The sequence below is a fragment of the Tetrao urogallus genome (assembly GCF_951394365.1).
Source record: "Tetrao urogallus genome assembly, chromosome: 2".
NCBI classification, from domain to species: domain Eukaryota; kingdom Metazoa; phylum Chordata; class Aves; order Galliformes; family Phasianidae; genus Tetrao; species Tetrao urogallus.
In genome coordinates, this window is record NC_136814.1 from 60,852,556 (window position 1) to 60,996,734 (window position 144,179).

The following is a 144,179-nucleotide window of genomic DNA, read 5'->3' on the forward strand; positions in this document are numbered from 1 at the left end:
TTGTCCTTTTTTCTGTTTTTTTTTTTTCTTGTTTTTTTTTTTCTTTTTTAACTCAGATAAATCTGATGTTGGCTGTGTCTGAATTACAGAGAGACAAATCAAGGCAGCAGGCAGAATTATATAATTTAGAATCCAAACTAAATCCAGATGGAAGGTGAACTGGATAATGGCAAAGTTCAGACTTTTCCTGTTTGTTGATTATTTGGTTTTCTGCAGGGAATATGAGGGGAAAAAAAAAAAAAGAAAAATAGAAGACAAACTACTGAGGATGCTCTTAAATGAAGAAAAACCTTTTACAACAATCAGGGAATGGAAACTCTCATGGCTTTTGTTCTCTGACTCCTCAACCTTTGTGTAGCCTGACTTGTTTCTTGGACAAAAGTCCTTTTAAAAGATAGCAGTTCTCAGTGGAAAAATTGTAGATGACCAAATGAAAGTTATTTCCAGTTCTAAATCTTCTGTTTTCAACAAGTGAGGTCTACCCTTTTCATTGCAGTGGGGAAAGATGAAATATAGGAAAATCAGAGATGTCTGTTTCTTTGAAGGCCGTGGAGATTAATTTCCATGAAGTGAACAATATAAAGAGATATTACTAAAATCATGGGTGATTTTTAAACATCAAATCAAAGAAGATGAAACAATCTGAAAAATAAATATATCACATAAAGACTAAAACTGCTTACTGAAAGCTGTGCACTGCAGGATAAACGTGAACAAACTTGTTCAAGGCACATTTTTTCATTGCAGTTTCTAGCTAACTATTGTCATAGAAAAGAAGGGATATTTCAGAATTTTCAGTAGCTAGAAAGGTCTGTCAGCGCAGATTACATATAATAGTGGTGCTTCCTACAGGGTGGTGAGAGATTTTTGTGAAGAAAAATGTACATAAATCTGCTTAATATATTAATGTCAAAAAAGAGACAGGGATATGATTAATGGAGTCTGATCTTGTGCTCGCAGCAATCAAATTAAGGCAGTTGCTTAGGTCACCATACTGACTTATATTCAATTTGTGTTTGGTTTTGGGGTATTTTTGCTGCTGCTGCTGCTCCCCTCCCCTCCCCTCCCCTTCCCTCCCCTCCCCTCTCCTTTCCTTCAGTATTCCCTGTCCAGTATTGAGAACTTTACTGGATTACTGTAGTTTTCAAAATGAGATGGAGTTTCCAAATAAACTGTACACTGAATCATGGCGGAGAAGCAGATAAATATTGGAATTATCACAGCTGTATGGACTTTGAAAGATAATTGCTAAAATTGTCTCATTAATATAAGACTTAGTGGCTGCATATAATCAGTAAGAAACAGAGCTCCATTGAGAATTTTATACTAAGACATGGAATGTGTACATGCAGTGTCCTGCCAGTAATGGTTTGGGTAGATCTTTCTCATTTGTTTGTCATTTTTCCCATGTTTTGGAAATTATTCTCTTGTTGTAAAACAAGCTTATATTCTACACACAGTACTTCTGGTGATGGGTGAAAGAAAGATACAGGTATGAAAGCAGTTGGCTTAAATGACAGATTCAGCTTCTTTTTCCGCATTGTACCTCCTGTACACAGGATAGATATAATGTCATAAAACCCACAACTAGAAAAATCAATTAGGATGTTGTAAACAGATGCAAACATTTGTGTAGAAGCAAAAGGAGAACAAGAAAGCCATTTGGGGATACCAATAACTAAACAGGAGAGTATATTTAAGATCCTGTTAGTCTTAGTGCCCTATTCCAAACCTAAAGCTACATGAGCCTTCCAGTTGTCTCTTGATCTATTTTCTCTTGTAGAATATCCCTTTCCATACTCCACTTTGTTATCCAATAGCTTCTTCAAAAGCTGTACCTTTGTACTGATGAATGCATTACTGTGATGTGACAAGTGATCAACAGATCCCTATCTTAGTACTAATAGTTTGAAAAGAAAACCTTTTTACTTTCCAAGAGCAACTTTTCCTTTACATTTCCTTTACATGGCAACAGGTGTGTTCGGGTTTTTTGTTTGTTTGTTTTGTTTGTTTAAGCAGTTTATTGCAGTATATAGTGAAGTTTAGGAGCTGGTTGCCTTACTTGCAATCTCTTTCCCTGTTGTAACCACAAATAGAGGAATTCCTCTCAGGTGTTTTTCAAAATAACTTACCTAGCAGATTAACTTTCAGTTTGTTTTCTTTAGTGTTCTTCCCTCCAAAGCATGATTTGCCAAAAGATATGACTGTTGAATTTTTTTCTTTTGCATCTCAAATCTGGGCATGAGAAAATAGCTGCCTCGAGTACGTGCTTCATTTTGGAGTTTTCTTACTAATAGTCTCAAGATTCTTATAAATTTGAATTTTGCTGAATTATTAAGTAATGCTACAGGCTAATGCAGTTTCATTGTCTGCTAACTTGAAAACATGATGACAATTTTATCAATGTTATTAATAGAAATTCATATTGGGACTCAGGTAGCCAGCTAGTACTCTGAACAATTTCTGTCAAACTAAGCCGAGAATACTGATGGCTATATACTTCACAGAGTGCAGAACAAAATGAATTTAAACCATGTTAATAAAAGGCACAGCTTTCCCTTCAGCAGGATTTTAGTTGGATTTTCTTTTAATTACTTACTAGAATAATTTACTAATCTATTGCAGTGCAATTAAAAGCCAGATTGGATTGAACCCTTATTTGGAAGAACAGGGCATTCACTTTCTTCTGCTGCCAAAATTCTGTTTAATCGGCACTGAAATTTGCAGCATCCACCTTTCCATCTAAATTGCTGTAGCCAGCTAATATGCAGTGTCTCCATAACTGTAAAATACACCTTCAATCAGTTTTCAGATTTTCCTGTGCATCTAGGTTGAGTACATTCACAAGCAAAACCTTTACCAGTATCAAAGAAGCAGATCACAGACCTGCAATATATTCAGATCTGTTCCAGGGCAATGAATTTATTCACTAATTAAGGTGAGTTGAATCCATTACTCCAGGTCCAGGTCTGAAAGCAAATCTATTATTTTAATATTCAGCCTGTTCAGTAGAGTCAGACTGGAGTGTGTGTCTGTGTGTGCATGTGTGCAAGGAAGAGCAAGAGGAAGAATCACTAACCACAGAAACATTAAAGTCCATATGTTCCCAACAGCTGCACAAGCTGGAAAATTGTCAGAAGTCGGGCAATATCGGTCTAACAGTGTCATTCGCCTGAGTGCACAGAGTGCACAGTTTTAATGTCACAGCCAAATTGCTGCATATGCTGCTGTCTCAATAATAGTGGTGGAGCTTTACCCTACTCCACAAGTACCCTTCATCTTCTAAATGGTTTTAGTGAAATAAATAGCATCTTTCTGCACAGGAACTCCTACTGCATTTCAGTGGGATGACTTCCAGGATAAGAGACTGCTATACTGAAAAAGTTTGGCAGGCTTTGGTACAGTGAAGGAATCAGAAGCAAAAAATTAGGAAAAACTGATGATGAAGATGACAGTATTACTTTACAAAAAAAAAAAAATCATTTTCAATAACTTGTCATCATCAGTAGCTGAAATTTCTGTCTGGGCACAAGGAATATTAGAAAGGGCAGAGATTGCTGCTGCAGGAATAAGGTCTTACATTAGAGATGCCCTCTTCTTGTCCCACCACCACTAATTCTTACCATTGACCTCATCTTTTCTGGGGTTGAAAGCTGCAGCTGCAGAGCATGGGTTTATTCTTACTGAATACCTCTTATGGTCAACCCTTGATACAGCTCAGGAACCTCAGTGGAAGGAGTAGGATGCCTAATTTCCAAGTACGATTGCAGATTTTTAACTGTCAGATTTAAATAAGTACAACATGAAACAAACAAAAAAAGTCTGATTTTGTTGCTAGAATATTATCATTTTCCACTGATACATCCTAAAGATGTTGCCTAGGTTTGTCCTTGAGAAGACTGAATTTTGTTCTGTGTTTCCACCATGAAACTCCCACCATTTTGATGTGCATTGAACCAGACCTCTTTCTAGGTCTGGGTAAAGCCCTATAAAGCACCTTCAAGGTGAATTGAACTGTGCAGCTTTGAAATATGTTATTGTATTAGGAACCTGACAAGTATCACATTTCTACCCTATGCATTCATTCTTTGAAATATAACCACAGTCAGCTTCTAATATGCCAAACACTAAACCTCTTTTTCCTGTCATCTATGAAGGAGTATTTTCTTGATATAGAAAACTAGCTGTCTATTTTTGTTTGGCTTCCCTAGAAAACAAAAACTATAGGTTTAATTTGAGTGATAACATCACTTCAAAATGATAAATTGTCACTGTAGTTTGGAAAATTCAAAATTGCTAAGAAAAACACAACCACAATAGAGATGTAACTGATGAAAAACTATGACGGCAGGGCTTTTTTCTCTGTTGAGAAGCATGTTAAACAACACAATGTTAAAATTAAATTGATCTTTGTGTAAGAAGTCTTAAGATCATATACGTCATTTCAAACATAAAGAAAAGGAGTTAATTATTTTCAATTTTCTTTTGTTAACTTCAATGTTCATGCCTTTGGTCTCACATTAGAATTTATTTCTGTGTGTCTCTTAAAGTCAAGGGGAAGGAGCGTATCACTGAAAAGCAAATAGGTTGAATTACCATATTAGACTTAAATGACAAGGCACTGTTTCATACACAGGATGTAGGAGCCTGAACAGGAGCTGACGAGTTGTTAAGTATGAAATTAGATGTGTTAACTGCATGTAGTGAAACGGTCAATTTAAAAGGTGTCAAGTGCTGTTTTGCAGGTTCACTTAAGACATCCAAGATAGGATCTCCGTCCAGGGATGAGAGAAAATCATAGAAATACAGGAGATGCTCAGCTCCCTGGCAAGACTTGCCTTTAAATTTGCCTTTAGTTCATCTTAAATTCACCCTCAATTAAGTTCTCCTTGAAGAAACACACATGGCTTGGCTCAGTAGAATAAAATAGGCATCTACTGCCATTTGAGATGGCCTAGGGCATTTAAGACATCCACATTTGTCTCTCAGATGTGACACAGAACAAACAGGATACACTTGGCACCTTAACTGGCACTAGATCCCTGTTTTAGACAGCTGATTTTGCTGTTTATTGACAAGTCAACCAGTTTACTTTCTAGGCACCACTAGTATTGCCTTATTCATTATCAACTAATATGTGAATCTAAGAAACTCAAGATGCATTTAGATATCAACATGTAGATATTTAACCTAAGATTTCTTAACATGACACACAACCTTAAGGTTGCATGTTATGTTTGAGAACTCAACTCACCTCCAGGTGCTGTCTCAGGAGAGCATGGGTCTTAGATCCATATGGCTTGTTTACCTGTATTATGCATGTCTCAATCTTCCTAGCACATTTCAAATGCACTAGATATCTGTGTTTGGGCAGCTAAATTGAAGTTAGTCCTTTAGAAAATGTCCATGTAATGAACCCAGCAAGAAGCTCTGACTTTGCTCTAGAATTCCTAGGCATGTACATTTTGGCTGTTGGAATTTTCTCTACTTATTCAACTAGCGCTTAGTACATGTCATCACTGTTCAGGACATGAGTGTTTGAATTGCCAAAAACAGGCTATGGAGTATATAGAAATCCCTTGCCCACCTAAAAACTTCCAGCAAAAGTTTTTAAGAGGCAAAAGGCGGCTACATTTTACCAATTATTTTTTATGTAAATTTTTCAAAAAACAAGAACTGATTTTATGGACAGATTCTCATTCTAATCATAATATTGTTCCAAAGCATGCTGAGTACTTCTTCAGAGTACTCTACTGTCCTCATTACCAATGACAACTTGTAAATACCAAGCATTGCCCAATTCTGCGCAGTTGTGTGCTTTGCATAGCCAACAGATTAACACTTACCATTATTCCCTCATTAAGAATCTAGATAGGAATTGAAACAATTTAATGAAACTTGTTTGAGTTCACTAAATAGAATGGTGTATTTCATTTTTAATTGTACTTTACGTGAAAATTCATGACCAAGACATAGACAGAATGGAAGTAAAGGCTTGATTGCTTGAAAAAACTCTGAACACTTGTGCACTTCTGTTTCAGAGAGTTTCTGAGCAGTTACATACCAAAAGAGGTCTAGCAGAAAAACTGTTTAACTTCAAGCCTATGAATCCATGACTTAACATGGACCACACCCAAGTTAATTTAGTTTGTGTATTCTTTTTGCTCCTGGTTATGTGATTCATACTCAGATTCCGAAAGTTAATTTAGGCCAGTTCTTTTAGCCAGGACTCCCGTCAATTCCAGTATTCCAAATGAAGGATGACTTCCCATGGACTAATTTATTAATGTAAAATAAGCAAAAACAAGGGAAAAAATCAAATATTTTTAGATTGCCTGCATGTCTTCTATCCATTTACCAGTGTGCAACTAATCCCTTCCTAATCTGTTTATTCTTCTAGTTAGCAGCTATTCCGTTAAAGAAAGCAATTTTTGCCTTGTTTGTTATTCTTAGACCTCTAGAATCATCTCAAATATCTGGCTTCATTATTTTATTAATCAACTGGTTTATACATCTCTTCCAGTCTGCAGTTTTTCATTAATGTAAATACTTCAACAAATTAAGGTTTCTTCCTTTATCAGGTCTGAAATTTATAGTTCTAAATGCCTTAGGATTTACATAGCAGAGTACTTAAAGTTTATGTTGATAGGGAAGGAAAGAATAGAGGTAGTGAAAGGAAGCAAATCAGTGAATTTTCAGGGTTTAAACAGGTAAATTAAAAATCCTTGAGCACTGAGAAAGCCAAGGTAAAATTTTAAACTGAAGAGGCTCAAGACTGACAGTGCAACACTTTTGAAGAGAAGCGATAAATGTATGCAAATGTTTTGAGAGTAGAGTGACTACTATGGAGAGAGCTATTTTATAGCAATGCCAAGCTGAAAAGCACACAGCAAAGCCTATGAGAGTGTGGATAGAAAGCATTCCTCTTAGGAGTCCAGGCATAGACAACAATCAGAAGAGATTATAATCTGACCTTCTTTAGGAAACAACAATAAAATCTTAAAGAGACTTTCTTCTCCCTCTGAGAGCTACCCTGCCTTGTGCTGAGAAACATCAGTTCCCCATTTCCTCTTATCCCTCCCCAGATTTCCTGGCCCAAATTGCTGGAATATGAAAAATAAAATTGTTAAAATCTTATAATCATAGTAGTTAAAAATCATACACCTTAACCCAAGTAAAGATCTACAATAAAAAAAGGAAAATGCCAGAGGCTCTTTAAATTCCTTTAGGGACTTCACTGTTGTCATTGCTTAGTATGAAAGATTGCTAGATACTATGATAATGAGTTGCAGTATAAAACTATATTTTGAGTTATTTTCAAGATAAGAGCAGTGAGACTGGCTAAATCTGATTATCTAGCCTCTCCCACAGATTGTTTTTTCTGTCACAGCAAAAATAAATAAATAAAATAGAATAAAATAAAAATCTAAAAACACGCAACAAAATCAGACAAGCATGCACTAGAAAAAACTCTTCAGAGTTTTTTTTTTTATCCTGTAGGGGAAAAATCATTGACAGACAAGAGACCATCGGGTATGACCTAAAGGGCCATCTTTCAAAGGGTTTTCAGCTTTGGCTGTAAACTGAGTATGCAGCCTGCAGGCACAGACAGGATCTATGCTTGCAGATAAGATTTTGCTATGCTCTCAGATCACTGCTGGGTCAGTTACTTACTTGCCTGCAGTGGATCTGCACAGAGTTTAATGGCGTCTTGTAAAGCTGGTATGACAGGTCATTTCCTCCTCTAATTCAAGTGTTTCTTTGACAGCAAATGCTAATCTATGAACAGTTGATAGCATTAATATATTCAGGAATGTTCCATGCTCTACATTCAGCGAGACACAGTTCCCATAAGCAAATGCAGATGGCAGTAAGTTTATTCCATCAGAAGGCTCACAGCTTTGTGCTACAGGGAAAATCATGATATTATTTATTTATAAGCATAACTTTAATTTCATTGTGGCTCTGTCTTCAACTTACCTCTTTCACTGTAGTTCCTTCAAACCTTTTCCTCTTTTTCTCCTGGTCTTTCATGCTGGTCTTTCTTTCTTCCCTTCCCTTCTATTCCAAACCAGCAGCATCTGTTTTGAGGCTGTAGGAGTCTGCAGGTTTTACTGAGTTATCTGGCATCCCTACAGCTATGGCTTTATTTTCAAAAACAGTCAAGACTGGAAGAAGGAAAACCTTTAATGCAACTTCCTTAAAAAGAAATTTCAACTTTCAATTTGCTGTCATTACAGACAAGCACCACAGGATATGCTGGCATACTCACAGAGCAGATGCCATTAATTGGAGAGGATGGATATAAAAAGGAAGTTGGAGTGTTTTATTCATAAGGCATGTTTTTTCTTGCAATGCTGCAGTGGCTTTTTTAATTAATTAGTTTGGTGAGGCTTCTCTCATCTCATGAGTCAATGCCAATATAACTGGGAAACAGAATAGCACATATAGCCTGAGATTTTCAGAAGTGCTTGGCAGTGAGGTGTGCAAAGGAGACATGCAGGTAGCTGCAGGGCATGGATGCACAGCGCTCCCAAGTGCTCAGAGGGAACTCTGAAGGACCATGCCTTGTCTCATGGTAGGGGAACCTTGCCCACACATGCCATCTCCAGAGTTATTTGTAATGAGATCTAAGCAGGCAGAAGAACCACTGGGTGGCTTGCTATCTTAAAGGAGCCACCCCCTCACTTTAAATAACTGATACCAGGTAGTACTTTATTTCATGCTGCTGCAACCACTGCAAAATCCACATGGCAAAAATGATCTCACCAGCAGAGCACAAGCTCAGCCACCCTGCCTTTTCTCTGCCCTGTCTTTTCCTGTTATTCGGAACACAGACTGTACTTTCTTCATACATGGTCTTGTCATTAAAATGTATTCAGACATCCATTTCTGTTTCTCCTTCCCCTCCAAAGACATTGTCAGGGCAAAGTGATGGCTGACTGATGCATAAGGGTTACAATTGCACTGAACAGTACAGAAAACTCAGAATTAAGAGGAAATCTTAGCTAGAAGCAACATTCTAGAATGAGGTAAGTGTAAAAAAGATCATGAAGCATCTGTTTTGGAGATGTTGCAGATAGAATTATATACTTCACTCATAAGAGAGTGAATAAGATAGCATCTAAACAAAATTTAAGATGGCAAGGTACACTTAAGTATTTACCTCTTGGAGTAGAGGATTGAACACACTCAACCAGGAGAGCCTGCCATTGAGACAGGAGGTTCAGTGGACCCCACTGCTTTCTAAACTCCTTGAACCACAGAGGTCAGGAGCCTAAGTGCAACTGAATTCACTCCTAGTTTCAGATTTGTGTGTAAGTTCGTGACTAAGTGATTATACATACACAGCCCATCTAAGATGTCATCTTAGTGAAGCACCCAAGGCTGGACAAAATAGTAGTCTGTATTAGCAAGAAGTCTCTTGACATCAAGGCATAAGCAATCATACTGGATACTGTGGTTTTGAGATAGTTTCTCCAAAATCTGGCTTAAACCAGACAGCGTTCAGCACTGAGGTTAAGTTGGCACTGGCTCAGCTAACTCAGCTGCTGAACAACGTGCCAGTTTCTCCACTGGCAAGCCTGAATAGGAAAGTGACTGGTACTGTGGTCCCCTCCAAGGTTGAGCAAGGTAGTTGATCAAATGTTCAGGCTGGGGAGAGAAGGATGAGTGCGAAAGCACACTCACCCAGGACACCAAACAGTAGCTGCAATGTCTATATAGCATTTTTTAATTAGCAAAGAAAACATATTTTCTCAGATTGCATTTTATTACATATCCATAACACACTTTTTTTTTTTTTTTAAGTGAATTCACGGCCTCAGCAGTGTTCTGCATTTGTTTATAAAGAAAGTGGGAAAGAAAAGCAGCCATAGTGCACTAAATTCACAACACAGGCAGAGCACACACAGCAAGCAAGTAATTAGCTTCATAGCAAGCATGCATAGGTTGAATGTTTCACAGTGGGGAAGGTTATACACTAATTAATGGTTTAAGCATTATTTCTAATACACATAATATGAAATTAAAATGTTTGCAGTATATATGCATAGTAGGAGTGTGGGGCAGTATGGTTCTGTGCTGAAGGAAAACCTAAAGCAATGGAAACACCTATTTTTCTACCACCACCACAGCATCACACCACAATGCACAGAAGCTGCTGTTGCGCTTGCTGGTAATTCACCAGTCAATACATGCACAGTCTGTGCAGGCCAAATGACTACTGCTTGTTCTCAGATCCATGGCCACAGGCGTTGGCATCAGTGTAGATGACTACATGAGGTTTGATGTACTGTACACAAAACAGGGCAGAGCTCATCATTACCAAGACAGATACCCTCCAGCCCTGCTGGGATTTCACCTCTCATTCCTGGAAGCAGATTTTCATTGCAGACACCTTGCATTTAGACAGTGCAGCCAGGATTTGAAGTGGGGAGGGCTTCATTTCTGCAAATAGCCCTCTTTATCCCTTAGGTAAGTAAAGTTTGGCAGCTTCAGACAGACCCCACAAAAAAAGTAAGTCGCTGTGCCTAGATCTGTGCCTACACTGAAATGCAGCTCAGCTGTCATTGCAGCACCATTTCCTAGAGCCTGGTGAACTTGCTGAGTATTATCTGCAGGTGTAGTCAGGAACATTGAGAAGTGAAGCTCTTAATACTGAGTGCTTCCAATGAAAATAACTGAAAAAGATTTTGCACCCCTGAAAAAAAAAAAAAAACAACTTGAAATATGAATGAAATTAACACTGTCTTATCTATTAATGGTTCAGAATGTTTAAAAATAAGCATTTCTCTCAGAATTCTCCATTGTCTTCCCGGTAGATAATTAGCTAAATAACTGTGGTTTAAATCTACTTTTTGTCCTGGAGGTCTTGGCAAGCTTTTTCCCTGCTACTTTGCACAGCTTTATTCCATTCACATAGGAACAATAAACAGCACTAACACTATCTTCAGAATGTACTAAATGTTAATTCACCTTGGAAAGTTATATTTGAATGTAAAGTTAATGTTATTTTCCTTATTACTAAAGCAATGTAAAGTATCCTTCAGTAATGTATTGAAAACAGGTATATACGATAACTAAAGAAAGAAAATAAGTTGTCCATTTTCACATATGTACAAATGAAAACACAGTGAAGCACAGTGTCTGTTTTGGAGAAGCATACTTGTGATTCAGAAAGTAGAAGACCATATTTACAAAGCATGCCTGTATATCGTTCTTTAAATGATTGTAAGGAATTAATAAACTTTTTTATTTTTCAGCACAGTTTCAGCCTTATATCTGTGCAGTCAGTGAGGCACCTTCTTGCTGCCTGGTTCATGCAGACACATCTGTCTTCTGATTTCATGCTTCTCTGTTCTCCCTCATTTCAGCCAACCATTAGACCACAACCACAGGCACAGTGGGGAAATGCTCCTGTGATGCGGTTTCTGAAATGTGGCTGTTTTTCTTCCCTTGGCAGAGGTTTATTCGTTTCCTTGCTCAGAGCCAATCCTGTCCCCAGCCAACGGTAGCTGTGTGAATTCATTTGAGTGTTGAACTTGGCTTTTTGTGTTGAGAAAAATTAATGGTGAATCCAGCTAACTCAGTGCTCATTCAGGCAAATAAGTTCAATTTTTAGTAAGTCAAATCGCTACTTAGCAGGTTTCTTTATTTATTTAATACGTAGGATAATTTCTACTTCACTTTGATTTTGTCTTTTGTCTTAAGGGAAAAAAAGCCTCCTTTTTAAGAACTGTTCAGAGTCCACAGTAGATGAAATTTTCAGGTGTGAGTAACACTGGTCAGCAGAAGCAGATTTTAGTAACTACTGGTGTCTCACATAAGTAGCTTAATAGTTACTTACATAATACAAAAAGCACTTTCTAAGCATCTTTTTCAGAGTGCAGCAATTGACAGTTGTACAAAATATATTCACCATAATACTTCAAACATCACTGGAGTTATCAATATCCTGGCCCAGAAAAAAAAGCAGTTAAAACCTTTGGTCTGTGACAGCTCATATGCAGTTCAGGACTAGGCATGGACCCAGCATTTTATTAAAGATCTTAACAAAAATTACAGAAGCATAATCACAAACAGCTGGAGACCTGTCCAGGTGCTCAGGATACCCACAGCCCAGCCCTAGCAGTCGCTCAACACTGAGGATTGTGGGCTGAGCATGTCTGGGAACTCTGAGTACAGGGCCAGCACAGCTTCTTCAGGCAGCCAAGCCCATAGAAGGAAGATTTCCCCTGCATCAACTCTGAACCTCTTTTGCTTGATTCAGATGATGGCCCTTGTCACTCATCCTCACACCTTTCATTGCTGTGAAAAGTCTTGCTCCCTCTAAACCAACTACCTGTAGGCACCAGGGGTGCTGCTGCAAACTAAATGGAAATGTTGTCCATCATCTCTTCCAGGCTGTTACCTTCACTACTACTGATGTTAAACAGAATGTGCCCCAACGTAGACCCAGCAGTACCCTGTTGTTACCAGCCTGCAGATAAGTATGATCCATTAACCGCTGTCCTTTGAGATCAACTACCTAATCAGCTTTTTTACCTATCTTGTTATGCACTCACTCACACTGTGATGCCATAGTTTAGTTACAAAGTTATTGTAGGAGATGCTACTGAAAGCATAAATGACACTCTTTGTTCTCTCCTTGTCCACAAAACTGGGCGTAGTTCATTCATTTTAGCACAGAAGACAATTAGGTTGGTCAGGCATGATTATTCCTTGATAAATCCATGCTGACTGATTCCAGTCACTTTCTGCTCTTACAAATGCCCAGAAACATGTTCTAAAAGGACTCACTTTATGAAGTTCCCAGGGATAAAAATGTCCTGGAGACAATTCTGTTGGTAAAAGTCATATAAAATTCCCCACAAAATACATTGTTTTAGATTTCCTTCCACTTTATTAGACAAATTTAAGGCTTGGGCTATGAAATCCCACCAAAGCTTCTGAGATTTCTGCATAAATGAGAGAAGCCTCCTCACGTGACCCAACCAGAAGACAAAGATGACCATAGTTCATTCATTTTAATTCATTAACAGAACACTCCCTTCTGTGTCATTTATTATTAGAATTATATACATACATTTATTTGCATACTATTTAACTACATTAAATGGCTTGAATGTTCAACATGAAAAAGGTAGGAAATACTACCTTTCACATTACTTTGTATACTAATACTATATACTATACTCTGTTTAGGGGAAATGACCAATCCTAATATATTTAAAGTGACTACTGAAATGTCTGTAAGCCTGTTTAACAGGAAATAGTAATGTGATATTTCCAAATTTCAACACATTTTAAGTATTTGGCTTCTTGCTTGCTCCCAATATTTATATGCTGTTGTTGTAAACTATGACAAGGACTGTCATTCTATTCTGTGTTTAGACAGACTCTGGGGCAATACAGTTCTGGTGAATGACCAAGGCTTCAAGCAACAGTAAAACTGAGAGATATATAATAGATGTACCTGTTAAGTTTTGAGAAATGTCTAAGCTATATATTACTGCCTAAATAGATTTTGCCACACTTTTCTTCCTTCCCTTCTTCATACACATACATTTTTGTCACATGACAAAAATAGAAATGGTAATTATCTGGTCTGCCTTTACACAGGTCTGGAAGATAATTAAGAATAACTTAGATTGCATTTATTTATTTCTTTCTCTTCCTCCCTGTCTGTACCATACTTCAGGGAAATACATGAATCTTGGTGAGTCTTACAGTGTATTTAGAGACAGATCTCACTCTACTCTTTTAAAAGTTTATTTTGGCATGCTAGGTGGACTGCATTAGAAAGAAAATAATGTTTTCTGCTTTGGCTTCTGAATCAGCCCAAACACAGAGCTTCATGGTTTGTGAATATTTCAGCTTGCTGCCATATTTTTTTCTTGTGGTGCATGGGTGAAAGAAGTAATATCAAGCGTTTATGTTACAGTAGAAGTCAGTCTGAATGTAATGTGATGAAGAAGAAACATTTCTTTAAATGTGAGCATTCCTTCTTCCTGTCAAAATCCTCCTGCAAATAATACAAAAAGAAAATGTCTCATAGAAAGAGCTGCAAGAATGCTAATAATGGAATGTGTTAAGGCCAAGATATACCATCCCTACTTCACTGGCTGTCCTGCCAAGGTAGGCAGAATTCTCATACTTCAGAGTTATAATGATTTGTGTTTCAGTGTAAAAAAAAAAAAAGAGACTAACCATCACCATTATAAAATATGTTTCAGAGGTTATTTTTAGCTATGTCATTAGCCAACGCAAATGAGAATGTGCTTTGGCACTATATTCACCACTGCTTTCATTAAAGAACAGTCTTCATTTGATTTAAAGTCCAACAGGAACGTCATAGAAGATTTTGAGACAACAGGTTAATTTCTATGCCTGGAATAACATAATTGAGTCAAATTCAATGATGCGGTCTCCAAAGATGCTTTTGCTCAGCAGCCCTTGAAACAAAATGGACACAGCTGCAAAAGATGCTGTTTTACTATCAACTGTGTATCAACTGTGCCTTCTATGAATGTAAAAAAAAAAACAAAACAAAACAACAAACCACCAAACCCAAAAACAACAACACAGCAACAAAAAAAATCTGAAAAAACTCAGGATCACCAAGAAAAAAGTACAATCAGCAGACATCTCCACAGAAAATATTTATTTCAATTCCAATCTCCATTCCTCCATTGTTTTTTCATGTAATCTGTTAATCATTTTTTTTTCAGGGACAGGGTTTGAAACACCCCATCAAAACCAACCAAGAAGCCAGACAAAAAATCCTGCATCAGTCTGCCTTCTGCCTGTGGATAAACTACTCAGTTTGACTATTCAGGATGCTTTGTGTTTGAACATCTGGTTTTCATGGCTTTGAAACAATTTTTATCATCTCCCTTGTGCACTTCAGAGGTGTTTCTTCCTCTTGCTTATAAAATACTGCTGCAGGCCACCACACGCACATTGTCAGAACATCTGAACTCCAAGGAAGATGGTAATTTAACTTCCCAGTTTTTAAAGCCTTAGATTTAGTAGGTTTAGTAGGCACCCATTCTTCAAATATTGGTTCTCAGAGTGATATCCAAACCTGAGGTTACAACTGAAATGATATCCAGCAAGGATCTTGATGAAGCAGGTTTAAAAAACAACAAAGCAAACAAGCAACCAACAAAACAAACAAACAACAATGCAAAAATAATGGGGAACTGCTACTTTCAAAAGAATTTCAGAAGTAAATTTGCCTTTATTTAAAAAAGACAAATTGCTGTTAGAGAAGAAAACAAAATTATACTAAAAAAAAAAAAAGAAACCTTCAGTGTTTGTACTATTCTTACCAAACTATCACAGAAAGCTCGGAGACACTACAAAAAGACACATATGAAATGATTCTTAACGAACCAAGTGTCGGTTGCTAAAATATTTAAAACCATTAATAGGCTGGCAGGGTGAGAGAGGAAGACTATTGAGACAAGAACCTCTCGTTCTCTCATCTGATCCAAGCTACACTAAGGTTTTTGCCAACACTTGGATGTACACTTCTGATTAAGAATACATCCATATAATCTTGTTATTAACACCCTCCAGAGAGCATCGCATCACATCAACAGATTTTCTTCATGAGATTAGAGAGGAGACCAAATACATGCACAAGAAGCCTGGATAGAAATGAAGGACCAAGTGTTCTAGTGGTCTTTCCATGAGGATTCATAGTGTTGCTTCCTTAACTAGTGTATGGCAACAACAGCAGATGTTGTTTAATGTCATTTCTCAACTCCCAGCAATATAGGTATGAATATGCCTTAAAGCAAGTCTAGCATGAGTCATACTGAAGCCCAAAATTGAGAAGCAGATGGAACAGTTCACAGTTCACTGTCTGAATGAGAAAACATCAGAGATCTCTCCAAAGTATTTCATTGTTTTCTTTGTCTCATCCTCTTTACAGTTCTCTTAGACTGTAAATCAGGTATGAGGAATTGAGGATTTGGTTTTGACATGAATGATCTTCTCTCCTGGCTCCAGTTCACAGTCAGCACTGAATATGCAGCTATCTGCTATATATCGCAATTCTTTGACGGTATGACTTCTGGCTGTCTAAAATAGCAAAATTATCACTGTTACAGCCACTCCTTTTCTCCTTGACAAAGGATGATGCTGATTTTTTTTCTTCTGAACTAAATTACTTTGAGTATACATTTTGGCAGAGATACAGAAGAAGAAAATCCAGAGTTGTGAAGTCATAACAAAATGAGATGAAAACATTAACAATATCAACCAAGAAAACACCATTTCTGGATGTGCTCACCTAGATTTCGTACTGTATTCATTTGACATAATTTTAAAGCACAGATACAGTAGATGAAGCCTACAAGGATTAAAAATATATATACAGTTCTAATTATTTGAAAGAAATAAAAGACCACAAAGAATATTCTGATTTAGAAGCAGAGCCTGGAAAAAAACAGCAAAATTGCACTGTGGGGTCAAAAAATAACTGGCAAAATAGACTACAGAGGAGAAGACTTCAGATAATTAAGCTAAGAACTCATTTATACCCAAGTGTACATAGTTACATGTGCCAAGAATAAAATTAGGAGCTCCAAGCTTTGCAAAGTAATTTCTTCAATAGTTCATTAAAAACATAAATGTCAAATGCCCACCTTGCTACACCAATTTATCACTTACATGATGAAATTTGAGTGAGACAACGTGACTAACAATTTGAAACTTTTAACTAACAGGAAGCAGAAATGCATTACTGAATGAAGAAGAGATACAGTGAAGAGCAACAGCAACAGTCTGAAGGCCTGGACTAATAATAAACTAGAGAATATAAATACATCAATTTTGGCAAAAGCAAATGGGTGATGTAACTGTTGTCATAGATATTACAAGAAATGTTGACTTCAATATGATATGGATGAAGTTATGCCGGAAAATTTGGCCAACAATCAGTAAAAAGTGAGAATGAATACTTTCTGCTTTTCATAGTAAAAAATAAAGTTGCAGAGACTAGGGGATATCTGGTTGGCCACTGCACTAAAAGCAAACCAAAATCTTTTTTGCAAAAGGAGCAAAAATTCTTAATATTGCCATTGCTGATAACAAAAAAAGAATCCTGACCAGCAGAAAACTATTCCTATGGTCTCATGGCTATTATTCAAACATTTCAAATAATCAGAACTTTTTCTAGTGACTTAAATAGACTCTGATGTTCTCTCATAATTAAATGTACTTATGGCTAGCACCCAAAGCTCAGGAAAGTTCAGAGGACAAGGGACTGACCAAGGGGAAAAGAAAATTAGAAAGAAGAAGACAAGGCAGACCTGACAATAGCAACCTTGGGGCTTTTTTCCTTGAGGCAAATCTTAATGCTACATCTTTTTTCCAAACTCACAGAATGGCTGATGTCTATAGGGACCTCTGGAGGTCATCTTGTCCTCTCCTAAAGCAGGAACATCCAGGTTGCCCAGACCATGTCCAGGCAGGATCTGAAGATCTCCAAGGAGAAGACTCCATAGCCTTTCTGGGCAACATGTGCCAGTGCTCCATTGCCCACACAAATACAGAAGTGCTCCTTGATGCTCAGACAGAACCTACTACATTCCAGTTTGTGTCCATTGCCTCTTGTCCTTGCACCACTGAAAAAAAACTGGCTCCGTGCTCGTTGCACCCTCTGTTCAGGTATTAATATACATTGATGATCCTTGTGAGCCTTCTCTTCTCCAGCTGTCTCAGCCTCTCCACACAGGAGAGACACTCCAATCCTTTCATCATCTTGGTGACCCAACAGTTGAAGGAAAGAGAAACTGAGGAAAGCTGAGTCAAGGAAAAGGAAAAAGACCCTGGCCGAGCTGGGGAGAAAACACAGAACACAAGTGTAGCTCTTCCGTGTAGCTCTGACTAGAGTTGCAGGGATTTAAAATAATCCAAATACCTCATGAATCTTTCATGCTTTCTTATTCCTATGACAAAAGTAAAACAAACAAACAAATAAATAAATAAAATAAAAAAATCAAACAAGCTCTGAGACAAAGGAAAAGCTTTGCTTCAGCGGTAAATGGAAAGAAATCAGCTGATACTGAGGAAAAAAAACAAATTACAGTCACATAAAATACAGTGTCTTGTATTTTACTACTACAGTAGTATATGCTGAAGTACTGTTAACTTCAAGGTTGTTAAGAATCCAAAGTTTCTGTGAACTACATACAGATTGGAAAGATCAGGAAATGTATGTCACAAAATAAAAGGAGATAAAAGATGCATTCTCAAGCTTGATCTTTTTTAGTAGATAATGACTTCCCCCGCATCCCCCTTTCTCTTATTCAAGCACTGAAAGCAGTAACTGTTAATGTATCAAAAAGATATATGTCTGGCTTTTGCCATAAGAGTCTATCTGAAAGCAGTTCTGGAGGTTATTAAGGGAGGGGACTTCAATACTTTTTCTAAAGCTTCCTGTCTTAGAGAATACTGTTCTAAACACATCAAGAACTGTATTTGTGTCAGCCCAACAAAGTTCATGGCTTGGCTTTTCCTAAGAAAAGGTATAAGGACTAAATAAGCATATAAAGAAAAGAAAACACACTGCAGGAAATGCAGCTTCTTTTCAGCACCAATTAAAAAAGAGGGAGAGCAGAGTCACCCCCATCTGCAATTCAGTGCATCAGAGATACAGCCAGAACCTCAGAGTGCGGCTTAATCCCAAAGTTACCAATCAGAGTATCAAGAATAAGAAATAAACGAATTGCAAGTGGCATGCACTCGATGGAGATTTACCATATGCACTTAAAAGGCAAACTGTCCCCTCTCTTTGTTGCTACTTTGAAGGAGCATCGTCAGCCAGGCCCAACCAACCTCTCAGGAAGGCCCCATCTCACAGGGGCAGCTTTGCCTCAACACGTCACTGACTAGCACTGAGACACATAACACATCCTCTGCTCCAGTTCTTTTAGAGAGTTTAATAGAACTCCCAGGCATGGAGCTCGTACTTGACATGAGCAGAAACAGAAGCCTACAAGTGAATCTTCCACTGGAAAAAAAAAAAATAAAAATCACATCACAGGTCTTCAGACACCACAGGTCTTTCAGACACAGCTGAAAGCAAGAGCAGCCACAGACTACAAGCATTTCCAATTAAGTAAAATTTCCTCTTCAGTGAGATGAAGAGGTTTATTTTTTTTCCATATGCACCTATTTACCTGTCCTCTAGATTCAGTGTGAGACAAAGCTAAAAAAAAAAAAAAAAAAAAAAAACCAAGAAAAGAAAAAAGGAGCAATTTCAATCCTTAAAATAAGGAAATATATTTGCCAAAGAGTGAAAAGCAAAAGGGACCTGAGTTATTAATGAGAGCCAAGTTTGACAGTTAGATGACATCAGTAAGAAATGTAGAAATGTTACAATTATTAGTACCTATTCCATGTACAGCCATCGGTGTACCTGAACATGTTTATTAGTTAACACAGAAGAGAAGGATTTTGTTCAGAAAAAGACATTATGGTTTTAGTGAAATACCTATGATCAGAAAAGATGATTATACATGGACATGGAATAAATAGACCAGTATTAGGACATTAGGACTGGACACAAAACTGTGTCCAGTTTTGGGCCCCTCACTGCAAGAAAGATATTGAGGCCCTGGAGCGTGTTCAAAGAAGGGCAACGAAGCTGGTGAGGGGTCTGGAGCACAGGCCATATGAGGAGAGGCTGAAGGAGCTGGGAATGTTCAGCCTGGAGAAGAGGAGGCTCAGGGGAGACCTTATTGCTCTCTATAACTTCCTGAAGGGAGGTTGTAGTGAGCTGGGGGTCGGCCTCTTCTCTCGTGTCATTAGTGATAGGACCAGGGGGAATGGTTTCAAGCTACGCCAGGGGAAATTCAGGCTGGACATGAGGAAGTATTACTTTTCAGAAAGGGTGGTCAGGCACTGGAATGGACTGCCCAGGGAGGTGGTGGAATCACCGACCCTGGGGGTGTTCAAGGAAAGACTGGATGTTGCGTTGAGGGACATGGTTTAGTAGGAGCTATTGGGAATAGGTGAACGGTTGGACTGGGTGATCTTTTAGGTCTTTTCCAACCTTAGTGATTCTATGATTCTATGATTCTATGATTACACCAGCACTCCAGAAGCAGAATGGATTATCTTAAGAAATTAACCCAAGAGTGTTTCAGATCTATCAAACCTGCACAAGGACAGCTTTAAAAGGAGTCATACTAGGATGCAGCAAATAACAGGCTAGCTCTCAACACCTGCTGAGGCTACAGGCCCTCACCAAAGCACGCATCATCTCCCACATGGCAGGTGCAGCATTCACTAGCAGCGACTGCAGAGGAAGGTTTTTGTCTGCCTCCTCTGCCAGCCAGTCCAGCACAAACGTTTATTCAAGTAGGATAATCAGCAGAAAACAGTTGGAAGAAATAGAAATTCAGTTTATTAAACTGTGGAAACAGTGCCAGAAATTTAGAAGTATAATCACACCACTTAAGTCCAGCCATAGTGTTTAGATTTTACTTAATCCTGACATATTTTTGTAACTTATTTCAGATGAATCAGCCTTTTAAAAATGTTTATGTAAACTGTTCTTTGGATTTATATGCAAATACTACCCTTTGTAAGCCTAAAGTGCTGGAATATTTTATTACCACAGTTTACAAGTAGCGTAAGTATTTACCTTACAGATTATTCCTAGGTCTTTTGATGGTAAATAGCATCCAAAGTAAGGAAAGTGCTACCTTCTGGTACATTACTAAAATAAATAAGCTTGGGAATCGTGAAAGTCCCTCTGCTAAGATGCTGGCAAGAAGACTAATCCAAACAAGACTGGTTAGCTTGATTTCATTCTGATTATTTGCTTAGCATATACAGTAAGAACTGTATATAAGGTTCTGGCAGTTATCTGCATTATAAACGAGATACTTCAAAGACTACTGGTGTGTGTCAAAAGCCATTTTTATCTTCTGATGCTCCTGGTTGACTAAAACAGTACTCATGAGCCTGGAACTGAAGTGAAGTATCTGCTTATGAAATAAAGATTTCCTATTCTATTCTAAGAAAGGAGAAAGAGCTTTTTAATCTCCAGCCATGCTAGAAACATGCATCTACATATTCTCCAAGCTTATGTAAGATCAAAGAAAACTTTACTCCTATCCATCAGCTTGGACTGACCCAAAAGGTTAATAAAGCTATGGAAAAAATAGTTAGGGCCCAGGCCAGCCAGTTAGATCCCATCCCTAGCCTCACCTTTGAAAAGGAGCTTCAAATCTCAGCTTATTTTGCTTCAGACTTCCAACATATTTTCCACACCTTTTACTGCAGGCGAGAGTCACAGCTATTTTTTCACTGAAATACCTGTAATATTCATATTCTATTTTGGTGCAGCCAATAATCAGGTGCTCATACGGAAGGTGCCAGGTTTGCTTAGCTTCTATCTTATATTTGTCATGGAAAACTTCACAAACACTCCCTCTGAGTAAAACCTGTTCAATATGCATAACTATGTAAAGCCCCTTCAATGACACAGAGAATCATTATTTCATTAAATGCAGCACTGCAGCCTTAACACAACTCACACTGTTTTCAGTTATACATCCTATATAAGAACCTTAAAACAATATATTTGAAATGCAAACATACACGATAAGATATAACAAAAGAATATACCATATCTCAGTATAGTGTAATTCTATACAGCAGAGACGAGAGACAAAGCATTGCTTTCTTATGAACAAATTAACCCTTGTTACAATAGGTACTAAAAAAAAATATAGATTTAAGAAGTCAGGCATTTTAAAGAGTTAAGATAAATCTCTACATAATAAAAAAATAAATAAATAAAAAATCAACAACCCTCCCCCACAAAAACATAACAAGGTTTACATGGGGAGAGTTTTAGTTCATTCCCACGTATGTTTTTTAACTCTACTTTGTCCCTTGGTGGTGCAGAAGTAAATTAGCAACATGAGAAAAGTACTAATGAAAACAGAAGGGGTATAATAATTTCACAGCTAATTATTAATTAATTTGCTCAGGCTCTGCTGCAATAATCAGCTCTTGAACAGCTTCACTTATTCCCAATGAGCTGCTGCAATGTCTCTGTTTAAAATTCCAAGGGGGTCCTAGTTGCAGGTGGCTGAATAGTAATGACTGCAGAGGACTTAATTTTGGTCCTGCGTTCTATGCTTTCTGCAGTACTAGGCATGGCTAGGTCACTAATGGGAAGGTAGACATGATTTACTCCTGATTGTTAAGTTATATCTGTTTAAAGCTGAAACAAAAGAGATTCAGGTGATATATTGCTGTTCTTGTGTTGCTGTTAAATCATAAGAGGTTAAGACAAAACTGGTATTATTGACATTGGAAAAATCATCCAAGACAAGTGAATTTGCATAATGTACTATCAACCAAGGCTTTGGTGTTCTGATACAATCAATATACCCTGTTAAGAGATGGCAAGTTCTGCTAACATATTAAATAACAAATCATCTTTGAGAAATAGATGCTGTGAGAAATTACCTGAAGTTTTTTTACACGCTGCATCTCTTTCAGATGAAACTCCTAAAATATAGCACAAATAAGCAATTCAGTGTGCATTTGATCTCATTTGCCTCTCTCATTCCTTTCTGCATGCCCCACAGCTTATAACTTGCTCTAACATGTCTGATAAAAGGCTTTTCTTCTACACGCACACACAAGAAAAATTGAAAAAGATATTATTCTTCACATCTTTATATTAATACAGTGTTGTATCTTATTATATGTTATCTTTGGTATCAGAAATTGGCATAAGAACTGCCACTGACGTTGAGAGGACTGAGTAGAGAAACAGATACATGTTTAAAAAAAAATGAAAACATTTAGGAACAGGTGCAATGAGAACTCTAGGATAAAGAAGATTAGGTAGATTTTAATACCTAGCCCAGGTATGTCCAACCTACAGGCTACATGCAGCTGGGCAGTGCTCACCCTGCAGCTGCCCCCTGCCCTGCATGATCGTGGTGGCAGCTCTGCCTCTGCCCTGCTGAGCAGCCTGGCTTCATCCCTCAGCACCAACTGAAGGCTGCTGCATTATTAACCCCATCTGGGCTGAAACCTGGGCATGGAGTGCACTGCAGTGCCAGCTCAAGTCATGGCAAATAAACTTATGGATTTTGATGCGCTGGCTAAACATAGTTCTGTGAGCACCAAAAAACATGCAACTATGCATATTCATTTTCAGTCAACATAAATACATTACCAGTGAATTTCAAGTGGGATGTAAAGAGTTGCAAAAATTTGTGATCATGTCTCTTTACCAGACTTTTACAAGCCCCCTATTGTTAAAGAGAAATAACCCTCACTTTACAACCACACCTTATTTGTGTCACTACTTTTTGGTAGTACCTACATTTGCTAGGAGTTGGGAATTCAACACAGGCTTCTAGGAGACCATTACTGTTAGTGAGAACACTGGGTTGAGCAAGTTTTTCCTCTTCCCCAGATGAAGATTTGTGAGAGAGTTTGGATCTACCAGAGAAGGAGCTTGACTCTGCAGAATGACTTGAAGTATGAGTGAAGTGATGGGACTGAGCCTCTGCTGTCAGAACAGGTTATGCATTCTGTATTAAACAGTCCTTGGATTTAAGAGCAGGAAAAGTACTGATGCTCCCACACCAGTACTTAACCACAACACTACAGAGTCAAGCTCCATCCCGCTAGAGGAATTTAGCATTGTTTTGGGCAGTGTCCTTTCCCTCTCTGTGATGCTGAGTTCTCTCAGAATGGAGGATGTCAGGATGGAGATAGGTAGATCTACCCCAGCAGGTATCTCCTCAGATGCAGCTAAGGCACACTTTGCAGGGTTCCTCAGAAGTTTGCAGTCTTTGTGGGCACTTACCATCAGGAGAGGATATGGACTGTTGATATCAGTAGCAGAGAGATGTACATACCTGTAGCCCTAAACAAGGCACCCAAGCTCTAAGACTGGGGTTCGATGGGCAGTGCTTCACATTATATTTTTTGCTTGCATCTTGCTTGTTCAGTATACTGAGGGAAAGCAGAAGAATGAGCTGTGGGTTGTGGGTCACTGCCCCTTCCCACATACTGTCTAAACAATTCTATTTCACTGTCCCTGTAGGGTATTACGTCCTGTTCTGGAATCAGGTCCATAACATGAGAGCCATGCAATATATTTCCATAAAGGATTACAATAATCTGCAGAGGACACCTCCTCTTGGTAAGCTTAATTAAGAAATCAGGCCTCTGATGGATAGGAATTGGAATGCCCTGGGTTAATTGCAAAAATAAAATAAAAATCAGCACATGAATATAAAAGAAAAATAAATGTTTTAGTTCTATAAAATGAGCTTCTTGGCATGCATTACCTTCAGAAACAACTGAGAATGTGCAGTAAGACTCAGGACTGATCTTCAAGTAACCTCTGAGGAGAAGCATTACAAACATAACTAGTTTTAAAAAGCAGGAGTAAGAACCATAAAATTCTTGCAGAGCTTATTTACTATTTTATACCAAGATCTATGTATGTATAAAACATCATGAAAATTGCACCTAATTTACCACAGGTCATTTCTTGAATAAAAAGTAGGAAGAAAGGGAATAATAATATGCATCTGTTTTTATATTATTTTCATCATAGTAGGCAACCTACCTGTAATAAAAAAATGCAGCAACTCTGTTTTGTAATGCCATGTTTATAGTATTGAGTTATACGCAATATAATATGCATCAATGCCATATGGTGCATAAACAGTAAAATAAAGTGTATGAAACACAATGGCATTACAATTATTTAGTGCTATAAACACTATAAAGCATCAGAGAAGCTAGTGAAATTATGCTGAAAACTAAGCAGCTATGTATTTTCAAAGTTTTGGGAGAACTTTATCAAGAACTACTCAGAATTAAGTAGGTCCTACTTATAACAAGGGGTGAATCCTTCACTGGTAAAGCAGCTTATTGACTATATCCATGCAGATTCTTTCCATGAGCTGCTGCACTGCTCTCCAGTGCAAGCTTAGGAGCTACTGTCAAGCAGAAAGATTGTGCCAAATGGATTTTAAAATAATAATTAACACAGTACTAACATACTTTGCATTGCTTCCAGGGCTCTCCAAGAATTCCAAACAGATTAATCAGTCCTCAGTCAAGTTATTACAAGTTCACAAAACATGGTGTTATAGATATCCACTATGTGAAAGGATTGAAGATTTGACTTGGCCTTATCTGAACAGACATGTTTGGGTGCTTGTGATTTCTTTGCCTATAAAGCTAGGTGATGAAGTTCCTGACTCTCATCATCAGCTGGCCTCTTCCATTCCACAACCTGCTTTATCCTGTCAGCAGAATACTGCAACACTGGTTCTGTAACAGGGACCACTCAGACATCAGAAAATGGTATATGTTATGTTATGTTTTGTTTTGTTTTGTTTTTTTTCCAAGTAGCTGCTCCAAATGTGTAGGTATAAGTACAAATGCCTGCTCCCCTGGAAGAATTAAATAGAGGAAGAGGTGTAAAGAAAATATACTTTTTTGCAGTCTGTCCAATTTTCTTATGAGTTTACAAATAGATATTAAAACCTCTAGATATTTTGTGTCTAACAGGTGGAACACTCAGACCTGGTTGGTAGGAGGTAAGACCTGTCCAACCTGAACGTACAAAATCCAAAACTGCGACAGAACCCTAATAATCCCTGTTATGCGGGTAAGTTTCCTAATTTTGCTGCAAGCTGACTTCCATAAAAACTGCATTTTTTTCTCAAAATACTAAAATAAACTAAAATAAAACTAATGTTTTATTTCCTTGCCCATCTTTTGGGAACAGTGATTTAGTCTAGGATAAAATAAGTTTTACAAAATTTGTCACTTACTGTGGAGGTGTATCAAGATATAGAAGTATTTTTGTTCTTCCTTGCTGAAATACATTTGACTGATAAACCATGTCTTAATTAGAATCCTACTCAAGTCATGAGAGCACTGAAATACATATAAATGAAAATATTAACTATTCTGTAAGTTATTTAAATATTATTAGTTGTATCAGAGAAATATATTTGTAGACGTATCCTTAATTCACTGGAATTACATAGAAGAGGGTGTGGCCTATTGACTGAAATATTACAAAACTATAACGCATGCTTTTTTTTTATTTTTCCAATGAAATTACATGCATCATCTTAAAGGATGTGTGTGCATTTCCAGCTGGATTCCATTGCACAACATATTCTGTTACACAACAATCATAAAATAAGTTTCCTTTAAAAGACCCTTTTTTTTTTTTTTTTTTTTTCTCTTACGTGAAGGCATTCTGAACTTTTTTTTTTTCATAAATCTTTATTTACTTCAGACAATATACTTGTTCAGAGAAGCTCCAAAGACTTTTCTCAGATGTAACATGTAACACTATGTTACAATCCCAGACATTACCTAACTGAAATAAAAGAGAAAAAAAAGTGTTTTCCAGAATTTAAATAAACAGTGTTGTTACCAAGCAATGCTTTTATGTTTTCTTAAAAACATCACTTTGATGTTTGAAGCAGTCATAGTTTGCTAGGGCAGACAGAAGATATTTGAAAAACAAAGCACACAAACTGAGTTCACAGAAGAGCACAGCATGGCAAAGCAAAGGCCAAATTCTGTCTTCTTGGGCAAGTATTACAAAAGGCTGTAGCTACAAACAAGCAGGGAAGTAGACAACTGTCTTACTTTTTAAGCATTTAATATCATTCCAAATATGATGAGAACAAAGATTTTTGCATCCCATATTTGTTCAAATTCATCTGTGCTTCTAGAAGAAACCCTGAAAAACAAGACTTTAAATTGTATCAAGTATACAACATAAAACAAATGCTTACAAATCAAGTATTTGAATCCCTGCAAAATCAGGTTTACAGAAAGCACCTGATGTGATGATGAAGAGAGGTATTCATATAACAGAATAAGCTGTTGGAAAAGAAAAGCTATCAAATTTTTTGGATGGACATGTTGTACATGCTTTATAGTACAGATAGTAGTAAAACAAAGGGAATGATTGCAATGCCACATTTTAAACAACACTAAGACAAAAAGAAGAAGGAATAGAAATAGTTGTTCTCAACGTAATTACCGCGTCAGCAATTAGAAGGAAGTGATGAATGAATTCTGAAATATGTGACAGGTGCAGGACTTAACAATAAGCTTTGAGGAAAATCTGAAGGAAGTTTCTATGGGTCACACAATCATGCAATTATGAAAATATCCATCTTGCTGTGTTGAATAAGTGGTGAGAGCAGATCTGAATTTCATAAAAGACTGGCAGGCCTGCTGTCACCTAGCACCAGCACTGCTGCTGGCTTCATGATTCTCCAGACTGCAACCGGGATCTGCAAGCTCCAGACCCGGCAGTTGCTTGTAGATTGGAAGGAGAACAGAGGTCTCTAAATTGCTTCCTGGTTCTTATGTCAGTGTAATTGCTTTGCCTTGGTGGCAAGAATATGGCACTTAATGCAAACTGTACTGAGTCTAAATTAAAAGGCAAAGTGGAGAAGCAATGTAAAAGATTACTTCTGAATTAAAATCCTACTGTGCTGGTGTGAGATACTGTTGGCCTGAATAACTCTAATAGTAATTGCAAACAATTAAGATGAAGTGGAAGAATGGAACTGAAAGAAACCCTATAGGCAGGCTATTATCTTTCCTCAATGATCACAGATAACTTTTGTAGTGCTAACATAGTGTAGTGTACACTAACATTAGTGTAATGCTAAGTGCTAACGCTAACATAGTGTCCCCAAACCAGCTAACAGTTCAGTTCAGAAAATGTACGTGATCCAGCCTTCACTGAAGTCAATGGAATGGACAACTTTAACTGTAATCAACAGTACAATGTTAATTAAAATTATTTTTTAGTCATATTTGCAAAAGATGCAGTAACTTGCCACTCCAAGTCAACATATTTTCTTCAGTCTGCATAGATATTTTATATCATATGTGCAAAAGTACAATAACTATGCCATCAAAATTCAACCTTAGTGTACTATAAACAATACATACAAATGCCTTAACACTGAAAGAAATGCCACGGAGGTCAGCAAGTTCAAAAGTCAGACACGTATGCAACTATTGAGTACTGCTGCCACCTTCAGGAAGCATATGAGAAAAAACAAACAGAAATACTAATTAGAAAAGAGATGGTAAATAAATCAGAGATTTATGCTGATGCTTGCTAATCATTTTGTACTTCTGTGCCATTCATTTTCATAATGGCACATAAATGATCGTTTTATTTTTCTTAATTTCTAAAGAAATAAGTCCAATGTTAAGAGAATTAGTTAAGGCTATTCTCAGTCAGTGACATGTATATCCTTGAAGTTTCACCAAGAAAGATTTGTGGATCAGGAAACCATTTTATTGGTGTTTGGATTTTTATATTGTTATTGAAGATTAATTTGTTTCTGATTCACCGAGGCAATCAGTTTGCATTGCAGTGTGGATTTTATTGTCTGAATCTCTGTTCTAGTAGTCACTTTTACAGGCACACACACAGTATCTATTAATGCAACCTGCTTCATACAGATGGAAAAATCAGTATCTATATATTCACTATGTTACATTTTTAATCAATAACGTTTCTGGCTGTTATTGGATAGGATGGTTCTGAGCTGGTGCTTTATAATATTATGAGAGTCCTATTGATTTTCTATCTGTTTTCCACTGATAGAAATCAGGAATAGCAATGTAAGATCTTCAGTCTTTATGAAGTATTAGTATCACTGAAGTGTAATTACCAAATAGGTAATCCTTAAACTGACCCAATTTTATTTTTTGATTTGTGTAAGAGCTTATACAAGGTTTACATAGGCTTAGCTCTCACTAGTGAGATTCAAACTCATCTGATATAACTACACTAAAATCATGATAGTTCAATTCTTTTTTGTAATGGAACTGATGCAAATTCTGTGTAGACATGTTTTAACATATGTATTGCAAGTTCACTTGGAGCTATTAAATGATACAGCCTGCTATCCTCCCAGTGTTCCCTTATTACTTGTTTTAGAAGGAAACATCTAGCAATGGGTTAGAATTTCCCTAGAGAACACAGGGAGGGAAGAATAGATGGTTTCTGAAATAGAAAATTTCCTTTGGAGATTATTTAAATAGACTTTCCCATCAGCAGTAATATTTTAAGCCATTTCCTTCTTGATATTTTTGATTAGATTATGATCTAGTGAACTTTTAAAACATGCTCATTGTTCCTTTAAATTTGGGAAATTTCCATGAATAATGATGTGAGAGGACAATAAATGCCACACTGGTCATAGAAGGGTTGATGAAGTGTTTTCATCTTTTATATGGGGGCTCAAGAACTGCTTAAGGGATGTCAGAGTATTCAGAAAAGAGAGGTAGGCTTCTTGTCATACCTTCAGACACAGATTTCACACTTATTTCTCCATTTGTGACATCCAGGGATGTGAAAAGCTGAAGTGGGGATAACATGGCTCCACATGGCCTCAAATCTGCTTGGGAACTGACTAAAGAAAGCTGATTTTTTAAAAAAATCTTCTAGAATTTTTTTTTTTTTTTGTCAAGTACTGTTTCGTCCCAACTTTAAGTTCTTTAGTAATGCTTCTTTGAAAACCTTATCAGGCAAGCAAAAGCATGCAGTCAGATTTCAATATCTGAAATCTGGTTATGGTAAGTTATGGTAAGTTATTCCACCAAAAATTCAAAAACCAACCCCTTCAATTTGCTATAGCAAAAGTTGTACTTATGCAGTTGGTGAAAATCTTGGTTAAACGTTCCTAGAGACGCTAATGCATATGTATTAATTACATAAAATCTTTATCTCTACAGATCTTTATGTGCCATCCACAAATGGGTGGTGGTCTTGCCACAGAAGAATAGGGGAGGAAACACAGCAGAGCACACAAGAAAGAAAGAAGATAAATTATTTCCATATTTTAATGTCGCTAGCATTAAGATGAACTATTTCTACCATTAAGCTAACTGTAAAGAAGATTCCTTTGTTGTTCATGGTTTTCTCCTTTCTGAATGGCTGTGCTGGAGACACTGTAGGAATATTTTAGATTGACAGAAAGTTCATAGATCTTCAGAATCACAGAAACACTTAATATCCCCAGTGTAAAGGACCCAGAATAATCATCAAGTCCAACGCCTGACTCCACATAAGACCACCTAAAAATGAGACCATATGTCTAAGAGCACTGTACAGACACTTCTTGAACTCCGTCAAGCTCCACTTCCCTAGGGAGCCTGTTCCAGTGCCCAACCATGGTCTAGTGAAGAACCTTTTCCTAGCACCCAGACCTTTCCCTGACACTGCTGCATGCTGTTCCCTCAAATCCTGTTGCTGTTAGCAGAGAAGCAAGTGCTTATCTCTGCTCTCCTCATGAGGAGGTATAGGCTACTATAAGGTCTCCCACCAGTCTCCTCTTCTTTGGGCTGAACCAAGAAACCAGGGGACCTCCACCCTTCCTTATAAATCTTCCTCTCCAGACCCTTCACCATCTTCATAGCCCTCCTTTGGATGCTCTCTAATAGATCTACATTCTTTTGTACTGTGTGCCCAAAAGTGCACTAAATACTTAAGGTGTGGCCACACCAGTGGAGTGGTATTGAAATACTGGTATTGGAAAATTTGGAATAAACTATTTCCAAAGGTAATAATTCAAATTTTGGAATATGAGGAAATAATTTTATTAATCACAGAATCATACTTAGAATATTTAGAGTTGGAAGTAACCTTTAAAGGTCACCTGCTCAACTCCCCTGCAATGAACTGGGACATGCAAGCTAGATCAGGTTGCCCAGGGCCTGATCCAGCCTTGCCTTGAAAGCCTCCAGGGACAGAGCATCAACCACATCTCTGGGCAACCTCTTCCAATGCCTCACTACTGTCACTGTAAAAGACTTTTTCCTTATATCTAACCTAAATCTTTAAGCTTGAAGCCATCTCCCTGCTAAAGATTCCATCCCCTTCTTTCCTGTAGCTCCTCTGTAGGTATTGAAAGGCTGCTTTCCAGATCAGATCACCTCCTATCCTTCTCTTCTCCAGGCACAACAACCCCAGGTCTCTCAGCCTGTCCTCAAAGGAGAGGTGTTCTATCCCTTCAGTCATTTTTCTGGCCCTCTTCTGGACGCACTTCAACAGGCTTACATCTCTCCTGTACTGTGGACTCCACATCTGTAGCAATCAAATTACTCACATCCCTGTTGTATTTCAAATTTTGAAACTCAGATTATATGCTACATCTTTGAAGAACTGATGCATTTGCTTGTTCCTCTAAGTTTCTAAGATCATTGAAATTAGCAGTCTGATGTTCTAAAGAACCTGGAAATCTGAAGAAAACTTGTTTGTATTGCATATCTTCCTGAGCTTCCTGAGGAGGGTTCTTCCTGTTTGTACTGCTGGGAGAGAACATCTATAGTATATTTATGCATTGAGAAAGATTACTTGGCTATCAGAGGCAGTGGAATCTCACCACTGTGAAATCTACATGAGTAATTTTAGTGATTTCAATGTCTCATGTGGCTGATATTCATTCATGTAAATATAATGCACTTTAGAATAACATTTCTCACTCTGGAGCATCACCCTCCAAAGGTATCTGTGTGCATGCCCGCTAATGATCATGTCAAATGGCACCTGATATCTGCCAGCTCTGCTCAGGAAGAAAGGTTTCTGTTGTGGCTAAAAGCAGCTGGATGAAACACGAAGGGGATGTGCATAGAAAGGAACAAAAGGGTTCTGGAAGCATCACTGGTAGAATGAGAACAACTTCCTATAATGCCACTACAGCTGCAGTATGTTGTTTTGTAAGATAGTAAAGGCATGCTAAAATAGAATGTCTTTCAGTAAGGACTAGGAATCCAAAATATTTCAGTATCACATCAAAATGCCTTTGCTCTTTTCTGCTTTGCATTTATTTGTAGGACAAAATCATGGTATGCGCCCATTTTGAAGTTGTCTTACTTCAGTCTGGTTATGAACCCAGGCCTCTATCCCATGGTAAAAGTTGCTCAGACAGCTGATGGAAACCCTATCTCTGGAGACACCCAAGGTCAGGCAGGACCAGGCTTTGACCAACCTGATGTAGCCATAGGTGTCCCTGTTCCAGGGGAACTGGATTAGTTGACCTTTAAGAGTCCTTTCTGTTGGAAATATCCAAATAATTTATCAGGATGGTATCTCTGATAAAGCAGATTTTATTTGCAATTGCAATGACAGGTGTCCTACAAGCAGGAGCACCCACAGAAAACAGTGTTACATCTTTTATTCCCTATTACCCAACGCTTATCTCTTACTCCTATGGTTCCCCATTGGTTGAGTTCTGGTTCTTGTTTGAGCATAACTAAATGTTCTGATACTGGCTAAACACAAATTTTTACTAGCTAAGCATAAGTCACTACTTATTTAACTTTTAACATTTGCTCACTCAATACTTGGTCATTATTTCTGGACATCTGCTTGTCCTTGGATAGAGATAAGTTTGGAAGGAGGCTAGAGGGGAGTATCTTGATGCCTGCCTGCTGCATTTCAACCTACCCACAGAGTGAGGCAATCCAGCCTCGTGTGGAGGCCTTGCCCGTTTTGATGTTTGTTAAGTCTGTTTTCCTTTTGCTGAGGGTCTCTTATCCAAACAGAACTGCCTTACAATATGCTTTCTAGTCCACAATACTATACCTACACTATTTGCAACATTTAAAAACTATTGCAGTTTTGCAAGCAAGAATTAATCACATAATTCAGCAATTGTATTTCTAAAATATGCTACTAGCATGTACATTATTTTTACCTTTTCACATCGGCTATTTCTAAGGACAAGTTACGAAACACAAATACACTGTCCTCTATTTCTCCAATTCCATTCCCCCATTTTAATGATGCAGAAACAACATTCCATTCCTACATTTTCAACTCAAATGATTGCATGACTCTAAGCTGCACAACACAGGGCTGGAGCTGCCGGGGACTGCCAGAGGTGAGCCCTTACACACCCAGCTAAGGACAAGGCAGCAAAGCGAGCCATGTCTCAGTGCTTCACCCACTTTACTGGCACACAAACGCATCCTACCTACTCAATCGTTGGGTTTTCCCTTGCAGTTTCGTGGGTGGTGGGTGCTTTGTCACAGTATTGGAATAGTGTGTGTAGGGGGAGGAATAAAGGTCGATGTGCATAAAGGGACGCTGTCCCTTTACATTGTTTGGCCAACAACATGGAAGCCACGCCATGCAGGGCAGCTCGCACAGCTAAAGGAGGCCGTGTCGTGCCGGGACCGCTGCCCTTCTGCCCGCCCGCCCCGTGGTCGGCGAGCGAAGGGAGAAGGCGGCCAGAGGCCCGAGCTCTTAACCAGCCAGGACCTGGACGCAGCCACAGCCAACGCAACGACCGCACCAGCAGGGTGCGGGCTGGGCCCTGCGAGACTCTCGCGATGTTGCTAGGGGCCCTGCGAGACTCGGCAGCGGGCGCCGCCGGTTGCTACGGGCCGCGACTGGGGGAGACGTGCGGCCGCCGCGAAGGGAGGTCATCGCCGCCCCGAGGTGACTGTGCGGGGCTCTGGGCTCCGTGCGCGGCGGGGCGGGGAGGCGGCCGGTTCCGGCCCGGGGATGGCCCTGCCCTCGTGGCGGGGCCTGGCGGGGCCGCTCGGATCTAGGGGCTGCGCGGGACTGGTGGTGCGGGAGGGGACTGTGTTCTGTTTAGTTAGTCTGTTTAGTGCGGGGGGAACCTGGTGAGCTGTGTGCTCTTCTCCCGACGCTTTGAAAAAGAAAAAGCTGTTTGTATACGTGTCATGAGAAATCTGGTTGCTCCTAAACCTGATGAGCAGTTGAGGTGACTGACGATAAGAAATGGGAGAGGTGGGGGTTCTAACACATCCGTGTTCCTGTGGGCTGGAATCGGTGGTTCGTCGCTAAGCGTCCGTGTGCAGTGTCTTGCTCAGACAAGGGCTTCTGTGAGCTTCCCCTTCGCGTGGATAAACCCAGGCTGCAGCAGGGCACTTCTTCCATCATCCCACAGACTTCTTGGTTGTGGAGTGATTTCACTGCGACAAATTTGAACTTTCCTAACGTGCACAAACTGGGTTTGGTGTGTTTTAGCTAGGAAGTGATAATCCAGATTTTGCAAGTGTGCCTGCTGAATAACCCAAACCGCACACTGCTACAAGTGAATGTTAAGATAAGCAAGTTAGTGCTTATGTAAGTCACATTATACATTTCAAAGGGAGGAAGAGACAAAACTGCAGTATTTCCATAATCTGTCTCCATGAATAATGTGAATGGTGCTTTGCAGGGGTTGCTAGCTGGTATTCAAACACAACACTTCTAAAAATGACTCCTGGCTCAAAATATTGATGGAGTTTTGGATGTTTGTTTTTGTTTTTCTTTTCCAGGGGTTTAGGATGATGTTAGGGTCAAAATACAAGATTTGTGAGAGTGGTTGGCACAGACCTAAAGTGAATTGACTGATTAAATGCCAAGAGACTGTGATTTTTGAGGCAGAGAGACTGCAAACCAGGGAGTTACAAGAATATCACGAAGGATTAGAATTATTATTGTTGTTTTTTAATTTATTTTAATACTTTTTCTGGTAGGATGGTTACATTGATGTTGAATTATGTTTGATCAAAATAAAATGTTTATCAGCTGTACTACTTGCCACAGAGAACTTCAAACTCAGCTACCTTGTACCTTTATTAAAGGGTAACTTCTCAAATTGGAACTAGATAATTGATTTTTTTTTTTTTTCAAGTTTCATGAAGTGATTTATTACACTGTCACTTCTAAGTGTGCATATAGTTTACTCACAGGTGTTTGGAGTGTGTTTTGATTGACATTTTTTTTCCTAAAGTTCTCTAAATCATTCTTCCTCAAATAGATTGGAAGTATATAAAGTAGAACTAGCATTAGGGATTTGAAACGTTCCTTGGCATATGAAGAAGTTTAAGCTGTGCATGATTTTAAGCTTATTAAATAGTGAAATAGAAATTGAGGGGTTTTGTTTGGTTGGCAACTCTCAAAAATTGAACTAGAATGCTGTCTTGTTTACTTAACATGTATTTCCCACTTCTGCTGCTCTTTGTTTTTCGCAGTAGCTGTAGTGTTGAAATGGCAGGACTCTGTCAGGTCACTCTGCTGTTGATACCATGGCAAAATAAAACATTTATGACAATTTCACCTGATTGTTGTTACTTGCAAAAGCTTCCAGCACCTTCCACGACAGGCACAGCTCTAGCTCTGAGTGGAGGGATACAAAAATCATAACTGGGCAGCAACAGTACTTGAGTAGAAGGTGAGAGACGTCTAGGGGTTTCTCATCAAGATAGTCTTATGCGAAACTTTTTTTTCTTTTCTTTTGTAGTTATGGGATGGTTCTCATGCAGTTACAAACAAAAGCAAAATGCTCAGAATTTTCTTTATGCATTGAGAACGTTGCACTAAGATAACAGAAAACCCATTAAAACTGATTTGGTTATATTGATTCCAGTTTGTTGGAAGATAGGCATTATCAAACACTTCCTGTTTGTAGTCAGGAGTTTTTATAGCATGATCTCATGCTTTTGATAACAGGCACAGAAATTGAGGGTTTTTGTTGCATCTTAAGGTAAGAATAAAAAAAGAAACAATGAAATCACTTTTTTCTTAATTTACTTCTTACAGATGTCTCAGTTTACAAATGAAGATGAAGCTCTGTTACAGTCCATGCTTAGACAATTGCTGCAAAGTGTGAAGGAAAAAATCACTGGGGCTCCGTCAGTGGAATGTGCAGAAGAGATTCTCTTGCATTTGGAGGAAACTGATGAAAATTTTCACAAGTAAAAATATTTTTGCTATTTTTAACATTCAGGAGGAGGTAAAATACGTTGAACATGGTATTCATGGAAAATGTTCACAGTTTGTATCAATGCGTGAATGAACATGTATGCATTTTTTTATAGAGAGACTCCTGTCAGTAATCAGATCTCAGGAGCTGTTAATTTAGAGAATACAATGAATTCTGACATTTTTTCACTCTTGGCGATACTTTATTTTTACGTTTGCATTTTGTAAATTTCTCACAAACAGCTCCTCAGTTACTGCTTAATGCACTTGCACTAATATGGTACTAAACAAATACAAACAGAAGTTCAAAGAAGTCCTAGCTGAAGACTATCAGGATGTTTTTGACACTTGGAAGGCAATATAATTTTGTTTATCAGAATAAAGTAAAATTTTACAAAGCTATCTGACTTCTATATTTGTTTGTTTTGTGTGGCTTAGTTTACTGAACCTTTATATATCTTATCAGTAAGTTGTTCCGTAAGCTTACATTTTGCATAAGATGGAAATACGTCACATTTTTTGTTAAGTCAAATGTGAACTTCCATGGTAGTTCCATGAACTTCCATTTCTAACATGTTTGCTTTTCAACTGTGGAGGATTTTTAGGATGTGTCTATGACAAGTTAAGGGAATATCGAGCTAAAATGATCTTGAAGACGTTTTAATATGGACCAGAGTTTTGTGACTTGATTTCTCTTGAGAAAGCTGACTACCTGGTATTTAACCCCTCAGAAATGGAACTGTGTAGAATTTGCTAAAATTTGTGTAGTTTTAGCTTTGTGTTGTGAGTGGTAGAAGTTGTGCAAAAGTAAATAACTCAAATAGTGAGATTTTTGCATAAACTCTTGTTCTGTCATTTTCACACTTTCATCCATTTGTATCTTTCCAAGATACTAAATGCATTAGAATAGATTTTTAGTTCATTTCACATTTGTTTTACAAGTTGTATCAGTTCCTTTAATTTGTTAGAAGTCTGTAAGATTTTGAGCACCAAACCTGAGACAAACCTGAGTGTAAAAACCTTGTTATAGATACATCAAAATTAAAAATGTGCTTTGTAAGCAGCATGCTTTCATTTAGAGGACATGTACAGTTAAATGAAGAATGTGACATTAATTTGGTCAATATTTTTTTCTGAAAAGCTACTAGAAGAATTATGAGGGTAAAGGGGGTAATTCTGTAACTGGTGAGAGTAAAAGAATAGTGTTCCAATTCTGAACACTGAAACTATATCCATTATTATTTCTGGTATGGTAAAACACTGGGATACAAACAGATCCTTCATTTTCATGAGGTAGGTTTTAACGTAGAAGCAATGTGCAGGAAGTCAAATGATTCTCTCAAATGCTCTCTTCAGTGAGAACATTACTTTCTGATGCTGCAGTATTTCTGGAGGTGTTGGAGTCTTTACACATTCATGAGCCACAGTTGTATGGTTGGGTTTTCAGAAATGTTCAAGGCTGTATGGAGCTTTATGACCAGAACCATTAGGAAACTTCCTCCTTGACACTTAAACCATCCATCCGGACTGCTGGCTCTCTATTAGCAGCATGTACTTTTTCCCTTGTTCAGATCTGCATTCTCATCAGTATTACTTCTGTCTCATAGTGATTGTGTGTCAGCATTTTTACCAGGTTTTGAGTCCTCGCTTTCGACTTTTCCACTGTGATGTGGAAAAGAGAGACAGAGGGTCCTCAGAAAACAAATAAAAAATAAACCTGAATCAATTTGAAGTTTAAATGCAGTAATAGAAATGAAGAACTTTGGTTTGGTAGATTTTTATTGTATAAATAGCTGGTACAGTTCTGATACATATAAAATTTAAATCTTGGCGTTTTCTTTACAGTTTTTTTTTTTTTGTTTGTTTTGTTTTTTTTTCTCCATGCTGGAACTTCCATTGTAAGAGTAGCCAGATCAGTGCGACTTACTTCTGCATGTGAAGAAGTATTTTTGAGATGTCTGAAACACTTGTTAGAAAATGTTTTTAAGGTGCAAAATGTAATACTAGGATTTCAAGAAGGCATAAACTCAGTGATTGTTGTGTATGTCAGAGTAAAGCTGTCACTACAAAAGTGTATACCATGGAAATGTTATTTAAAAAAAAAAAAAAAAAAAAAAGGTTTTATGAAATCTTTCATTAAGTGGAGAATTTGGCAATTTCATTATTGCAGAAGTGAAAAGCTAGCCTAGAAGGAAGGAGAATGTAAATAAATGTGTTTACATCTTTCTTGAAATGAATTTCCATTATTTTCCCTTAGAACAAAAGTAAGATAGGAAGGGAAATAAACAGGAAAAAAAATAGAGCTGTTACACCTGATAGAACTTGAGGTAGGCAATTCAATGATAAAGTACGTATCATAATACAAGATAAAATTTTCTGTGCTTTTTTTTTTTGTATCTTCAGTATAATGTGATTTTTTAATATATCCAAAAAAGCAAGAGCTGCTAATCTGTAAGAGTTGCTTTTATTTACACTTTATAGCTATGCCTCTGTGCTTACGTGATAAAGTGGTTGGAGAATTGCAGCTTGATAATCTTTAAGGTCCTTTCCAGCCTAAGCCATTCTATGATGTGATTCTATGATTTCTGTTTGAATTTTTCTTACTGTGAATTTATTGTAACTAACACAAAGTAGTTGCATTCGATAAAATCAAAGTAAGACAGTGATATATTAATGATTATCAAAGTAATGTGTTTTGGGTTGTTTTTGTTTTTTTTTTTTTTTTTTTTTTTTTTTTTTTTGCAGTTTTAAGTTTGAGATTTCTTGATACTTTGTTTTTCTCTACAAAACCTTAACAATTTGATACTGTTCCTTCCTAGATTATGTTGAATATTGAAGAAAATCAGTCTTTATTGTATTTTCACAGTTGAGGTTTATTTCTCTGTAAATCCTTACCTTAAAGTAAGATACCTATGCGGAAAGATGTTAATGCAACATCAAAAATGTTTGAGAATGATCACAAAGTAATGCTGCATTTCAATTTTGGATGTTTGTTTCAGCTATGAATTTGTGAAATACCTTAGGCAATATATAAATAATACTCTGGGCTCTGTGATTGAAGAAGAATCAGAAAAATGTACTTCTCAAAATCAGAGTGAAGTTTCTGGCTATGATACGCTTGTCCAACATGTTACTAAGAAGACGCGTGAATCAAAACAGTGAGTATATACATGTAATTTACATTTTTATTACTTCTTTATCTGTCTTTTTTCTTTCAGGGGACAAGGGTTTTGAGCTCATGGGAATGTTTAGGGGAGGTGTTCTTAGAGAGGGAATGGTGAGGTGTTGGAAGAGACTGCCCAGAGAGGCTGTGGATGCTCCGTCTGGATGGGGTGGGGCCGCGGGCAGCCTGGTTTAGTATCAGATCTGGAGGTTGGTGGATGGTTGGGATTGGAACTTGATGATCCTTGGGATTCCTTCCAATCCAAGCCATTCTGCGATTCTGTGACCTGTATTCATGACCTTGAATCAAGTTGGCATGTTCTTTTCTGGTTCTGTTCAAGGCTTACAACAGAAAAAGAACTGAAAAAAAACAAACAATACTTAGTAATAATACTTAAAATTCATCTGTTGCCTCAGGCGCAGATCTTCCCCTCAAATGGATTCGCATGCTTCCTGCTTAAGAACCTCTCTGGGTAGGATTATTTTAATGATGGTTCCCTTGAATGGTTTTAGAAGGGCAAAAGAGAATCTCATTATAATTTTGAAATACAGTTTCCTGACGCATGAAGGATACCTGCATATTTTGTTGCTCATTTTGGATTTGGACTTTTATTTTCATTGTTTTTCATCCACTGTAATCTGATCGAAGTAATGTGCCATATTCACTTCAAGTGACCTAATTAATTATGTGGGCTTTTTGAATTTGTTACCTCTATACTCTAATATGAAAATCGTCTTTATTTTGAAGATACAGAGAAATGATGCATGCCTTGAAGAATGTCATGTCGGTTGTGGTAGAGTCTTTAGTTAACAAGTTTGAAGAAGATCGGATGTGTAAAAAGGAGCTGGATAGTGAAACCAAGAAGAAATCTCAAAGTTATTATGGCACAGACAACTATTCCGACAGTGACTCTTCATTCAATCAAGTAAATGCATTTTTCTCTATGTTATGAAATAAGCATGATACTGCAAAATTTCTGCTAGCAGAGATTGAGAGGCAGCCCTAGAGAACGATTAATGCTTCCTATCTTTGATATAGTTGAAAATAAATGAAATGTCATTCTTATGCTTTGAAGTACTGAGCTTATGCTAGCTGTTTGACCTTTAGGTAGCATATACTGGGGATGAATCCTGTATGTACATTCTAAAGTACCAATGCAAATGTTGCACAGACTAAGAGAATAGTTAAAGCTGTATTTTATTCAATTTTTTTTGTAATTTTACTTTAAAAGCCAAATAACATATACTTTATTTCTGGACTGCTTCACTTTACTACTTCATGAATTATCATAGGGTGTTTTATGAAGATATAGGAAGCTTTTAAGTGAAGCAAAGCAATATTTGTAAGGGAAATTTTTATTTCTGTAAATTTACCTTTGGCCAAATCTCAGAGAATGTTTAACATCTGTACTAATTTAACATTAATTTCAACATTTCAAAGTTCTAATTATTAGAAGTAAATTAGATACAGAAAGACTGATTATCTTAATCTTCTGTTATTCAGCTTAATAAAATACATGAATGTTCATTGTATAATATGTATTACAGAGTTATACATTCATGAGTCAAGAAAAATTGCAGCTGCTTGTGGAAAAGCTTGACCCTATTCAGCCTAAGGAAGTAAGTTTAAGAGAAAAAATAGAAGATTGATACAAATTAATGTTTATGGCACATTGGAAAACAGGCTACTATGTAAGCATTCTTATGTACATAAGTGGAATCTTCTCTTGTTTCTTGTATCTTGGCTTCAGTGCTGTAAGTGCACGGCAATGCAGTATTTCACTCGTCGTGACAATCAGGCTCAAAAACTGTAGTTGCAGCAAGTATCTTAATTTTTTATCAGGAGTTTGTGTGTTATAGATGAGCATTTTTAGTTATAAAAAATTGTTATGCAAGGACTTAAGGTGAACTTTGGTTTCCTACATCCACATCTTTTGGTCTTTTTGATAAGTTCCATGTTGTTCTTTGTGTTATCCCTCTCAGGAGAGAGATGCCTGCAGATTTGCCAACAACCCGAGTTGAACGTGTGATGTTCAAGTTATGTTTGCCTTTCTGTCAGTGCCAGTGCAAATTTGGGTCTCTGACCTCCAGTCAATTGCTGGTGATTTTGAAACTTGGCAAAACTGGTATAAACATGGTGATTATGTAAGCCACATTTTCTTAGAAACCTAGGTAATGTGTCTGATGCTATTAAATATGGTTGAAATTTCATTTGGTTTCATTAATATGAAGTGACTAGAGATTAGTTATCTCACCTCGGTGTTATGGTGAGACCTATCTACCTTTCGGACATTTTCTCTCTCATATTTGATTTATTAGCTTCAATTTAATTATATTGTATTATAGTGTGTTATCTTGCATTCCAACACCATATTTAGTAAATTAGCTTGTTTCTCCTCAGATCGTTGCCACTGTTTTTAATTATTTTGGGGTCCCCTGTTTCCCTTTTCTAGAGGCGCAGTTTTTGCAGAATCCCTCCACCCCGCTGGTCATGGAACCGGACCGAACCAGCCTGTAAACCATTGATAAAATAAAAAAGTTATTTAGGTTATGAAGCCAATGAAAGTTCAGTAAAATACAGATTGTTTAGTAACTGTATTTCTGGTTTGCTTTATAGGCGTCTTAAAGAACAGCTAGGTGCAGTTGTAGCATTTGGTGGTGTTTTTCGTATATATTCCCTGGTAGCAAAATACTTGATGACAAACAGAAAGTAAGATAGAAATAAATACAGTCCTTTCATCTAGTATTGAAAATCTAATGCTATAAAATGTTTTTGTTGCTTCATAATACGTATATATATATATATATATATATATTTTTTTTTTTTCATCTCACAGACGTAGTGTTTTTCCCTGATCACCACGGGGAAGTATTTTGGGACTCCTTATCTGTTGTACAGCCAAGTCAAGTTCTTCCTTCCTCCAAATTAAATTGTAAATTACTTATTTGAAAGGTTGCTCTGGACAGATTTGCGTTGTGTATCTTTCTGACTTTTCAGGTTCGCCAAGAAGCATTGCAGACGCTGTGCTTGGCCCCTCCATCAGATGTACTGAACTCTGAGTGTTGGCCAAATCTGCGTAAGCACCTGACGATGTCTCTGTCAGATCCTGATGAAATATTCAGTGTAAGTTAGTTTATTGTACAGAGTCATTAGATATATAGCCATATTCAATAGTATTGAAAAAGAACGAGAAGCTACATGTGTATTATGAGTAGTCCAGCAAGGTCCTAAGGCACTTGTTATTTGTGTATGTGTCAGATGTATCTCCATCAGAAGAGGGGTGGCCATCAGGGACAGGGTGATTGTCCCCCTCTACTCTGCTCTTGTGAGGCCCCATATGGAGTACTATGTCCAGGTTTGGAGTCCCCTGTATAAGAAAGACAAAGAGCTGTTGGAGAGGGTCCAGAGGAGAGCCACAAAGATGATCCAGGGACTGGAGCACCTCCCCTATGAAGACAGGCTGAGGGAGATGGGCTTGTTCAGCCTGGAGAGAAGAAGGCTGCAGGGTGACCTCGTTGCAGGTTGCCCAGAGAGCTTGTGGATGCCCCATGCCTAGAGGCGCTCAAGGCCAGATTGGATGGGGCCCTGGGCAGCCTGGTCTAGTATTAAATGGGGAGGTTGGTGGCCCTGCATGTGGCAGGGGGGTTGGAGATTCATGATTCTTGAGGTTCCTTCCGACACTGACCATTCTGTGATTCTGTGAGATAAAGTTTTTGAAGCTAAAAAAAGACCTGTATGATTCCAACAGGTCTTGATTTAAAGGATTACAGCAGAACTTCAGTAGATTTTTAGACACTCACAATACTCATTTTTAGTGAGGGATGAAGAGGTTTGAATATTGTAAAACAAAATATTGGCAAAAATCTTGTGTAAAACGTGTCATGTTAATATTTAAGTCAGGCTTATACTCCATGATGATGAGAAAATAATACGCAGAAATATGGTGCAGGCAATGAAGAGGAAAGAATATGGTAGCTCCTTGAACTACTTTCAGATTATTTATTATGCCAATTAAGCCTCTTTTTCCTTCCTTTTCTGAATTTTAAAGTGATTTTTTCAAATAAATAAATGTTGCCTGAGCTGCTGTCATGTATTACTCTTTCAATTTGGAAGATCTACAGTTACTTAGTTTTAGTGCTAGTTACAGTCATTGGCATGTTTAATGACATAAAAAGCATTAGTGTTAACAGTAATTATGGTAATATTTGCCAGTCAGCTACTTTGTATTTTAGTGAGGCTTTGCACTGGTGCTGTCAGTTTAGGTAACATTTCTAGGGTTCTGGAGCTTTCTGTGGTAGCAAACTAATTATTTATAAAATATATTTCAGATCTGTAGAGATAACAGTATGTTAAGAATAGTGTCACTACATATTGTTTATTGTGCAATACTGGTACGCAGTTCTATGACTATGTAATATCTTGCTTGCTTTTTCTCTCTTAGGAGAAAATTCTTAGGTTTTATGCAAAAACCTTCTCTTCATCTCCATTTAATATGACAAGAGAAGTCTATACAAGTTTAGGTATGTGCATTAAATTACATTTTTGAATTCATGAGTCATGTACTTCCCAAAAAACATTTACCTTCTATGAAACAGTAAAATAAGTTTGTTTTGCCACTCTTGTCATGGGGCTGGGCTGGTTGTTTTTTTGCTTTGTTTTTTTAGCACAGCATTTGGAGTTTTACTTCCTTTCTGGAGAATATTCTCTTCGCATTTCATCAGGTCTGGATGTATCTAATGCAGACGTAACTCATATACTTAAAAAGGTACAAGTGAATTTTTCATGCCTTTTGTCTTTTTTGTTATTTTTGAAATATCACGGATAATTTTAAACTTTTAATACTGTTAACAGGTTCGTCTGTTAAATGAATACCAAAAGGAAGCTCCATCTTCCTGGATTCGTTATCCAGAAAAGTATGTTGCCTTCCATAATTCATTGTTGCTTTTCAATTTGTAGATTTTTTTTGACATATAATTAGATGCATGTGATGTTAGCAAAATACTTTAAAAGGGTGCGCAAATGACTTGTCAGTGGAAAGGGATAGAATCACAGAAGAAAAGTAGAATAGAGTAGGTGCGTAGGAGTGACCATGGATGAATTAAACTGTTTATTAAGCTTTCAGATTGTTTTGCAAAGTAACAAATGTGACATCTTGTGCTTACAAAATATGTAATTATTTTAAGAAAGTACACCTTAATATTGTTCATTTCTTCTATGGTAACATAAAGAATCCATGTCCTTATAAGATTGACTTAAAGATAACATTGTTGATATTTAATTTTTACCTAAACAGCAAGGATTTACATTAAGGTTTGGTTTAGAAGACTACTGACAGATTTAAGTGATTTTTGCTTTTGTTTTTTTTTTTTCCTATTTATGTCTTAAGGTACATGGAGGAAATAGTGGAGAGTACCTTGTCACTGTTGTCAGTAAAACATGATCCCAATCATTCTGCCTCTTCAGACTTCTTAAGTCCCATCTACTTTTTGGCTCTGCTGGATATCAAAGCTGTATGGTTTAAAAAGTGGACGGTAAGCAAAAAGAAAGTAAAAGAAAAACCCACCAAACTTGTTGATTTCAGACAAATCTTGAAAACTTTGCTTTTAACTGTTTTTATCACAGACCTACTAGGACGTTGATAACAAGCTATAGTAATAAAACCTGTAATTAAGGAAATCTGAGTTTCTTTAGGCATTGAGATCCTTTGACTTTTGTCACTAGTCCCTCTCTACCTCAAGAGTAAGTTAAATATTAAGGTACGCAAATTGTCTGCTCCAGTGGATATTAGAGTATTTTGCAGTCCGTCATTTCTAAACTTGTAATTTACAATTTGCTCAACGGTGTAAACTTGTAAAATACTTCAGCCTTGTTACTGATATGATTTTTACTGTATGATCTATTGCACATTCTGTGGAGGTTTTTCAATTTTTTTTTTTTTTTTTTTTTTTTTTTTTTTTTTTTGGTCATCTTAATCTCCTGCAAACAAAAGCCGGGTTGAATATAATATTAGTTTAAGCATGCTTGAGTTCAGTATGTTGAATATATATTGCACACAGGATCCTTAGTGGGACAGAATTTGAAATAATTTTGACTTTTGTTTCAAAACTAAAATTCATGTATTTGGAATTGACACCACTTCTTCTGTGTAATTTTAGCATGCACATTACAGCAGAACAGTGATACTTAGGCTTTTGGAAAAGAAATATAAATCTTTGGTAAGTATTTTCCAAGGATATTTCTACATGTTTGTTGGTTTTGCTTTGTTCTTTTTGTGAGAGCTGTTCCATGTTCATAGTCTAGATGAGGCTGGATGTGGCTCTGCGCAGCCTGGTCTAGTAGTTGGCAACTGTGCCCATGGCAGGGGGGTTGAAACTAGGTGATCTTTGTGGTCCTTTTCAACCCAGGCCAGTGTATGATTCGATGAGCAATTTTTTTCCCCCTAATTTTATCTTTGATTAAATGCACCAATTTTTAATACAGAGAAGATATGTGACCTGTTCTGAGTAAGTGGAACTTTGTTTTATAGCAAGTGTTTAAGTAGGATAATTATGTTAATATTTTATTTTGCATCCTTATTTATAATTATTTCTGTCATTGTATAAAAATAGAAAACATTGCATGAAAAAATGCAATAATAACTCTGCTGAATTTGGATGTAAAGTGAGTCAGAAGAAAATTGTACTCTTGAAAGTCAGATATGAACTGCTAAGGGATAAAAGTGTCAGCAAGTTAAATCAAATGGCTTGCAGCTAAAAGATTATGATAGGAAGTCCATAAGCAGGGTAGTTTTATGTGATGTGTAAGCATAGAGCAAGGTAGTTTATGTAATGGTGTGAAGGTAAGGGTGGCATGGTATTTTTTCTTTTTGTGCCTATCTGTAAGTTTTTGTCATTGTGAAAAAATCAAAAGGTCCAAAATGTAGTGCCTAAACATAGTTCTTTTTTCATGTGCTACATTGTGTTTCATTTCTAACTCCATGGTGATAAAATTTCAACTTTTATATACAATGATTGTATTACGTGAATGAATAATATTATGTAATAAAGCTGGAAGCACCCAGTAACTAACCTTAAGGTTTAGTAGATATAATATCAACAAAGTTTTTCACATATGTATAGTGAAAATCTTCCTAGTAATGATCATTTGGCAATCGAGGATTGTTATTAACTTCTCAAAATGCTTACATGTTCTCTGTCTTCTTGTTTGTAGATTGGTTGATTGGTTTAGCGTGCTTATACAGCTGAAGCTTGTGTTAATGTATTTTAATAGTCATAGTTTTGCATCCTTTCTCTTACCCCTTCCAAAGCCCTGAAACATTAAATAGCTTCAGTGATTTGAATTTATACATTCTTGTATTAATGGGCAATACTGGGATACCAAAGTAAATACGTTTCTTGTAAAATGACTAGTATTGCATTATTAGGTGCTCTTTTTTCCTACAGATTAATGCAGCTGTCCAGCAATGTCTTGATTATTTTGAATTTTGCAAGGCGGCAGTTTGTAAAACTTCCAGAGTCAATGACTTCCCTCAGCAGCATTCTAGTGAGTTTTTTTGCATCTATTGCATTACAAGCTCATGCATTTGCATTTTCAGTATCTTTGAGCATGGTTCCTCAAGAGGAAGACATCCTGTTTGTTCTTTTCCTAATCAAATATTTTATGTCTGGCTTTTGGGAGACCACTAGTAGTAGCTTTTAATTATTTATACTCTGTATATAAAATGATCTACATGTACTATAGACACATTATAAGTAGTAGCCACCTATTTAGAAGTACATTAATATAGTCAAGTACTAATTTTGTTTTCTTTTTGTTGTTGTTGTTGTTGTAGATAATGAGCAGAAGTTTTTTTATACTGGATCAGAATTGCAGTACATCTATTTTGTTCATTCATTATGCCTTTTAGGCAGATTGTTGATATATAAGCAAGGCCGAAATCTCTTTCCAGTACAGCTGAAAAACAAAAAAGGTAAGAGGAGAGGTGAGGAAAATGGAACCTTTTGAGTATATTTATACTTACGTATGTTTCCACTGCAATATTCTACCTGTTAAAGGATGAAGTTCTGTTTTAGCGATTCTGTGCCTGCCAAACTTTGTTAAAAGATGACATAGATAATTTTCAGTTTCAGCACTGTTTTTTAATTTTTGGTGGATATGATTGAATAGAGCATTTTTTACTTAATATATGTATTAGTTTCATGTTGAAAAAGGGTTGGATCAGTATATGATTCAGTCTTTCTAGCTATGAGTAATATCTTTTGTCGAGGCAGCTGATATAACTGATTGTCTGGTGAAGTCCCTGGTGACTGGATAAAGGGAAACATTACTCCCACTTTTAAGAAAGGGAGAAAGGAAGACCTGGGAAACTACAGGCCGGTAAACCTCACCTCTGTACCTGGGAAGATCATGGAGCAGATCCTTCTAGAAGCTATGTTAAGCACATATGAGATAAAGAGGTGATTCGAGACAGTCAACATGGCTTCACCAAGGGTGGATCGTGCCTGACCAATCTGGTGGCCTTCTATGATGGAGTGATGGCTTCGGCCCTGCAGAGAATGACTTGGGGATCAAGCTGGACTTGGTAGATAACAAGCTGGAGATGAGCCAGCAGTGTGCACTTGCAGCCTGGAAAGCCAACCGTGTTCTGGGCTGCATTAAAAAAGGGGTGGCCAGCAGGGAGAGAGAGGTGATTGTCCCCCTCTACTCGGCTCTTGTGAGGCCTCATCTGGAGTACTGCGCCCAGGCCTGGGGACCCCAGTACAGGAAGGATGTGAAGCTCCTGGAGCAGGTCCAGAGGAAGGCCACTAAGATGATTATAGGGCTGAAGCAGCTCTCCTATGAGGAAAGGTTGAGGGAACTGGGCTTGTTTAGCTTGGAGAAGAGAAGGCTCTGGGGAGACCTCATTGCAGCCTTCCAGTACTTGAAGGGAGCATATAAACAGGAGGGGGGAGCGTTGTTTATGAGGGTGAATAGTGATAGGACAAGGGGGAATGGTTTTCAACTGAGACAGCGGAGATTTAGATTAGATATTAGGAGTGAGTTCTTCATGCAGAGGGTGGTGACACACTGGAGCAGGTTGCCCAAGGAGGTTGTGGATGCCCCATCCCTGGAGGCATTCAAGGCTAGGCTGTATGTGGCTCTAGGTGGCCTGGTGTGGTAGTTGGTAACCCTGCCCATGGCAGGGGGGTTGAAACTAGATGATCTTTGAGGTCCTTTTCAACCCAGGCGATTCTGTGATTGGAAAGAGAAGTGCTTCTAGATTTCACATGTGAAACCAAATCAGGACTTCAAACTTAATATAATTTTACCAATTACTCTGAGTTTGACTTGATTACATAATGTAACATTACAGAGGGAATGATCTATAGCTATGAAACAGAAGTGTTAGTAAGTACAGGAGAGATAAGATGGAAAAGCCCTTGGAAGTCCAGAGAAATCTACATTTAGTGATACACAATGTGATAACAGTTGTAGCTTTCCATTACATTAGTATCTCTGTTAATCCAATGCAGAGTTAATTGCATTTCTGGATAGCAGTAATTATGTCTATTAAAGATTTTTCATAACTCCAATTTGAGGATCAGTCCTTAAGAGACCCAGTATAGAAAGTTGCGAGGAAGAAACATCCACTCACTGCATCATTTTTTTTTTCAATTATATATTATTTGTATAATTCCATGTAAGCAATGATCTTCTGAATTATACTTACTTTTTTCTCTCCCTACAAAAGTAACAGTCTCGTCCTCTGCTTCATGGATACCAGCCCTTTCCTCACAAATTTATAAAATTGCAGTCATACTTGAGTTTCCAGAGTGCTCTTTTCTTTCTTTTTTTTTTTATAGATTGCGTATCCCTAACTGATCTGTTGGTATTGTTTACTCAACTTATTTATTACTCTCCAAGTTACTCAAAGGAGGCTTTGGCAGCATATACAGGTAAATGTTTTTAATATATGCTAAAATGTATAATAATAGTGAGACCTCTGGTAACATTTAAAGAAATGTTTAAAGAACATGTATAAAAAAATAATTTGGGTCTGTTTGTTGTGCAGATTTTTATCTTCCTTTTCTCTATAAGGTTTTGTCCCTCTCTCTAGCTGTTAAACCATTGCTTAAAGAAAGTGTTATTAATACAGCATTTACATAGGCTACATGCATATGTTTATGTAATTTAATACATACGTTCATAATTCTTGTGTTTAACAGACAATTATTCTCCAGCAAGTCTTGTTATGGAGATTCTGCAAGTGTTCTGTGATCAAACAGGGTGTGCTACTGACTGTTTATATACAGATGTAGTGATGGATGCCCTACTTGATCCTCTTCAAAGTTTACTGAATGGTACAGAGGTTTGTAGTAGTCTTCAAAATAAATTTCAAATGTGTAGTATATTATATTTTTAATATTTTTTCAGAAAAATTATGTTGTCATGTGGTAACTCCAGTAGTATTTTCTACTTTAACTATTATAGTAAGCTTAAATAGTATATATTGTCATTATCATTTATCACTTAATGTCTTTATCATTTGTCATACAGTTTTCTTCAAATCTTGTGAATAGTAGAAAAAATTGAACTGTTGTGAGACCATTCCCTTAGTAACTTTTTTCTTCCTATGCTTTTTCCTATTTTATGTTATCTTTCTAATCCACTCTGTCTGCTATTTAAAAGGAAGCTTACTTTTATTAATTTCTAAATTTGGTTGACATCTTGAAATTAAATGTTCCCAGTGATTAGTGTGGGCAAAATACATAATGCCATGTGGAAAATTACAGTTTTACGAATTGGTAAAAGGAAGAGATTTAAAACAAAACAAAACTCTGTAAGATCTGTACAAATCTTGTGAAATACTGTCTACCTTTAAGTAGTTGAAAGTTTAGTTGAACTTGCCTGGCAAGGAGGTTTAAGTTTCAGCTTATACTATTGTTTTTGTTTTCATTGCTTTAGGTGACTGTAAATCTCAAGAAAGAGAAAGTGAGGACCTGGATCTAGTGTGCATTAAGAGCCTGAGCTATGGTATTTGAGAGAAACCAATAGCTGAGAAGTTCGTACAAAAGACAGTCTAGATTCCCAATTTTACTACCTCCTCCTCCTCCAGATTCTTAATTTTTTTTAATATCCTGCTGATTATTATTTTGTGAATTTTTAGGAAAGATTCTTCATATTAGTGCCTATCAAAAATATTCCAGTGCTTACAGTATTTTCAAATATTTTATAGCATTTCTGTCCATAATGTTTAAAAAACTACTAACATGATTTTCAACACTATATACTCTTAGTTGTTTTGCCAGTGTCTGTACTAAGTAGCATCACTTATACATTTTATTTTATATTTATGGATACTTTTCAGGATTAACACTTCAAGATGTTGTGATTTTATTGCAGACTGCAAAAGTGTAGTGCAGATTTTTTGAAGGACTAAAAATTGTTAAGCCTGAATATACTGTAGGCACTAATTATCAAATTTAAAAAATAGTACTAAGATGATAATGCATGGATTGGCTGAGATGGAGGGCTGGATAATCCTCCAAGCAATCTTCATGGTCACATTGGATTCTAAAGCATAATGAGAGACAAATGTATGCAGTAGTAACTTTTTAATTGGTAAGGTAGTAAGTCAGTCTTTAACAGCTCTTCGTTTTCTCTTTTTTAATGTGATACTCACCTGTCACACACAGGTAGCTGAATTCTCACCAATTATAAGAAATCATGCAATTTAGTAACAGATTTTTTAACAAAAAAACCCCAGGTCTTATTCAGGAATACTTAATGCCCATTAGCTGTAGCATGCTATGTATATGCTGTGAATCTGAGAATTGCCATGTTTCTTCTAATGAAGGTACAATTTATTTTGTATCCAATCTGACAAACCAACAACTAGGAAAGACTGACGAAGTCACAATAGCCTTTTCTCTTCTACCAGAATTGTAATTCCTGTTTCCCAGGCAAACCACTGGCACTTTGTAGACACACTCATGAATCCAACATTGCAATGAAGGATGTGGCTCTCCAGTGCTGGATTGTGTCTGTCTCAGACTCTGAGGCCAGTGGCCACATACCTGACTTCATTTGAGAATGGAAAGCATTGGAGACTCATACAAGGCTCCTTAGCTGCACAGTGGGCCTAATGAAAAAACGCTCATGTTATTTGGGCCACACATCTGCTTTAAGAGTAAAGATTTTACCTGTTAAGCAGTGTGGTGTTGCGTAACAACAGTAGAGAGAGAAACTCGGTGACTATGAGCAGGAATTGTCAAAAGTATTTGTTTATGAGCAATAAATAATAATTTTTTTGACTTTCTGAGTTCCTGTGGTCTCTGAGTTGCTGCTGAAGCAAGTACAGAACTAGTACAGAATATAGTATTCACATTGAAGATCAAGTACTGTGTGTTTTTTCTTGACCAGGGAAAGCAAAATAGTACTATTCCAAAGAGAAAGTGATAGCATGGTGTTTTCCTTCTTTAAAATTCTAAACAGCCAAACGCAGTAATCTAAAAATAAAATGTCATTTCTTTTAACCCTCAGTTACAGAGGTAATTTTAAAGAGAGAAAAAAACAAAATCCTAATAATAGTTATCTCTGATAACACTGACTGCTGGCATTAACGGTAAATTCTTTAAATTGTAAAGTAATAAGACTATTTTTCCTGGGTGCAATATATAATACGCAGATCTACCAATAAGAGAAAAATCAGGAGCTGAATTGCTTAGCAGTGTGAAAATCCCTTCTCCCGTGAGTTCAGCGATCTTTGATAAATAACAGAGGAGTGGAAAGGATTTGAGCAGCGGACTTCAGCTTTATGGTAGTGGTGCTCTGCTCTGACATACTAAGCATTTAATAAATGCCACTCGGAATAGTACTCCCCTTTAGCTCATCTTTGCCTAATCTTTGATCTCTCTGTTGACTCTATCCTGTTTTCTTGGGTACAGCGTCTGTTTATAAATCTGGGTAATTTGAAGTTTCTGGATGGGAGAGACTCTGGTTATCTCTTGACTGTATATTCACAGAATCACGCAATAATTGAAGTTGGAAGAGGACCTCTGGAGGTCTTCTGGTCTAAACAGGCCTACTTAAAGCCTCTTGCATAGGACTGTATCCAGATGGCTTTTGAATCCCTTAAAGGAAATGCTACAATCTCTCTGGGCAACCTGTGCCATTGCTTAGTCACCCTTAGAGTAAAAGAGTCATAGTCAGACTGAGGTGTACAGATAGGAACAGTTTTGGTGACACATTTAAGACTCTAGAATAAGATCTGCAGAATCACAGCTTCTGTCTACTGACAGAAGCTCCCTAATATTCCTAATATGTTATTAATATAACATTTCCTCCCTAATAATCCTATCCTTGGGCTCGGCTGCCTATGGTCAGTAGCTTAGGTAACGGGGTGAAGCCTTGAAGGGTGATGCTTGAGAAAGCTCTGTCAGAAAGCCTCAGCAGAGACCACTCACCACCCCAGTTCCAGCAATGCAGCAATGTTTCTGCTAATATGCCTCAGTGTGGACTCAGTCCACCCTTCTCTCAGGAATGTTTTTAAAGTTCTCACATTGATTTCCTGCCTGTACTGCGTTATAACAACACTGAAGCCATGTGTCCCATTGATTTGTACCCCAACCCATAGACAATGCTTGGCTTGTTTGAGCTCAGATTCTGTGACAGCTTTGTCACTGTTGACTTGCATGGTTATCACTGGGTTGTGACTAACCCTAATTAATTATTGACTCAGCTTCCTAGCTTAACCTCAGACCTCCTTTGTCTCAATGGAAGGGATCTGAATTGTTGGGTGAACCTGGTTGCCATCGCAAACTTTATGTACTCTTTTTGCTTGGGTGTGGAAGGACTGCCTGCCCATCTGATGGAGAGCCACTGCCTCTGAATGCCTCTCCATCCCTCTTATCTTGCAGTTTTCCTTGCAGAGCAACTTGTGCTTGCTGCTCCCTGACAGATTCTTTGTGTGGAGTACTTGTATTTTGCTTGTATACCATTATAATAATTTCATTTACTAACAAGTAATGGCCTGTTTAGGACTTTTCAGGTAGCATAATCACAAGTGATGGTGCCAGGCCAAACATTCTGAATCCCAGTGGTAAATGCTCAGGCCCTCTTTGTTATAGCTCTGTTGTTCAGTGTTCTGATGTGAACGAGAAATTGGCAGGTGACTTTTGTTTTGCTTCAGCAGTGAAGGCTTCCTCATGATTACAGAGCAAGTGGCTGTTTAGGCTTACCTCTGCCTAGATATGAGTTGGACGCAAAAGATCTTCCTGTGCAACTGGAATTCCATGTCTTGCCAAAGAGTTTCCAGTGCATATGCAGCAAAACAATAGTGTGTTTCTCACCTTGACTCAGATACTAGATGGTTTATCAAGAATCTTTCCACGTTCATTGCGGGAAAAGAGAGAAGAGTTTAGTAATGTCTGTTCTCTGTATTTTGTAGTCATTAGATTTCTGCCGTAATCATTAAAAGTGGCAATTACTGCCTTCTGTGATGTAGATTTTTATGTGATAGCATTTGAGCATAGGCTGCTTTCCTTTTGTTTAAACCATCCAGCAGACATCAGAAAGGTGACCTTCATTCAAATTCTGCATATATAAGCCAGACTTGAATAAACAGCTTTTACTAAAGCAATTAATTTAAAACTTTTTTTTGGCTCCCAAACAGGTATTTATAAATTGCCTTGAAACCACTTTAATTGATATAGCTGATATTTTGGCAAGGATTGCTGCTGCAGAAGATGGTCTTTCTGTTCTTCTTTATGGAGGAAATAAAAACTCTGCAAAAGAAAATAGGTAAGAAGTGAATAACATTAGTGAGGAATTTAATGAATTGTGCTAGTCTTATGAGGAGATAGTCAGTTTTAAAAAAACATTTGTAGCATGTTTTGTTTGTGTTTGAAGTATAAATATCTCATTATCAAATAGAAAGTGTTTTTAAGAATGTGTAAGAAAGAGATTTATGTGTATAACCAGATAAAATCACACTTCTAAGAAATAAGTGAATTGCTCCAAAAGTAATGCCTCCCAGTTGTTTCCATGGAAACTGCAACAGGCAAATAGAGCACAATAATACTGCTTGAAAGAGAAATTCTCAGCTACAGAATGCTATGTTTCAGTGTTGCCACCATGATTAGCTATGCATTTTCACCAATGATGGACAAGAGCCTGCATGCTGCAGGCGTATGTGTGAAGTCATGTATGTGAAGGTCTTCATGGCTGTATGGAATGTAGTTTGTCTTTCATACCGCTGCTGCCCCTGCTGAAGCACGCTATCTACCCACCATCTCACCTATGCAAGCGTCCACTGTTTTGTCTCCATAAACGTTAGCAAACATTGTTGAATGACAGTGGGTGCAGTATTTTCCGCATGGAGGAATTCAGTTACACGCTTTTGCTTCATAAATACTTCCATATCAGACACCATTTTGTCAGATTGCCCCTTTGCTGCCATCTCTAACAATGCAACACAACGTAATGGAATACTGATGGGAAGCTTCAGCTTCAAAACACAGTTTGTGTAGTTCACAGCCATTTGGGCAAGATGTTAGACAGTGGCTGCATGTTTGTTTTATGTGGACCAGTAGCTAAAGTAAAATCATTTGCTTTATATTCTTTATTTGGACTACTGTTGGAAGTATTAGTATATTGGATTCTTCCATAGTGGGTCGTAATTTCTTTCCACTACTCCTAGAAAAATTTAACTAAGCTCTGACAAAGAATTTTTTTCAGGGCTCATTGAAGACTACAAACCAACATTTTAAAAGTGTTATTTTATTTCCAGTCCTACAGCTGTTCATATAATTGTTCAGTTTACAAAGAAACTTCTTCATGACGACATTTCTCTTTTATCTGGATCCGAGCTTTTGCAAGTTGTTAAAGGAGCTTTCATTTTTGTATGTCGTCAGATGTACAGAACATGTGAAGGCCTGCAGATGCTAATTCCTTACGGCTTGCATGAATCAATTGGAGAGGCCTGGAAAAAGGTAAATCTTATTTTGGAACTGGGAAGTTTAGAAAAATCTTACTTTGAGAGATTTATCTTAATGTGACAGTTTTTCATTAGTGTAGATTCCTCTTACTTAAGAAGTGAGGTAGGAATGCTTCGAATTGTTCTAAAAGTGAAGTTCTACTTTTCAGAATTTCCTTCTGTATGTAAACATAGCAGCAGCTTAAATTGGGACTTATGTGTCTTAAGATTTAAACCAGGAACTCTGAAGATGTATAGGTAGGCCTATCATTCATTGATCAACTCCTTTTTAAACATCGTAATTGATGCTAGAAATTATTTAATGTTCACTATTTGTCTGCTTGGATTTTAGTAAAGCATTTGACACTGTTTCCCTCAGTATTCTCTTGGAGAAACTGGTTGCTCATGCCTTGAACAAGTGTCCAGTTGTCTGGATGAAGAGCATGCTCAAACAGTCCCAGTGAATGGTGTTCAGTCCAGATTGCTGCTGGTCTCCAGTGGTGTTCCCTAGCAATCAGTCGTAGGGCAGATTTTGTTTAACATTTTTATCAGAGATTGGGTGGAGGAGATCAAGTGCGCCCTCACTGAGTTTGCAGGCAATACCAAGTTAGGCAGGACTTCCTACTTCACAGTAGGAAGGCTTTGCAGAAGGATCTGTATAGGCTAAATCAGTGTGCGAAATCCAATATCACGACTTTCAACAAGGGTGTCAGCTACTGCAACTTGAGTTGTAACAACCTCACGTAGAGGTACAGTCTTGGGGAAGAGTAATGGGAATGTTGTCCAGCAGAAAAGTACCTAGAAATCCTGGTTGGAAGCTGGCTGAACATGAAGCCAGAAGTGTGCCTGGTTAGTCAAGATGGCCAATGCCATCGTGTCAGAAATACTGTGGCCAGTATGACTCAGGAAGTGATTTGTCCCTTTGTACACACCTGAAATACCGTGTTTGGTTTTGGACCCCTCACTTACAGGAAGGATGTTTGGCTACTCAAATGTGTGCAGAGAAGAGTGACTTAAATATTTGACTTAAATGGTTAGATGCTACTGAGATATTCTCAAAGTTCAGGAGTTATTCTCAAAGATGAATGGTCTGAAAAACAAGATTTTTGAGGAATGACTGAGGGAATTGAGGTTGTTTTATGTAGAGAACAGGAAGCAGAGGAGGGGCCTCCTTGCTGGAAGAAGGTTGCAGTGAAGAGAATGTCCAGCCTCTTTTCTAAAATTTTAAGTGATGGGATGTGAGGAAAGGGGCCAGGGGAGATTTAGACATTATATTAAGAAGAATTTTTTCGTGGTCAAACATCAGAACGGTCTACCCACAAAAGTGATGGTGTCCCATTCCTAAATGTATTGATAAGTGTGAACATGACACTAAGGAACGTAGTTAAGTGATGGGATTTGGTAGGTCAGGTTCATTGTTGGTTTTCATTGATCCTGGAGGCCTTTTCTAATCTGTGGATGATTCTGTGATTCTGTATTTGTCACTGTCTGCTAGAGATCTGATCTTCATTCCTGGTCTGGGCTGTTTTGTAAGGAAAAACTCTTCAGATGCGATCTCAATATTTTTGAAGTTAAACCAATTAGTTTTGTGGAAGATAGAAAAATATTTGACAAATATTTGACTTAAATGGTTGACTTAAGTGGTTAGATGCTACTGAGATATTCTTAAGAGACTGTAATAAGATGCACGAACTGGAGTTCTTGTGTTATCTGTGTGGATACGTTATGCAGAGTGTACACTTTCACTTCCATCTGATTACTAGTCTAGTGCATTTTCTGCTGGAAAGATCATGGGACAACTGTGAAGACTGTTCTGCTTTCTATTATAAATTTACTGAACAATATATGTAGATCCTTCCTTACTCACTATTTTTTCTTCTATTTTTATTGCTCCTATAATCATATGCAGTGTGGAAATTCTTGCCAATTATTATGTAGGTTGCTCTGAAAGTAATGCCTTCTATTTATTTCCTTGGAAACTGCAGCAGGTACAAAGAGCATAATACAGTATTTGATAGAGCAAATTCTTAGCTACAAAACACTGCTTTTCAACACTGCATTTCATCATGATCAGGTATGCATTTTCACCAATGATGATAGGCCTACATGTTAGGCTTGTAAAAATCTGCATGGCTGTCCGTAATGTGGCTTGTCTTTCACAGCACTGCTGAAACGCACCACCCAGCACCTCATTGTGCTCACACCCACTGTTTGGTCTCCATAAAAGCTCAGCAAGCATTGATGAATGTCAGTGGGTGCAATTTTTTTTGCGTGGAAGAACTCAGTTATACAGGTTTGTTTCATATGCACTTCATGTCAGACACCATTTTGTCAAACTGCGCATCTACTGCCATCGGTAATAATGCAACAGAGCACAACAGAATATTGGTGGGAAGGTTCAGCCTCTATTGTCATATGACCAACATCAGTCTTTGATGTCAGGGGCCAGCATAATAAAATAGAGGCACTACTTCTGGAGCAGCCCTCATGTTATTGTTAAGATGGAAGAATGACATCAGGTGCTGCTTGCAAAAGCAGTTTTCAAAAAGTTCACAGTGAAGTAAAATTCAAACAAATGTTGAAATCATGAAAGTAACTTGGACAATATTTAGGTAACATACAAAACTTCAGTTTTGACTTCCCTCTAAGCTGAAACATTGTATTTGAACTATGGATACCAAAATTCTTAGTGGAAACAAACAAAATTAAGCTGTGTTACTTCACTTTATATTGAAAAATGCAATCAACTCCCCTCCTTCCCCTCCCCCCCCCCCACCCCCCCCCCACACACAGTGACTGTAAAATATTTTCTTAGAGGAGAAGGATCAAGCCAAGATGGAAATAAAAGCTGACAAAAGACTAAAGACTTTTTTTGGAGAAAAGGAAGCAGGAGAGCGATTGATTGCAAGGGAAACAGAATGGAACAGCTATTCTTGACAAATGCTGCATGCTTTAATTATGCTTAGAAATGGTCGCAGTGTATTCTAAGGCAGAAAGTATCAGATGAAACATGAATAGAAGACTTAAATAATTAGCTTTCAGATATTTCTTACCGCTTCCATATAAGGGTATGATCATGAAAGCATAAATTTTGATAGAAAATAAAATATTACAACTATAATTATTATATCAGAGGAAATTCAAATTCCCATTATAAAATTGGTTTTGAAATTTATGTTCTTCTCTGCCTGAAGAACTTCAGAATCTTATTGAATTATAGAGTTTAGTTCAATTTAACCATGCTGAAATTTGTGTAACTCAAAAATCTGTCAATCATGTTTATGCTTTCTTGTTATGTAAGCAGTTAATCTTACTTGAACTAACCTGTTTATCTATTTAATGTTTATCACAGTCAGGCTGGCATATGCTTTTGATGGGCATTTCCTGTTATTTGCTCTAAAGCATCTCATCAACCATGCATTTTCAAAATACTTGTTCTGCATATTAAAAAAGCTTTATTATGATACAGACCATCATTTAGGCAATTTGTTTTGACATACAAAAGGAAAATAGCATGAATGCTTAGAATTAAATTATGAATCATTCAACTGACAGAATTATATTTCTTCACATCACTTTGAAGGTCAAAAGGAGTCTGCATATTTAAGGACTTCAAGAATCAACATTTTAGTAAAGCAAATTCTCACTGCCATATTAATGATTTTCTGTTTCTGTTGTTTAATTTTAAAGCATCTACATTTTTGATCTTGAGTAAAGTAAAAATAAAAATTAAAAATTCTATCCAAGCATTAGTTACAGGTGTTTGAAAGATAGACTGATGGTTTGTTTACATCTGCCTTACATGTCGTCTTGTTTTAAGACTGGTGGAGGAAAAAATTTTCATGGCAAATCTTAGTGGAATTCTGAGACAGAAGCTGGCATTTTTGTATAGATGATGATAAAAGAGAAGCTTAACAGGTTCATGATAAGTAATTAGTTTAATACAGGAATGTTATGTGTATGTATTAGATTATAAGAGAATGGTTCCACTGAATTCATTGAAATTAATGACTACTCTCATTTGAATGGTAAAGTGTACTCCTTATCTTGAGAAATGTTGCTAAATATAAAGTGTTTTTCACAGTTATTTTAAAACAGCTTTTTAATTAGAAATCTCACCAAATATGTGTTTGTTTATACACACATACATAGAATCTTTGTTTGTAACTTACTTTGTTTATATGTATATCCATACCTATATATATCATTTAATAAAATTCATAAATAAAATAAAATTTGACAGAATTGCTCAACACATTTGATACTGTGTTGTTAGTTCAAGAGACTGCTGTTTCTGTTACTTGGGACAGAAGCAGAATAAAATCTAATCTGTTTCATTTTTTTGCATGAGAATTTTTCTACTTGGGAGTCTAAGTAAAAAGTGAGAACAAAATATTTTTAAGGAGAATTTTTATAATTAAACAAAATGTGATAGCTTTAAGTCGATTTATATCTGAGGGAAAAAAATTTAAAAACACAAAGAGCATTCTGAAGTAAAAAATGTAAGTGCTATGGTGTATTCTATAATGAAGTCTAGGCTACAACCTGATCACTGATGTTTTTTTATGTATTATGAGAGTGACCAAGATTTGGCATTTTAAAATGGAATAAATAAGCAGTTTATTATTATTATTTTTTTATTTCACAGGCAAGTTTGCTTTCAGAAAGAGTACCTTCCCCTGTAACTGGTGCAGACTCCACATCATCAATAAGTCTAGACTCAAAAAATGTGTAAGTATTGTTCTTTGATATTTGAATATGTACAAATACAAAATGCACACAATTACTTTATTTGGAATTGAAGCATATTTTTATAATAACACTGTGTATTTTTTAGGAATTCTTCCAGAAGCATAGCATGAGTGATGTCATCTTAGGATGTGTATCAGTTGAGTCACAAAATTGTTCTTGACCTTTAATGACTTTTTTGGCTCACACAGTTATGTCTAATCTATGTTAAGCGGACTTACAGTTGAGCTGATTCTCTTCGACTTCAGAAAATGGTTTGAGGAAAATGTGAATTAGAAAGCATAGAACAAAATAGCAGTCAGAATTTATCTAATGGCTTTGACATAGTGTTAATTTAAAACTCTTCTTCTGAATGGTATCTATGCTGTCAAAATACTGTTTAGCAAGATGGCCTAAATTCTTGCTCAAAGTCAAGTATGTGTTAAGATTGATGTCCTTGCTTTTGTACTGAAATATAATGTACCTTATAGATATTTGTACATTTATCATTTGAAAGCATACAGACATTTGTGAGTCTGAAAATTCAGAGAGAAGATTAAGCAGATTATCAGGTTAATCAAGCAGATTTTCTTGTTTATAGTTTACAATAGATTTCATACATAATTTGCAAATATTCCTTAACAGTTAATACTCTAATGGTGGCTTGCAAACTGTTTATAGCAATTCAAAACTAGTGATAAAAAGAAATTCAGAGATGTAGAGCTGTAAGTGAAGAGACTATCACTGATCAGTACCTTCGGCGTAAGTTGCAATTTCATTCTGTCATTTAGATTTTTCATTTCTTTATGGAGTAAGTCAGGCTGATGTATTTCTAGGTAAAATTTTTGCTACTGAACATGACCTGGCAGGCATTAGGAGAAGTGTTTAGATTTTGGGGTAATGGCTGAGTGCTATGGAAACAGCTGCTTGCTTCTGTTAGTGATAGGAATCACAAGTGAGAAATGAGAACTTGAAGTGAGAATCCTGTAAGCAAGTGCTTTCAGTGAAAGAGCATCATATGATTCTGGTGATGCTTGCAGCTGTTGTACTTTGCCAAAGGACACAGAATTGATTCACTTTTGTTTTTGGGGTACAGACTGTTTGTAGCTCAGAAGATATCATATTTGCTTCTTGTAATGGCTGTTATTCCTGTCACGTTTGTAGAAAATGTTTTTCATTTACTGCTCTTAGTACAAGAAGCTATTAAAAATACGGAGCCTTATTTTTATAATTCTGTACTAATTTCTAGAAGGACCTAGAATGCAAGTTTTTATTAGTTCCTTACAGTGTTTTTACATCAGTGGCAAATTCTGTGCCAACTTTGCCTATGTGTAACTGCTACAGTAATGCCTTGAAAGGCTTGTCCAGGGTTAGATAAAAAATCATAACAGCATGTAAAGATGATACAGGTCTTTTGGGTTCACGATTGCATTGTTTTGTCTATTCTGTATTCCTTCCTTATTGTCTAAGCTAATCCTTCTGTCAGGATAAGTTTGGATGTTTGCACAAAGTAATAGTGTTACATATAACTTTCCTAAATGTATTTTTTTGTTGCTGTTTGAATGAGAAAGCTTTTGATTTTTAAATTGTTTGTTTTTAAACAAGTTTTAATTTCTTTTTTTAATTGTTACTTTCCTCCTCTTACAGTTTGTTATGGGAAGAGACTTTGCTAGATGCTCTGCTAAATTTTTCAGCCACACCTAAGGGACTATTTTTGCTTCATAGTACTGGGGCCATGAGTGACTGTGTGAGCTTTATGTTCAATAGTTTATCAAAAAAACACCAGGTAAGAGTGATAGGGCAGGTACAGTGGTTTTATTCTTTTAATGATGATAATAACATGAAGAAGAAAGAACATAATAAAAAAATAAGTTGAGACATCATTTTGTAATTTAAATTGTAATTTAAATTTTAAATTGTAGGTCTTCAAGTTTGATGTAGTGATGTTGGATGCTAATCATCTTAAAATGCCAGGCATATGTTATTTATTTTTCCTGACTCTTTTCTGTAAAGTTTTTTTATTCTTTGAAGTTTTCTCTTTTTTTTCTAGACCATGTAGATAGGTGGTGTTGAAATCTAAACACGCTAGGCAGCACTTGAAATTCTAATGTGTAACCAAAGATCAGATATGCATTTTTTGGGGAAGAAGTAGAATGTCACATGCATCCAATTTAATATGTGCAAAGAACATAATAATACTAAAGCTTTTATTTGTTGATGTTGCATCTCCTAGCCATTGTGTTTTTCATTTAAATTTTTATATGATTATTTACTTGATAAAGATGTTTGGTTTGGAATCTGACCCTGGCAAGACTGTAGAGGATATGTGAATTGTTCAAGTCTGATGATACAGTGGATTAAATTCTGTAAACAAGTGTAGGAAAAATCAATAGTTGAAGAGATTGTTTGAATTGTGCGCCCTCTGATGTACTCAGATTGTGTTGTTTCTAACAGGCAAATGAACATGAAGAATTTGATAATGGAGTGATTGTTGCACAAATGGCGACAACACCAACAGCTGCAGTAGCTCTACAGAGTTCAGGTAATTTTAGGAAAGATTTTATTATGAGTAGCTAGATGCTGTAGTCAAGCATATGGGGGGAAAAAAAAGATGAGAAAGATGCTAAAAATGTTGACTGTGTGAAATAATTATGCGGTATTAGTAAAGGCTGTTTAAATGCCTGTTAATTAATTAATTTTCTAGAAGGAAATTTATTCTTTCAGGCATTTAAGTAATTCATTCATCTTGATGCCAATTTTTCTTTTTTTTCCCGTACATTACATAAAATCTTTATTTCATTGGTTTGGATTTCTAGAAGTTTCATGTTTGCGCATGATGACGTTGAAGACTGCTTAAAAAAAAAAAAAAAAAAAAAAGCTGTTAATAATTTGCAAATACTACTTACTGATCTGCAGATCAGAATTATGAAGTGTTGGTTCCTGTAATTTGTATGCAATTTTCCAGGGCTACTGACAGCTCAGAGTGAGAAACTGAACTAAATGCTGTATACTGGAGTGTCACTGACACTCTTGCACAAGGGTGAGATGGAAGTGAGTCTTTTTTTGAACTGATGCTTTTTCTTATGTGTCAACCCATACCAGAAAATTCCTTCAGAATTGTGCTTAGAGAAATCAACTGTTGCCAATTAGTTTGTCATTGTGTTGACTAGATTCTTATCAATAAAGTAAAGCTTGGCTGAAATACTGTTACAGAGGCAGGGAAATTCTACCAATTCAGGAAGCTGATTGTTAGTTATTCGTTATGCCTCTGGGATCTTTCAGAAAGCAGGGAGCAGATCTACTTGAGTAACTCCATCTGTCCTGATTAAGGTTCTTAGCCAGCTTGCTTCTTATGGCCTTTGGCATCAAAGAAAAATGGTTGGCCAAGGATAATCTGCATTGATTTTCAATGCTAAGAGCAGGCTGGGTAATGTCTATAAAGTTTATACTTACAGACTTCATGTTTGTAGCTTACACTTGGAGATTTTAAAGATAAGTGACTATTTCTTCTCTCTTTTTTTTTTTTTTTTTTTTTTTTTTTTTTTTTTTTTAAAGCACGTTGAACATTTTAAATTCAGCCAGTAGTGTTTCAGTCATGAACTTTATATTCTGCCATTTTCATACTATAACTCATCAATAACATGTTAGTAAGTACAGATTTACAGTAAGTCACCAATAAAACTACAGAGTCAGTGCAAGATAAGCCTCAATCTGCAGTAGTTAACTTGTTCAGGAACATCAGAAGCTTATTTACATGAAAACACAATTTATATAAATATCATCCTCTAGTAAAATGTTCTTTTCAAACTGCTGCTGTAGGTTTTAAATTGAATATAAGCAGACTGCTGTAGAAAGGTAGCTTGACCAAAGGATTGAGACTAGAAGAGAAAGAGGAATCCTCTGGTAGTCTGTCTTGAGAAATTCTAATGAATGTAGAAATGTAGAAAATTTTGAGAATCTGGGTTAGAATTTTGGTGTAAAAATTTTTTATATGATTTTTTTTTTTTCTCGTATTCTTACTATTCTCATGGCTGGAACAAATATTTATTTTAGGATTTATAAAGACATTTATAGCCAAACTGTGGGCTCTTTTGGAGTGTGGAAAAGATGATGTCAAGATAACTCAACCCAAATCTACTCCAGTTGACCCTATTGACCAAAGCTGTCAGAAGGTGAGAACTTTATTAATAATCATCTTGATTGGCTATCTATGATAGCTTTTTTTATTGTAACTATACCTACTTTTTGGTGTGTGAGGCAAAATTGGTCTAATATGTTAGTCAAATAATTACCGATTGCAAAAATTCTTCTGTGGCATGGCAGGTCATAATGCTAAAGATCCATTTAAAGATGATGTAATAAATGACAAGAATGACAGAAATGAGAATGTTAAAATTCTGGCTGTCAGTTCAAGTCTCCAGTTACTGTAGTAAGATCAGAGAGAACAGTGTGTTTTAGAGTATGCTGTGTCTCAAAATTTTGTAATTACATCATAATGCAAGTATTACAATTTTCAAAATAATTCTAAAGTTATTTCCAGAATTATCACTGTCTACCTGGATTTGTAAAAGACTTTTGACATGGTCCCACACCACTTGTTTATCACAAAATTGGAAAAACATGGATTTGAAGGTTGGGCTATTAGGTGGATAAAAACAATGCTTGCGTGATCATAGGCAGGGGGTTGTTGTCAGCAGCTCTATGTCCAGGTGAAGGCCAGTCACAAGTGGTGTCCTCCAGGGGTCCATCTTGGGACCAGTACTCTTCAACATCTTTGTAAATGACACAGAAAGTGGAATTAAGTGTACTCTTAGAAAGTTTACTGATGACACCAAGCTGAGGGTTACAGGTGGCACAAAAGAGGGGAGGGATGCCATCCAAAGGGACCTGGACGTGCTTAAAAAGTGGGCACAGGAGATTCTATTGAAGTTCAGCAAGTCCAAGTGCAAGATGTTGCACTTGTGTTGAGGCAATCCGAGATACAAGTACAGACTGGGAGAAGAACTCATTGAGATCAGCCATGTGGAAAGGGACCTAGGGTTCTGATGGATGAAAAGCTGGACAGGAGGCATTTTGTGATTGTATATCTCATTTGTTCCATTGGAAAAGAGTTCAACTTTCAGTAAGCCATCCACTTGTAAAATGTGATAATTTATAGACATTCCCCAGAGACTACTGCTCTTTTAGATTGTGTATACACTTTTGCAGTTGATTTTGTAAGCTCTGATTATGTCAATTTATCTACAAAAAAAAGATGAACTTAAATACTTTCTAACATATTTGTTTATGCTTACCTGACTAACAGTCACTTTTTTCACTTTTGTTTATCTTTCTCCAGTCTTTTCTATGTCTGATAAACTTGCTCACTTACCCTGCAGTTTTTGAGCTACTGAGTAAACAGGATATACCAAATAAACCAATGTATTCACACCGTGAAGTACCCACAGACATTATTGTAAGTATACTTTTATTATGAAAAGAAAAGAAGTGTATTTTGTTACTATAATAATAAGTTATAAAGTTATATAAATTATTCCTTCTCCTTACTGAAAGACTTCAAAATTTTCTGCATTTTGTAATATATACAGCATGAGGGCAGTATATGCACATATCATATTAAACAAAGTTTTTATTTTGAAATGCTAAAGATAATATTTTATGCCCAGTTTAAAGATCTTTCTTGCTTGCACAAGGATGTGTTTTTCCATGGAATGAGGTGACATACATTAGTATTTCAGTATACACATACAGTTACTTGCTAGAAAATGCTGGAAAATGTCGATATTTGTTTTTTCTATAATAATTCTTTATCATGCTGTGGACTCGACAAAAAAAAAAAAAGTACGAACACCTCAAGCTTTCTTAAAAGTACAGATTATTCATACAAAAGTGTGCATAATTAGAAAATTACTGATTAAGGTGTATTTCAGTCTTAAGAAAAATCGTATTACCATGGAATTATTTTGTGTTACTTCACTCATCAGTCACAATCCATTTATTCTTCCCTTCTGTGAAGCATAGGCAAATTTAATCTGTGACCTTGAGTGGCAGTTGAAATTAGATCTTTGCTAAATGAGCTCCCACTTTTAATCGCTGTTGCAATTTAATGTTTGCATATTGTAAGCTCTGGATTGGTGATAGCTTAAGTTGTTATTTAGACAATGTATATCCTGATTGTGTTATGTTTGGAAGTAATTTTAATAGACTTTTTTTTTTTTTTTTTTTTTTTTGTAACACTGTGATATGAGGAGCAAATGGGGTAAAGCATTTCATTTTTTTTAATCCACTCATTATTGGCATATACACTGCTCAATCTTAGGGTAATGTAAGGCACCAGAGCAGATGTGTGCAGCAGGTGGTAAATACCTAAGAATTTTCATACCGAGGTAGATCTTAAGTAATGTTTTTGTTGTTTGTTTTTTTGTTTCTCTCTGGTTTTGAGGAACTTCATCTAATTTCATCAAATTCTAAATGTTTGTAGTAATAGCAATACTGATACAATTTTTGAAATTCCCTGAACAAATTCAGATATTTTGAATGCGGCTTGTCTCATTTAAGTAATTTGCAAGAGTGTATAAGTCTAAGTTAAAATCCTAAGCTTGTATAGTTAACACAAGAGAACCAGATGGTTAAAGGGGGATGTTCATCTAATACATTTAGTACATATATATTTAATACATTTAATATCTAATATTTAATATAATATAAAAGACAATATGTCTTTTAATTATGTCACATCACCACAGCATCTAACTTCTAATATAGGTCAGCCTAAATATTACATATTATGCAGAACTTGATCACCTTTATATGCTCTTTATTTCCTTATGTATGTAAGCATTTTATCATCCTTTGTATTATTGTCTAACTACTTACATCATTGACTGAACAGATTTTACTACTTTTAGCTGTTTAATAATAAAAGCTTTTGATTTTACGCCTTTAGGAAAATAGATATGACATATGCATTGTTTTTTTCTAATAAATATAATTTTGTTTGATTTTTTTTTTTTTTTTTTTTCTAAGACTAAGTTTACCATATTAAAATATTTTTAAAAATGGAACAGCTGAATCAGGGTCCTTCTGCCTGTCTCCACTGTACATTTGAGAGTTTCAACACATCAAAGGGAATATAGCTTGGAAAATACCCTCCAGATGAACTTTTAAGATTCTCCATAATCATTGAAATATAAGATGTAATGTTTGAGGAGTCACCTACTTTAGATACTGATTTGTAATATTCAGGTTGTAGTTGAGAAGCGCAGATTAATCTGCACGTTTTTTGAGTGGAATTTGTGTTGAACCTTATTCTCTCTTGCTTCCAAGACAGGATATGGTGTGCTTTCTAAATAGTCATGGAATCATAGTATGGTTTAAGTTGGAAGAGACCCCAAGGATTGTCAAATTCCAATCCCCCTGCCATGTGCAGAGCCACCAACCTATAGGTGTGATACTAGATCAGGTTGCCCAGGGCCCCATCCAACCTGGTCTTGGGCAACTCCAGGGACAGAGCTCCCACAGCTTCTCTGGGCAGCCTGTTCCACCACCTCACCACTCTCTCTGTAAAGAACTTCCTCCTGATATCCAACCTAAAGCTTCTCTCCTTGAGTTTAAAACCATTTCCCCTTGTCCTGTCTCTATCTACCCAAGTAAAATGTTGATTCCTCTCTTCTTTTATAATCCCTTTTTAAATACTGAAAGGCTGCAATTAGATCTCTTCAGGCTGAACAAGCCCAGCTCCCTCAACCTGTCTGTGCAGGAGAGATGCTTCAGCCCTTTGATCATCTTCTATCTTTTCTAGATCCTCTCCAACAGCTCCACATCTGGGGGCCCCAGACCTGGATGCAGTGGGGCCTCACAAGGGCAGAGTAGAGAGGGACAATGACTTCCTGTCCCTGCTGGCCATCTCTCTTCTGATGGAGCCCAGGGTACCATTGGCCCTCAAAGCCACAAGAGCACACTGCTTAGTTATATTCATTTTTTCACCTACCAGGATCCTCAGGTTTTTCTCCACAGGGCTACTCTCATGGAGTTCTTCTCCCAGTCTGTATACGTATGTAGGATAAGTTCAATCCAAGTGCAAAACCTTGCACTTCACTATGTTTAACCTCATTAGGTTCACAAGGGCCCACCTCACAAGTGTGTTGAGGTCCCTTTGGATGGCATCCCTTCCTTCTGTTGTGTCAACCGCTCAGCTTAATGTCATTGGCAAACTTGCTGAGGGTACACTCAAGCCCATCATTGATGAAGATGTTGAAGAACACTGATCCCAATACAGACCCTTGGGGGACACTGCTTATCATTGGTCTCCAGTTGGACGTAGAGCCATTCACCACAGCCCTCTGTCTACTGCTTCCAACCAATTCCTTATTCAGCAAATTGCTCGCCCCTAAAATCCATCTCTCTCCAATTTAGAGATAAGGATATGGGGGAGACTATGTCAAAGGCCTTGCACAAATGCAGGCAGATGACATTGATTGCTTCCCCATTGTCCAGTGATGTCATCACTCCATCATTGAAGGCATGATCTTCTCTTGATAGAGCCATGCTGGCTAACTCGGATCACCTGATCGTCCCTCATGTACCTTAACATGTCTTCTAGGAGGATCTGTTCCATGATCTTCCCAGGCACGTAAGTGAGACTTACTGGGCTGTAGTTCCCTGGGTCCTCCCTCCTCCCTTTCTTGATAGTGGGAGTAATGTTTCCTTTTTTTCCAGTCGTTAGAGACTTCTCATCTCTCTGTTCTCACACTTCCTCTCTTTTGTGGGTTGCTGTTTTTAATATGTGAGAGGAGGAGCTTTGTTGCCAGATAGACGCTTTGGCATTAAGCATTTGCTATGCTAAGACACACAGAATACAGGGAGGTGATACAAGACAATCGGCATGACTTTAGAAGGGCAGCTTCTGCCTCACCAACTCATTGGCCTTCTGTAATGTTGTAACTGTGTCAGTGGACAAGGGAAGAACTACTGTTTTCATCTATCTGAACCTTGGTAAGATCTTTGACATGGTTCCCAGTATCATCCCACTGTCCAGATTGGAAAGATGTGGATTTGATAGGTGGACTATTCAATGAATAAGGAACTGGTTGCAAAATTGTATCCAGAGAGTGGTGGGATTGAGTGCACCATCAGCAAGTTTGTGAATGGCACCAAGTAGTGTGATGTGATTGACGCACCTGTGGGACAGGATACCATCCAGAGGGACCTAGACAGGCTTGAGTAGTGAGCCAAGGAGAGCCTTATGAGGTTCAATAAATCCAGGAGCACTGTGCACTGTGTTGCAGCAATTCCTGCTATCGGTACAAACTGGGGTCTGAAAGCATTGAGCACAGCCCTGCTGAAAACAAACTTAGGGGTACTGCTAGCAACTGGACATAAGCCAGGAATGTGCTCTCACAGTGCAGAAATCCAACCATATCCTGGACTGCACCAAAAGAAGCGTGGCCAGCAGGTGAAAGAAAGTAGGGTCTGAGCAACCTGATCCAGCTGTAGATGTCCCTTTTCATTGCAGTGGAGTTGGACTTAGATGACTTTTAAGGGTCCCTTCCAACTCAAATGATTCTGTGATTCTATGAAATGTATGAAAATCTTTAAAATGTAAACAAATAATCACTCGCACTATCAATTTTATGAACAGCTGTGAAGCCTAAGTCAAATTGTTTTGTTGTGACTTTTATTGTGAACCTGTTGTATAGAAATCATCTGTTGTTCATAGTTTTCTGCCTCCCCCCCCGCAAAAAAAAAAAAAAACCAACAAAAAAACCCCCAAAAACTAGTAGGGTAAATATAATTTCATTATTATTTAAAATAAGATTATATGATTGTTTTGTAATAAGACAGTTAACTGAAACAAGTTTTAGTTTTTTTTCTAGTACTGGGAATTTGACTTGGTATATTTAATTTTCTCAGTTTTGAAATACAGAACTCTAGCTGCTTTTAGAAAGCATGCATCTTTTCTTTAATTTGTTATTGAAATGATTCATTGATCTAACCAGTTGAGTAGTAACTCCCTCTGCTGTCTCTGAGACCATATTTTTTAAACAGGATAAAATAGAAGTTGAGATTTAATTCACATTAAATAAAGTGCAAAAGGGGTTTTCAGTTTTTTCTTCTTACCATATTATATGCCTCTGAAAAGATAACATCAGTGAGTTTTTTAATGTATTTCTTGTTATTATAATGAAGTTACTTCTTCAGAAGCAGTTTGGATATGCAGTAAAACAGAGAGATTGAGAATTAAGTTGAATTTGTGGAAGAAGTAGGAAGCAGCCATAGATCATTGTCTATTACATTAGATGCCATAGGATAAAAGGCATAAATCTCAACTTTAAAGCCTAATGATGAATGATGTTGAACTCTGGTCACTGAAAAAGAAATGACAGTGTTTTGGAACATACAGTACTAAACAGTGTTAGCAGATGTGTTTTACTAAAAGACTTGATGCCTTTTCATTTAATTAGATGTATACGCATTTTAGACATTAATATACCCAACAACAGTTTAATATTTGTCTTATGAATTAATACTAAATAAGAGGATATACCGATCTGCTAGGATGTATTTGTATGCTTAATGATTTTTTTTTAACTAATTATAAAGTTATTTTTTTTTCCTAACCTTGTGTATGGTTTCATCTTATCACTGATTTTTTTTTTTTTTTCTTTATTTTTTTGAGGGAAAGCACTTCTTACTGGAGATATAAGTTAAAATATGTTTAGTTTTATAGTAAACATTCCTCTGGAACTGTTATCTTTATGAAAGATGGAGGATTTTTTTTTTCTTTTTTTTAATTTGTCTTTCTTTGGCAGAATATCATTGACAGAATTATAATTTTGAACTCGGAAGCAAAAATTCATTCCTTATTCAATTATGAACAATCGCATGTCTTTGGTCTACGGTAAGATGCTTATTTTTTTATTCACTGGTTACATTAATGAAATAGTACATACCATGCTTGAACATGTTGATTCTGAGAAGATAGTATTGTTTCGCTTTATTATTCGTGAAGGTGAAATTCCACCCCTGTATCTGCTCTTTTTTTTTTTTTTTTAATGTAAGAAGATTGAATGAAAAATGTTCTGCAAAATGAAAATATCAATGACTTTAATCTTACTACCTGTAAATGGTTATATTGTAATATGGTAAGCAATAATAGAAAATGAATGTTGTTATTTTGTGTAGCTGTTCAAAAAGAATGTTACATCCATTATGCTTTAAAAAAACAAAACAAAAACAACAACAAAAAAAAAAAACAACAAAAAAAGCCCATACTGAAGTATTAAAATAAGCAAAGTATTTTATACTACCAATTTCAGCAAAACTTATTTTGAGAAAATTGCTATTAGATGGTAAATATTTTAAGAACCTGAAAGAACACTTTATCTTAGAAAGTGTGAGCACTATAGTGAGAACGTATTTTAAATGGTATGTAATGTTTTAATATACAAATTACAGGTTCAGCATTTGTTGAGGTTTTTTTTCTTTTTTCCAAAGATAAATATATGAATTGTGTATGAATTGTATGAATGTGTAAGCAGTTGACTCCTATGCTATAAGAAATACATAGATCATGCAGTGAAGTTGTGTTTAATGCTTACGGCATTTTTAACATGGCTTCTATCATGTGAAGTAACAGAACTATCCATAATGACACATACAAAAAACATAATAAATTCATCTGTTATCACTTGAAATAAGCCATATTGTTAAACAGATAAGCTGAGCCTTAGAGGACACTATGGTAATGAACACAAGCAAAGGAAAAAAACAGGTAAGAATTCAGAGAAGGTCAGATATTCCTCTTTTCAGTTCATATTGAAAGCTAAACTGCCAGATTCCAGTGTTGGGTTTTTTGGTTTTTTTGTTCCAAAGCCCTTTTCCCTTTTTGGCCCTTTAATGTTTTTCCTGTAAAAGAAAGGAAGATACAAATCTAGGGATTCTAATATACGTCTGCATAAAAAACGTAATGTGTGTTTCTAATGATTTAATGGCTTTCCATGAATGTGTGGCACTCACTATATAATTTTTTCCCCATATGATAGACAGTTAGCACATGCAGTCCTTCTGTTATGAAAATTCAGCTGCCTGCACAAAGAGAATTCAACCTATCATGATGTAGTTATTAAAAGTTCCCTACTGGTATAATACACAAATTCTGCATTAATCTGGTATTTGCCATTTGTGATTGTGACCTCAGGCTGCTGGATTTCAAAAAGCTTTTGGCTGATGCTCTTAGGTGTAGCATTTGAATATTGGGTAGTCTGTGTGGAGCCAGGAGTTAGACTTGATGATCCTAGCGGATCACTTCCAACTTAGGTTATTCTGTGATGCTATGGGTGAGTGACATGAATCCTACCATTTGGTGATGGAGCAGTGGAATCCAAGTGTACAATACTCTGAACTGAAATTGACATAAAAGCACAAGTAATAGAAAAGGGAATTCACAGCAGTAATGTAAGTAATACATTTTAATGTGTGAAGGCTGCTCTGAGAGTAATGTGGACTATTTTGTTACGTAGACCCATGATGTCAGACATAGAAAACTGTGTCTCTGAATCTATGGATTTTGGAAAGATGCTGTATTGTTAGTTGGATTAAAGCATGGCAAAATAACAAATTTTTACCTTGCATTACCAACCATCCAATCTCCAAAAAGTGTGTACACTTCAAAATAAGTTCAAAGATGTCCAGTCACTGTTGACTTGTATAGAAAGAAGACAGAGAAACAGTGTTACTGAGAGTAAGCGTAGACTGTGGGCAGTGGGAGGGGATCTGAATGAGCTCACAGACAGCTTTGCAAAAATTTGCTTTCAGGGAGCATGTTTGTGACGTGTACTGACATACTGTTCCTTAAAAATGGTTTCTTTTTTTTTTTTCCCCCCCACTATCTCCTGTTTTTGTCTATAATTTAGTAGAACTCCTTGATATTATGAAATCAGATCTTTTGCACATACATTCAGAAATAGAATAATATTTGTAGATAGTGCTGCACTTGTTCACTGACATACCTCACAATAGTAGGTATTAAACAACAATGACAGTACTCTGTTCAACAGTTTGGATTTCTAAAGGAAAGTGCACGGAAAACTCAGAGTCAAATGCTTTTCTTTACACAAATTGCAGCTGTTTGATTTTAAAGACAGAATGTGCTTACTTAGTATTAGAGACTTCTGAAAGCAGTGTATTTTATAAAATAATAATTTAAACAGCAATGAAAATATTTGGTTTAGGCCCATGTAAGTCTGAAAAAGGAGTATTTATATAGTACTCTGTATAATTCTTCTAAAAGTATGTAGAATTAGAGACAACTGTAAACATTAGTCTTAAGTCACATGTTCATCAATGTAAGCTTCAGGTTGTGGATCTGCAGAACTTACTGCAGGTGGGAAAGGGGTGTTGAACTATTAGTTTCAGTTTTGTGTAATAAATACTTCTTGTTTCATAATGTAGCTAATTTTTTCTTATAATACTAATTTTTTACTTGCTGAACTACTTCAGGATATTATAAAAGAAGCATTATATTTAGTTAGGTATCTCCAAAAGTAATGCCTGTTTTATTTCCATGGAAACTACAGCAGATAAAAAGAAAAAAGTAACACTATTTGATAAAGAAAATTCTCAGCTACAAAACGCTGTTTTCAGTATAGTCACCACGATTTTAACCATGCAGTTTTGCCAGCTATGAACAAAGTCCCAAATACCGTGCTCATAAAAATCTGCACCAGTGGAGGCGGACCACTGTCTCTGTCAGCACTGCTGAAATGCACCACCCACCACCTCACTGTGCTAGCATTCACTCTCTGATCTCCATAAGCATTCAGCAAGTTGTGGGGTGTCAGTTGATATGATGGCGGGATTCAGTGACACACATTTGCTTCATACACACTGCCACATCAGATGCCATTTTGTCAGGCAGCCCCTCTGCTGCCATCTGTCACGCTGCAACAAAATATAATGCTATCATTGACGTGAAGGTTCAGCCTCTACTGCCATACCGCCAGCATCCACCTGTAATGTTTGTGGCCAGCATCATATAATAGGAGGCATTACGCTTGATGCAGCCCTTGTCTTTCTGTTCTCCCACAAAACAAGAAAGGAAAAGATTTATGAAAGAGAATTTTAATGGCTTATTCTGTATTGGCATGAAAATCAACCAGTCTCTTAAATTTTGCCTTAAAATTAGTCAAAACTGAGAGATGAATAAATATATGATTTTTAGGCATGAGATAGCATAGGGCTTTTAGGAACTAGATGTAGTAAGCACCACTGCATTCTTTTCACTCTCTAAAATATAATTGCATTTTAATGTTGAGGTAGCTGTGGTATATGAAATAATTTGTTCACTTTACTTGTACTTACATTATGTGTACTGTTAATTAAGAGCATGTGATTTTAATTGAAGGAGTGTTAATTATCATGCTTTATAATGATAGAAGATACAAATCATAATCTTTTTTTTTTTTCCTCAGGTTGCCATGCTGTTTAGATTGGTCCTTTTTCTATTTATTAAAAAGCATTATGATTAGCAGGAGGTTTTTGAAATATTCTTGAGTAGTTCTTCAACATCTTATTCATTATAAATTGAAGCAAGTCTTTTTATTTTAAACCAGTCTCTCTATGTAACTTTTCTTTAAACAAATTATATTTCCCATTTAGAAAGCATTGCTTTCTTTTGCTAGTTGCATGTTTGCTTTCCACCTTCCTTTTTGTAACTCTCGTCTTCCACATTTCTTTCCTTTAAATGTACTGCTAGAGCCAATGAACAGTGTTATGTAATTTCTCTAAAATCTTCTGATCACTAACATTTGAATGATATGGCTGGGACGTTGACTCTTGCAACAGATTTTCGGATATTGGTAGGATGTCCATTGAGTTCTTCCTCTTGAGGAGAGGCAAGAATATGGTAATAGCAAGCAGGAATTGTGTCTTGGAAGTATTTCTTTCTTGCTTTAATTCTACCAGAGTCGTATTCTGTGTGAAGGCCTAAATAATCTTCCAGTTATTTTCTATCAACCTTTTCTCTGTTACACGAGAACTGATTCAATTAACTAATGAGCCATTTTCTACTATTTTATCCAAAGGAAAAGGTAAAGGAAAGCAGCGTCTTACTGCTAAGTGTGCATACTGGATGTAAGGGAAAAGACTTCTGCAGCAGTGATAACTGGAAAGTTCACATGGCCTGCAAATCAGTGACTCCTGTTTAATAATCCAAATTTAAAAGAGGACAGAGTCCGCATTACTAATGAAATGGAGCTGCAACAGGATTGTCTGCTTTCCCATAATACAATTGTTACATAATTAATTGTTTGTTTGTTTATTTGTTTAGTTTATATGTTAATATATTTGTTAGGTTTGTGTCACAGTTCAGCCTCGTTTGGTCTACTTCTGTGACAAGGAGGCAAAGGGACCCATGGCCCCATGGCCCTGGAAAGTGAGGGAGAAAGGAAAAGGTCGGGAGATGGGACTGGACTGAGGATAATGGTGACAACAAGCTAAGGAACTTGATTTACTAAATATAGTATAGTAAATATATGAGGTCCCAATCTTCATTATTGCTCTCATGTTTTTAATATTGATTCCTGAGGGAGAAGCATAGACCATAACTTGTCCCATAACTGAGCTCTCTACAAAGCACTCTGTGTACTAAGCTAAATCATCCATGCCTGTATTTATAGCAGACAGTTGCAGGCCAAGAAAAAACCTGTTCCTGAAGACTAGCCTAGCCCTCCACTTCGGGGTCACATCACTAAAATGCCTTATGGACGGCATAAATGTACGCATTTGAGGTTTGGTCAACAGTTGTGCAGTGCCTGAACAAACAAATTACTGAGATAATGGTATAGTTTACTTTGGATGTGCCTGATTTCTTTTTTCCCTGCGGTGGATGTACTACTTCTGCTCATAGCATAACATTTTGTTTTTTACTGCTGGAACTATACACTGGGTCTGGCTGAGATGAAGGTAACTTGTTTTTATTTGTGGCTAAAACAACATTGATAACACACCAGTGTTTTGGCTCACACTGTGCAAGCACTGCTCAGGAGCAGGACTTTCTCTTTTTCTTACTTCCCAGCAAGTAGTCTGAGGTATGCAAGAGCTGGTGCTTATTGGCCAAAAGGATATACCATATGATAGCATACCTGGCAATGAAAACTTAGGTGTGGTGGGATTTGGTCTTGCAGGTAGCTGTTGCTTAGAAGATGGCAGAGCACTGAATTGCTTGTGGGAAGCGTTGTGTCACTACCTTTCAACCACTTGTGTTTTTTCCCATCTTTTCTTTACTTACTAAGCTGCCTATCTTGACCCATGTGTTTTCTCACTTCTACTTTTCTGCTTCTCTCCCCATCCCATCATCTCTGTACTCTTCAGCCAGCTCTATTATAAATGTAGATAAGATCCCCACAGAGCCGTCTCTTCTGCAGACTGAACAATCACAGCCTTCTTAGTCAGTATCCTTGTTAGATGGCCTAAACCTTTATAATGTCATTTGAATGTCCTAGCAGGGGCTGTTTATGTTCGGCTCTTTCGTATTTTGCCACTTTCTCTTCTGCCGAATTCTGTTTACCTATGATCTGTTTTGTTTTTCTGCTTTGCCTTGTGTATTGGAGATGCTCTAAGCATCTTTAGCTATCAGTCTTCTCCTTGTGGCTTTTAGCTGCTGGAAACCTCAAACAGGTTCTTTACCACTTAAAATTATCCTACTTAATGGAAGAAAAGGTCCAGTTTCATGGTTGTGATTTTGGTACACTTCTGGTGGATTATTGTTCTATATAGTAATGAAAAAAAAAACCATGCAGCTGATATGTCATTTCTTCTTAGGTGATCTAGAGAAATACTGAAAATGAATCAATGTCAGGAATAGTTAACATAAAATAAATAGAACTTGAAAAGGCTTGAACCGGTATGAAAAAAAGCAGCAGCAGCAAGAAAAATTATGTACTATTATAGAATAGTAGAATAGAATCCTTAGAGCTGGAAAGGACCATGAAAAGGTCATCTAGACCAACTTTCCTGCAATGAATGGGGACATTCACAGCAGGATCAGAGTGTTCAGAGCCTAGTCCAACCTGGACTTGTAAGTCTCCAGAGATGGGGTGTCCACCACGTCTGAGCAATTCCAGTGATTCACTATCCTCACTGTAAAAAAGTTTTTGTTTTTTTTTTTCCTTTTTTTTTTTTTTCCTTACATCCAAGTTAAATCTACCCTTTTTAAGCTTGAAACCATTTGTCTTTGTCCTGTCATCACAGACCCTGCTAAAGAGTCTGTCCCATTCTTTTCTGTAGCTCCTGATTAGTTATGGAAGGGCCCCTATCAGGTCATCTCAAAGCCTTCTCTTCTCCAGCTCTTCCAGTCTGTCCTCGTAGGAGAAATGCTTCATTTCTTGGATCATTTTTGTGGACCTCCTCTGGATGCATTCTAACTGGTATGTGTCTCTCTTGTGCTGAGGACTTGGCATCTAGATACAGTACTCTAGCTGAGGCCTCACCAGCACACAATAGAGGGGCAGGATCACCTCCTTCAACCTGCTGGCCATGTTTCTTTTGATGCAGCCCAGGACACTGTTGGCTTTCTAGGCTGCAAGGGCACATTGCTGGCTCATATCCAGTTTCCCAACTACACGTCCATTTGAAAGGACTGTGCTCAATCCTTTCATCCCCTAGCTTGTATTGGTAGCAGATGTCTCGACTGAGATGCAAGACCTTGTATACTTTGATTTATTGAATCTGATGAGTTCTCCTGGGTCCTGTGCTCAAACCTGTCTGGGTCCCTCTGGATGGCATCTAGTCCCTTGGGTCTGTCGACCTCACCGCACAGCTTGTGTCATCCGCAAACTTGCTGAGAGTGCACTTGACCTCACTGTCAATGTCATTGATGTAGCTATTAAAGAGCATTATTCCTAGCACTGACTTCTGCAGGCATCACTCTTCACTGATCTCCATCCAGGAAATTTATATTATATTGGCTATCCCTTGGTCACAACTGTGAATTTGTGGGTTTTAAATCATCTATAGAATGGTCTGTGAATCTTTTGCCGTTGTCAGTAGAAGTATTTTGCGAATTTCATGGAAAAAACAAGCATTGACTAAGAGACTACAAATTTCAAACAAGACACAGTTCATATCAAGTCTTACATAAAGGCAAACAATAATACTGATGATCATTTATTATGTGTTCTAAGATTGTAATAAAGATATATAAGAATAGCAGCAAGAATGCTTATTTGTATCGTTTCGCATGAACAGGAAGCCTTTAGTGAAATTATTCTGTTTCTGTGTTAATGATGAACAGATTAATATAAAGAAAAAGACAAGGAATTCAATTGACCTACGTCAGATTCATATGAAGTGTGATGGATTAGTTTCACTGTTAACTTGCTCTGAAGTTAAATATATATATATATAACTTGTATGTAATGTACTACTGTGATTACTAACCGTTCTTTTGAGATTTTCAGAAATATGGAAAACAGCAGATTTGCTGTGTTAGTTGGATGTTAAATATTTTATTGTTTTTGAACTGCTGTTAAATGTGGTCATACAGTCATGAAGTGCTTATGAGCGTATTTTCTGAAGGAAAGATGTATTTCTATCTTGTCTCTCTCCAATCCTCATGCTGCCCAGAATAACTTGATTTTTAAATTACCTTACCAGCCTATTATTGAATAATTTCTTCATGTCACATAGAATGTTTTATTCAGTCTGTGTCCTTTCTGTGATGTAAATTCAAAATCATACTGAGCTGACCAGTGAAGAATCTGCTAGGAACTATTCCCCTTTTGCTCAAGGTTGTGACACTTGAGTGGTTTAAAAGGATGTAGAAGAGCATTTCTACGCCAGTTTTGTCTGAGTGTTTTTCAGATCCTGAAACTTCCCTCCCTTTCTCCCATGTTGAGATCTCATAAACGTGTTCACCTTTGTCTTATCCTGCATTAATGGTATTCTGACTGATACACTATCATTTTGATGTGTCCTTCTGCAGGTTGTTAAATGTGCTATGCTGTGAGCTTAATACCCTTTTGCTCTTGGAGACTCAGTATAAAGTGTCACAAGTTTTACTCACTGCTCAGGAAGAAAATGTCACAGAAGCTTTGGAAGGACCAGGGTGAGAACTGACCAATGTAAATGCTACTTTTGTCAGACTTTTCTCCTCAGAATATATGAGTAATGTAGTGGCTTTAAATATACAGATGCTCTCAATGAAGTTGTCATCTAATCTGTTTTTTTCTTATGTGCACGCTTGTCATCAGTCTCAAATTAACAAAAGATGCAGCAGACTTGTTCTGTTTCTTAGTTCCAACTCAAAAATGTAAATGTGAAAGTATTTTGTTTGCATCAATCTTATTTCTTTTTGTGTGTGTGTGAATGTAAACACACATTTTAAAACAATTTTGTTATTCTTTTTATGTATATAATGTTATTCATGTTCATGTAGGTGGGTATAAAGTGTAGGTGGGGCATTAAGGTTGGCCCCGGTGAACCTAATGAGGTTCTACACAGCAAAGTGCAAGGTTTTGTATTTGGGCTGGAGGAATCCCAGGCATCTATACACACTGGAAGGAGTGGTCCTTGAGAGCAGCCCTGCAGAGAAGGACCTGGGGTCTTGATGGATGAAAAACTTAACACGAGCCAGCAGTGTGCCCTTGCAGCTCGGAAAGCAAATGGTATCCTGGGCTCCATCAGAAGAGAGGTGGCCAGCAGGGACAGGGAGGTGATTGTCCCCCTCTACTCTGCTCTTGTAAGGCCCCATCTGGAGTACTGTTCAGGTCTGGAGCCCCCAACACAAGAAGAGCTGTTCGAGAGGGTCCAGAGAAGGGCTGCAAAGATGGTCAGGGGACTGGAGTACCTCTTCTATGGAGACAGGCTGAGGGAGCTGGGCTCATTGCAGCCTTTCAGTACCTAAAGGGAGCCTACAAACAGGAGGGGAATCAACTCCTTGAAAGGGTAGATAACAGCAGGACAAGGGAAAATGGATTTAAGTTGAGGGAGGGAAGATTTAGGTTGGATGTCAGGGGGAAGTTCTTTACAGAGAGAGTGGTGAGCTGCTGGAACAGGCTGCCCAGAGAGGTTGTGGATGCCCCGTCCCTGGAGGTGTTAGATGTTAAGGCCAGATTGGATGGGGCCTGGTCTAGTATTGAATATGGAGGTTGGTGGCCCTGTCTGTGGCAGGGGGGTTGGAGATTCATGATCCTTGAGGTCCCTTCCAATCCTGGCCACTCTGTGATTCTGTGATGTACGAAAGGCACCAGTACTTTGATTTTTTTTTTTGTATTTGAAACTTAGTCATCTCTCCAACTGCAGCGTCTTTCTGTTGCTGTCATGTAAATAATAATGCTCGATGCATCTTTAAGTAATAAAAGCTTATTTGGTGGTCTGAAGCTGATAGTCATTTAGTCCTTGACACTTTGTCCTTCTGTTAACATTTGAACATTAAGAATTAAACTCTTACCGTTTGCCATATGGGACCATGCAGAACTTGGATCAAACGGTGTGAGATAAATCTCAACAGATAAATGACATTATTACTATTTGAAGAAGAAACCTATTGTTTCTTTGAAAAATAGCTCATACTATTTTGTAAGAAACTTGGTGTATAAAAATGGATTTTTATTCCTTTTAAAAATTTTAGCATCCTGGGCTGCACAGTGACTTCAGACAACAAGCTGTGTGTTCCTAAATTCTAAGTAACTGCTTATTTGTTAAGGCAGAAATTTGCTGATTGGCCAAATAACAAACAGATCTTGACATTCTATTAACTCTTTCTGTCCTAGTTACTGAGCACATGGATGTAATAAAATTTGTGAAGTTTTGTGCTCTTTTTTTGTCTCCTAGTTGCCAAGATGTCACTGATAAATTGGTTCTAATTTTATTTCAGTTATTTTTGTGTGTTGTTTTGTTTTCCAGAGATTTTATTGTTGATAGTCTATCAGTTGAGAGAAACCATGTTCTTGTCAGAATAAATCTTATTGGAGGACCACAGGAAAGAATTTTGCCTTCAAGAGCTCTAGATAAGGTTAGAATAGTTTGAACAATTTTTATTTCTCTAACTCTCATCGACTGAACACTTTGTTGGTATCAGCATGTGGAAATTATTTATTATTAAGAAGTAGCAGTCCACCTTTAGCTTTATAAATGTCTACCACTGTCATGGAAAAAGAAATATGTTGTTGTTACTGTCTAGGTATTTAGTTTGCATGTGTTTGGGATTTGCCACATTCAGATGAAATTTTTGTGTTGCTTTATTTTAGTGTTTTTTTTCACTATAAAATTGAATGCAATTTGTCTATTTCTCGCTTTTATATTCCTGTGTTTTCTTCATTGCCTCTTTTTTTTACAATCCTTTTATGTGATGTTTTTTCTATTCTTGGTTTTTCATCTGTAGAATCTAATACCTTGAGCTTTCATCGATGTTCTACAAGTACAGTGTTTGTTAAGCACTTTCTTTAAATGTTCTGCTTCTAACTGGCTGTCACTCTCATAAAGACAAAAAGCAAATTACTGTCAGCACAGGAAAGCCAGCTAGATCAGTGTATAAAATGGAAATGCAGTGTTTTTTTGAGAATGGCTATTTCCTTTTTGGTTGAAAAAAGCATCATAGCATCAAAACTGTCAGTGATATGCACCAGAACAACTTCTAGCTCAAATGCTTTATGGATTTTTTTGTCCTTTAACTTTTAGTTATGAAGTATTTTATCTTGCACTGTAGTATCAAGCATAATTTTGTGGCATAATCAGTAGTTCTGGGAACCTGACGTGTAGTAATTGAGAAAATGCTATTAATTCATCTCCTGTCTTAATTTACTTTTTTGTCCTCTTTCTAGGGCAGTGATCCATATCCGTGGCCAATGTTTTCATCATTCCCTTTGCCAAAGTGCTATCTTGCAGAAGTTCCTAGGAAAGCTGATTTCAAACAAGGTACATACAAAGCATGCAAATACTGTAGATGTGGAACAGGCATATCTGTCAATTTATTTTTGTGGGTTTTTTTTTCCCCTTAGATTATAATCTCATGAATATCTAAGGATTTTTTATTGTTGGCTGCATTTGTAGCTAAATAACTCAGTTTGGTTGGTTTTTTTTTTTTTTTTTGGTCTATCTTTGTGCAACTGTCAATCTGCAAAGCTCTGTTTAGAAATCTAATTCCTATGCAAACCTCAAGATTAACCTTTTGGCTCAACTCAGGTGGGTGACTCATGAGATATATTTATATCATTTCTCTAGTAACTGAAGCAAGACATTATGGTTAAGATACAATTTTTTTGTACGCTGTTTCCTTGATTCAGATCCCTGTGTTTACAAAACTTGGTGGTGTGTGAAATAGACAGCGTTTAGGATAGTCGATTTCCACATTGAACATCAATTTAGAATGTGGGCAGACTGAAGAATCCTTTGAAGAACTATCTAGGCAAAGCAATTTAATTTATACAGAGAATCCATTTAAAAATTTTAATTTGCATAGACAGTGCAGAAGAACATGCTGAATGAGTTGCAGTAAATAAATCTTTATATTTGTTCATGTCCATTATATCCTTGAAATGTAATTATTAGAACTTATTTTTAAATTTCCTCAGCAGATGTTGATTTTCAGAAGAGGCAGAAATTCTACATTAACAGTAGTCTACAACACGTATTTATAAATATCTGGAAAAATAAGAGTTGACAAAATTTATAAAGAATAGACTCTAATTCACTTCTCTGACAAGAGAAAAGACCATACTGTTATGAAATAAAGGAAACTTCTTTATCTTTACTTCAGTAATGCAAGACAGAAGGTAACTGTCAGTTTAAGCTAGTGAGTTGTGGGTACTGCAGTCTTCGGAAAATAGATACATTGGAGGGATCCTAGAGCAGAGCTACAAATTGTTTGAGGTGTGATGTGTGAATATATACTGAAATAATAGAATTACAGAATATTCCAAGTTGGAAGGGACCCACAAGGATCATGAGTCCAACTCCTGGCTTCATATAAGTAGTAGAGTAGTGTAGTTATTCGTTATTCAGAATACAACTATTAAAAATAATGGATTTTTTACTTGTAACATTAACTGCTATAGGTTATTAAAAGTTAAACATTTTAGAACTGTATTATACTGTAAAAGTCACGCTTCTGTTAGCACAGATCTGTTTATCTTCTCTTCTAGTTCTGCACTTGAGAGAGTTGGTGATAAGAGTGACTGGAGAGTAGTGTCTGTAATTTTCCTGCAATGGCACAGTCACTGCTTAGTATTTTTCACCATTCGTTGTCTTCTCTCTTCCTGAGCTACAGTCCAGAATTGCTACCAAAGATCTTCTGTAATTATATTCCTAAAGTCTTTTGTTATTCTATCCCAGCTATTGTTTTCTGAATTCTGCCATTGCTTTATACTCTGGCTTGAGTAGAAACATGCTGCAGTGTTTCTGTTTTTTTAATCAGATTTGTTTTCAGCGGACTTTTTCTTTCCCTGCACTGTCCTCTGTCAAAAAACAGCTTTAATAGCTTGCCTGTTATCCTTTCTTGTTATCCTTTCTAAGTTAACACAGGCATCTTCATTGCCTGCACTTTTGTGGCTTGTCCTTCTTACAAGCTTCTTTTTTCATCTTTTTGAGATGCTTTGTCGCAGAAAAACGGTTTTGTCATGCCTACAGTTAAATAAGAAAGGGATTGTGACATTTCTTAGGTTTTCTAAAGCACTTACGAATTTTCTTTGCCTGCTTTAGGCACATAAGCTAGCTGAAAAAAATGTCAAGAATTAATAAGCAACTTCTTATAGGGAACATAATCAGTATGATCTTACGGAAAGTTATAGTGTGGTGGTTCAGATTTCATGTGCAGTAGTATACTGTAGGTTCAATAGCTTCATGAACTGGTAAATAATTTTATTTTTTGACAAAGCTGCACAAAGCTACTAGTGCGAGCAAAAAAAATGGATGGTATGCGAAAATATAACCAACTACGTGTAAGGAAAAACATGAGCTTCAGGATATGAATTAAATTGCATACGCTTCTCTCAATGATTTCTTGTTATTGTCAAAGCTATTTAATAGCTCGCTGTCATCTGAAAAGGAAGGTCTTACCTATCATATGGAGACAAATTGCAAAGAAAAATATGGATCAACTTAAGAAGCCAGGAGGAAGCAGCAGAGATAGTTATGTCATGGTCTTGAAAGCCTACTTTCTTGAAATCATTGAGGCATTTTTGTGTAGTTTTATTTCCATTAGTGGAATCAAAATTTTATCTTGGTCTGTTCGATGACTTGATTGCTTAAGTCTCAACTTGTAGTTTCTGATCCAAACTAAATTACTGCAGTCCTTCAGGAAGTGAAAACTTGCGTAACTTGTAGAAGAGTGTTGTTCTGCAGTTCTGAGATTTTCTTTAGCCTTAATCTGTTACAGAAATGGTGGAAAAGGAGAGAAAAATAACTAAAAATCCTACTGATGATACTCTAGGAGTCAGTCCTTCTTTGCATTAATTTTTCATATTCACATAAACTGTTTGAAGCATCAGTGAACGTTATTTGAAAAGATATTAACTGAGAATTTAGTTGAGGATAAAAAAAAGAAATTTCATGTTAGTTAATTTGGAAGAGGTAGTAATGTTAATAATTAAATTGCTGTAATCAGCTTTTTTGAAATAGTATATGTTGTTTTAATAAATTTAGTAAGAGGAAAACAGTTTACTGATTATGTGTCATTAAGGGCTTTAGACCAGCTTACTCTATATGCATTATAGTAAATCTTTTGAAAATACTTCAATCAGCTTAAAATAATAAGATCATTTGAAATAGTATTTCTATTGTAGAAACAATTAAGTTGTTTTTGAAAACTGAATACTGAAACGCTATGCACATATGAAAGTAATGAAAGGATTTGTAAAGAGCAATAGATTGGCTCAAATGCTTTTTGAGTCTTTAATAAGAAGTCACCTTTTAAGACAGAAATCAATTCTACAGTGGTTGGTGGTGTTTAGTTCTGTTTTTTCCAAGACATAGAAACAGAGCAAAGGAGAATAGCCCAGACTGTGATCTTTTCAAAGTGATAGGAACTGCATGATCCCACAGAACAGGGATTGCTCATAGTTGGAGTGAGTTCATATGCTTTTACCTTTTATTATTATAAAAACTTTTTTTTGTTCTCAAGTTGACAAGAGAACCCATAGCACTCTCAGTTACTCTGGGAATCAAGTAGATTGAGGAGAGATGCGCTTATTGATTGCTTCCATTTTTTTATGGCCAGTATTTTATGCTAGAAATCCGTTTTCTCTTACATATAATTACCCTTATAAATTTAAATTTGCTCTGCCTTCAAAGGAAAGAGGAAATAAAAGAATGAGTAGATGAGTCAGTCCTTTCTATAATATTTACATTTGTAAACAAATCTTGGATTTGGAAAGAAACAAACTATTAGTCAAAGCATATGAACGCATTCTTTTAATCACTACTTTGTATGCACTGTTCAGTGTGCTGCTTCATCATGTATCCACATAGTTTTCCGAGTATTTGGCATTCAGTCTGAATTCCAAAATAGAAATTTTAAGTGCAGAAGATAATTGATTTAAAAAGATATATATTCAGACTTTTAAGTACAGACATCATTTTGTCAAAAGCCAGCGTAGCATTTCTATGTCTGATACAAGGTGGTTCTCCACTTGTCACTGTGATTGTTCTGTTCTCATACTTCTGTTTGGACTTGGCTAGTTGTGAAACTTACAGCCTAGACCAGGGATGTTTGATTCCAGAAAAATGATAGAGTATATGTAATTTCCTCTAACTTGGTTGAAAATAGAGGAAAAAAATAACTTTTAGCCAAGAGAAAAGAGTGCATGCTTTCTATCCTTTTGTCACTGCACCAGTGGGCAATATTAATTTGGAATATGTGTTTCTGTATTGTAAAGAAAATCAGAATATGGCTTTAATAACAAAATAAGAGTAACAGTGAGGAGCAATCTTTGAAATTCTTTGTAATAAAGAGGGTTCTTAAAGATTTTTCTGCGAACTGTAGCACAGATTTGTTTTATAAAAAATGTAATAAAAAGTTATCTGCTATTTTTGTGTCTTGTATGTACCAAAAGACTGTACTTTAATACAGTGCTCAGGTAAAGCACTCTGAAGTTAGAAAATGCCCAAATTATTCTTACATCTTGACAGCAGCAGTGAAGAGCCTGTGGCTGTGGAACGTGTTGGGTGTATAAGATTAGATTCTTCAGAGAACTGAGTGTGAAATTCTACATTTTTTTCTAAATATTAATATCAAATTCACAAGGTAGCTATTGGGTCATATTTTAGTGACATCAAACATAAATGTTCAGAGAAGTCTTTTTCCCCAGTTTTGACTCCTTCTGCTGAAGTAGGAAAGCATTGGGGATTATTAGCACAGCTATTAGAAGAATTTTCATACCATTTGGGATCCAGTGCATTTTCACAAAATTTACTTCATAGATATGCCTCACAATCTGAAGGCATACATGTATATACCTTTATATCTATCCACAGAGTAAGTATTTGAAAAAAAGCTGCGGATTGGAAAAAGAAGAAATTTTCTGTGGAACACTTTTGCCTTGCTATGTGGAATGCTTCATCTGGCTTTCAACAAAATAATGCTACCACCTCACTTTTATTTTTAATCCATTGATGTTTGGTGGATGTTCTTTGCATGTCTTTATTATTTTAGATTCTGTGATGAAATTTTTATTTCAGAGATGAAGTTACATGGAAATATCAATCTTATCTCTTTAAAATAAATTTCCAATTCTTTTAATTTTTGAACAAAGGTGTAATAAATTTAGTGCAGATACAGCATGTACCACAGCAGTAACAAAATCAGTTATTCTGTTGTGTGTAAAATAGAATGTAGTTAGCTTCAGAGACTAGCTGCTCCTCCTATTTGTCATACAGTAAGGGATTCTTATTCTTTTCTTTGTAACATGTGACTTCTATCAAAAAAAAAACAAACAAACAACAACAACAAAACAAAACAGGCAATAGCTGTATTCAACTTTTCTGATATTTGATATGGATCTACTTTGTCTCTGTGGTGCTCTGTATTTAATAACAATAGTAACTAAGTTTAAAAAAAAAATGGAAAAAAAGAAAGCCAATTTAATCATTGCAGAATAACACTAGTTTTATTTCTTCTAGATAAAGTTCTTGACAAACTGATGTCAATCTTACAAAGTCCAGGTGGACAATCTGAGTGGGCCGAAATTTGCAGAAGGCAATTCTGCAAAATCATGAAAACCAGACCGGATACCATCAGTGGACCGAGTGAGTATGACTTACTGAGTTTAACAAAGCAAGCAAACAGAAGGCCTTTAGCATGCAGCTATTCTTTAAAGTTTCATTGAGTTATATATTCTAAACAAGTACTCAAATTTTGTCATAATTAAGAAAACTATTTCATTGTGATAGTCCCCAGGAAACAGTATTGACCAATTTTAGTAAATGTTTCCAGAATTTAGGCTTACTAAACATCTAATAATTTTCTCATTCAGGTTCTTTATTCTCGTGTGCATTTTTAACAAAGGATAAGCATATACTGGTTAATTGTTATAGATAAGTGAAAACAGGGAAAAAACAGCAACAAAAAAGCAGGAATCACTCATATGGCATAAATCATCAAATGCCTTAACTCACTTGTAATAAAATATTATACTTGTATAGCAGTAAAGAAGCTAAGTGTTTTCAGAAATTGCTGACATCCAATTTAGTAAAAATTCTGAGTATGTTCAAAATAGTGTAATATTTTCTTTCACAGATGCCAAAGACTTCCCTTTAAATTCTTTAGGAAAGCAGCTAATAAAGTAGTGAATATATAAGAAATATTTGTTATATGGGATCAAGGTAACCCAGCAAGTGTATTTCGCATAACAGACCTGAATTTTATGGTAATTTATATAGCTGTATGAAAGCAAAGTAACAGTTTCAGGAGCTTTAAGGAAGTAATTTGCACAGGAACCTATTTAGTATTTGCTAGTAAGTAACTTGTCATTTGTATAAATGTTGTTGAAATAAAAAACTGAATATAAATAACTGAATGTTTCTGGATTCTACATATCTGTGCTTATAATTTACATTGTATTGTACACGCCCACAGATGCATGTATTCACAAAGCTTTGTGAAACAGGTGAGCAAATGGGGATTCATAACCATTGAGAAACAACTGAATTTGTTTGTTGAGCTTCTGGTAGTGTAATAAAATTAAATAGTAACAATTAAAAAAACATATTTTCTAGCAAAAAAGGTTTGTTTCCTTTTCTTGCATCTCTGAGATCTAGTAGTTCAGTGTATTTTTTTCAGTGCTACATTGAAGGCACAAATAGTTCATCACTGTAAAATCAATTTTGTTTGAATGCAGCCTATGTTCCAGACTGATCTATTGGATTTTATTAAGTTTATGTTGAAGATTATTAGTCTGTCTTTCTGTACCTAAAAGGAATTCTTTGTTGAGAAACTTCTGCAAGGCATATGTCTTGCTCTCCCACCCTTCACCAACTTCATACTCCTTTTGTACAGTTTCTTACAATTTTTTGTCCTTCTTGTATCATCTCGCCCACAACTGCACACAGTGCTTGAGATGAGGCCACACCAGTCCAGAGCAGGATGGGACAGTCCCTTCCCTCGGCCACCAGGACTGCTGGGCCTCATACACCCTGTGATATGGTTGGCCTTCCTGGCTGCCAAAGCACACTGCTGACTCATTTTCAACTTGCCATCAACCCAAATGCCCAGATCCCTTTCCATGGGGCTACTCTCTAGCCTCTCATCACTCAGGTTACCCTGTCCACAAGCTGAAGCTTGTTGAAGTTCACATGACTGGTGATTGCCCAGCCCTCTAGTTTTTAAAGATCTTTCTGCAAGGCCTCTCTGCCCTTGAGGGAGTCAGCAGCTCTTCCCAAATTTAGTGATGTCTGTAGAGCAACGATTGTGTTGTCTTTCAGGTGTTTTTCAACAACTCAGAGGCCTTCTGGATTCAAAGACATTGAAATACTGTTTTTAGAGTCTTTACTATCATACTATTAGTTTTTGGATAGAAAAAGTTTTAGATTTCAACCTTCAATCTTCTACCTCCAAAGAAGGCCTGAGTAACTGCAGAGTAATTTCCCATATATTCTCTTTTGAAGTATGTGAAAGAGAATTTTCTAGAATATGATCTCCAAATCAGGCAGACTGCATTTGACTTCACTTCTGAGTTGATGCTCAGAGGAGCCTGTTTAACTTTACCAAAATAAATAAATAAATAAATAAATCTAGGTTCTTTTAGCTTAATTTAATTTTTTAAAGTGTGGACCAAGTCTCTTACCTCAAAGATCATTCAATTAGATGTAGATGCATTCTGAGGTCTGCTCTTATTTTGAGTATAACCAATTTCAAAACAATATTTCATTCGCAGCAGAGGATTTTAGAATAATACAAAAAATACATTTTTTACCTTATTACGTTCTTACTTGATTTTTCAAGGGAGTTTATTTCAGAATGAGGGAAACAGCAGGTCTTCCGCATCACACAGGAAGAGTAATTGCAGATGAGAGCTTCTTTCTTCCGTTCCTTAAAACAATTTGGACCACCTTCCAATCCAACATCATACAATAACTGTAGGATTTGAAAAAATTGTTTTCCTCTTAATAAAAAAGTTACCAGGTTCATCGGTGTAATGGAATTACTGTCAGAATTTCTATTGTCTTTTCAAACAAAATGCTGGTTGTGCCTTTGTTGTTTCTGTGTACACTAACTGGAGTCTCTCCTGTTGTCTTGGGAATTCATAGAAGTCCTCCCAGGACTCTATTAGGAATGAGGCTGCTTGCTAACTGTGTTTATCATTGATTTATTTAACTGAATTAAGCTTGATGGTATTGAAAACTTTGGATCCTAACTTTTAAATAAGTCAGCGGTCCAAGGACTATTGTTAGAAGCATCTGTGATTTAGTATGGAGTATGTTAAAATAGCACCAATTACTTAGAGGAAAAATGAAAAAATTCTAGTATTTTTTGCTGTTGTTCTTATATTTCTGGCTTAAATTCCTCAGAGCAGGATTAGATAACCTCTCCTGGTTGGTACCTAGTAAAACAGTTTGAGACATAGCATTTTTTAAATCAGTGTTCTTTTGCTGTTTAGAAAAAAATAGCATTACTTTCCTTTTGTACATTAGTTCTTCAAGGGAAAAAAAAAAAAAGCATCCTGCAGGAATACAGCTTTTTTATGAGCACGCTGTAATAATTTGGTTGATTTAAAAGCTCTTCCATTTAATTTTGTGTATTTTTACGTACTCATAAATTAAAATTGTGTTTATTTTGAATAACCAGCTTAAATTTACTTGAGATAATTGTCAGTCTTTTAAAAACCTCAGTGTTTTTACTGTCAAACTATGATAATGTAAGAAGATAAACATTACCAGTAAATTGTTAGGCCATGATACTCTGTGTATCCGAACATAATCTCTGCATCGGAATGTGGGCTATTACAACAGTACTCACTCTGCTGTACAGTGAACATTTATAGATTTTGTTTGGCTATTTTTCCAATAAATTGAAGATCACTGAGCCAGTTTCCATCTTTTTAAAGATTTCTAGAGTATGTTTACTTGGCAGCTAAATGATATAGCATTAAAGGATAAGAATTACAATAAATCCTTGTCATTTCACATGAACATGTATTATGTATTAACCGAATTTGCGCTGATAAACCCTAATGGGTCTTTTCCTCTCTGAAACTTGATTAAAAGCTTTTCCAAGATCCTGATAGGCATGCAAATGAATATTGCCAAATGGTTGAAATCAATTTTGTGCTCGAGTTTCAAAAAATTGCTTAGCGGTTGTTGAGTTGTCACTTCTATTAAGTCAAGCACTGAACTGAAATATTTGACTGGTAGGTCAAGCGTGTGGATGCCTTCCAACAGAAAAGGAAGAAAAATACAATGTACTAACTTGATTTATATTTTCTGAATTAAGCAATATTTTAGTCCTTTAACATAGCTCCTGTTTGTTATTGTAGGATGGTATATTTCAGTTATCACAATATTAGTAGTCATATAGTGAACATGTATCTGGTTAGAAGTTTGTTTTTTTGTGGGCTTTTTTCTTGTTTTATTTATGCAATATTTTTTACGCTGTTTGTGGACCACATTTCACTAAGTGTATTAACGAAGTTGTAAGGCTTTGTATCCTCACAAAGTGAGTAAACTGTTGCTCTTCTGCAGTTTTTTTTTTTTCTATCCCTATGTGATTTATTAAAGCTGTAATTAAAATAGTTCTGTTCATAAGAATGCATAAGTATATAAATTACGTGTTTAATACTTTTTGTTTTGATTTGCTAGTCCTTTGCGTTAGAAAATTAGCTTTGTTACTGTTAGAGCTGGCTGTCTCTAACTGTGAATCTGTGTTTAGCTGTTGTAGTGGATATTATTTTTTCTATGAAGGGACCTCTCAGCATGATAATAGCAAAACTAAGCCTTTTAGAAACTTTTTATGAACTCATTCATTGTAAATGGAAATGGATTTGTAAATGTTGGGTAATTAATATAAAAATAATGATGTAATGTCACTTTGTTTAAAATAGCTGGAAGAAAAGTTGATTATGGTCTTGAAAGTTGTTTTCTTCATCTTTTTTCTGGCATAACAAGCAATGAGTAGAAGCTCTGCCTTTCTCCTCCTTGTCATACATGAAAATAGCTTGCACTGCAGACTCCTTCTTTGTTAGGATTCCTGTCAGCAAGGCTAGTTCAAGATATTTCTGCTTCTCTCCATTGCTGTCTACACCATAGCTATTTACACTGTGTTGATGCTGCTATGATAGTTTGTACAGATTCCCACTAAAATGGTTTATTGGAATTTTCCGGTTTTAAAATAGAAAAACATCCTGTGAATGCACAATGTTTTGTCAGGAATGAATGAGTAGAGGCTGAAGATTTAGTGCTATTATCTTGAGGTGATGCCAGGGAGATTGGAATGTTCAGACATTAAAAAAAAAAAATAAAAAAATCCCACCAGCAGCAACTCTTGTTACTCTCCAATCATGTTTCCTTGCTTTGTGTTGCTGCAAGAAAGAATTTATATCACTAGTCTTTAAACTGGGCTTATGCAACAGCAGCTAGTTTGGAGCAACATTTACTCATCCAAAAATGTTCATCATTGCTATATGTTGAGTTATTAAAGTGTCCCATTTCAGTATCAGTATCCTCCATGGAATATGTATAAAGGCTTCCTTGTATGCTTTTGTTAAATCTGTGAAGTGGTAAGTGTGTTCACGTGAAGGAGCCTCAAACTTGCAGAACTGCGGAATCACAATTTTTTTTTTTTAATGATCTTGTACTGAGAGATGTAACTAATATCCTAAGTAACATCCATTAAGGTGGGAGATACAATTTCTTACCTAGTGATCAGTTTCAACAACTTGTTTATCTAGGTATGAACTCCAGGTTCCATGGCATGAACTGAATAAGGCTGTCACAATCATCTTAAAGTGCAGAAGTTCCAAAAGAAAATACTCCTGTCACTTAAATTTAAGCGTGTAGTTTTTTATCTTGTGATGACATAGTTGGTTTTATGTTGTTTACTAGAACCGGCACTTAAAACATCCTTCACTTTTGTCAGAATCATTTTGTGGTGGCTTTTTTTTTCTTTTTTTATGTACACTCACAGAAAAAAAAAAAAAGAGATAATGCACTATAGTTTAATAATAGTTATTTTTCATTCTATATTGAAACAATGGAATAAATTCTGTAATCATCCTTCAAGGATTTAAAGATAATGTGAAAATTTCTATCGGCTTACACAGAATATATTCTTGGTAAGCCTATTCAAATTTAATTTAAGTTAGGAATGGTGTTAGGAATGTCAGAGCAGGTTGTATGCTTTGAATTGTTCCCCCAAAAACATGAATAAACATTTAGAAATTCAAATAACTCTAGTTACATACTGTCATTTTGTTAGGCAATGTAGATCTTGATTTCATTCATCACCTTTAACATTTTAATGTTTTTCTTCTTTTTCCAGTTTTGGCAGAATTAATTGAAAAATTCGTTTTACATCTTTCTGAGAGTCGATCAAATTGTTATTTCAGTATGGGAAGATATGAAGGTCAGTTTCCTAATGATTTACTGCTGTGCAGTATTAGAATGTATGCATTTAAATGTGTTTAAATCTATGTATTTAAATGTCTTTCCTTTAAAATATATCTAACAGTCTCAGTGTTGTTGAAAATTTTCTTCAACAATTTGTAAATTTGTTACTTATCTAGTGGGAAATACCTAAGTTTGGAACAAAATATGATGTATTTGAAATAGTGCTGACGATTTCTGGTCTTCAGATGCTTTCACATTCCTATACGTCTAATGGAAAGGTGATGCAGAAAAGTTAAGGTTGTGATTCAGAGTATTTCTTAATATTTATTTCAGGCTAAAAGACTTGCAGATCTGGTGGCATAAATATTAAAGATAACATAATCAACCGGGCTCATCTTTTGAAAGCTCTGTGTTATATAATCCACCCCAAAGTATGCCATTTATATTGCATTAAAGGATATACATTGCAGAATTGCAGTAATTGACAGATAAATCTGTGTGTTAGTTTCATATGGATGTCTTGAATACTGCCAAGAATAAAGGATAAATGATAAATTTAATTTATTCTGCATGTGAAGTAATACATTTTAATATTTTGAAGCACTTGCAAAATCAGAAAATATAGAAACATTGGTGATATCTGCTGGAAATGCAGTTTCATTCTTTACTGTCTGTGAAGACTTTTCTCTTAGGTTGTAGTTTACTAATTTGGAGTATTCAGTCTGCCACTAACTCTGGAGAAGCAAGCCTGCTTTGGGAAGAACCTGTTATTTATACTGACATTTAGTTTTTACGAATATAGCATCCAAATCCAAGTGTCCTTGGAGGCTTCAGACTTCCCTTTGAAGTTTGAAAGTAAAAAAACCCCTTTAGTAATTTAAAGCTTCTCTTTCTTCAATGTAGTAACCTTGCCATTTAGCCATCTACCATCTGAATACTTGCTAACAGAATAATCTTTATTTGAGAGTCTTTAATTTAATGAAGAGAGTCGCTAAAGTGCCATTTGTATCATTATTTTATTCCTCCTTAAAAGCTCAGTTCACATAAAGTTGCATTGAAAGCTTCTTCTAAATTCTGCTAATTAAGAGTTTTTTGTTGTCCTGCATCACTCAGGAGGTATAACAAGCAACAAAGCACTTTTCATTGACTCATAAAATTTGCTTTTTGTGTATATCTGACACTTCTCAGTGGAAATGATCATTTCAGTGATTCTGTTAAAAGCCCACATAATGTCTTCATGACATAAAAGGTTTGACATGCAGACTGCTCATCTTGCTTCTCTCATTATTTCTTCTTAGGTCATAGTTTAAGGTCTGACAATCTCCAATTATACGGAAGGCTCAGGTGCATTTTCTTTTTCTGCTTTGGGGGATGTCTATATCATTTTTCTTGGAGGAGAGTATAGTCCAGACAACTTTCCAACAAACCACGCTACTTCTAAAATTATTTTTGTTACTATTATCTTTTTTAATCAATCACCCTGGTGTGTACAAAATGCTTTTTTGTATTTTATAAGCCTTTTTTTTTTTTTCTTCCATGCATTCTTACACAGGCTCTATTGATCATTAACTTTGAAAGGTCATATATGTTTACAATTCTCAAACAAAAATTCCATGATGCATTGTGTCCTCAGTGCTTTAGCTGCTAAGTGGAAAAAAAGTGAATCTCAGAGTTCAGGGTATGCAAAGTCCTTCTCCTTTTCTTTGGGAAGATTTTTTGTTTCTGCTACATAATTTAAAACAGTGGGTGTTATCAGATATTTCACTCTCTCCAAACATAGATTCATGTGCTCTTATTGTAAACAGTATCGTTTTAGAAACACTAAATGCTAAATTAAATCCTGAGGTAACGGAAAGTAAATAACTGGAGTTTGAGGCTGAAGTGAAAATATTCAATTTCAAAAATTAAATACAGTTCTTTCTTTTTCACAATAAAAAACTTCAAAGACTGGCTGATGAACAATTTTCCATCACAGTATTCCCTGATATTCTAAGAGGAAGTTAGAAATGGGATAGCGAGAGGCTTTCTGAACGATAGTCAGGAACCTGGAGCTTAGTTAATCATATGTAATGTAGGCAAAGGTCAGGTGTTTTCTTCTTGCTTTCTCTCTCTGTCAGTTCTGCCATTATCACACATTCTTTCTGTGAGGAGTTCTTCAGTCCTGGGAAGAGTGTTGTTCAGTCAAACTGCATGATTCATCAAAGGTTTATTTTACATTTGATATGAAGACAATTACTAAAATTTCATAGTGCGTTTTTCAGATAGTTTAGCAATGAGTGTCCAGGAAAACTAATTAAGAACAGTAAATTCATGCTGATTGACATGAAAGTGAAAAAAAAATCTGTTTCTAAAATTGAATCTGTGATCAAACATCACTCTGGAATAGTAAAAGGGCTTGACTGTATGAATCAGTTGAGTAGCTAAATTGACACTCATTTCTGTTTCTTACTTCATAAAAGATACAGCATGGTTTTCTACAAAGACAGGGAATGTGAATAATAATTGAATAATGTTTGATCAGATTTATGTGTATTTCTGAGAATTTTATGCTGAAGTCAAAGGTTGGAAATTCTCAAAGGAGAACAATTCTATCTTGAATGACTTGTTCTTTCGTATTATCTTTTCTTTATACATGTGTTGTGGTTTAACCTAGCAGGTAGCTAAGCACCACGCTAGTTGTTCATGCACTCCACCCCTCTTCCTTGTAGGGTCAGGCTGAGAATTGGGAAAAAAAACCCGAAGTAGAGCTTGTGGGTTGATATAAAACTATTTTCTAATACAGAGAAAAGGAGAAGAATAATATGAATGTGTGTGTATGTGTGTATGTATGTGTGTGTGTATATATATATATATATATATATACATACATATATATGAATTTATATAACAAGAGATGCACAAGCAATTGCCACCCACCAACTAATGCCTAGCTAGCTCTTTGAGCAGGAGTAGAGAGCCAGATGAACTCCCACTGCTTACAGAACACCTTCTGCATGACATCATATGATGTGGAATATTCCTTTGGCCAGTTTAAGTCAGCTGTCCTAATTCTCTTCTCTCCCAGGTCCTTGCACCCTTCACGGAGAATGGCCTTAGGCCTGTGTAACACTGCTTAGCAGCAACTGTAAACTGTAAAGTGTGTTATCAATATTGTTTTTCTCCTAAAAGCAAAGCATAGCATCCTACCAGATACTCTGAAGAAAACAATTCCATCCCAGCTGAAACTATGATAATGTGTATTACCTAAGCTAAAATCTTAAGCTGCTGTTAGAGATATTGTTCTGAATTAGGCAGAGCTAATGAGTTGTTTAAAAAGTAAACTATTTTTCCTGATACATCTTTCTAACTCCATATCTAAATAAGCCAAATGTGTTTGGCAGTTGGATGTGTTCACCATTCTCTCTTGAACGAATTGAGGTCTGGAGAAACAGTATCTAACAGTTGTGTAATTTTAATGAAGAAGGCCACAATAGTCATGGAGGTGGATCCAGTTTGTCAGTAAAAAGCAAAAAAACTCAGTGGTTTAAAATGAAAAATAAATCATCTTAAAAAAAAAAAAAAAAAAAAAAAAGTTTCTAAACCCTTAGATAGCTGTAATTAAAATAGCACAGTCATGCATCTGCTGTGGAATCCCTCAGGATTTCAGTCTGTTATAAAACTTGCAAATATGGAAAAATCAAATTAGTTTGAGTTGTTATCATTTTGAAGATAAGGAAGAGGGAAAAGTAACTGATAAACCACTTTGCATTTGCTGTATTTAATTATAAACAGTAACACAAATCTTAAAGTTTACTTTTTTGATAGCAGCATTGATGCTACTGTGATGTGGATTCAGATGAGGAAGGTAACATACAGTATGTATGTTATACCTTAATGAATTCTGTCCATCCTCTTTTCCAAGTTTAATACTTAACAATTCGCCTCCCCTATGAAGATAGGCTGAGGGAACTGGGCTTGTTCAGCCTGGAGAAAAGAAGGCTGCGGGGTGACCTCATTGCAGCCTTTTAGTACCTAAAAGGAACCTACAGGCAGGAGGGGAATCAACTCTTTGGAAGGGTTGATAACTGCAGGACAAGGGAAAATGGTTTTAAGTTGAGGGAGAGAAGATTTAGGTTGGATGTCAGGGAGAAGTTCTTTACAGAGAGAGTGGTGAGGTGCTGGAACAGGCTGCCCAGAGAGGTTGTGGATGCCCCATTCCTAGAGGTGTTCAAGGCCAGATTGGATGGGGCCCTGGGCAGCCTGGTCTAGTATTGAATATGGGGGTTGTAGATTCATGATCCTCGAGGGCCTTTCCAATCCTGTCCATTCTGTGATTCTGTGATTGAAACAGAAATGTTTTGTAGAAATGTATTAGTTTTCTCAAGGTTCCAACAAACCATTTCTTAAAGAATTTCAACTGCAGAGTCATCTAACTTGTTAATGTCATAGTCTCCATCACGTGTTCCAGACCTTCTGAACTAAAGCATGCTGTGACCTTTCAGGGTTAACTGTTCTTTTAGTATTTCTTGTTTTGTGGATGACCTTGCAGTTGAATTCTCCACTCAACTTTATCTCTGAAACAGCTGAAGTAACAGAATCTCAGGTATTTCAGGTGTTAGCCATAAAACAGGTGTAATGCTATGTACCTCCTCCAGTTGAGGCTTAATTCTCAGGCTGAACAAAATCTCATAGGAGCTTTTTACCACTCAGTAAACTTAGTTTTCTAAGGATCAAGTGAATTGGATGATGAACTGAGAAATTTCAAAAACGTTGACAGGAAGTTTCTCAGGAGTAATGACTCAAATACAGGGCAGCACCACAAAATGGATTCAAATGGAAGGAGAAAGAAGAGCATTGTTTCCTTCCTCCTGCATCATTTGTTGAATACACTTCTTTAAAATGGATGCTGCTAGCAAAAAGCATTAGCACTTTGCTAGTTCATATGTAACTGAAATGAATAAACATTTCATTCTTAATGATGTTGCTGCCAAAAATAGGTTGAGTGTTTATGATGAGTAATATTCAGAGAAGAAATTCTAGATATAAATATTTTGATCTTCTGTTACAACAAGCAGTCTTTCTTGTGGTTTAACAGATGCTTTCAGAAGTCAAGGTGGAAATATATTTGAGATTACTTAGCACTGATGAGGAGCCACTGTCTCTCCATTCATAGTTTAAGTCCGATTAATTTTCCTTTGAAAAAGGACTTTTTTAATAGACAATTCAGATAATGAATATGAGATTCAGGCTCTCAGAAGTGCTCTAGATGAGTGATTTTGTGAAGCAGATGACGCCATCAAATAACAGTAGCAAAATGGCAGAAGAGAGTGTAGTGAGAAGTGTAGGATTTCTATTTTACTCCAACTCCATAAAATGTTTTCAAATAGCTTTCATAAGGCTATCAGAAGAAGAGAAGATAGATACCGACAAAGCACAGCGTCTTACACCAACTCCTTCTGTACCTGCCCACTGAGTGTCAATGTCTAGATACCTGATGAAGAATCAGAGAATGGCTTAGGTTGGAGGAGACCCCAAGGATCATCAAGTTCCAATTCCCTTGCCACAGGCAGGGCCACCAACTTCCGGATCCAGTACTAGACCAGGTTTCTCAGGGCCCATCCAGCCTGGTCTTGAACACCTCCAGGGGTGGAGCATCTCTGGGCAGCCTGTTCCAGCACCTCACCACTCTCTCTGTAAATAACTTCCCCCTGACAGCTAATCTGAGCCTTCCCTTCTTGAACTTAAATAAGAAGAAAAGTAAGAGAAAAGGTAATTTTTAATTAAATAAAAGATTTTATCTATTGCACGATTCTGTCCATTTATATGGACAAAGCCACATAATAGAGATCTGATAGCAGAGAAAAACCTGCACTTTGTAAAGATTCTGGAAGCACATACAGAAATTATGCAGGAAGTTGTGACCACCATGGGATTTTCATTAACTGTTTGTAATACTGTTACTTACATGGCTCCTGTGAATCAAAAGTAATTTCCATCCAAACAAAGAAAACTAACAGTTCTTGCCATCATTGAAGTTAAAAAAAAAAAACAAAAACTAGCACTGTGCAATGGTTATTTATATAGCCATAAAAAGATTTGGCCTGAGCACTAAGGAGAGAAAAAAGAAAAGTCAATGCTATAAATAACAGTTTTAGTAATTTTTTTCCCTTAACACAAAAGGGAAGCCAATAGTTTCTTTGTGGTGACAGCAGTTACACAGGAATAAATTATTACCTAAAGTCCATACATATATGAAACATGCTGAAAAGCTGTTTCAGCTTGGCATCTAGTCATTTCAATGTGAATGTAATTCAATGCAGCCCATCTTCTGACTCAGCCACATTTTGATTCAGCTTCTTTTTCTGGTAAGAGGGAAAACAAGAAAACCTTTCAGATGAGTTGTAAAGTGTGACAAGTTGATGTATTGAAGTCTCGTCTCATCAGGAAGGATTGGACTGTGCACTACTTAACTCAGTCTGAAGTGTCTGTAGCTATAGATTGATTATTGTATTTAATTGCCTTTGCAAATCATGCTTTGCATTATATCTATTTTAATGCTCTTGAATTCTACAAAACCTTGAGGAAGTACTGCACATTTTGAAGTATATGACCAGAATTAATGCAATTGATCTATCAAGCCCGTGAGGGAAGAAAACACCTGGGATTGCATAAAGAATTGGTCCCTGTCTTCTCTTTGTCCTGTTCTTCATGTCCTTTCTAATCTTTTGGGAAGGCATGACAACGGAGGAATGGAATTTGCAACAAAACAAGAGGCAGATTTGAAAGTGATAAAGAGAAATAAATAGAAATGAAGTAGCACAGTGAGCTGTCAGGAAAGGAAGGCAAGAGACCAGTGTGGCTGAACCAGAACCCGCTTGTCAAATTGAAGAGCGTGAAGAAAGTGCACAGGCAGTGGAAACAGACACAGGTACCATAGGAAGAGTATAAAGAGGCTGCTAGGCTGTGTAGGGATGGGGTCAGGAAAACCAAGGCCTAACTTGAACTAAACCTCACAAGGAGTGCAAAGAAGAGCAAGAAAGTTTTCTATAGGTTCAGAAAAAAAAGTACAGGAGGGCATATTCCCCCCCTAGTGAGTGACACAGGCAGGCTGGTAACAGTAATCTTCTCTGATAATTGCTCATCACAGAACCCTCAAATTATTGTTTTGGAAGTAGAGGATTGGGGAAGGAACGTCCCTCCTGGTATAAAGGACGATCAGGTTTGTAACTAACTGAGGAACTGAACATCCACAAGTCATTGGGTCATGATGATATGCATTGCAGAATCCGAAGGGAATTGGCTGTGGTAGTTGCCAAACCGCTCTCACTGATATTTGAAAAAGTCATGGCAGACAGGTAAAATTTCTCCTGGGAAAAAAGGAAAGAAGACATCACACTTATTTTTAAGAAGTGTAAAAATGACCTCAGCAACTACTGACCTGTCTCAATCTCATCTGTGCTGAGAAAGATTGTGGAGCAGATCCTCCTGGTTGCTATGCTAAGGCACAAGGAAGACAGGGAAGTGATATGGGTGTATCAGCATGGCTTCACCAAGGGCAAATCCTGCTTGAACAACCTAATGGCTTTCTATGATGTTGACTGTTCTATGGATGAAGAGTTCTGTGTTCTTCTCTATGAAGATCGAGTCCAGAGAGTGGTGGTCAATGACTCAGTGTCTGGATGAAGATCAGTGATGTGTGGTTCCCCCTGGGGTCAGTGCTGTGACTAATACTCTTTAATATCTTCATCAATGACATTGACAGCAAGTTTGCAGGTGGCACCAAACTGTGGGATGCTGTCGATACACAAGAGGGATGGGATGCCATTCAGAGAGACCTAGACAGCCTTGAGCAGTGGGCACAGGTGAACCGCATGAGGTATAATAAATCCAAGTGCAAGGTCTTGCACTTTGGTCGAGGCAGTATTGACTACCAATGCAAGCTGGGGGATGAAAGGATTGAGTACAGCTTTGCCAAAAAAGGATCTAGGGGTACGGGTGGGTAGGAAGCTGGATATGAGCCAGCAATGTGCCCTCACAGCCCAGAAAGCCAGCTGTATTCTGGGCTCATCCAGCAGGTCAAGGGAGGTGATCTTGTCCCTCTATTGTGCACTTTTGAGGCCTTATCTAGAGTACTGTGTTCAGATGTGGAGTCCTCAATACAGGAGAGACACAGATCTGTTGGAGTGCATCCCGAGAAGGGCCACAAAAATAATCCATGGAATGGAAGCCTCCCCTGCAAGAACAGGCTGAGAGAGCTGAGTCTGTTCAGCCTGGAGAAGAGAAGGCTTTGAGGTGACCTGATAGTGACCTTTCCATATCTAATGGGGATGTACGGAAAAGAATGGGACAGACTCTTTAGCAGGGTTTGTGATGACAGGACAAAGGGGATATGGTTTCAAATTTAAAGAGGGTAGATTTAGCTTGGATGTAAGGAAAAAGTCTTTTACAGTGAGGGTGGTGAGGCACTGGAATGGGTCGCCCAGAGGTGTGGTGGATGCCCCATCCCTGGAGACTTTCAGTGTGAGGCTGAGCATTCTGATTCAACCGTGAGTGTCCCCGTTCATTGCTGTTGACAAGTTAATTGCAGTTGACAAGATAACCTTTAAAGTTGCTTCCAACTCTAAAAATTCTATGATTGGATGAAATACTTCCTTAGTGTAGAAAAATATAATATTCTACATTTTTGTTTCACGTGTCGTGTTCATGTTTTTTTTATTCGTAGTTATCTCTGGCAATTAATAGTTCGCAATCGTTGGTGTCTCAAGGGAAGCATCTTCTCTTTTGAATGAAGATTGTATTAAATAATGAATTTCTAAGACAATTTTGATAACAGGAATACCTGTATTTATCTTGATTAGTTTCTCAAAAGGGTGCATGGTAGGTTGCTATCGTAAAGTATGATTGCAAGGTTAAACAAAATGAATCATTTAAATTTTTATATTGTCCATGCCTACTGCTGTTGAATTAATGCATTTTAGAATAAGAAACAAAATCAACTTTCGGTTTTTATTACTAATTTTTATATTGTAAAGCTTTACAGCTTCTAAAGAAATGCATGGAATTCTGACATCCTTCATGTCAAAAGTTTTGATTTGTATTAATTTCCATTTTGCCGTATTTTTAAAGTAAGTGTTAAAATCCTTTTTGGCACAGATTTTTATTTCATTCAATAAATGCAAAGAAGTTGCTAATGCATATTAATTCTATTTAATAATAGTCACAGTTCTGTATCACGTTCTTATCAAAATCACAGTTCAGAGAGATGTTTTGTCCTTTGTTTGACAATAAATGGCATTTTAGTTTAGAAAATTCATCCATTATACCTTTTGTTAAGAAACTCACTGTTTTTCAGGAGTTCATTATCAAATGTATTAATAAGTATCTGTCTAATGAGTTGAAAGTGAAATGAAATCTGTAGTGTCATGAACATCATTTCAGTAGTGCAGTCACAATGTATTCCTGTAAGCTTGCTAGTCAGCTTTAGACCACATACTGCAACGTGCATATCTTCATATTTACTCTTAAAACAGTAATTTGTTAAGCTTAATGGAGCATTTAAGGTTTCTAGGTCCAGTTTTTAATCAATAGGAAGTTTTCCTAATCTTTCCAGTCTGTTAATTGGAAAGCGAAATGGAAAATCAAACCTTAAGATACAGGAGAAAGAACCACAGTTTACGAGTTTATATTTTTAGCTGTGAATTGCTGGTAAGTCAACTGTGTAGCGTACAGAGCTGTGTTTATATCGCGTACACTGGTGCACAAAAGCAAGTTTTTGCCTTGATGAGTTATTGCATATCAAAAAATGATTCAGTCCAAACTCCATGGTAATTTTATCTTCTTTTGCAATACAGGGCAAAATCAAAGGGAAAAAAAAATCAAAGAAGAAAAGTCTTTTCAGCAACTAAGGAATTATTAGAACAGAGCGGGGGAAAAAAAAAAGGCAATAAAGATCAACGAAACCAGTTGTGTTCTTGTAATGTTAATAAGAAATAAGCACTCACTGCTTCTTGTAAGCTGTTACAGAATGGAAACAGTGGCTCAGGTAGCGTGCTCCTGTGTGGCTGTTCCTTATCACACCATTGCTGGACTCCAATACTAGCTCCAACATTTCCACTCACAGGAGTAAATCTCAAAGTGGAGGCAGAGCTTACTTGCAGTTCAGGGGTTGTTATACTGTCTTCTTTTCTTCTGCCATTCAATGTGGTCATGCCTGGACTGAATTAGCTATTTAGTGATAGTATCCTTATTCATATTTCCCCCTTGTTTTTTTTCCATCATGGCTTCTAGGATATAATATAGCTCTGATATTCACAATTGCAAGTAGGAACCTGGAAGTTAATTGGCTGCTAGTATGGTAGTTGCAGCTTGAGTAAAAAGGCAGCTTGGAATACAACCTGTAAAAAGATAAGAAGTGTTTCATACATCTCCACAATATTGTCACCGACATTCCATGTGATTTTATATGTATTCTTTCAAATATTGTGGTAGGTTATGCATAGCATACTTGAACTTCTGAGGTAAAAAAACAAAGCCTTGGACTTGCCATTAATATCTCAGACTTATCAGTTTATTGAATAAATTTATCTTACTGAAAGATTCACTTGATTTTTCTTATGTGTAAACATCTTGGTCAAAAGAAAAAGGTTAATTTCTCAGGACCTTAACAGTTAGATCATTATCTTCCATTCAGTTTGTGATACTGTTTTTCTGGTTTTTTATTCTTATCATACTTCCTCTGCTCAAATTTATTGTTTCATTGTCAACTGTAATTTTGTAGTATTGTTTCATTCAAGAAACCTAGCATCAGTGTGTCTTTGTTTTCTTTGACCTTTCTAATCAGAGGCTTAATTTCTTCCCTTAACCTGTAAATATTTTACGTTAGTCCCTTTTTGCTTACCAGGAACCTGGTGTATACCTGAATGGGTAGACAGGGAGTCCTTCCATTGAATTTCTCTATCTGATGGAAAAGATAGAGAAAAAATGCATATCAAACGTAATCTTCTTAATGGTAATCAGACTTTCACATTTATCACTTGCATGAATATATTTTAACTTCTGCTGTTGTATATGTTTACGTTTTTAACAATATCAGGCTTTTTAATTTTTTTGAAGTCTTTTTTTATTTTTATTATATTTTGTCTGAAAGAATTATATTAAAGGTTTAAGCCCTCAAAATTTAACTCATAGTATTGTTGGATTGATGCTTTTTTTTTAAAGTGTAGGTATCTTCACTGAGATGTGGACACAGATGAGACACAACCCTGTCTTTTATATTTAATTTTTTGGGGTTTTTTGAGAAAATTTTACTAACACAGTTTATTTCATGATTTATTAATTTTTGTCTAACTTCATTTTTTAGTTCAAGGATGTGAGAAACAGGTCTGCACTACAGTGTGTGAAAGAAAAAAAATCATGGAAATATAAGATTTTTTAAATCAGCCAGCTATAAATAGATTAATATCAACGTTGAACTTTGTTAATAAGGCTGGCTTTACAGGATACTGGCTTTACAGGATACTTCTGAGGCCACTGGGATAGAAGAAAGCAAATAAAAAATGTTGCATTGTCTGATTTCTTGGCAAGAAGGTATGAAGCTCTGCCAAGAAATGGGTCTGAAAAAGATGTTTGTTCTCATCATGCTTTAATGCTCATAACCATACTAAAAGTGGACACTTTCTTGTCAAGAAACTGCTTTTAATTAAAAAAATGAGTGTCTGAAGAATACAGTTTCTTAATGCTTCCACTGCAAACAATATTCAATTCACTTCAAATATGAAACAGTTCTCCAAAATTGGTATTCATACATACAAGCTTTACATTAATATTTAGTTAAAATCATATATTATATGATATTTTATTATATTTTTTTTCTTTTGTTTTAGCCACAGATGCAGATGTGAAGAAAGAAAACCTTTCATCGGTGCAGCAGCTCGGTATTGAAATGACAGTCAGGTACATTAAAATATTTACCCACTGTTTCTAGAATTTGTTTGATTTTCATGTGGTGACTTTAATGATATTTAATCCTTTAACTCAGTTAAAGCAATACCATCTAAATCTAAAGATTATCTTTTGAGAAAATGAGTTCTAACTTTTAAAATGAAAAAGCTATTAGTACTAATTAAATTATCTTTACATATTATGTAGCTTATTATCTTCGATTGTTGCAAAGGTTAATTGTAACTTGTTAGTAAGATTTATGCTTAAATTACATTATCTTGAGTTATGTGGGGTTTTTTTTCCTCTTCACGTTGCTTCTATAAAGGGTTCTGTTTAGCTCAGCTTAGTTATATGTCATGAACATGTATTGCTTGGCTGGTACTTTGCAGAGCTGTGATGATGGAAAAGTTAATGTGTATGTACTTCCACAGATTGTTATCTATAGCGTTAATATTTCAATTATGGTGCCAATAATTACCTATAAAATAGATGGAATTCTGAACAATATACATGAGGAGAGTGAATCATGAAAGCATATCACTAGAGTTCTTGCTCCTTCCCACCACAATTTCTGAAATTTTGAATGAAGCAGAATTTAGGTGAGGAATTCTAACACCTAGTATAAAGTGTTTGGGGTGTGTCCTTCCTAAATGAAGGATAGTAGCTTTTATTAAACCATTTTTATACATCTTCTGTATCCTGTTTTTGATGATCAGTGCTATGACTTCTTATCTTTTACAGGCCTATTAAATAAGAGTTCTTGGTTTTGTTTTAGAATTTTATAAACGTATTTAATCTAAATTTCAGTTTTTAACTTTCTGTGTTAGATATGGAAAACATCTGAACTTGCTAAAAGAACATGCTGAAAATGAGCTATGCTTCGTGTTAATGAATTGTGAGCAGTTTCTGAAACAACAGCAGAGAGCTGTGGTATCCTCACTTCGTATCCTTTCTTAATGGCAGTAGAATTTGAACATTCAATCTGGGCTTTTGATGTATGCGTAATAAATACTGCATGAACAGAAAAAAATGCAGATTTAAAAATGTAAAATGCACACTCAATGCACTATAAAACCTTTTGCCATCTGTTCCTTTTTTTGTTAAAATTGTATTTCATTCATTTTTGTTACACATCTTTCTATCTGTGGTAAGGAGGCTGGAACAAAACACCTTTGAGCATTAATAAATATTTGTGGTGTTTCCACAGTGTCTACAGTGTTATTGATATTTCCTGTGTAATAATCTGTGCCTGTAATTTGATCAGCAAGAATGTTTTATTATTAAAAAAAAATGTTCCATAGAAGATCTAAAAATGTCAGAAGTCATAACAAAGATAACCCTTTCCAATAAGTTTTTTTCTTCAACCATTAGACTTAATTTAACTTTTGAAGTACACTTCATGCATATTGGTCACAATATAATTAAACTCTTTTCTGACAGTATTTCTTCTTTTTTTTTTTTCTTTTTTTTTCTCCCTTAATCTTTTCAATTCCCATTTTCCTCCTCCACCATTCTTAGTTTCCATACTGTAGGCACACTTGTTTTGATGTAATGGTTTTGTATTTACAGATTTCTCTTGGGTTTTCTTTTCTTTTGCTGATTTGGTTCAGTTACTTGCAGACTGGAAAAAAAAAGTAGACTACGGGGAAAATAGCTCAAATAATCCTCTTATTTTATCTGTAGAGACAGGTGTGCCTCTAGAAGCTGTTTTCTGTGCAGCTCTATTCCCCTGTAACATCTATAACAAGCCAGCTCTTAGTTCTGTTTGGACCTGGGGGAGGAGGTCTGCAATTCCTGAGTGGCAACGCAGAGTTCTTTGCCTGAGTTCCTTAACTGAGAAAATGCAGGCTGTTTGCAGGAACACTATCCTGGCTATGACTGGTTTGCATCTTCTGTGTTCCTCATAATGTCAGGGGATGGAGAAAAAACTCTAACATTTCTTCAGCAGTTTTCTCATCTTCTTGTTTCAGCGTTTCTTTGGATACCAAGACTGCATATGTCCGTAAGAACGTAAAAGTTAATTCTTTCTGAAGGGCAAATTTTAAAGTTTTTCAAAGGAGACTTCACCAATTTCCTCAAGTGTTGTGTTTTTTTATTATTATTTTATTTTATTGCTTTAAGTTTTCATTAAAGCTCTCTAGCTGAATGTGTGGCATGAAAAAAAAAATCTCAGGAAAATACAGATTTGACATTCACTTAAATGGTTGTTTGAAAGTACAGGTGGACTGATGGCAAGGCAGTGTTACTGAATTTTTAAAGATGACAGTAAGATAAACCTTGTAGCACCATTAAATGCGGTGTGAAGGGGCTAAGTGGCATTTTTTTGTGTGTGTTAATGACCTTTTTTTTAATAGTGTGCAAGTTCATCCATTAGTTTTTTAAGTAAAATTCAGTTTTATGGATAAAACCACTAAAACGTATTTAGTTACTTTGAAAAATTATTAGTGCCCAAATTCTGAATGCTTTATAATTTGAAATTATTAATATTTTTGAATCAAATTTGTAGCATGATTTTAATATTTGATTAGATATTATGGCATCATCTATGTAAACCAAAACCCTTTCAAAAACCCTTTCTTGATTTTGTGCACTGTCACATTGGCTTGAATGTTTTGACCATAAACTACAAAGTATGTGTCATCTGTGAGTTCTGTATTTTGCATTTTTTCTATATGTAATTCTCTGTGAATGTGAATTGATGAGTCTTTTCATGAGAAATAACTCTATTGGTCCACTCACAACACTGAGTCCAGCCTTGAACCTGCTAACAGAATGCAGTTTTGCTTCATTATGTGAATATAATTGTGCTGAACATCATTAGTACTACAAACTTGTCTTCTGTACAAGATCTAAGCAGCATTGCAGGGTTGCTGCAGTACTAACATTCATTCTCAATACTTACATGATGTCTCTTTCACATCTTGAAGAAACAAAGAGAAAATTGAATAATTAGCCTATTTGCATAATTTTCACAATGTAAATTAAAATAAAATGCCAAAACATGAATGAGTACTATGCACCCATTAGGCTATAATGCTGCCTGCCTAAGAAAGGTGGAAAGCTCCAAAGGATGTACATTAACCTTCTTGCATTAGCCAAAGATTCATTAGCTAGAAACCAAACACTGACAAATATATGGCTAACCTCTGTTTCTTTTGTAGCACAAAACAGAATTTCACTTACACCAGCTGTGCTTGCTGGAAAAAAAAAAAAAAAAAAGCATGCATATAGGAATCAACAGTAAATACCATAGAATTTCCACTTTCTATCCACCAGTAAAATGGCAAAAAAAACCCAATAAAAATTAGTATTTGTTTAAAAAGCAATAACGTTTTCTCCATACTTTCTTTGAAAATTAAAGCATATGTGCAGTAAAGATTTAAACTGCTAATGCAAACAAGTAGTCAGGATGTATAAGAGTTTCTAACTTTGGATTTTTCTTAGCTTAACAACATGTTTTTCTAGCTGATAACATCATCTTTTTCTCTATTTGTTTATTTTATTTCTTACCTTTCAAATAATTGAGATGACTTATCATACGAGTAATTCCATATATTCTTATACGTTATTCTCAGAAAGGGATTTTACAGTTATACATTTCTGTGATCTGATCTCTTTTTCTCAATGTTGTTTTTAATTAGGTGCACCTGCCTATTGCCACAGTGGAATCTGGCATCCATCCAGTCTACTTTTGCAGTGCTCACTACATTGAGATGCTGCTGAAAGCTGAGTTGCCACTTGTCTTCTCTGCCTTCCACATGTCTGGTTTCACTCCATCCCAGGTAAATGATGACATAACAAGGTATCGTCAACTTCTCTTGCGGGACAAATCCACAAAATCGAAATTCAGAATTTAAGTTGGATCTACTGCTTTTTTTTTTCCATGCAGCACCCGTGTGGTGTTTACAAAACAGCATGAGAGAATGTTGAATGTACAGTGACTTAAAGTATTTTAACATAGATTTCAGCTGACTTTTGTAAAATGTGCTGCAGCTAATGATCTTCCATTACATATTCATCCAGAAAATCTGATAAAGGTGAGATATTAGAAACTCCTATGTATCATTAAAAATAATTAGAATATCTTATCCCTCAGAATAATTTTCTGTGTTTTCCATGGGAAGGAAGTGAAAAATTTCAGGTAGAAAGCAGATCAGTTGATATTAAAACAAAATTCCTCTTATAAAGGCTACTTTAAAGTCAGGTTAAAAAAAAAAACACAAAAGAAAACTCTTCTATACTAATGAGATATCACTACAGAATTTATCTGTAATGTTAACTTTTTCCTGCTTACTACAGTAAGTAGTGCTTTAAAAATGCGGAATATAATTTATGGAGCATTGTGTAGACTACAATCTTGTTGAAGCATAAACTGTTTCATGCAACAAGGAATTAGATTGCTAAAGCATAGCTCTCTCACCATAATAAGAGAGCTTATTTGTGTTCCAAAGAAAGAAGAATATAATAGTGAAATGCTATTCGAGTCTGTGATTTAAAAATAAACAAATATAGTGATTCTTGGCCTCTTCTGTATTTTCATCCCTTTTCCTTTTGTAAGTAGGTTAATGTTAAAGGAGAAAAAGGCTGTGTTATAGAAAAGTTATAAGATAATGCTGATTAATTACCTAGACTGAATGCCTAGAGTGATATAATTATACATAATTTCATTGTCATCTAGATTTGCCTACAATGGATAACTCAGTGTTTCTGGAATTACATGGACTGGAGTGAGATCTGTCATTACATCGCCACATGTATTTTCCTCGGTCCTGACTATCAGGTTTATATGTGTATTTCTGTGTTCAGACACCTACAGCAAGACATCCTGAAGCACACCGAAGCCCAAGATCTCCAGGTTTTTCTTAAAGTAAGAATTGCTTTGTGATTTTTTTTTTTTCCAGTCATTGAAGGGAAACAAAGTTCTCTGTACTGGAAATGAATATGCTTCTTAATCTAAAGCAGTTATTTTCTGCCTGTTTCTTAAATGATACTCAAAGAATCAAGATAAGCTGAGCTGCATTGGTAGATGCTGTTGTTAAACCAGGAGTGGAAAAAAAAAAAAAAAAAAAGCTGAATAGACAAAGTGAAAACCATTCTGCTTTTTTTTTTTTTTGAACATGACAGGCAGATTCACATGCAGAATATAATAAAAGAAATATGCTTATGTTCTGAATGACACAAGACTCCATATATTTCCTACAGATGGCTGAGAAAGGAGGTTCTCCATCTCCCGTGAACAATGTTGTCACTGACTGAAGTAATTCATAAACTTAGTGTCGTCACTAGTACAAGTACTATATTTCAAAATTTTCCTTTTATTGGCATCATAGCAGCTGACAGCAGTCTTCTTCCTGAGATATTCTTAGGTGTTTTTTTTTACCTTTTTCTTTTTTTTTTTTTTTCCAGTCAGAGTTACTTTAAGAGCTATGTCTCTGCATCATGGTCTTCTGATTAGCGTACATCTTATGTTTTTAAATATTGAGTGATATTAAGGTACTTGAATGCATCTAAAAGAGGGCAAGAGGGCAAAGCTCATAGCAGGGCTGGATGGTGTGTCTTGTGAGGAGAGGCCTAGGACATTGGGTTGTCCAATCTGGAGAAGAAGAGGCCAAGAGCTGACCTCGTTGCTCTCTGCAGCTCCCCAAATGGGGAAGCAGAGGGAGGTGCTGTGCTGTGCTCCTGGTCATTTGTTGGCAGGGCAGGAACAGCAGAAAGCTGAGCTAGCTGTAGTTTACAGAGGAAACTCCTTTACCATGAGGGTGATCAAATGCTGGAGCTAGGCTTCCTAGAGAGGTGATTGATACCTCATGCTGTTCACGTTCAGGAAGCATTTGGACAATGCCCTCAGTAACATGCTTGAAGTGTCAGGCAGTTGGATTGGATGATCTTTGTAGGTACCTCCCAATCAAAGTATTCTGAATATGAATAATCCATAAACTAAGCCATTTTTCTTAAAAATGTTTGGTATACAGTCTAATGAGTACATCATTTTGTTTGAGTGTTTTTGATCAATGTACAAGCTTAAAAACAACTTAATCTTGTTGGCATAGTTGATGTGAATTATGTAATACAGTTTGCACGCTGTCACCTATAGTGTGGACAGGCTAGAAATTTGTCATGGTGCTGTTAGACTGATGATAAGTGACCTATATTAATGTAGTACTGGAGAATTTACAACCCATTGAGAGAACTGCAGAAAAAGAAGAGTTAGTGATACACTTTCATTCTAATCTTCCTTTTGATAGCTCTTAATTTATTTCAAGAAGAAAAAAGTTACTCTGTCATTTTATGCAATTCCAGATGTAGTATGTATTTCAGTATGGGTTTACCTGGGTTTAATACTGGCAGAGGCATTTGAGAACTGTCCTTTTGTTGAAATACACAAATTTAGGTTTAAGTCTTAGCCTGTGATCTCTCTGCACAACATTCACAAATGTTGATTATTCTAGTGGAGCAATTCCCTCGTAAGTGGAAATTTAAACTACTCTAGGAAGATAAACCAAGTTTCAAACAGAAAAAACAAGCCCCTGGAATATTAATTTTATGTTTTCTTAAGCAGTGTCACAGCTTGAATGTCTTACTAGCAGTGATCATTTGCTCTATGAACAGGTTCATTTGCCTGTTTTCCTTACAAGAACTGATAGTAATTTGTTTTTAAAGGTCTCACATGCATTATATGTCACGAAAAGATGATTTGACAGCAGTTCACCATTGTTGTTATTACCTAATGAGTAGAATCATAGAATCATACAATCATTAAAGCTGGAAAAGACCTCCAAGATCATCCAGTCCAGCTGTCCACCTACCATCAATATTGCCCACCATGTTCCCTGTGTTCCTTGGTACCACATCTACACGATTCTTGAGTACCTCCAGGGACAGTGACTCAACCACCTTGCCTGGGCAGCCCATTTCAGTGGCTGACCACTCTTCCAGACAAGAGCTAGTTATAGCTAGCTAGTAAAATTAAAAACAAATGTTTTATTTTTAAAATATAAATGTATTTTCATTTGCACTTAAAGAACTTGGAGACAGCTTTGCTGTCAATTCAGACGATGTTATGCCTGAGACTTGAAAAGAGTGTTTTTAACATGTTCTCCTAGTGACAAAATACAGGTGAAAAGCTCATAAAGATCATCTTCTGTTACTCAGTATTTTGCCTTTCCTGTGCCAAGAAGAAAGTACAAATAATGAATTGTCAATGAACACATTTTTCTCTTTTCTGGGTTTGTCTTTTGGCTGGGTTGGGATACTCACAGTTCTGATCCTTCTGAGATACCTTGAAGTTTCCACATTAACTGAATTTTGAATTTATTGCTTGGACTTTTTTGAATCCTTTCCGGAAATTATGAAAATGGGTAGCTTCATGATTTCCACATGTGAACCAAGAACACTGTAACCTGCTGCCTCAATAAGCCCATCTTGACTGTCTTGTCAAGCAGAATTATTTATTCTGTTTTTACTTAACATTCATTTTTATTATTGTTTATAAAAACAGTACATAGCATTACTGGTTTTACTGAGAACATAATTGGATACAAAAGTCACATTAATAAACTTCACTATACCATATGCAGGTACAAAAGTCTTTAAAAATAACATTTTAATACCTGACTTTGCTTTTTTAAAGCTTACTTTGTTTTCATTATAAATCATTATATTTCATGCTCTCCAAAAATAAGATGAATAACATTTGTTTCCATGAGGTTAATTGGAAGGTACTGTCCAGGAGCAGATATGCTTAATTTTTAAATTAAAGGTATTAAAATGTGTGTATTGTACTGTAAGCAGTAGAAAATTAACTCTATTTAGCAGACTGTAATTCTTTAAATTTTAATAATGCATATTTTTTTCTGAGCTAATTTTCTGTTTCTATTTGTACAGGAAGAAGCACTCCATGGATTTCGAGTGACTGATTATTTAGAATACATGGAAAGCTTGGAACTGATCTACAGACCCATGCTGCTAAAAGACATGAGGAACATCAGAGTGCAGAACACATAGATCAAGCATGACAGATTTTCTAGCTTTGGTTACATTCAGTAAAAGAATGTTGATTATTTCATATAAAAACATGCACTAAAATAAGTCAGGCTGTGTATATGTACATACTGTAAAATAAATAAGGAGGGTTTTCAGAATATGGTTTTTACAAAATGTCTTCTCTGAAATTGGATGACCTAAAAATACAGTATTTTCCCAGACTGATCACATGCATAGCTTCATTTTTATTTTGCATAAAGTAGATTCAGAATCCAGATTGTTGAAATTTTTTCGTTAAAATGCATAGAACCTGTTTGCAAATCATTGCATCACTGTCATATTCATGCATCACAGTCCTAAAACCTTTGTATTTTGTATGGGCCTGACAAAGTGATTTTATTTTAATTTTTTTAGAAGCAACAGTGCATAATTCATGTGCATGAGAAGTGAATAAATGAAAAATAAATCTCTGTATACAGGTATTTTGTCTTTGTGAATATGGCTGAGAAAATGAAGTGATCAATTGCATGGAATGAAAGAAGACTGATAATTCCGCCTTACACTTTTTACCAGTGTAGGTAAAATTTTGACATTGTTGAAGTTGGCTGAATTTTAGAACAAACATGGTTTTCTTGAAGAAACGCTGTATCCCATTTACTCTAGGAAAGGCAGCTAAGTAAATATTCTAACAGCTTTCTCTTCTGTATTACATTATGTCACTGCTAAGTATTATTTAAGAAATTAAGGAAATTAAGGAATGTAACTATTTGTGCACCAATTAGTAGTTGTTTTCTGAATCCATATTTCAAAGCAACAAACATGATGTTGAGTCAATAAATAACAGTAAATTAGATAGCAATAGGTGTGTAAAATTAATTCATAAATTGCACTGGTTCTCATTGAAATTATGTCCTATAAGGTGATAGGTTTTGGCAAGGAGGAGAAATTGAGCATTTGTAGGTAGGTAGGTTGTAGGTGGAAAATAAGTTATCACATTGTCCCGTTTTTCATGTCTACATTAAAATTTCAAAAAATGTATTTATCATGTAGGAATGTTACCTTCACAATGCCCACATGAGATAATATGAAAAGTAGACTTTTAAGATAGATAATGGTTTACTAACTACAGAACTTCATAGTCACATGCAAATAAAACCTAATATTCAAATAGAACAAAAAAATAGGTGTAACTTCTGGTTATTGACATGAAATGGATGGGGAGGAGAACTGGGGTTTGTTCAGTATGTAGCAGATAACAGAGTTCTCTCAGTGAAGAAAAATGTTATATGAGACAGAGGTAGTTTTCTTTACATATACTTAAGACTTGCCTTAGTGGTCAGCGTGGACTTGGTTTCATTTCCACTTCCTCTTTTTACTACCTCCACCACAAGAAAAGTATGTAAAGAACATCCTAGCAGTCACCAGCTAAGGAGAAGCTTCCCCTCCTGTCTCACTCTACAGCCTCTCTAGTATCTGCAGATTACTTACTCTTTGCAAGAATTTGACTTGCTCACTTCTTGCATGCTGTTCTGTTCAGGCCTTTTCATCTGTGCTTTTAAGAATTCTCTCAGTAGACATATAAATTCCCACTGCTCACAATCTCTCTATTTTTTTTTTTTCCTTCTCTACTACAAATGGCATTGTGGTGGTGAGGACTTTCATCTGTTTCTTGCATACTACCTCATCAGTATAATTTTCCTCTGTTCTGACTTCAGGAGTTTCAGTATCCTTTTGCATAGGTGTAAAGCACCCATCTTTTTGGAAAGTAGCCTAGAGTATAACTGTATGACATTTTCTATATTGTCTATTATTAATTTTATACCAGGTGATTGAACAGTGTAGTCTGGATAGGTACTAGAAGTGGTGCATAATTACTCTGTAGCTGAATAAATTCACCAAGGAAGCTTTTCCTGTGTTGTGAGTTGGATCCCAAACTGTTGATTAGGCAGTTACTGTCATTTTATCTTAAAGTTTTAGAAGTGGGGAGCAGTCTGCTTCAAAAGTCATGGACAGCAGGCAAGTCCAAGATTAAAGTTGAGTTAATGGAAGGAAGAAGTAATGGCTTTATTAAGGATTTTGCATGGAGGGCTTCCTCTTTAAACACCTTCCACACTAATATTGAATGTATCTTTTTGTTAGGAGAGCTATCCTTTCTTTGAATACCAGTTTAGTTTCAGCAAAAGTAACTTGTTGCACTGAAGAAATTTTTGGTTATAGTATTTACTTCACCTAGCAAGTTAGCAAATTGTTCTGTATCTTATATTTTGTGTCTTGATATTTTCAATGAAGTTTCTTCATTTTAAATGAAACAAGATGCATCTTCTCTAGCAAAAAGTTACTTATGAGCTGTACTCTTACTGGAATAAGTCTTTTGGGGGGGGAGTGAAGTCTACATAGCCAGCATAATTGGTCAACTGCCTACTGCATGTGGTTTAGTAACTGAGCAGTATAAATTCCCCAAATGTGTGCTAGTCATGTAAGCAACATCAGAAGGTGATGTTACATAATGAAAGTTAAGCATTAGGTAGTCCTTTGCTTGGTTAAAGAACTAAGGAAATAATTACAGTGTTTTATCAACACCTTCAGTACCATTCTCTTTAGAGAATATTTGGACTTTCATAAATGCTTTGATTAGAATCGGGAATATAATAAATCACATACCTTATATAATGTAATAAAGCACATACATAGTCAAATTATAAAATATAAAATTTATATGTAATATAAATTATTACAATCTGCAGTGAATTTCTGTAATTATATGTAAAAAGAGAGCAAGCAGCATGGACAAAGGTTTCACCACTAGTTTCTGTTTTCCTGTCTATGCATTTCCTGAGTCTATGGGTTTAACTTTTCCTGTCTTCAAAAAACATTTTACACATTTTTGGCCATCTGTGAACCATGTTGGTTTACATACATTGATAAAAGAGGCTGGAAAGTATGAGAACAGATTTCTGAAAATAGCTGATCAAACCAAATATTTGACACTATGGTCAAAGAATGTTAACAATTGCATAAATCTGTTCTTTTAACCTTTATAAAAGTCTCATTTTAAAAATAATGATGACTTATTTTGGCGTATTTTCTAAAATAACCGAATTACCAAAAAAAAAAAAGATAAAGATTGTGAATAAGCACTGAATAAGTAAAATATGGGGGTTTTTTTTGTGATTTCTTTACTTTTTTTTTTTTTTTTTTTTTTTTTTTAGGGAGATTGGGAGATCTATATTGGTTGTCCATAGCACTCACAGTCAGAACCATAGAATATCCCAAGTTGGAACGGACCCACAAGGCTCGTTGTATCCAGCTCCTGACTCCACACAGCACCACCCAAACTTCAGACCCTATGTCTGAGTGCGCTGTCCCAGTGCTCCTTAACTCCAGCACCTGGGGTTGGGACCACTGCCCTGGGCAGCCTGTTCCAGGCCCACTGCCCTCTGCTGAAGAACCTTCTCCTAACTCCAAGCTGCCCCTCCCCTGACACAGCTCCATGCCATTCCCTTGGGCCCTGTTGCTGTCACAGAGAGCAGAGCTCAGCTGTGAGGAGCTGCAGATGCCATGCAGCCTTCCTTCAGCCTCCTCTGGGCTGAACAAACAAAAGTGCACTAAACCTCAGTGCTCTTCTTACACCTCTCCCTCCTGTCCCTTCCCCACCCTCACAGCCCTCTTTTGCACTTTCTCTGTTACATCCTTATGTTGTGGCACCCAAACCTGCACCCAGTGCTGGAGGTACAGCCACACAGCACAGAGGGGACAACCTCTCCCCTCACTTGGCAGCAGTGCTGGGTCTGGTGTACTGCAGGGTATGGTTAGTGCTTTGGGCACACTGCTGGCTCACATTCAACTTGCTGTGAACCAGCAATACTGCGCAGTATCTCAAATGGAAAATAAAAGCCACATATATTCACACTGGAACCTAAAATAACCTGGATGTTGAGTATTATTGAATCAAAAGAACTGCACAAACATCTTTCAAAATGCAGAGCTGCCTCAAATTTCAGAAATTTATCAAAATAATATCCTACCTTGTTAAGTAAGTGGTTGCAGTTAGTTATATCCGAAATAACCAATCCTTTCATGTTCTATAATTAAACCAGAGATCAAAATCGCTGATTTTGCAGTGAACTGCTGCTAATTCTTGACTTCATTTTAATGTAAAGCTGAAGTGGGACCAAATGTGTTACATCAATAACTTAAAAGCCAAAGGAATGTGCATCAGTCTCGTTCCAACTTGTTCATAAATACTCAGCACAACAGCAAGAAAGAAGAAAAATAAAGACAAGAAACAAAAGGGAAAAGAAAGAAAACGTATCTTCAATTAGATTCCAAGTTGAGCTCCCCATCTCCCCCTAGTTGCTGTGCAGAATGCTGTTGATATTATTGAAGACGGGCTGGTTGTACAGTAATTGGCACAAGCTCAAAGTAACACAAAGCTCATTGAACTTTGTGCCACATCTCTTCAGGCTTTACTGGGACACCACTGTGTAAACCCACCCTTCTGGAGAGCTTTAATAAGATCAGGGACATACAGACAGCATTGAATCAAATGCCCTACTGCTATAATAAAACATAATATTTATGTTCCAACAAGGGGAGGTGATCAGGACAGTATGCAGGAAAGCCATTCTCTGGAAAATACTACACCACAATTTTCTGCCAGAAAGTAAATAAAATAGAATTATTATTTCACTCACTCAAAATCAATATGTGAAATTCAGTAAGCATTTTAAGTTAAGAAGCATATTAATTTTCAGTAGAGAAATCTTTGCTTCCCTTCACCAACCGGAAAAAAAAACAACACAAATAAATCCTTATGTCTATGAAAAACCTGGAGATCTTGAGCTCCAGTGTGCTTTAGGATGTCTTGCTGTAGGTGTTTGAACAGAGAACCTGTTTGAACCTATACACACCTGATAATATAAAGTGTATGTTGCAATGTAATGACTGCATATCTCATTCCAGTCTATATAACTCCAGAAACACCTACTTATCCACTGCAGACATTAATTCCTTTATCAGCAAATGATACTTGTTAGGAAACAAGCTTCTACGCTGCGCATTTTGGATAAACCTGGGACTCTACCAGCTAAACAGCTGCCACTTTGTATTCTTCATCCCCTAGCAAAGAAAGAGCTGCAAACTGCAGAGCTGACCCTTAATGAGTTTCGTCAATAATGCATCACATCAATGCAAAAAGGTACACTGCACAATAATCAGGAAGATGAGTTGAATACAAATATAAAGCCTCACAGCCCGAGCACTAAGTGCTGCTACTGACAATAGCACTTATTACGCTGCCTCCAGCAATTCAATTAGCTGCAGTTTCCCCATCTGCAAAACAGCTACAGTAGCATACAGTCCATGAAAGGAGCTGAAATGATTAATTAGACAATAGTTGTAAAACATTTAGTGCAGAAAAATTCTATGTGAATGTTAAATATCAGTATCTGATAATAACATAAAATTCTATTGTGCACTATAAGAAACAGAACATCAACCATTAGCATCTCCTTTGGATCAAGCACAGTCTAGAGACAAATGATCATTTTAGCAACAGATATCTGAAGACAAACTGATGCCATGTTACCTTTGGTTTGAAGACTCTCACCCAGCCTTGCTGGCTTATATGTACTTGAAAACTTCTCTCTATACTCAACAACACAGTTTTTTTTCAGGGAAATAAACACAGGAAAAATGTAAAATAAATAGCTTACATCTGTATCTATAAGCCTTCTAAGATGTAGACACTTTTTGTCTCTACATCTGTATGTATTTTTCCAGTTTCTCAATTTCTTTTCCCCCAATTTTCATCTTTATCATATTTACCTCTCAGTACTTTTTTCCCCCCCTCTTTGTTTTGATATTTAATTGTCTCCAATCCTTGAAGTGCCCCCAGTCTAGACAACGAAGCATGAGTGCTTTTGTTCTTGTACCTGACAAGCAAAACAAAATATACTTAAAGGAAACAATAAGAATAAAAAGTAGCATGGGAACACTAAATAAAACCACAACCTCGAAACATTGAGAAGCCATCTGTAGGAAAACACAAGACCCCAAATAAGCTATCAGCAGTCCTGACCTGGTCTCCTACTGTAGGGAGCTAGAGAAGTACTGCTGTCTCTGCTTCTTGCACCCTGCTGTGCGTGAGCTGGGACACTATACTGAATTGAAACATCTTCATTAAGCTTCAGACACATTTCCAGACCACCTCCTTCTGCCACTTCCACAGCATGACTCAGCCATTTGGGATGAAATCAGTAATGTACAGAAATAATTTTCACTAGTTCGTGTCTGCCATGACACCTTTGACAGTTATTTTATCCTGAAAACTCTGAGCATCTATCATCTAAAAAATGCAAGCAATGCTCACCTGGTTGTGTAAAGATGACGGATCTGTAGGCAGAAGCAGTTAGCCTCCTAATTGCCATATACTGTGTTCATGCAACAAGGGGAATATCAGAAAGGGAAGTAACTAAAAGAGAAAAAAACATTGTTTGCATTTGGTTGGAAAAAAAACCTAGATCAAAGTCAGGACAGTTACACTCTGAACTCTATTTTTCATTGTTTTAAGATGTCCAACTGAAACAGCCACTAGGTCAACAGATAAGCAGTCTTGGCTTCTCTAAATCAATTTGTGTTGTATTAATGTCTAGTTAATCCATAGCAATATTCCATTGATTTCACAATAAACTAAATTTGGTTAATGTTAAGCTCAAGCTATGGCAGGTCCCTCTTTCATTAGATTGAGTTAGAGCAGCTGCTTCCTAGGGAAGAAATTTGTGGGTCTACCATGATGTGAGAAAAAAACATGTTAATGGACATCATTACTAAAAAACAAGCACTGAAAGCAATTATTTCAAACTACATTTCCTAAGGAAACAGCAGGCTCATCAGGCTCATCCATCTGCCCAGGGCAAGGACAGCTAACAAGACTTGCACCAGCAGAAACTGAAACGTAACCAGTCATTTGGAAGGAATTGTAACACCCTCCTTCACAACATTTCCTGATGACCCAAAAACTGATGGAGTGGTAAATAAAGACTGAGACAAGTAGGTCATGGAGACTTATCTGGGTCAATTGGTGAAGCAGGCTAATTAGGATGCACATGTATTGACATAGCCAACTGCCAGACTGTACATCAACCAGAATTAGCACCAGGTTTAAGCATGAAGAACTTTGTTGTGAAAGGCAGGGACAAGGCAAGCTTGCTATTCTAAGTTCCACAGCCCAAGATAACTCCATGGCAAGAAAACAGTAACAACAGAAAACATTTTTCACTTCAAATTATAATACATCCCATATTGGGCTACAACCATAGGTACAATTTGAACTAGTCAGAGCAGACACAAAATCAAAACTCGTTTGAAACATAACATCATTATATTAGCATTGGGGAAAGCAACTAGCATTCATTTGCTGTAAGGAAGTCATTTGCTGAGCTGCAACATTTGCACGATTTCTGTAACTCGGTGAATTATATTCATCACACCATTTCTGGCATTTTATCTATTAACTGACCACACATAAATATACAGAGGTGCAACTCTTACTTCAAAGCTAAAACATTGCACCTAGTTTCCAATTATTTAAAATGCTGTTTCCATAGAGCATGTGCTTTAGGATTCCACTTTTGATCAAATTCTAAGTTAACACAGAGCAAGTCTTTTAATTTCAGATCATGAAAAAGGTATCAGTTTTATCACTTCAGCTAACAAGGACTGTTCAAAAAGAGTCAAAACACTGAGGAGACTGACAGGAAAAACCCACCTTCCCTGTTCATACAGTACCAACCAACCAGTAAATTAAAGAAGCATAATGCAGTTTGATTCTATTTCAGTAGAAAAAAAAAAATTCTTAAAGCTTAAATACAAATGTACTTCTGCACAGGGAGGAATCAGCATGGTTTGAAAAATTAGTTTAGATGGGGTTAAATTGGGCACCGACACTTGACTAATATTTCATCAGGTTTGTCTCCTCCTTAGAAATAGAACAAGACAAGGAGAACACATGAAATTACCCTAGAACAATGAATGGGGACAGCAGGCATTTCTATGGTAGACTTTTAAAGAAATAAACATAGAAAAAAAAAAAAAAAAAAAAATCTCAAATGAAAATAAACCATTTGAAAGAAATTCATGTTTTCTTTTTTCTCAAAATCTTTTATCTGCTCTTGTTTTTTCCCATGTTCTAAGTCAGAGAACATCGTGGTATCATAATCATCCATTTTGTGGAAGCTAGCTGCATTTAAAATGGACTCTGCTTTAAAAATGTTTCTTTAGATTAATACAGACACTCATAAGGCAACACAAAGATCTGTATATACGGCAGCATCCCTCTGTCTGCATGTCAGATCACTGCTGTAAGAAAGTAACATTTCTATTAAAACAGGATGATGAGGGTCTAATCATGCTGGTAAAGAGAACGTTAATTGAAAGAAGGAGGGCTGAATAACAAAATCCATATGTCAGCTGTTCTCTAGAGCTGAAGATGAAAGGTTCAAGCAAGGCAGTAAAAAAGGTGAAAAAAGAGAACATAATCATTTAACTAAGAGGGCCCATTTTGTCATATTTGCATTAATCTAATTGAATTTCCCTCTCCTCTAAATTCTTGATGGTTTAGATAAAGTACATTTCATGGAATTACCGAGACAATGTCCTGCAGCACAGTTTTCATTCGGAAGTCTTTCTTAGATTAACCTTTTCTTGGTTTGTAAGACCTCAAGCTGTGAACAACCCAATACATTGCCACAGCCAGCATAATGGACCTCCTAGCTGCAGTTTTCCTGTCCAAAGGTGCTTATTCCCCACTTTGATTTGAAGTGGCATTTAGTTACAATGTCTCTATATTGCTCTATCTCTAAATCAACAAAGAAAGGTTTCTTAGAAAATAGGAAACTAAGGTTTGGGATAAATACAGTTTTGGCAAGGAATTTCTTCCAAGGGAAATTATGTACCCATGAAGCCAGTAGGACCATCTGTCTAAACCACTTGGGAGTCATTCAAATACTGTTAGGAAATTCATTTTGTACAGATCATGGAGGCAAGGGGAAACCATAGTCTTTTCTAGATACTTCAAACTTCTTGGACTCCCAGGAAAATAAAACGTAACAAGTTTTCAGCTGAATCATTTGGAGTCAAACTGCATTGTCTCTTACTGAAACTAATCATATATCTTGAGTAATTGTCATCACCTTCAATGTGCAGCAGACTTGAAGCTTCCAAACCATCCTGCGCTGCAGGAGTGGTGGAATCTCACCATCGTCATGGCAGCTACTCATCTAGATTTACTGTGCAGTGCTGCTGCAGACTGCACTGTGGTTTTTCTCAGCACCAACTGCTTTTCATCAGAGCTTCAGGCTGCCACTGACAACATAATGCAATACTGACGTGCTATGGTGAGGAGTATTATCTTCCAACTGCAAGCTGCTATCTCTATTGGCCTCAAACTAGCACTATATTAAGATACATCATTACCTATAACAAATAACAAATTTGTTAACAAATAATTTTTATTTATTTATTTACTTACTTACTTATTTAGAGAAATCTTTTGGTTTTGATAGTATCAGAACAAGTGGCCTGTTAAGATCCAGGGTTTTCTTCTAATAGAACTGAATGTTAGGTAAAGTTTCTAGTCAGACTTCAATACAGAGAATGAGAGCTCATAAAATTCAGCAGAAGTTTTAGCAAACATACTGTGATCACTTGTGAGGTGACTGTGTAGTTTGATAGATTGCAATTATTATCTGTTAAATGTTCAATTCTTTCCACAAAGTAATCAGCCAACAAAATTGAGCTCATTATGCAAATGCAGACAGTGAACACTGTGTGCACAGTGGTATAGCAAAGATGCTGCATTGGCAGCATGATTCTTAAGGTACTGAGAGAAACCAGAATTTAAAACAGTAAATGTAATAATAAAAAACAATTAGAGGGAGTGTAAACATTAGGTCTGAGAATAAGAAATTAGAAAAGAAATAACTATCAAATTAGTATGCCAGCATGAAATTGGAAAGCAAAGCCCTTCATAGAATAATCAGAGCACAACAAGGACAACCAGAATTTAAATTCGCAGTCCCAATGGATAGGAAAGTATCATCCACTTGCAAGAAAAAATCCATGCCAATGGGGATATGAAATCAGCAGAGCTCTCACCCTCCTGTAGAATAACATCTTCCGTGCAATGCTGTCTTGTATTTATGCAGCTGACAGTTTCTTGATAGAACCATTTTGATAAAAACTGACAGTGTGTTGAGCCTCAGGCATCTCTGCAGAAACATCTTAGAGAAAAGAGTTTTCCGTAAACCCAAGGCAGATATTAAAAACCTTTGTTGGCCCAACTGGGATGAAGCTCTCCTCATTCTCCCAGTCTGGCTGCTCTGGGCAACATCAGCAGGAGCAAAGAAGAAAGTACTCACTTGTAATATCAGACAGTGCTGCCAAGTCTGTAAGCCAGCAAGGTAGGCCTCGGTCATGCCTGGGAAGATCTTTAGAGACATGAACACACATGAGACTGTGCTATATTAATCTCCAGGCATGAGTGATCATCTCCATGCACACCTCCATGTCAGCTGATCCATTTCCAGTCTCATGGACAGCAAGCTCTAAACACCTTCTTACTATATGGAAATGCTTACATAGTTTCAGGTATTAGAACAATAAAAGACAAACAAACAAACAAAAAAGCAAAAAAAACAAACCCCAAATCACCGCAAAACAAGTAAACAAAAAAATCAAACTGAAATCCCAGCTCTGTTAATCTCTTTAGGTAAAGGAATTCCAACACCACTACAACAGATACCACATTGTGAAGACATCATAATAAAAGCAATTTCCCACAATAGTAAAGGAATTATGATCAAGTTTATGAATTGTTTTGAATGATCTGCCTTTAATACTGTCAAAATCACTGCTGATCTAACCCTGGAGCTTGAAAGTGGAGGCTTCAGGCTCTGGAATTTCAGCTAGGGAGACTTCCAGACTGAATCCAATTTAATTTAAGCCCTTGCTTGAGACAAAAGACGTAAACTGCAGCCAAAACCTTCCTAAAATTTTAAAATTTACACTTGTCCTTATCATAATACTTAATTCTGTATTATATTATTCCTAACTCTTAAATGTAATCACAGTTTGCCCACCCATGGACAACAGAGGTCATTCTGAAAGTAATGCCTCCTATTTGTTTCCATGGAAACTACAAGGGATATAAGGAGCACAGTAACACTATCTGATAGAGAACATTCTCATCTACCAAACACTATTTTTCAGAGGAGCCCTTGGATAACAGCTGCTACCATTAGATGTGTAATATTTCTAAGGGAACTCTAAGGCTCCATTTTTCAGTCTAAGGCCACTGATAGCACCCCTCCTGTGTTCACTATAGTTTTTCAACTTTATCTTTTTTTCATACTACTTGTGCACATGACACCAGTCCTCATTTGCACTGCTTCAGTTTCCATCCAGCTCACTTCACTTGTAACAGCAGGGTTGATTGAGGCTCACAGAGTCCTCTGGTGTTAACTTTGTATCTAATGACTGATCCAAAATTATATTAGCACTTCGATAAATATTCACTGAAGTAGCGCTTCTACTCATTCATTGTCTGCTTAATACCCAGGAGACAGCATGCAGAGCTGTAGTCTGTGAGGCTGTAATTCAGTAGGGACTCCATGATGGTGCATGCTTTTTCTGACATGGATTCAGCCCTGCTGAGTTTCTAGTAGATCATCTGAAACATGAAAGCCCATAGTTTTTCCATAAAATATCTTTTTGAACCGTTGCCAGATCTGAACTAGACACTTTGCATTTGCAGCTAAGATATTAAAATTTTGAAAAGCAGAAAGGCACCCACCTCCTCCTACAGAAAGCACACAAAGAACAAAGCAAAAAATATTTTAGTGATCCCTCCCAGATGTCTATATAAATCAATACTGCAGTTTCTTTTTGTCTTCTCAGCCCCCACATCTCTCACTCTTCTTCTACAGCAAATGATAAAAGTTGTTGTTTTCAGTTTTTGCTCCTTGCAACATCCTTGCAACATGGATATACGGATAGAATTTATTTAATGGCAATATGTGCACGTACATTAGCACAGTACAGGGTATCAGACTGATTAATTCTGCATATTAATTTCTGAACTACGGTACCAGTGAACTGCAATTTGTCTTACAGACTTACAAAAACAATGCAAGTACAACTTCACCTACATAATGAGATATAGTTAATTTTCATGGGCTGATACACATTTCTGTTCCTGATCAACTTACTCGAGCCCTCCCACACACAGTTTGTCTAAAGACCTAACAGGAAGCTCCTGGTTTACATTACCATCTTTCACAATATACAGGAGTTGGACTTGATGAACCTTACAGGTCTCTTCCAACTCTGGATATACTATGATGAATCTCCAGCAGAAGATTCCTGTTTGTCTGAACACTTTCCAGGATAAACACCTAGCATCTCTCATGCCTTTAATCAGCACAGATAAGCCAAATAACATGCTTTTTTTTTTTTTTTGGTCATGATCTAAAATCAGTCTCTCCAGCTTGCATCAGTTCTAATCAATAAAAAGCAGCAGTCTGAGGGCCTCTCATGTTGTCCTGCGACTGCACTTTCCAGGCCTTTGTTATTACCCCAGGACTGCCATCTGATATCCTTAAGAACCCTAAAATGTTTCCTTGGAGGTAGTTTCCTACAAACTCTGCACACCTTAATGGTGACTGGTACACACACTTGCTATAGAGCAGCTGAAAACTCCATCTGCTTCAGGAATTTGTTTAAAGAATTTATATAAACAACATTTAGTCAATGAATCATTACAAATTACAATGTGAATTTCTTAACTATGTAGCTTTTTTCAGGTTATAACCTTCTTCTCCTCTATAAATGCTTGTCCATATACATGTACCATACTGTCAGGACAAACAGTGCAAGTGGGTTTGAGATTTTCTGGTTCTTTGGGAGAATACATGTAAGAGTCCTGCTACCACCACAACAAGCACCATGCGTGGCTATAAACTGGAACTTACTGTGTTTCTTTGTGCATTGCAGAGGTTGCTTCTCCGTATCCATTTTTAAAAATAGAATAACAGCTCAATGCATCATCTATCAGTACTAAACTTACACAGAAAACTTCAATTTAATTACTTAAAAGTTGCTTTGCTCCGTGGCACATACTTGCCATTTATATTGTTGTGGAAGTTTGTAAATTTGCAAAGTAAAAATTTCCCCAGCCAGAAGAAGTTAATGGCATTCAGCAACTTTTGATTTGCTGATAATACCTGGAAAGCAGACATGGTATTTGTTTCACAAAATGCACAGTAATCAATAGAATCTAATCTTAACTTACACAGTGTTGGGTGCACTGTGCCACAAAGTTGGTTGGCACAAACAAGTCACAGGAAAAACAGAACGCTCTTACAATTATCTCACTGGATAACAGTTCTTCTGTTTCAGAGGTATGTTACTGATGCAAAATCTTCTGTATTAAGCAAAACACACCACAGTAGACCTTAATGCTGTCTACAAAGACAGCCCTGAGGGAGTCGTTATACCATCCACAGCCACAGCCCAGTGATTAGGGTTCAGGAGGATTCTTTCCCAGCTAATGGATCACATCAGGTATTGAAATAACATTGACTAGCAAATTGCCTGAAATCTCAGCAGCAGGGGGGATTTAATGAGAACAGAAGCTCCTTTGCATTATCAATATTCCTAGTCTTCTCCTCTCCTCTCCTTCTTTCCTTTTCCTGTGGATATCAGAGCAGTGGAAACACCTCTTCAGGCATAATCTTGAGTGAAAATGGATAGACTCTTCTTTTAGGCTTCATAAGTAGTCTACCATTACCATGTAAGTGCTAGTCATCTTCCCCTCCTAGAAAAAAAATTCATAAGAGAGTTTCAATTCCTCTGTGTTTATTTCTCCTTTCCCTTCCCTGCTCTCTCCATTCAAATACAAAAAAGTATCTCTTTCAGAGCAAATTCAGTCCAAACTAAATATCCTGCCATTGCCATTTTCCATGTGGTGATGGCAAGCTAAAGACAAGTGAAGGGGATTTAGAAAGACACATTGAGTTGTTTATCAGCCAGCCAAATGTACCTTCAGTAGCTACCACCAGCAACTGAGAGTTCATTCTGAGTTCATAATGGCCTCTGATAAAGTCAATATAGTTTTCCCAGCAACTTCAACATCAATAATTCACTTTTTGTTTCTCCTCTTTTATTTTTATGTTAAATATAAGACTTAGGGGCACATCATGCATATGCTCAGATACAAAGTGGAAAGAATAAAGATGCTTCTTGTTTCCCTCTGTCATGTCAGGGTTTTTGTTTGGTTTGTTTTTTGTATTTTTAATAATAGTGGAGGCACTTGCTGTAAGAGAAACACTAAGAAAATTAGGAAGAAAAAAGGAATAATCATTTTAGTGTTATCGCTATCTTATTTTAGCAGTTTGCCAAGAGTTACCCACATAAAGTGATTACAGAAAGCATTTCAAATCTGTAACATTGCATTTTGCTTTGAACAATCCAAGCAACTCTCACTAATTGCATCGATCGTTAGAAAAATGCGATTCCCAAATTAGCAACTGGATCATTATCAATAATTTTCACCTTCCAAGGAGAGCAAAATCGTTCCAATAAAATTAGTTAAAGATCTGAATCATCAGAAAGAATTACTTAGTTATTAACATCCCAATTTCATTTTATTGTTACTGGCTTTAGCAATAGGTCAGTAACAAAAACAATTACTTAATTACACAAAAATCAAACAAAAAATCTACACCTTAAATCCTTAATTATTCAGCACAAATTTGTTTTGCTTTATCTAAATCACATTTTTTAATTCTCTCTGCTTTGCAATGCTGCCTGCAATGATAATCTCAGTGCTAAGCATCTAGCATACCATACCTGCATGCAGACCAGTCAGCTCTGCCAAGGACTGTATTTTTGAAGGCCCCAGAGGGTTAGCTCATCCCAGAACTTTTAGTGTCATCCTACCTTGAGTTTAATACATACCATGGTGTGGAATATAATGGTCTACTCTTCCGGCTGTGAAAATACCTGGTAATCTTACAGTATCTGTGAATAGAACAAGAAGGAGTTAATGAACTTCATCAATGGACTTCATTAATGTTGGCAGTGCAGTTGTCAGGGAAATGCACATTTGGTTCACGCTGATTAGAAGAATGATCATCAAACTGAGAGAGAGTGACTTTGGTGCTTTAGCCTCTTTGAAGAACTTAGGATGATTCTCTCTTAGAAATGTGTGAAACCTAATTTCTCTTAAGAGAAGTAAAAGTCATCATCTTGAGCTCAGTCTTCTACATAGGGATAAAATATAACTTCTTTATTTTGTCTGACACTCTCATCTTGAGCAATGACTTTTTAATATATGACTGACAGTAAATAAGACTCTTTTTACAGAGTCACTGCCAATGTATTGATTTGGTATTGCAGAACAAATATAGACCACTAAAAATGCAGATGAGGAAAACAAGTAACTAACAGTTCATATTGTTTTCTCAGCCCATTTAGAATTGATGCAACTCTCCAGGGAGCCTTCCTTTACAAATCAGCAGTTACTTGCTGTGAACATAATTGACTCTTATTAAATCAACTCTCTTTATCCACACAGAATCAATCTGATTTTACCAAATATATAGAAAGATTACAGTTCTATAAATCAAAGTTATGATTATGAACATTTATGGTGCATGAAGTGCATGGGTAAAAGCATCAGAAGTTTAAATTTCTTTTCTTCCACTTGTATGCTACCAGAAGTGAGAATTTAATAAAAAACTATGTGTCTTTCCATTATTGTGGAATTATTGTTTTGATTTATTCTGGTAGCACTGAGGAAGCCAATGGACCCATGGCCCCAAGTTTATCTCATAGAAGCTGAGCCTATGCAAAATTAAAAAGACTACTAGACATTTTAAAGACTTCACAAACCACCATCAAAATTTCATAGCTCAGACTATTTCCCACTCCTTTCTGAGGGCAATGCTCACCTCAATTCACATCAACTATGCAAAAATAAATTCCACAGCTAGCATAGGTGACTCTGGGTACCAAGCAATAAATGATATACTTTTAAAAGCAAGGGAGATAGAAAAAGAAAAAACAGACCAAATGAAATAAGCTCTCATCCTATTCTTCTCCTTCCAAGAAATTGAGCACATTTCTATATGTCTTACATAATTCTGTAGCTTAGCTGAGAATCATGAACGTTACAGAAAACTAATTCATTCTTAATACATTGCAACTGACAACACTGATCCCCTCACCATCCATTCAGCAGAGTCTCAAGAGTAAGACACTTATAGGGTCATCTTGGAAAGACCTTTGCTGAAAAACTATTTCCTTTCATTCTTCAACTTCAGTAAAAAAAGAAGAGCAACTCCCAAAACAGAGCCTATCGAGTATTCTAGAGCTCAATTAAAAGCCTCTCCTGAGGCTAAGTTGTTGCTTCCTGCTCTAGGCATTACTAGAGGCTGACATATTCAACAACTCCTGTTTCCAAGTGTCCCTACACTAAAACTTCTGCTACTTCCTCAGGTAAGTATATTAAAAAAAATTATATATATATATATATATATATATATAAAAGAAAATTAAAATCAAAACTTTTGGTAGAGCAACTTCCAAGCATCACGACTTTTTATAAAGCACAAAGCACTGGCATGAAGATCTGTTTCAACATAACTTTTTGGGACAATGTAATTTCTATTCTACAGCAGCAAATGAAAGATTTGCTCATGCTGTTTCCTGGTTGTGTTGGTTATACTACATCTGTCAAAGCTGTTCTCAGCTCATAGGGAATACTGATGCCTTTCTGTTTTGACTAGCACAATTTGATGAGGAAATCCCTCTTTCCTGAATTTAATCCAGTCACTGGAATTTTTTAGTACACTGAGCTGCCACTGTACTCACAGCATCAATCTATGGGCAGAATACAAGTGGGGCTAAGTGCAATTCCCTGCAGCTTCCTCACCCACTGCAGTATGAGCAGACTCACAAAGACCTTACAAAGACATACAGATGCCCCCTTCCTGTGAGACAGGTCTTTCCTGAAAGAGGGAATAAATTGTACAGCACTGCAATGAATCTTTATTTCATCTGCCTATTATGGCTAGATATCTCAACTCTTACAAACCATTATACCTTCATCTCCCCATCTCCTTCTCCCTCTGAAGTCAATCCTACAGTGATTTACAGCTATTGAGGATATTGTCTCTTCACTATTTTTCCTTCAAGAAGTGATGAGAAAACTCCAGGCAAGATGGATGAAACATTAAATCTGAGCAGAGCAAATGCTGTGTTGACATAAAGTGGTCACTGCTTCACCTAAATTCATGACAACCGCAAAAATTAATCCATCTGAAGATCTGTTACTTTGGCTGCAATGAGGATTAAACTTGAACACTGATTTTTAGCAATAAACACTGTGAACTTACATAAGCAGGTAAGTGACTGGGTAGTGTAATGTAAGATGAGATGCCTTAGGTTAAAAAAAAAAAAAAAAAAAAAGAAACAAAAAGTTCTCTCTGCCCTCCTCTGTGACACGCATATTTAATGCAGTCTCTGGCTACCTTAGATATAGCTTGGAGTACAGGAAGAACTGCTATATAAAGGCTGAAATAAAGCTACAATGTGAAAAACACTCAGAATAGGAATTTTAAAAGCCCATTAAAGCTATTCAAGAAATCCTAAAGTGGTGTTCTGAAGACTTCACCTTTCAGTCCCAGAAATGAGTAGCAAAAAGAGCAAAAGGGTTCATCTTTTCTATCCTCAGACTCACTAGGAGCTTTATTAGTAAAAGCCTAGTCTTCATTTTAGAATTATAAATTGAATTCTGCTGAAAAGATGTAGTGCACTTGGCCTCAAGTTCCCTTACAGTCTATAAATTTAGGAAGTTTTAACTGCTGTGAAAATTGTTTCAGGCCATATCTAGAAAGCACAGCCCATGTGGCAAATGTTATTTTAGTATAAAAGCCAGTGTTTTCCTCCTGCTTTTAGGGGAAGAAATGTCATAACTTAGACTTATGTGGCAATTCTAATTTAGCTGAAGAGGGAACTGTAAACCCAAGCAACATTAGTCTTATAAAGAAATGAGACTGATTTACTCATTGTTTCTGCATTCCTCCAAAACTGAGACCCAGCCTCTGTGTAGTGCACAAATCTGCAAGAAACAAATCTCACTAGAGAGTGAGTAGGACAGCAGAGACTATTCTTTTTTTACCATTTCAATAATGGGTCTTCCCTCCTGGGTTTTCTGTCAGGAAAGTGAGTAACTTTCTTCTATTTGAAGTACATTTTCTCCTTGACTGAAAGGAAAACTGATGAATCTCATCAATCTGGAGCTAAATTAAATGGAGGTGGAAACCATGCCTTTTAGCGCCACTTAATATGTGAACTGACAATCCTCCACTACCTCCATTGATGGCTGAACAGGAGCTGCATACAGAGAAGTGGCAAAGTCCTTGCTAAAATGAAACATTATGTTATGTATGATACTAACCCGCTTCCATAGAAATCTTTCTGCCTGCAGTTACTGGCTCTCCGTTTGTATTGTTGGGGTTGAATAACAATTACATCAATCAAAGACTATAATTTTGTTGTGTTTTGGCACCAATTTACCTGCATGAAAAACATGTGGAATTAGGGGACATCATCTCTTCTGTTGGCATCTCCTGGAAGCCCAAATGCTTTTTGTAGCAAGTTTACAGTCCCACCATCCATGATTTTCTTGTTCTATCCCATGGTGACAGGAAGGAGCTGGATTGAGATATTTCTGCATCTGCTCAACAAAAGTTAATATACATGGTAAAGAAAGATCTGCATTCTGCCATCAAAGATCAAAGTAGGAGATGTGACATCAAATAATCGGAATACAAATACATAGTCAGGGAGAACACACTGCTTCTGAATGTTTAGGCAACTGCTTACACACCTCTTTACTGCCTTTCCTTATTTCTGCTCCAAAAGTTAGTATGAGAGCCACGCACCTTCATCCTTACGTAGTGATACAAAGAATATGCTCCTACTCTTAAAAGGCCAAGGAAAAGCAACAGGTATGTCTCGAATTACCATCCTGTGTTTTGTACCATGCTCAAGTCTTTTCATCACAGAGTGAAAGAGACTGACTATACACAGCATGTAGTCTCTGTGAACAGTTTTGAGGCATTAGGATGAGGAAATTCAATCAAGAACATTCCATAAAGGACAACTTAAATGCTTGCTGTAAATAATCTGAGGATTAAAGGGAAAACTCTTTTACTTGGAAATAAGTAAATTCAGGCCAAATAAGTCATTTATGATTGCATACTGACTTCTTATTTAAGACAGGCCACATCTCCCCTACCGATATCTCCTATCTGACCTTGATTTCAAAGTCTTGATTTAAGGCATAAGCATTAAAGAACTGTCATGCTGCTTGATGGACGTGTTCAGTTGTTGTCCTAAGATAAGTGAAAATTAGCAGTTGATTTTCTTTGGAAACATATCTTGCTGAACTCGGCTTTTCTTTAATGTTTTGCTTTTTTCTATTGCTTTAATAAGCTACTCACTTTCAGCTATTCACCGCAGCTAGGTGTCTGTACTGTGGTCAATTCATCTTTTAAGTCACTTTAAAATAAAGCAAACACTGAGTTGTCTGGGCTTCTTAAATCTCTCACTAAAGTGGAGTCTTTATTGTTGTTTTATTGGGTATTTTTATGTTGTTGTTGAGGTGCTATCTTTCTTTTCCTTTTCCTTTTCCTTTTCCTTTTCCTTTTCCTTTTCCTTTTCCTTTTCCTTTTCCTTTTCCTTTTCCTTTTCCTTTTCCTTTTCCTTTTCCTTTTCCTTTTCCTTTTCCTTTTCCTTTTCCTTTTCCTTTTCTTTTTCTTTTTCATCTCCCTGGGAATTATTCTATTGGAATTAAGTATGCTTGCTTGCATACTTACATACATAAGTATGCTTACTTGCGTATTGGAAAGGTTCAGCTGCATTCCCAAGTTTGTTCCTCAGTTTGTTCCGTCATTCTTCCATTCTCTTATGTCTTTCAAGAAGAAAAGAATGTGTTATGCAAATTATTAGTGGGTTTAATTAGTTATAGGTTTACTGCTATACTAAATGTTTTGTTCCATTGATCTAAATGGCAAAAATATCATCTTTCTCCTTTCATCTTTCACGGTGAAGCAAAAGCCCCCCACTTAATAGGAATTATTCAAAATTTTATCTGCTGCTTATTAGAAGACAGCACATGTGAAGAGTTTCTTCAGTACATTCTGACAGCATCCCAAAATCTGTGGCAAGAGCCAATTTGCTAGCCCTGTCATTCAAGTGTCAGAAATCAAAAGATTTATCAGAGACATTACATAACACTGTTCATGGGCTCAGGCAGTACATTTAAAGGAAAGAAATGTGGAAGATGAGAATTACGAAAAGGAAAGTGGAAAGCAAACACGAAACTAGCAAAAGAATGTCAAATTTTCTAAAGGGGAAACTTAATTTCTTTAAATAAAAGATAAAATTATATAAAGCAACTGGTTTTTAAGTAAAAAGTCTTGTTTCAGTCTATAATGAATGAGATCTTAAAGAGCTACTTAGAACATTTCAAAAACCTTCTAATCATAATGTTTTTTAATAAATATAAAAATGGCCAATCTAAATAGTATGGTAAACTAAGGAAAAAGAATAACAATTCGTAACATCTATCAGTATAAAACATGATAATTAATGCTCCTTCTACTGTATTGCAATCAATAAAATCATATGCTTTTAATTAACAACACACAATATAAATACAGTCAAAGTAAACAAATTATTTCACCTACTGCAGCTATCTCATTATGAAACTGCAATTATACTTTAGAGAGTGTGTTTACAATGCCAGTGAAAATAAAAATGAAAAGAATGCAGTGGTGAATATTATCTCTATTTCCTTAAAGATGTAAGTTATCTCCTGCCTAACAATCACGTATTTGTTCATTTCTCTGACCCTGTAGGATTTAATTCATTCACTTGGATTTCAGTGCCTTGCACTTGTGGAAATTTTGACTAATTTTGAGGCAAAATTCAAGAGGCTGATTGATTTCAATGTCAGTATAGTATAAGCCGTTAAAATTCATTTTCCTAAATCTTGTCATACAAAACTAGCAATGAAAACAGAAATACAACATACAGAGTACAGATAAGGACTTCTAACAAAACTTCCTGACAAGAAACATCGCTCCCTAGCATTTTAATCTATTAAGCAACAAGTAGGAATTCTCCTTGGAAAATTTCTTGCAACAAGGAAAGAGGAAAAACAGCTCATATTTTTACTTGTCCCTTACAGATGAGTTGAGATCCTCTGCTATGTTAACAAGAGGCAGAGAACAGACAGAAGGCCAGTCATGCTCAAGAATAAACGGTTAAGCACAACAATATTTTACAGTCTTTAATTACCACAGGCTTGAACTCTTTGTGCAGTTATCCCAGAGTAATCTTCTGCTATATGAGGTAAGTCCAAGGCTCTAGCACAGGACATTCTACTTGTTCAAATGAAATATAAATATATTGTGATTCATTCTCCATTCTTGCACAGTTATTGACAAGGCCTGAAAGACCACAAAGAGAAGCTTAAAAATGTCAGCTGCAGCCTATATAAAGACTTTCTTTACTGTCTAAATATTTTCTCTATTCTTCACTGCAACCTACTAAAATGAATGGTTCTTCAGCAGCCAATAAATTTTCTTTCGTAACATTCTGTAATCTCAAATTTTGCTGGTTAGGATTCAAATCTTCAGAGAGGAGAATGGAATAGCTATATAAATATCAGTTTGAAATTGCAGATTCTTAATTCTATAATGAAACAACATCCTCCCTATTCACTTGTAGAAATACAGTTCACTGCAGCATCCAAGAGTCTTTCAAAATCCCTAGATTTATGGACTACCAGCTGTGTAAACAATGTCCACTATTTCATTCACTTTCCAAAGGAACTGCTGCAAAATATTTTGTTTTAGAGGGACCTGGATATGGGTTTTGCTTAGTGAACTGTGCCATGTATTCAGCTCTGCCTGTGGTTAGTTCAGATTTCTGCCCTGTGCTGATCCAGCACCCAGTGAATTCTGTCATCCATGTGGGCATGATCTATTCTTCTTGCAGAAACCTCTTCTATGCTGGAGGAACCAACTTGTTGATGGGCTTTTCGTGTTGGAGCTGCAGATGTCACTGTATGGCTTAGAAAACAATCTGGAGGATGCAGAATCCCTTATTTGACTTGACATGGTGTGGGAATCCAATGCGCAAATAAAAAAAAAAAAAAAATATAATATGCACTTTGAGGGCTTATTTCTTCACATATACAAAAGATATTACATCAGTTGGTATTCTTCTTGGTGAAGAGAAAAGAGGGTCACTGAAGGAGAAAAAAAGTTAAAAAATGAATGCCGTTTCACAACACTGCCATAGTTCTGCAGAGACTACACACTAAATACACTGTAGCTCTATTTGAAATAGGTAAGGAATAGAGATACATTACTGTCATTGTGCTTCTTGTCTACCTAGCCTTTTCATAAGTAATACATCAAGGGGGTTTTATGTGTCCCAGGGTAAGGGCCAAGCACTGTGAATGTCAGAATCTACTGTCTAGGCAGATAATGCAATACTTTTTAGTGGGACAACAAATAAATTACTATGCAGCAGGTTTGAGGGCAGAAAATGTCTGTCTGTTGGATGCTGTCAGTATTGCCAGAGTATGGCGTTTAAATGAGGCAGCTGATTTAAAGCGTTTCAGCTGTCCAACTTAAGTTACATTTTAGCCCTAAATAAAAAGAAAAGGTTTGTCATAGAAATAGACATGCAAGATATCCATAAGCCTGATTTCCTCTCTTAGATCTGCGCTGCTATGTCTGTATATACAATTATTCTATACTTTTTTTTTTCTCAGGTATTAGTTGCTTACTCTGAAAGAATGAATAAAAATACCAAGAAAATAAGTTCTTTAAAAAATATATCAAAATAAAAAGCAGAATTACCTAATGAATTCCCAAGTGTTTCAGGAATCCTTGAAAGCAAGCAGTTTCTTGGAACATCTTCCAACTACTCAACAGATGATGAACATTACAGAAGCAAAGTAGAGACAAAAAAACACCTTAGAGCTCTGTTTAATTAGAAACTAAGCCACTTCTGAGGAAAAATAGAAAACTCCAACAGAAAAAAAAATAAATCCTGCAGTTGAACTGCTCTGATTAAAGGAAGTTCTTAGTTGCAGTAATATGTCAACCTCCTGCATTCTTATTTTTTTGGTGAATGTGAATGTAAGGTAAAATCATGTTCTTAGTAAAGGTTCAAGAATTGGAAATGAAAGAGTAAAATTGTAAAACTTGTAAATTGTAAAATAGTTCTAAAGGCATCTCACTTGCTGCCTTTGATTCAACCACTGAAAACTATAATAATGACAAGCATAGCTGAAGTTTTACTTGCCTTATTTAGAACTGTAATGTAGCAATTAAAATGCCTCCTGGAAGTCATGCGGAAGAACCTGAAAACAGACCTCAGCTCTGAGCCTCCAGTAGGGAGCAAAGCAGGGAACAGAGTCTGGACAGAAGGCTGACAAGAGTCCCCCTATAATCTCTCTGCAAATGAACTGTATCTGGCCAGGGAAACCAGAGTGAGAGCCTGTACTGCTCTGTTAGTAGAGCTACTACTTTAGAGTAGAGAGAACTACTTTAGAGTAGTTCTTCACAACTCAGGTTGTGAAGAAGCAGGTTTCACTAGAAGAAGCTCACTTTTAGGCCTTCTGCTAGCAAGGTGGCTCAGGCCTCTTTTATCAGCCGTTTTCTTTTCCTGATGCCTCTCCTGGGAATTGAAGTACTATTTCACTATTAGTAACTCTTGATGCTACACATGAAGATTATAGATTATTCTTGTCCTCCTTTACAGTGCCCAGAAGGTTTTGCATATAGCTGCCATTGCTGATTGCTTTATCACTCATTTAATGCTTTCACACCTCACCCAGAAGTGCCTCCAAATCCCTCTCTCTTCTCATAAGTTAGTTTCACTGCAGACTGCAAAATGAAGAATCACTGTACTTTTTAATCTTTTAACAATGGCAAATTAGTGCTCCCTGTGCTAAAAGACAGCAGTAAGCACTCTTTAAACAAGTTTCCTTAATCTTTAATTCCCACTATAATGGAATAACTAAGAAGTCACTTTAAACAATTGTGTAAGGACAAAAACTCATCAGCAGGATGAACTCATCAGGTTTATATGATTTATAGAAGTCTCAAAGCCATGAAACTGCATAAACTACATTATAAAAAGGGTAATTTTATAGTCTGAATGCATGATAAGAACATTTTGTTTTGTAAAATGGGAGATGCAATTGTCTAACATCTCAGAAAGCCTCTCACTAAGATAGGACATATTAAAAAACATACAGGATCTGAGCAATATTCAGTATCTTATTTTTAGTAATTTACAGATTAACCTTTTCCATTATTTGAAATAATTTATAAAGTCCATCTCAGCCAGAGATTGAGCAGTCATAGAATCATGGAATCATAGAATGACTTAGGTTGGAAGGGACCCCAAGGATCATAGATTTTCAACCCCTCTGCCACACACAGGGCCACCAACTTCCATACCTAATACTAGACCAGGCTGCCCAGGGCCCCGTTCAACTTGGACTTGAACACCTCCAGAAACAGAGCATCCCTTCCTTCTAAAAAACCACACTGCTCAGCTTGGTTTCATCAGCAAACTCACTGAGGGTGCCCTTGAGCTCATCACTGAATCACTGATGAAGATATTGAAGAACACTGGTCCCAAGACACAGTCCTGGGGGACACTGCTCATCACTGGTCTCCAACTGGATATAGTGCCATTCACCACAACCCTTTGTCTATGGCCTTCCAACCAATTTCTTATCCACCAAATCGTCTACCCCTCAAATTTATATCTCTCTAATTTAGACATAAACATGTGGTGGGGAGCCACCTCAAAGGCCTTGCACAAGTCCAGATAGATGACACTGGTTGCCTTCCCTTTGTCCACTGATATCATCAATTCATCATAGAACGCCTCCAGATTGGTCAGGCACGACCTTCCCTTGGTAATCATGCTGGCTGTGTTGAATCAGCCATTTTTGCCTTTTTACCTCCTCTAAGGAGGGCTAATAATAGTCCCTTTGACTTTACCTAAACATATTACTAGTGTTGTCAGTATGTTGATAATAATTAACAAAGCAGTATAAAAAAAAACACAGCTGTCTCTCTAGGCTGGGAGTCAAACACCATTGTTTTTGCTTTGCAGCTGCACCCACTAGGAATTGTATAGCTTTGCTCAACAGTAAGGGTCTTTCTGCTTATTTGCAGAACATTTTAATCTATTATAAAAGCCTAGGAACAATAATTAAGTAGGGAATAGCCTATGTGACCTTTGTATTTCAAAGGTTCAGCTCTAAATCCCTTCCCTCATTCATATACACCACATAGGTGGCAAACATCTGTTGTTCATTTTTGAGAGGGACTATCAAAAGCATAAGCAGAATTTTTGAGAAATCTTGGTCTTTGCCACAAGAACAGCTGAACTGAACATTACAAATCAGCTGTCCTGTCTTCTTTACCCATCAAAAGCTCAGCAACTTGAATATATTTTCTTCCTTTATTTTTCTTTCTTTCTTAAGAAAGAAAGTATTGATCCAGACCCACAGTCATAAGACTCACTCCAGTCTTGCTTCAAAGATCACTCCATTATCTTGATGGAAAAAAGTATCTGGATTTTCAGCTTGGTGAGAAATTTTTTTTTCTTTTTTTTTTTTCTTTCCACAAGCTTCAGAATTACAAGTGCTGTAGCAAAGTTAGCCTAATGGATTAACCCTCCCATGTTGCTTTGGAAAACCTTAAGCAACCTGGTGGAAATGCAGCTGTATGGATCCACAAGGACTTCTAGAATACTCAACTCAGCTGGAAACACACAGAATCAGATCTGCAGTTGTTTTTTTTTGTTGTTGTTGTTGTTGTTTTTCCTTTTTTCTTTTAATCAATATTGCCCAGAGTCCATCAGCCACAGGCAGATTAGACTACTTACCAAGCTGTGAAAGAAACTTGTTGCTTCAAATAAGAAATGAGATTAATCTAAAAGGGAAAAATTCAAAATTGTCCCTACTTCTCTGAAAATACAGTGAAAACAATGAAGGGCTCTAATTTTAGAAACAAAACACGCTAACAATTCACAAATGGATATCTTTCTCCAGTTATGGCATTACAAACTCCTTAGACTTGTGTCATTCTATCCGCATTTGGGCATTTCAGTGCATGTACTAAATTTGAAGTTTAGCCATATGGGAGTCCTTTTCAAGTCAATGAAATAAGACCAACATTTCTAGAGACCTTTTGTGGACTTAACTTCTTTCTCTAGGCATTTATCTTCTGATTCTTATGTGAGATCTGATCACTGGGGGTTCCCTTCTCAATATTTCATTTAAGCATCCAGAGCTGAGAGGCATGAAACTGTTCAATTACGTGTAATATGCACTTCCACCAAAAGATTAAGTTTGCTATCCCATTAATACATGAAAGAGATCAACAATACAGAGTTTTTACAATACATAGAGCAAACGATAATTATGCAGGCAATTATTCATAGATTTTTTCCTTTGCAATAAAAATCTGCTAAGGAAAAAACATAAGTGAGTCTCTTAGGCACAACTTCCACCCCTAAATATCAAAAGGTGATCAGTTCTCCAGATCCATTTCTCAGCACCACACTGAAATGCTCAGGATGTGTAATAAAGGCATTTTCAATTTCTTAACTGGAAATTAAGTAACCCATAAAATGCTTTACCCCTTTTTTTCCACTGGCTGCCATAAACACAAACGGATTGTTTTGAAGCCTAGCAAACTGATACAAGCTAATCCATTTTAGTTCCAAGAAACTTTTATTGCAAAATCTCAAATATGCACAGATGAAATGAAGAAGAATCACCACCCATCCCAAAGATATGGGATAACTGACAGATGACTACTCAAAACGAAGCTGTAGAGTTGTTAATAGCAGTATTGCTATATTGGGTATATTAGATTTTAATAACTTGAAGCTATGGAAGAAAGCCACTGGAATAGAATATTCTAATGCTAGAATATTTCAAACTTAGTTCTCAGTCAGTGTATACAACCAATCTCCCCATGATGATTCTGTGACTGAAAAGGCAATAAGTGGTTTAGAGCTCCCAGTGGAAGAATAGAGAAATCTAAAACTCAGCATTCTTCTAGCAGCTGCAGAAATAGTTTTATTGTAGAGCTGGGCTGGTTTTAACTTGCAGTGTGCTGGCCAAGAGTCTTTAAGTATTAAAATCTACAAAATATCTTGTCTATGCAGGCGGGTGAATGCTCCAAAGTAACCAGGTGTGATCTGCTTCCAATGAGGCAGCCCAACAACCAGGTTAGCACAGGACTCTACTTGATCTAGCAAAGGGATAGGTTTGTGAAGCTTGAGACACATTAACAGATGCTATAAAATGAACTTCCAAGGAAGGGTCACCATTTGAGCTCTTTGAGAAGCCTGCTGAAATCATTTGGGAACAAATAAAAGCAACTAACATCAGAACATAAATATTCAGATCTTGATGTAAGCAATATATTTCTCCACAGGAAGCCCAACTGAAATCAGCTATTGGCAGAAGAGAGGGTTCTGTACAAGGTAGTAGAACCTGCCCTATAAAAATACTGTTGGCAACCTGTCTTAGATTAAAACACTGAGTATAAAGCACTCATTAAAAGTGTAAAGGACTCATATAAAGGCTGTGGATGGATACATATACTCACAGGTATGCACAACAAAATTGAATATCAAATTAAAAATCATAGAATCACAGAATAGTAAAGGTTGGAAAAACCTCTAAGATCATCTAGTCCAACCAGGCTTTTATTACCAACATTGCACACTAAACCATGCCCCTAAGTACCACGTCCTTAAACAACTCCAGGACGATGACTCCACCACCTTCCTGGGAAGCCCAATCCAATGCATCATCACTCTTTCTGACAAGAAATTCTTCCTAATATCCAACCTGAAATGTGAATGTGAATACCAACGTTTCAGTTTTAACACAGAATCATTACCCTACCATTATTTTTTAATTTTATTTCATTTCATTACTTTTCCTCACTGTATCACATATAATGGCGATTTATACATCATCCATAAACTTTTCTGGATCATAGTTATCTAGGAAACAAAAGAAGCTGTACGTGAGTATTTACAGATACTTCTCCAACATGGCTGCATGTTCAAACTCTTAGAAATGAGGCTGGGATCATCTTGAAAGGCTACCTAATTCAGTTTATTAAAAGATTCCTTTCGGTCCACAAGAAGAAAAAAAAAATCCCAGAGGTGCACATATTCAACTTGGCATTACTGAAAAAAAACTAGTCATGAAAAATTGTGCATTAATCTGGCTCGTTATTTCACTATAACATTTTAGTGTTCTGCTTGCTAGCCTAAATAATAAGCCAGTATAACATGTAGCCTCATCAATGCTATTGTAAATAAATACAATTGTGAGATCATTAACTCCTCTTATTTTCTTACAGCTACACTACAGGTTGTTATTTAAAACACTGAAGAATTATCTCATAACCAGTAGTAATACACAAATTAATGCAACATTAGGATAAAAATTTATAACCATAAAATCACACAGATCCAAATGAAGCTTGTTCCAGACTATAAATTTAGCATACACAAACATGTCTATATTTGTATGCGGTAGGGAGAAGGTCTAGATTTACATGAAGTATACATTGTAGAAATTCAGAAATAATCTGTTTTTCTAGATCATTATATATGGATATAAAGTGAATACTAGTTCTATAAATAAAAACACCTTGTCATACAGCATATTTGACTGTTTCCCAAGTAAAGCAGTAGGTTTTAATTTTTTTATGAAAAATAGTCTTATATCCCCTGCGTTTTATTAATGAAGGTTCAGTTGTCAAATCTCTAGGAGATTCAGTACTAGTAAGAATTTTCTGACATCAGCACTGCACATGCTAAGTGCATGTTAGAAAAAAAAATATAAATCCAGTTGCATACTTTCAACTATCCATGCGCTGTAGTAAAGCTCATTTTCTTTGCTGATTCATGTTACAACACACCATTCCTAGATAAGTCTCACAGCATCAGTAAAAGAAAAAAGACCTTTCTTGCTCAGAACTTTCAATTAAGCCTGTCTCCAACAAATATTAACACCATTACCTTTTCTCTTCCCTTTTTTTCACCTAAAATGACACTCATGACTTCCTTTTAAATAGCACTATGTTGCATAGATATGTTCAATATGCCATTTAGTCCCTTTGTCATGGAAGCGTTACCACAGCAAGAAGTGACATTAAGTCAACACTAGAAAAGTCAAGCTGACAATAATATTTTCATGTAAACATTGTTTCAGAGGTTCTGCATGAATTCTGCATCTGACAAGATAGACAGACATCAATCTGATAATAATGGAAACCTCAGTAAAAAAGACTAAAAATAATAAGAAACATGCCATCAGAGACAGACTTTCATATGTAAGCTTTTTGGGAAGTTAGATGGTTCCAGTATTTTCAGTTTTCATTTGATCTCACTGAGAATCTGGCTTGTTTTTTTTTTTTTTTTTTTGTTTTTTGTTTTTTGTTTTTAAACACTAGTTAAAACACAGGGACGTACAATACACTTTCAGAATTGGAGGCAAAATATTTCTTAGTCCAAATAAAAAGAATATATCTAGGATAAAAAAACAAACAAAGAAAAAACAAACAAACAAAAAAACCCACCTGAATAAAGGAAGCTGAAACAGAGAAGGGAAGAAAAATAAAATATCCAAACTAGTATCTTTGAAGCAGTTTACAAAAGTAAATTATTGAAAATCCCTTCAGGAAAAGAACACAATCATGTACTTGCACACAGCTTCAGTGCCAGAGCCTATTGTCAAGTTTTGATGAACTGTTCTGCTGGAAAGACTTGATACACATATGCAGACACAGCTCTCAGAATTTCCCATTTCTATCCAAATATTCTATTCTATCTCTTCTAGTGATGTCTCCAAGAAATACCATCCTTTACTTCCTCTTTACTCTAAGCATTCAGTGGTATCATAGCCTGGAAGGAGGCACTAAAATTATTCTAATTGAAGAGCAATTATATTTTAAATCAGAATATGGGTAGCTCTTGAAACAACTTAACCAAAGAAATGGCAAATGCTGATTTCTTAACCAAGAATTGATCTTCACATCAATAATTTATGCCTTTTTAGTCAGACTTGCCTATCAGATACTAGTTACTGAGTTTAGTAGATGCCTCAGTCAGAAATCTATTATACATGAATGAAAAATGAGATGCTATCTGCCATTGTTGCACACCCTGAAGCTCATTATCATCTATGTTTCAAGTCCTAACTTCAGATGTATTAGGTATATATATATATGTGTTTATATATACATATATATATATATGGCTAAGGATTACCTTCCTGCACGCATAAAAATACCAAGTTTTCAGCTTCCTTTCCCGAAAGGCCTTTCACTGTTAAGAGTGAAGTACTGAAAGTGAGAAAAAGTAGACTTAATGCTTGTAAAAAGTCTAGGAACAAGATTTTGCACCAGATTTTGTGCTTTCGTTCAAGTACATAATACTTTGGAGAGTAAAGGTTTTGGTGTTCAGCATTAGATGTTGATTATACCAGGATGTAAAGTTTAATAGATGCTACTAATTCCTCCTAAATTGTTTTAAGAACAATGCTTAATTAATTCTACTTCACATATTAAGATAAAGAGGCAAAAGAGCTTGCAGTTGTAAAAATAAATTTTACTAAGATACCTTTGTATGATATCTTTGACTGAAACTTTATCTGCTGTAATGGTAAAACTGAATTAACTACAAGGAATGTGGTAATTTCTTAAAATTACTGAAAGTCTTCCAGGTCGCTTACGTATATTTTTAAATGGCTGTTTGTTCCTCATATTAGAAATGAAAACAAAATGATAGATGTTCTAACCTGCTAAAAGGCTTCAGGTTGGACCCAGGACCTGAAGTCAGATCTACAGGATCTTTCTTTTTCTGTACAGTCCTCCCCTTGTTATTAATGAATTTATACACTTCATCAGAAATACAAAAGGTTATACAAAATTATTTTAGTCCATGTGGTTCTCTAAATCCTTTATGTTTTACATCTGTTCCTCATGCCTGCCTCTCAAGTCTGTGAACTTTACAACTTTAGCCCCCAGTGAAAGTTGCAATCATCTCGATGGCAGTAGAGACACGGCTCTCAAAACTCACATGCTGTCATGTGACAGAAGCTTTTGGACAGTGGAACTTGGCTCATTTGACAAATATTAGGGTTGTAGCATCTTCTTTCCAAAGAGATTTAATTTCCTCTTAAGCAAACAGATGCTTTCAGTCTGAAAAAAAAAAAAAAAAAAAAAAAAAAAGTTTACATTAAGATAAGTGTTTAACAAGTCTGAAAACAAACCCTCTTGTGACATACTGAAACAGAGAGGAAATGAAACTCTGCCCTATGCAACATCAAGTTCTTCTCAAGAAAAGTACATCCCTTCAATGTCTTAGAGAGAGAGTTGTATACAAGC

The 144,179-nt window shown here is 36.4% G+C and overlaps 1 protein-coding gene across 1 annotated transcript; it reads left to right on the plus strand.

Annotated features, from left to right (window-relative positions):
- Positions 1-35,641: 35,641 nt before the first annotated feature.
- Positions 35,642-112,605, plus strand: TBC1D32 (TBC1 domain family member 32; the record flags this gene model as incomplete). Its single annotated transcript, XM_079549991.1, has 33 exons — positions 35,642-35,796; positions 38,803-38,961; positions 39,714-39,891; positions 40,514-40,585; positions 41,964-42,089; positions 43,408-43,486; positions 43,631-43,731; positions 43,818-43,879; positions 44,353-44,497; positions 45,122-45,181; positions 46,409-46,508; positions 46,798-46,935; positions 48,809-48,901; positions 49,172-49,314; positions 53,620-53,747; positions 54,736-54,937; positions 59,570-59,652; positions 61,297-61,435; positions 62,104-62,191; positions 63,703-63,821; positions 64,988-65,104; positions 70,461-70,549; positions 78,632-78,754; positions 80,554-80,662; positions 81,471-81,564; positions 86,764-86,889; positions 92,615-92,698; positions 104,544-104,613; positions 105,429-105,544; positions 106,449-106,603; positions 108,243-108,383; positions 109,280-109,468; positions 112,486-112,605. The coding sequence occupies 33 exons, from the start codon at positions 35,642-35,644 to the stop codon at positions 112,603-112,605; spliced, it is 3,903 nt and encodes a 1,300-aa protein (XP_079406117.1).
- Between the last annotated feature and the right edge of the window lie 31,574 nt (positions 112,606-144,179).